Genomic DNA, 142154 nt, shown 5'->3' with positions numbered 1-142154 from the left:
GTGGCTGTAATTCTGAGAACAAGCGTCCTCAGCCGGCAGACTTTCCCCAGACTGTTCTCTAGAGCTCTGGCCCTGCCCGGTCCTCCCTTTGGCAGGTTGACTCCCGCCAGGTCCATCCCTGTGCGTCCCCTTCCCAGAGCTTCCTGCACCAGGAGCCTGACTTCAGGAGATGCTGGTTTAGGAGGTAAAGAAGGATTCTAGAGACAAAATTTAAAATAACCGGTTGCCATGAGAGAAACCCCGAAGAGTGTGCGTGGGAAGTGTGAAGGAGAAGGGGGCGGGAGGCATCAGGGAAGGCAGCGTGGAGGAGGCCACGGTGGAGCTGGGCCTTCCCTGGAAGGAGGCCGAAACGGGGGAGGCCGCCGGGCGCTGCAGGAAATGCGGGGGCTCCTCTGCCCTGCGCCCCGGGGAGGTCCCCGGGCAGTCCAGGCGGGGCCACCGCCGGGTTTCGGCCAGAGAGGCCTGCTCTGGAAGGGTCAAGAGCCAAGAGGGCAGGCGCGGAGGCCAACCGCCATGGCCCAGGAGTCACCTCAGGAGCTCAGGGACCAGCCCAGGGGCGGCGGGGCCCAGGCAGTCCTGCCATCCCTCGACCCCTGCAATCCTTAGGTGACCTCCCGTTGCTTTGGGGGGGGCCTCCGTGTCCTCGGGAGAACGGGGTGGCAGTCGGTTCCAGGGCTGAGCTCAGATCACGGCCGAGGAGAGGAGACGGGTGTCCTCCCGCAGCTCCTGAGCCCCGCGGCCACCTTCCCTGCTGTCGCCGGATCGGCTCGGCCTGCGGAGCGCACGGGTCCAGGCCCTGCGGGTCCGCCTGGAGCAGGAGGACGGGGGAGGGGGAGGGGGTGCGGGAGGGGACGGTCACGGGGGACGGTCCACGGGAGGACGGGGAGGGGGCAGGGGGAGGATGGAGGGGGGCAGGGGAGGACGGAGAGGAGGGCAGGGGAGGATGAGGAGGGAGCAGGGGAGGACGCAGAGGAGGGCAGGGGAGGATGGAGGGGGGCAGGGGAGGACGGAGGGGAGCAGGGAGGGGAGGGAACAGCAAGTGCGAGGGCGCCGAGCAGGGCGCGGGCGGGGCGGGGTCCCCACGGCGCGGATTCGTGGATTCGGTGGAGGGCCCGTGGGGGGAAGAGGCTGCAGGCAGACGGAGCCCGAGCCGCGGGGAGGGGGGGGCGGGTCGAGGGGTCCGTGGGTGCCCGCGAGCCCCTCTGCGCCCCGTTGGGGGGCCGAGCGCTGTGAGGTGCCACGGGGCGCCGCGGCCTCCCGCGGACTCGGTGGGGACCCGCGGGGGCGGCGGTCGGGGCCTTCCCTGGGCGGGAGCCCGCGACCCGGAATCGAGTCCCCGCGGGGAGCCGCCCCCCCCCCGCGTCTCCCACGGATGAACACAACGTCCAGGAGCCAGCGCCCAAGCTCCGCCCCGGGAGCGCCGTGGTGGCGGCTCGCGGACCCGCGCTGCGCCCCGGGGGCCCGAGCCCTTGGGGACCCGCCCGGGGCCTCCGCCCTGCACGCTGCGAGCCCCGAGCGCGCGGCCCCCGACGCGGGGGCGGCCACGGGCGGGGACGGGCACCCGGAGCCCCGCCGCAGCCCCGCAAGGCCGCCCTCCAGGTCCGGGTCCGGGTCCCCCGGGCGGGCCGCGGGGAGCTGCTCTAAGCAGACCCCCCCCCAGCCCCCGGCCGCTCCCGTCCGCGCCGCACCGGAGCGCAGGTGCCCGGAGCGCCAGGGGGCCCGGCCGGGGGCGTGGCCAGCGGAGGGCGGAGGGGCCGGGCCGGCAGCCCGGGGCGGGCCGAGGACGCCCACGCCGCCCGCACCGCGGGTCCCACGGACCGAGGCCACCCAGCTCGGCACCCAGCGCGCGTCGGGTACGGCGGGGCCTCCAGGGGCTCCGGGCCGCCCCCCCCCCGTCCCCCGGGCCGGGCGTCGGCGAGAGCGGAGCCACTGAGGCCGCGGGAAAGCGCCTCGGCGCTCGGGGGTGCCGCGCCCGCGGGCCGGAGGGAGTGGGGCGGCGGGGGGCGCCTAGAGCCGCCCCGGGACCTCGCCCGACCTCGGCCGCCGCGCTCCGAGGAAATGCGGTGCGCGAGCGCCCCCTGCCGCTGCTCCCGAGCACGCGCGGCCCGAACCCGCAGCCCAGGCCTTGGCCCCTCCGCCCCACCGAGCCCGCGCCCCGCGTCCCGCGCCGCCGCCCAGGCCTTGGCTCCTGCTCGGTTTCAACAGAGCCTTGGGCTAGACCACGGCGGAGTTGTCCTGGCGGCGCGGGGGGCGCGGGGCGGGGGGAGGAGCGGGGGGCGGGGAGAGCAGGGGTGCGCGGGGCGGGTGCGCGGGGCGGGGTGCGCGGCCGGGGGTCGCCCTGGGAATGACGGCCCGACCGCGTGCTCGGCTCCCTGGCCGCGGGGACACGTCCGCATCCGCACCGGTGGCCGCGGCGGAGGGCGCAGGGGAGCGGCGGGCGCAGGGGCGAGCGCCTGGACTCAACCTGGACTCAGCGCGTCGCGGCCGCGGGGGGGAGGGGGCTGCTCCTGGAGGCAGCGGGACCGCGGGCCTCACTCAGGGCCGCACCTGGGCTTGCATCCAGCTCTGCGGCCACGCCCCCCCGCGAGAGGACAGGTGGCCGCCCCCAGTTGTGGCGGGGGGGCCCCCAGGCCCTCGTTATCAGGGGGAGGCTCCCCCTGAGCCCCTGACGGCCCTCCACGACCTGGGAAGGCCCCGCAGGGGTCCCGGCCCGGCAGGTGGGTGACCCTGTGACCTCACACCTGCTAGGAGCCTGGCCTCCGCGGCCGACACGCTTCCGGACAGCGGCCCCCCCGCCCCCGTGGCCGCCAGGCCGGGGAGCCCGAGGTCGCCCCCGCCTACACCAGGGGCCCTCTGCCGTCACCCCGGCACCCCGAGGGTCGTCGGTCTCCACCCGGCCCCCTGGCTCCCTCCCACAAAGGAGCTTGTCACCAGCTCCAGGCCCTAGCGGCTGTGCCCATCTCCGGGACGGCCAGGGCCGGGGCAGGTGGCCGGGCCGCGGCTCCGGGGACTGGTCTGCGACCATAGGGGGAGCCCGGCGCGGCCCTCCTGCCCCCCAGCGCCCCCCCCCCCGACTCCCACCACCCGCCCCCAACCACACACCCCATCGTGTTCCCGAAGCTCCTGGAAGAAGGGCGCAGGCTAAGAATCTCCGTTGGGAGCAGAGGAGGACGTGGCGCAGGTGCTGCCCACCCGGGGCGACCCCCAAGGCGCGGGGGGGGGGGGGGGGGGCAGGTCCCTGGAAAGGACACAGGCCTCGTCCTGGTGGAAGAGTCTGCGCTGGAAGTGGCTCCGAGGGACAGTGGGAGGTCAGGGCACTGACACACCGCCCCCTCAGAGCTGCAGACAATGGGACTGGGGTGTCCACCCCCGGAGAAGGAAAGGAGCGCAACAAGAAAAGGGGAGCGGAGCGGTGAGATCCTTCAGGGCAGCAGATGTCTTCAGCGATGTAAATCATCCCTGTGGGCCCATCTGAGCCCCGAAGCACTTAGCCGGACTGCCAGGTGCTCCTGGGGGGTCGAGTCACTCTCTGCAGCAGCAGGGATCAGGGGTCAGCCTCCCCCCTCCCCGGGGGCTCGCTCCCTCTCACCTCCCGCCTGGCCACCAGCTCGGAAGAGCTGGTTCTCGGGGAGTTGGGCCCCTGGTGGCCTCCGGCTGGGGGGGAGCCCGAGGGGCCCCACAGGCCCAGAGCCAAGGCCAATGGCTCAAGACCTCTGCTGTCCCCCCTCTGCTGTCGCTGCTAGTGTTTGTCATCTTGAGGGAGAACAACATGAACCGTCTCTTAAGTAATGCCGAGAGGTCAGAGCAGGTGACACACTCCTGTTCCTGCTTGGTGTTTGGTCTCTGGTGGCTTTCTGGGCGCTCCTCCTGAGGGTCACCCCAAGGAATCCTGGCGGTGTGACCAGAGGGACCAGCCCTGGGACAGCGGTCTCCGCCCACCTCCAGCCGTCCATCAGCCAACCCCTTACTGAGCCAGCTGAGGTGGCCCGGCAGCCAGGGGAGCCCAGGGGCACCGTTGGGCCACCCAGAGGGCTGGTGCCCGGGCTGCTGGGCATTCCCTACGAGGCGGGCACCCCCGGCCCCGCTCCATCCTACCCGCTACCTCTGGCAAAAGGCTGGGGAGTGCAGGATTCACAGCCCTCGGGGCGGCCAGGGCGCCAGCCCTCGATGCCTAGATCCAATAGGTACTCAGCAGGGGACACTGGCAGCAGCCAAAACTCCTGGCACCCAGGATTTCTGTCTGTGCCATGGGAAGCACCGCAGGGTCCTTGTGGGGCTGGAATTAAGTAGAGCCCCGGGGACACCCAGAAGGGCCCCACGATCAGGTGTGAGATCTGCGGCCACGCACTCGCGCAGTTCCAGAAACTCCAATGTCTGAGAACCAGTGACATCAAGATCCACCTCGCCTTACGTGTGGCTGCAGGCGCACAGAGCGCGTGTGCACACAGACACACACACGCCCAGGACTCCAAGCCTGGAACAGTGAAAAGCATCCTTTCAAGCCCAAAACGCAGAGGCCCCCCTACATCCGAGCCTGTAGGCGCCCCAGAGCCCCTGGGACATAGAGCGGGTCCTGGTGGAGCAGCCAGGTCACATCCCTGTGACATAGGCCATTCCAGACGTTGGTCCCTCGATGCATACCCTGCTCCCGCCCGCAAATGTCTGTGTGCGTGTGCATGTGCGTGCGCGCGCAAGAACATACAGGCCTATAGGTCACAGCCAGCGGCCCGCGGTGAGCGACCTCCATGAGGTCTCCCGCCCGCTGCCCTCAGCGGAAACCCCTACCCCCCACCCACACCCCCCCAGTGGTCCCCACTCCAAACTGCCTTGGACGCTGCCCTGGGGACGTATGTCACCCAGGTCCTGCCTGAGGGCCAGCGGCCCTGACTGCGGAGTAGGGCCCAGGGGACCCGAGAGGCCACAGGGCCGCCCGGAAAGCCTCGTGCGGGGCCTGATGCCCACGGGCCGCCGCCAGCACCGCGCTAAGAAGCCCCTGAAAAGCGGCAGCCTTCGGCTCGCCACCCCACCTGCCTGCCCAGAGGCGACGTGCCCGGTCCCCTGGGGTGCCCGCAGCCCGGAGCTGCCACCGCGCGGCCTCTGTGGCTCCGAGAACCCGGACCTGAGCCCCTTCGGTGTCTATAAAGAACACGCGAATTCATCCAAACTCAGTTATTTCTGCACAATCTCCATCTGGAGGCGCCTGGGGGGACCAGTGTTGAGCACCTGCCTTCCACTCAGGGCGTGACCCCGGGGTCCTGGGATCAAGTCCCGCATCAGGGTCCCCACAGGGAGCCTGCTTCTCCCTCTGCCTGTGTCTCTGCCTCTGTGTCTCTCAGGAATAAATAAATAAAATCTTTTTTTTTAATTTTTATTTATTTATGATAGTCACAGAGAGAGAGAGAGGCAGAGACATAGGCAGAAGGAGAAGCAGGCTCCATGCACCAGGAGCCCGACGTGGGATTCGATCCCGGGTCTCCAGGATTGCGCCCTGGACCAAAGGCAGGCGCCAAACTCCTGAGCCACCCAGGGATCCCTATAAATAAAATATTAAAAAAAAAAAAGGAATCCACATCTGGACTAGACTCCCTATCCATGCAATTGCATTAAACACTCACTAAACTTGAGTTTAAAGGTTTTTGGCTGGTGGCCAAAACAACTGAAATTCAGGACAGTTGGGGAGATTCAGAAAGATGGATCTTCGGAGGCTAAGGAGCCTCAGGGAGGAGCTTGACTTCCCGTCTTAAGGATTCCTGGACTATATTCTTGTCCAGTCAGGAGGAAATGGATTTGGCTCCACGGTCTTTCTAAGGGAACTGACACGTCGCTGAGCTTCCAGGGACGGACTGAGGCCGCGGAGATGGGCCAGGAGCGCAGGACACACCCTCACTCCGCTGCCCTGGGCCCAGGGGAGGCGGGTGCCTCCAGCCTGTGGGCCCGCTGCTAAAGTGCTGGTGGGTTAGAATCACCTGGAACACCTGCTGATGCACATACTGCATGGCCCTGGCCTGGAGTTCCTGATGCAGGAGGTCTGGGCGAAGCATGAGCCTTCCCAGGCGGTGCCAGGGCCCAGGGGCCACACTGGGGGAACACGCAGAGACTCCTGGGGGGGGCGGCTGAAGAACTATCTGTATTTTTAACCCTCCCCCAGGTGGAAAACAATGGGGCTGAGGAGCCACAGTAAATTGGAAAGGTGGGGTGACAGAAAGGGGGTGCCCTTAGGGGACAAAGGGACTTTCACAGTAAAGTCCTCCTGCATTCCTGGGGAGGGAGTCAGGCCATGGGGGGAGACTGAGGACACTATGGGCAGGCACAGGCTGGCCTCCCTATGCACCGTGTGGGCTGCCACCACCTCCACACCCGAGCGGAGGCGGGGACCTGGGGCCCCTGAGTGCTGGGGAGGCAGAGCACAGGGAAGCCCCTCCCTGGATGTCACCATTTAGAACGCGGTGCCAGCTGCGCAGGGGTCTCCTGACAACAGCGTCTGTCTGCTGCTTGTCAGGCCTCGCTAGAGAATGGAGCCCTCCCCCTTCCCTGGACGGAAAATCCAACAGCATCCGTGCTCAGGTGTCAAGACAGAGCTTCTCCTTCCTCCCGAGAGCAAAGCATTCAGGCTGAAATCAGAGGCAGCTCAGGTCCTCCAAGAAGCCGGTCCAGATGGCTGTGACCTGACTGTCCCTCCCTCTGGTTCCCACACTCATGCAAGGCAACGACTATTCGTTCAGCAAACGCGTACTAGCATCTTCTAGGAGCCAGTTTGGGCCAGGGATACGGTGACAGCCAGGAGCAGCCCATCATTGTTCATGGCTGGCCGGCTCCTCTCTCTAAGCCCCGCCTTTCGCCAGCCCAACTCGCATTGTGCCTTGGCGAACAGAAGGCTCTCACATGTCCCTTGGAGAATTCCCTGAGCCCTCCACCCCGCAGACGGTTGATGCTACCGCTCTGTGTCACTCCGAGCAAGGAGAGAGAGAATATTCTAATAAGGAGACACCAAGGAAGGTGCACTGGAGGTGTGAGAACACTTCAGGAAAACGCTGGGCCTCCTGCGCGGCTCAGGGACCCTCTGCTGGGCCCACCCTGGACCGCGTGGCTTTGCGTGTACCCTCATGCCTGCGTGCACAGGTGCACACACGGATGCACAGATCACCCTTGACCCCCTGCACGGCCTCAGGGAAAGCCGCACTTCCTCCTTCTTCCTGGGGCGCAGCTCCCCCTCTCCTAGGGCACCCAGGCTGGGCAGAGGCCGCACCCCCCGCCTCCTCTCGGCCCCACGTACCCTTCCTTCCAGGGCACCAGGCCCTGCTCTCAGAAGCGAACATGGGCCCCTACTGCCTGGAGGGGACCACAGGGCGCCGTGGCCCCTGCTCTTAGCCCGACTCCAGCGTCTGTGCTGAGGGCAATTTCAATCCAGCTTACTGCTTGCAACTGGGGTAGGAGGAAGGCGGAAAGGGCGCCCGCAGTAAGACCAGTGAGAAAACAATTTACCTAAAAACAATTTACTCATACACACAAATACACACACTGAAGCCCACCCTAGGAGCTGGTAAAAATTCAGATCTTAGGCCCGTGTGTCTTCCAGAGTCTCGCCTGGGTTTCCTGAAGTGCGAGCCTAGGAACCGACAGGGCGCCACGGCCCCGCGGCAGGGATCCCGGGGCAGCCCTGCAGGGCCCCTGCGCCCGGGGGCAAGGCGGGCAGGTCTGCGGGCCGGGAGGCTGTGTCCTCACGCCTGCGGCCCCGCCCGGCCAGCGTCCTCCTCCCACCTGCATGCGCTGCTCTGGAGGCCGGGGCGCCCTCTCCGGAGGCCTGGGGATTGGGTTCACAGTCTGGGTTCCGGGGCGCCCAAGTCAGGGGTGCGGTGAGCGGTCCTGTCCTTGGCCGGCACGTGCGCACGCTGGGGTGGCCGCGGATGGCCCTGCACCTACACCCCAGTCTCCTCTCTGATCCAGTCCCGAAATACAGCGAGCCTCGTGTACACGCCCGGCTTGTCCCTCTGGGCGCAGCCGTCGCCCCAGCTCACCACGCCGGCCTGGAAGATCCGCCCGTCCGCCTCCACGCTGGACAGGGGGCCCCCGGAGTCGCCCTGCGGGGAGACCCGCGCCGAGGTGTGAGGGCCCGTCCCGCCCCCTTGCCCAGGGCCCCGCCCCCTGCCCGGCCCCGCCCATCGCCCTGGACTCCGCCCCCTGGCCGGGCTTCGCCCCGCCTCCTCCCCTGGGGCCCGCCCCCATCCCGGGCCCCGCCCCCTACCCCTGGGGCCCCGCCCCCTCGCCTCAGGCCCCGCCCCCGCCGGGCCCGCCCCCGCCACGCCCGCACCTGGCAGGCGTCCATGCCGCCGCTGAGGTAGCCCACGCACATCATGCGCGGGGTGATCTGCTGCGGGAGCAGGCTCTCACAGGTGGTCTGGTTGATGACGCGGATCTCGCCCTTCTGCAGGACCAGCGCGCCGGAGCCTGCGCGGGGGACGAGGCTGACGCGGGCCATCCCACGGCAGGGGCCTCGCAGCCCCAAGGGCTCCAGGAGCTGCTGCCGCCCAACCGAGGGGCCGTGCTGCAGCCCTGCGGGTCACCGCGCGGCAGGGGGCGGGGGACGGGGCGTCGCCGGGAAGCGGTGTGGGAAGGGGCAGGAGGGGGCGCCCCGGGTCGTAAGGCAGGAGCGCCCCAAGTCAGGGTCTTCTTTATCCGCTCTGCGCTCTACAGAGCCCGCAGCGCTGTCGCATAACTGAGCTTCCCATACAGGTCTCCCCACCACCGGCCTTGGGACGGAGGCAGAAGGACGGGGAGCCCGGGCTCCCGCCCAGGCCTGCATCACACGCGGCTGCCTCCAGGGGCCTGGCCGGCCTTCCACCCGGAGCCCGGCGCCGCTTCGCTCCTGGACACCTGGCCCCGCCAGCGGGGGGGGGGGGGGGGGGGCGGTGTCAGCCCACTCACCTCCTTCCTGCGTGTGACCCCAGCCGGTGACCCAGATGGCCTTGCCGGCGGGGAAGCTGTGCGAGGTCTCGGGCAGGCAGATGGGCCGCACGGTGCTGCTGTACTCGGCCGGCTTCTCCAGCTCCAGCAGCGCAATGTCATAGTCGAAGGTGAAGTCGTTGAAGTAAGGGTGGGAGATGATGCGCTTGAGGCCGAGCTCCTGCACCCCAGTGGCGCTGCGCTTGCTCTGGTCATGCAGGCCCAGGAAGGCGGTCCACACCATGTGGTCCGAGTACCTGGGACAGGAGCCCCGGCAGCTGCGGTGAGCCGAGCGCCCACCGAGGCCGGCCACCTGCTGCTGCCCCCGTGGCCAGTGGGCCGAGGCTTCCGAGCGGCTGCAGCCCTCCACCGAAACCGCTGGTGGCTGCCGCCAAGCACTCATCCCCTTCGACCCCCTTGTTTCCTTCTTTTAATACATTTTCTTCTGATGCCAAAAATATATTTCTTAGGGCAGCCCAGGTGGCTCAGCGGTTTAGCGCTGCCTTCCACCCAGGGTGTGATCCTGGAGACCCGGGATCAAGTCCCGCATCAAGCTCTCTGCGTGGAGCCTGCTTCTCCCTCTGCCTGTGTCTCTGCCTCTCTCTCTGTGTCTCTCGTGAATTAAACACACACACACACACACACACACATATATATATATTAGTGATCTGATATTCCACAGAAGGCATAACACAGAACTCAACACAGACTCTTTTAACAGCGGTATGTACTCTAAGAACAAAATGAGTTGGGAAATAGGCTGAACCACGTCTACGAGGTTTGCTATTGGTAGTGGGACACGAGTCACAACTCCAAACGGTACCCTGTATACTGGCAGACTGAACACATAAGGATGACACACTGACACTGCTGGGAGCTAATCCCCGGTGTGGGGGAGGAGATACAAAGACAGTAGGGGAGAAGGGCGTGCAATCAGAGGTAGCAAGAAAAGCTCAGGATTTTTCCAAAAAATGATCCCAAAACAATGACATCCCCAATAGCACCCAGAACATCAGATGCTCCTGCTCCCATAGGCACTCCCAGGTCTCCCTCCCCTGCCCAGGGCCCGATTCTCAACTCCTACCCGCAGGGCTTAGGTAACCTGTGCACCATCCATCCCCACACAGCACACACCGTGGGCGCATGTACGTATGTGCATGTGCACGTGTACATTCACGTGTATGTGTGCGTGTATACATGTGTGTGCATGCAAGTGCACGGGCACATATACATGTATGTGCACGCATGTGTGCACATGTGTGGATGTGCGCCTACATGTATGTGCATATATGTGTGTGTGTGTGCGTGTACGCATGTGTGTGCATGAGCACACATGACGTAGCAGGTCCCCCCCACCCCAGAAGCCTGGGAAGTGCAGGGAAGAAGCCTGATCCATCTGGGGCCCCCGCAGTAACCACAGCAACAGTGTTGCCTGCATGGACCACACTCTCTCAAGGAAGACTGGGAATCAAGAGGAGATTGGGACGCCTGGGTGGCTCAGCGGTTAAGCATCTGCCTTCAGCCCAGGGCATGATCTTGGAGTCCTGGGATCGAGTCCCACATCGGGCTCCCCGCATGGAGCCTGTTTCTCCCTCTGCCTGTGTCTCTGCCTCTCTCTCTCTCTCTCTCTCTGTCTTTCATTAATAAAAAAAAAAAAAGGAATCAAGAGAAGATGGAAGAGGAAATGAAAAATTCAGTGATGAAGCAAGACAAGGAGGGAGAAGGAACCGAGGGTGGGGGGCGGCATACGTGGGGATCCAGGCTTGCCATGCCGAGGGTCTGGAAGCAGCGGGGTTGTGGCAACTCTGAGGACGCCGAGTGCCCCGGGCTGGGTCCCACTCACGGGATCCCTGGCGGGAAGGCTAATTCCAGGCCTGGGCCTGTGCAAATACAAGACGCGCCGAGAGCCCCTGGGAAGGCCCGAAAGCACAGAAGTGGCTCAAAAGAACCAAAGAATGGGGGCCGATCAAAGGGACACGGGGCCATGCTTGAGGAGACAGCAGTGTCAAATCTGGAAGAGTCTGAGCCACAAGCAGGGCATTGGGTTACAACCCGAGGAGACGCGAGTGTGCGAGAGTCCACACGGATATCAATAGCGTGGAAGGGAAGGGCCGAAGCTTCCTCACAGAAGGGCTGCACGCTGCCTCAGTCCCAAAGAATAAAGAAAGGGGGGCTTGAGCGCGGGGAGCCCTGGCAAGCACCGCGTGGGCCCAAGGAGAAAGACCCACATTAACCGGCGATGTCAGGCCGGCATCCTGGGCCTGCTGACGGGGCGCGACCTTCTTTCCAAACCCTCAGAAGCCGTGTCTAATATCACACGAACATGAGACGAGCCCGGGGGGGAGGGGCATTCGACAGGACCCCTGGCCTCCAGACTGTCACGATCACAGAAACAAAGACGCAGCCTGATCGCAGCCTGGGGACACGGGACAACAGAAGGCAAAGTGGTAACGCAGACGGGCTCCGGCGCCCAGGGGAGCTGAGTGTGCAAGCCACGGAAGGCCAGGTGAGCCCGCGGGGGCTCCGGGGCTCCTAGCAGGGGCCCCAGGTGGGCCTCGCTGTGCGGGGGCCACACCGGTGCACGGCCAGGGAAACCGGGTGACGGCGTGCGGAACCCCGTCTCTATCCCAGGGTAATCAGTGTTACAAGTTCTGCAGTGAGCTCTCACCCTCCCGAAGAGGATCAAAACCACTTTTGCCAGGGGCAGAGCAAAGTGTGACAAAAACGAGGGAGGGGGCCAGCTGGGGTGCGCTGCCCTTCAGCCCAGCAGGGCCCCGGGGACAAGGGCCCTGACCCGGCTCCCCCACCCCCGCCTGACCTCCGAGTGACCTCCATCAGCCACGCCCGCGTGCACCTGCCTGGGCCCTGGCTCTCCTGCCAGCCGCAGGAGGGGGACTACAGCCCAGCCACCCTCCTTTGCGCAGCCAGCAGAGGGTGGGGATCCTCCGGAAGGCTCTGCTCCCTCCCCTGTGCCTGTTCCTCCGGGAGGAAGGGGTCCCAACAGACTCCCTCGACGGCCGGCGGCCAGAGGGCCTGGGCAGGCTGGCACGAGGACACAAGGAGCCCCGGGCCTGGGCAGGCCACCTGCCCCCGCGCCCCCGTCCTGGGAGGCCAGCATGACCCCTCCTGAGAGACCTTCCCCATGCCAGGCTGGGTGTGCCCGAGGATGCGAGGCTCCCATGGGCAGAGCACACGGCGTGCCAGGTGCAGAGCCTCTCAGGAGCAAGAGCACGTCATTCTCACAACTCCAAGGACAGGAACTCATGGTGTCCCCCTTACTGCGGAGGGACCTGAGGCCCAGGAGGCGAGCATGACTTGCCCAAGGTCACCAGGCAAGCAGGGCTGGAGCGTGAATGTGAGTCTTGAGTCAGCCAGTGCCGAGGAGCCCCCGTGCACACTGACCCCCACGAGCCTTGGCATCCGCACGCGGGCTCTAGTCTCTCTGTGCCACTCGCTAGCTGCGTGCCCTCGAGCTCCTGTCCTTACCTCCCTGACCCTCCATTTCTGGAAAATGGGGATGTAATGGGAGCAGGTGCAGTCACACGGTAACTGGGCTTCTGGAGGGGCATCCGGATACCGCGGTACCTAAGTCTGTGTCTGTGATCACTGCTGTGAAGCCCCAGCGGCGCCAACCTGGCATGACGTACACTCGGGGAGAAAGAAAACACAGAAGGGATGCCTGCCGGCCTACCTGAATCCTCGGTCGTCAATGAAGCAGTGAGCGGCCGACACCAGCCAGTTGGGAGAGATGATGGAAGCCCCGCACACGTGGCCCTGGCCCAGCACGTGGAGGCTCACCTGCCAGGGCCACTCGCCTTCGTCCGCATTCGTGCCCCCAACGACCCGAGACTGCCTGGTGAACGATCGCAGCCCACAGTCTGGGAGAAGCAGAAAACCCAAAGGTCAGAGGGTCGGGGTCTGGGCACCGGCGCCCAGCTGAGCCAGAGGCCGTGGGAGGCTGTCCCCTTTCGGGGGGGACCCCCTACAGGTATCTCTGAGACCCGGAGACCCCACTGACTTTCACCTGGCCCCTCTCCTTGCCCCAGACCCCAAACCCTCTCACTCCCACCTCCCCATTCCTGCCCAAATGCGTTTGGAGGCCTTCGGACACCTGCTGGTTTGCCTGGATTTAATTTGAGTGTCATTTGCCTAGACTTCCTTGCTGACAGACGAGAGCTGGCCCAGGGGACAGCAATCATCCTTCCCCCCCGGGCAGACACACACTGTCACCAGGGGAGAGCTGGGTGAGTGAGGCACTGGCATGACTGGCACCTCTGTAGAGGCCTTGCCCAGTGAACAACCTGCACAACCGTGCGCAGCGGCCCTGCTCACCGCAATCCTTCTCATCCGAGCCGTCACTACAGTCCTTCTTCCCATCACACTCGGGGTTGCTCTTGCTCAAACAGAGCCCATTGTGGCAGCGATAGGTGTGTTTGGTGCAGGCCACAGTTCTCACTGCACAGCAAGAGGTATAAGGGGCAGAGAATCAGTTCCTTGGCAGCACCCAACCAGAAACCTGATGACCCGTCCACCTTACGCCCCTCATCAGGCTGGCCCCACCCATCCACACCCATGCCCACGCCCACGTGCTCCCAGCCCCACCGGAGGTTCTCCACCTTCTGGAACATTCTCCCCCCACCAACACACTTTCTCATCACGCTTCACACATAGGGTGGTTTGTGCTCATCAACCTTGGGACACCCTACAGTGTGAGCGAGGCCACGGCTGCCTCCTCCTTCCTGGTCCCACCAGGAGAGAAGTCCCTAAAGGAAGGTGGGGCTGGGCCAGGCCTCACCCAGGTCACACGTGGCCTCATCGGATCCGTCCCCGCAGTTGTCCGTCCCGTCACACTGCTGGTTCTGTGGGAGGCACTTCCCGTTGCCACACCTGAAGGTCTGAGCTGGGCAGCCTGGGGGCGGGAGGCACAAACACTGAGCGGTGGCCCAGCGGCCCCTGCTGAGGGTGGGCCGCAGGGAGGCCGGCCAGCCCCGCCCCACACTCACTGCACTCCTGCTCGTCGCTGTTGTCTCCGCAGTCGTTCACGCTGTCGCACACCCAGAAGAGGGGCTTGCAGAACTTGTTCTTGCACGTGAACTGGTAGGTGGCGTTGCATTCTAAAGGGAGCGGGGGGGGGGGGGGGCAGCGTGAGCCGGGCTCCAGGCCTCCAGTGCAAACTGCTCCCCAGGGAAGCAGCGGCAACCACAGCTGCTGGGGGGCAGGGGGCTCCCCGGCTATGGAACCGACCCCAGGACTGCAGAAACACTGTGCCATTCGCTCAGAGGGAGGAGGGAGGGAGGGCAGGGGGCGGGGGGGGCGGGGGGGGGGCATAGGGCACTCACGGCAGTTGAGCTCGTCGCTGTAGTCCGTGCAGTCAGCCCAGCCGTCACAGCGCAGCTCATTCCGGATGCATCTCCCCGTGTGACACATGAACTTCCCCGGGCACGCTGCGGGGGACAGGGTGGGCCTCAGGTCCGCGGCCACCGGCCCCGCCATCCACGCTGGCCGCCCTCCCTCGGGGCCACCCTCACGGCCACACTGACGACCAAACAGGACCCTGTCCCCCAGCCGGCCCTTGGTGTAGAGGGGCAGGGGTCCCGGGCCCCAGCGGGCTGGCGCAGCGGGGACCTACCACCCAAGGCCGGCCCGGGTGGCCAGCCGCAGAGCCACAGCGAGGGGCCCTCCTGGCCGCCCGGCCGCAGCCCCAGGGGGCTCCACACAAGGTGGACGGAGGCAGCCACTGTGCCCTGTCCCCCGGCCCGTGTCCCCGGCCGCCCACACCCGCTGAGTGCTAGGCTCCCCCAGCCCCACTCGGAGCAGCGGTAGCCTGGCAGACGGGTGATGCGTGCACCCGCTCCGCGTGTCAGGCGGCATCCCGAGATTTCCTGAGTTCTGAGGCTGGAAACGTGTCAGCCCGCTGATGTCACAAGGCCGGTGACAGAGCCAGGCCGGGGGCGGGCGGCGCTCCTGGCTCCTCGCCAGGAGTTCTAGTTACTGATCAGAGGGGTCGTTCGCCTCGTCCCGCTCCGGGAGCCGAGCCGAGCAGGAGCCCGCAACTTAAGTCTGGATCCTGTGCAGACGGGAACCGTCTCCATGACGTCGGGCGGAACCAAACCGTCAGCGCCAATGTGGGAAAACCGCCATGCGCGGGAATGAAAGGGAGAGACCACCCGACTGTCGGAGCTCAGGGTAGTCACTGCGGCGCCCACGCCCCGTGGATTCTCACGTGTCTCAGAATCGCGCTACTAGTCCCAAAGGCGCTAAAAGGCCACAAAGTCAGGCACAGATTGGCAGGGTCAAGGCCATGCTGGAACAACGGGACAGACGGCTCGGGGGCCAGGGGGACCCTTTGGGCCCCGGTGCCTCGCAGGGGCTACAGGGCGCTGTGCGGACCAAGCACTCACTGCCGCCTTCTCCAGTAAATGCATCTATGGCAGGGTTTTATTTTTCCCTCAAAAGGCTGCCGGAGTGGTACACACCCCGCGTGCCCTGGTGTCTCGGAACTAGGGGAGCACAAGGCTAGGAAGACCCAGCTGGAAGGTCCATCCAGCCCCTCTAGCCGGGCTGCTCCCCCTGGAGACGTGTACTCACGATCACTGGAATCGTATGACAAGTACTCGGCCAAGAACCCCGTGTCGGTGTAGGACTGGTCGGAGTGGAAGCGAACGGTGATCTTGTTGCTCCTGCTGGCGACCACAAACTGGGGCCTCTCTCCGCAGTACCTGGAGGGGGTGCTCGACGGTAGGAAGAGGGTCCTGCGGGGTTGGGGGCAACCCCCCCCAGCACCGGCCGCCCCAGGGCGCTCACTTCTCCCCGTTGACCTCCACGTAGTCCTTGGAGCAGGTGCCCGGGGGGGTGTTGGGCTCCAGCATGTAGAAGGCCTTGAAGAGCACCTTCACGTTCTGGTGGCTGGGCACCTAGGGAGGGACACGCGCTGGGTCTCTGTGGCTTCCCCGAAACCCAGCGCCGCCTGGGCTGTGGGCGGGGGCCCGCGGGCAGCACGGAACACGCAGCAGGAGGGATGCGGGTTGGCCGTTTGGAAGAACCTCCAGGCTCAGAGGCGAGAGGCACCCGGTTCCCCTAGAGAGCGTGCGGGCCTCCCGGCGCCGTCAAGGAAAGGGCAGCCGGGGCAGCCAGGATGGCGCGAGGGCGGCCTGGGCGCCAGGACACTGGTCCAGCTCGCCGCCCTTTAGCGATTGCTTTCTCCGCGCTCGCACACATTCTGCGACTTTACCTGACTTTACCTCTGAGAGGCCCACTCGCCGTCACCCCCCTTCCACCCGGGAGCAGGCCGAGGCACGGGGGGACCGGCCCGGGTCCCCCAGGCAGTCCCGAGCAGGAGCTAGGATTCCAGCGGCTTCTGCGGAGCCGCAAGCTCGCGCCCCTGCCCCTGCCCCGCACTGCAGGCTGCCGAGTTGGCTCTGGGGGCAGCTTGGGAGCCCACCTCCTCTCCCTGCCCTCCTCTTGCCATCCCGGGGCGCCCCCTCCCCCTGCCCTCCATCTCCCCCGCCCCTGCCCTCCCGGGCACCCGCCGGCTCCTACCTCAATGTCCCAGGTGCAGTTCATGTTGGGCGGGTAGTGGCCAGGATAGTAGGGGCTGCTAAAGGTCCCCTGGCTGCCGCGTAAGGAGCCGCCACAGCCTGAAAGGAGAGGCAGGAGACGGGCCTGAGCACCGAGGACCCCGTGGCCGGGTGGTCTGACGCCGGGGCCTGACCCTCCAGGGAGGCCTCCCAACCCACACAGGAGGTGAAAGGCCCCGCGGCTCCGAGCTTCGGACCTCTGTCACCGACCTCTGTCACCGACCCCGGCCAGTTCCCAGCCGGACCGCCCGGCCCCTGGGCCCCGCCAGCCCCGCCTGGGCCCCGTCGCGCCCGTCCTTACTGCTTAGCTTAGGCAGCTGGAAGAATGTGGCCTCAAAGCCAGGGTGTCGCCGCTCCGTGTTGGTGATCAGCGTGACGAGCAGGACGTTCTGGGAGGAGAGGAAGGTCAGGTTGTAGGAGGGAGGGTAGGTGCCACACAGCCTGCGGGGGCAGAAGGGGCGCGTGTTACGGGGAGCACACAGACCCCGCGCCCGGCCCTGGTCCCATCCAGGCCCTGGTCCCTCAAGAGCCCCTCCCTGCATAAACGACCTGAACACGGATTTAGTTAAAACCACAAAAGCTCAGGGGCGCCTGGGTGGCTCAGTCGATGAAGCATCTGCCTTCGGCTCCGGTCACGGTCCCGGGGTCCTGCACGGCCTCCCCGCTCAGCGGAAGCGTCCCCTCCCTCGGCTGGTCCCCCTGCTTATGCCTGGTCTTGCTCTCTCTCTTTTTCTCAAATCAATAAATGCAATTTTTATTTTATTTTATTATTTTATTAAATTTTTATTCATGAGAGACACAGAGAGAGGGAGAGGCAGAGACACAGGCAGAGGGAGAAGCAGGCTCCCTGCAGGGAGCCCAATGTAGGACTCGATCCCGGGACTCCAGGGTCACGCCCTGGGCTGAAGGCGGCGCTAAACCGCTGAGCCACCAGGGCTGCCCTAAATGCAATATTTTAAAAAGTAAAAACAACAACAACAACAAAAAAAAAACAGCAAAAACTCACAAACCTCCAATGTCTGACTACAGAAGATTCGTTAAACTATGGACTAAATGATAACAATAAATAAATAAATAAATAAATAAATAAATAAATAAATAAATAAATAAAATATAAATAAATAAATCATAATAATAACAGTAACAGTGAGAGCTCCCCCAGCACCCGGGAACACGCCAGGCTCCGTGCTCAGCTGCGTATCTGTGAGTTCTTCCTAACAACTCTACCGAGTAAATACTAGCCGCTCCCCCCCCCTGGATTCCACAAATAAGGAAACTGAGGCACAGGCAGTAAAATAACTCGCCCAAGGGTCCACAGTTAATAAGTGGAGGGGCTGAAAACAAAACTTGGGCATCCAGGCTCCGGAACCCACGCAGCTGACGCCCGAGTCACTGGCCTCTACGCGCCGCCAGGTGATGCAACTGTCACCGAGGAAAGAGCCGAGCCGACTGACTGGGACAGACCATCACGCGTACACCCGCACAGCACGTGCGTGGACGGGCCTTCGACACGAATGTGACGTGATTACGTCCAGGTGGGACAGTCACGATGGGGGCTTGAGCTCTCAGGCGGGGCTATTCCCCGCCTTCTCCCCCCGGAACCCTGTGCTGCCTTCGTCGTACAACCCAGAAGCCAGAGGGGGACCGCGCCCCGCACACACACTGGAGCCGGTTGCCCAGCGGCGGCCACAGACGCTCCCATCCCGGCCGGAGCCGGGACGTTACCCCATTATTCACCATGAAACGTCTGCCCCGCTCATTTCCGCGGGCGGCAGGAGAAGGTGGCCCACTGAGGCAGGCGCCGTGAGCCGCGCGAGCACCCCGGCACCCCAGCTCAGCAGGTCAGCAGGTGCACGTTGTGGCCACTGGGCCGTACCGCCCCTGGACACGCTGTCCCCGGGACTGGGAGCCCCCGGAGCGGCCGATCACCCTGGGGCAAGCCCTTCGCACGCACACACTCAACACGGAGCCCACTCCCTAACGGCCTCCTCCCTGGCTCGTCCACTCCCTAACCACCTCCTCCCCGAGGCTCGTTCCGGGGCTGGTCTCCAGGCCACCATCACCAGCCCTAGCACCCCACCACCAGGTGCCAGGCGACGAGACACGGCACTGTGCCCCAGAACCCCCCGGAATTATGCAACCAGCGACCCGAAACCTGCGGAGCTGCCTTGCCTTGTCTTGCCCGGAAACCACGACAAAGGCCCTTGCCCATGTTCCCTCCACCCCCGGGCCTCCTGGCGACCCGGGGCTCCCCTGTGGCCCCGCCCACGGGAACTGTGGGTCACAGAAGATCTCTTCAACGGCAGCGTCTCCCGATCCATCGACCTCCACATAACTGGTAACAATGTGGGGTCTGCACCCCCACCCCGCCCCTCGGCCCCGGGGTGACCTCCTTGCCCGGCCCACCTGCGGACGTCACCTCCGAGCTCTGCAGGAGCTCACACTGAGGACCACGCACCCTGACCTCTGATGCCCGGTGGCGTGCAGGGGCCCAGCATCGGCCGCAGCTCCAGCCCACGATCCCCTCCCCCCGCCCACCTCCACGCCCCCGGGACACTCACTGCACCACGGCCCGGGGTTCCACGGGGCTCAGGGTGTCATACACCATGACCAGGTCGCTGCCCCGGTCGTCACAGGTCGCGACGTCAAAGCTGCGGAAGGTGAGGCTCAGCACGAAGTCGGCATCCCCGCGCAGGGTCCACTGGCAGCGGGCCCGGGCCGGGTACGGGCTGTCGGGGAAGCCGGGCGTGGTGAAGCGCATCAGCTCCCCACTCCGGGCATGCAGGGCGAAGCTGCAGCTGTCTGCGTGGGACACAGAGAGGTCGTGGGGGCAGCGCTGGGCAGAGGCGGCCAGAGGTGGCGGGGGCAGCCACCCAGGGCCTTCCTGGCGCTGCACCTGGGCCTGGGCCCTCTGAGGTGTCCCCGGCCTCCCTGGACCCCCGACGGATGGAAGACGGGGCTTCTCGCGGCCTGGGACAGGTGGGGGCTGTATGCCCGCGTGGGGAGGCACCCCCCCTCTGGTCTGGGAGGAGGACAGGATACTTACTGTCCTGGGCGGTCTGTACTGTTCTGGGGTCAGTGGCTGAAGAAGAAGGAGGAGGACAGAGCGGTTACCGACGTGCAAGGTCCCCGCTCCTGCTTCCTTGCTCCCGGCGCGGGCATCCTCTCGTCCCTGCACCTGCTCGGGAGCGCGGCCTGCGCCTCCCCCCACTGCCCGGCAACTGCCCACGCCTGGCGCCCCGTACTCACGGAAGGCCACCACCGAGGTGAGCACGAAGGAGTTGAGGGCGCGGGCTCGGGGCGGCAGCACGGCCGCCCGCTCCTGGGCCATGACGCGCTCGGCATCCTCCACCAGGTACTGGGGGATGCTGAACTCGGACCAGTAGTAGGCGATGATGCTGCCCTCGCTGGGGGAGAGGCATGAGGCTGGGGCGCGGCTGGGCACCGGGCTCCCCCTGTCCCCATCCCCCCCCCCAGGTGCCGGGTGCAGATGGGACGGCTTGGGCCCCGACACCCTCCTCCAGGCAGGGGCCCGCCCCAGATTCCTCACGCTTGCCCTCCCTTGGATCCCTGAAGCCAGAGCCCGTACCCTGTTCCCTCTCCTCTCGGTCTCGGCACCCACCCGGACGTGTGCTGGGGCCGCTCGGGGCTGGGGAGCTGGGCAGCAGCCTGGGCTGCGGGCGCCCAGCTCTCCGGGAGCTGGGCACACTGACCCCCAAGCCCCCGGCTCTGTCTCCTTGACTCGGAGACGGGATGAGAATGCCACCTGCCACACGGCGTTCGTACACAGTAAATCAAACAAAACCGAAAGTCCCCTTGAGATAGTCTATTTTTAAAAAACAGTGTGTTGAAGGCGGTTAAGGAAGGAAAATGTGGAGCCTCGCTGAAGCCCTCCAAGCCCAGATTTGGAAAAGTAACAAACGGTCACCACCGTTACTGAGCCGCTTATGCGGCAGACAAGCCACCTGCCCTGGCCCCGGGTCCCCTGGCCACTTCCTTACGGTCGCCCTGCCTGGGAGGGCGCACAACAGCGGCTCCGAGAGACAAATAGGCCTGGCTCTCCAGGCCCACTCCTCCGCCTGCGAGCTCCCTGCCCCACCAGCCCTCTCCCCAGCACCCACCTGAAGGCGGTCACCATCGACTTCTTGTGGTAGGGGCCCAGGGACGGCACCCCACTGTACAACAGCTTGAGCTGGGGAAAGGAGACAGGGCTCACAGGCGGGCCGGAGAGCGGCAACAGCACCCCCCGACCTGCGCCCCCTTCCCAGGCGCCTGCCAGGGATCTGGGAGGGAAGGGAGCCGTGTCCTTTGGGTCTGGGTGAGGGCGGGTGCGCCAGGGGTGACAGCAGGGACGGGGCTCCCTGCCCTGGGACCGGACTCACCGCTTCCTTCACCTTGTTGGCCAGGTTTGCAAACTCAGTGGAGTTGGAGTTCTCGTAGGCATCCACGAAGTTCTCGTTGGTGATCCTCAGGTAGCCATTGAAGATCTTCTGAACCCGCATGTTCTGGTCTATGGGAGGCAGAGAAAGAGGGTGCTCAGCGGTGGTCACCATCACCCCCAGTGTCCTCAAGCTGCCCTCGTAGCCCTCGGGGAGTGAATGCCAGGAGGGGCCCGGAGGGGCCTGGAGGGACCAGGAGGGATCAGGAGGGGCCAGAAGGGACCAGGCAGGGCCAGGCGGGGCCAGGAGGGGCCAGGAGGGATCAGGAGGGACCAGGAGGGGCCAGGAATGACCAGGAGGGACCAGGAGCAACCAGGAGGGACCAGGAGGGGCCAGGAGGGGCCAGGAGTGGCCAGGAGGGGCCAGGAGCAACCAGGAGTGACCAGGAGGGACCAGGAGGGACCAGGAGGAGCCAGGAGGGACCAGGAGGGGCCAGGAGGGACCAGGAGCTATGAGGAGGGACTGGGAGCGACCAGGAGGGACCAGGAGGGGCCAGGAGGGACCAGGAGGGACCAGGAGGGGCCAGGAGGGGGCCAGGAGCCACCAGGAGGGGCCAGGAGACACATGGCCTGGGGCCAGCCCTCCACCCTTAGGGCTTGAAAGAGCCAGGAGAGACAGGGCCCCAGACGCTTCCTCGGCTGCCCCCAGCTGCCCCAGTTGTCTCCCTCGCGCCACACCCGTGGGCCCCGCACCTATCCCGGAGAGGAGCACTGTCCCGCCCTCCCCCCCAGGGCCAAGCCCTGGCCCTACTCACACTGGAAGTGCCACATCAGGAGGCAAGCCACGAGGGAAAGCAGGACCAGGCCGGCCAGCCCGGTCACCAGCAGCACCCAGCGCTTGGGGCCCCGCTTCTCCACCTTCCTGGTGTTGTTGACCGGCAGGAACTCCACGCCCTCCTCGACGCCACTCATGCTCTGAACAGAGAGACGCAAAGCGGCTCAGGGACGGCCGTGACCTGGGCGGGCAGCTCCCGCGTGGACAGCGGGCCAGGAGAAGCCCCCGCGCCCTGGGCCGGCAGCGCCACGCTCAGAGGGCTTTCCAGCTGACAGGTCCCAGCAAAATGACACAGGCGGGCTAAGCCCAGCCGTGAGTCACCCCAACCAGGTGGACGCCCGGGGGGGCGGGGCGGACCGGCCACCAGGGCGTGTCACCTCCTCCAGGTGCACAGAGGCTCCCCCCCCCGCCGCCCTCCCCCCGCCGCCTAGCCAACGCTGAGCCAGCCCCACGGAAGCTCGGCAATAAGGCGGAACCCGCCAGGCCCAGGGGACACGCCGTCTGTTTCCCACCTTAAGTGTCCCTGTCCGGGATCCCCAGGTGATGTGGGGCCCGTCTCTCCGGGAACCCACACCCACACTCACGCCCAGGACAAGGACGGGAAAGAGCAAGACTTGCGACAAACGGGAGGGCAGCTTACCCGGGCTCCTCCCGGAGAGGGCCGGAGAGGGCCAGGGAAGCAAGGACAAGGACACACGCACCCGAGGGCCAAGAGGAAACTGTCCTGCCCTGTGACACGCACTCCGCGTGCCCTTAACCCCGGAGAGGAGCTCCGGCCCCTCAGGGGTGACCCACTCCAAAAGGGGACATGACAAAGGCAAGAGCCCCCACGTCCCAACCCCCCAGACGCGGCCGTGTGCGGTCCCAGGTGGGGTTTTCCTCTGGTGCCCACCTCACGCTCCACCGCGTGCGGGAACTGACACGGCTGGTCTTGTCACGCGGGAGCACCATCTGGGAACTCCACCACTCTGAGCCCCCCCATTCCTGCCACGCTGGGTCCTCCTATTTCTGTTCTTCAACTGGTTCCTGCTGCGACTTGAATATTGCAGCAGGAACACAGCCCCTACCTTGGGCCTCGGATTGCAACGTGTAAGTATATCAAATCAACGTGCTCTGTCCCTTAAACCAACACAACGTTCCACGTCAATTATGTCTCCATAAAATACGTTTTTAAAAAGGAATGAAACACACCCCAGAGGTGACCGCTTAAAGTGCTTTCACCAACTGCTTATTTTGGAATTTATCTCCGTATTTCCAGGTAATATGCCAATAGCACTATCTCTTGATTCATCTATTCAAAAATATAATCATCTGACTTCCTATTATGATCATGTGAATTCTAATATCTTTCTTTCTTTGGGTGGCTCAACTGGTTGAGCATCTGCCTTCAGCTCAGGTCCTGATGTCAGGGGTCGTGGGATTGAGCCCCACATTGGGTCCCTGCTCACTGAGGAGCCTGCCTCTCCCGCTGCTTGGGCTCTGTCTCTTGCTCTTGCTCTCTGTCAAATAAATAAATAAAATTTAAAAATAATAATAACCATATCCTTCTTTCCTTTTGTATCTCCCATCCCCCCCAATAGTTATAGGGCTAAAATTTGTTTTTTTAAAAATCATATCCATACTCAGCTGACCCTGGCAGGGTTAGAGATGTCCACCCCCAACACAGTCAAAAATCCACATATAACTTTTGACTCCCTCAAAACTACTCATAGCTCTACTGGTGACCAGAAGGCTTACTGATTAACACATATTTTGTACGTTATACGAATTACAAACTGTACAATAAAGTAAGCTAGAAAAAAAGAATGTTAAGAAACTCATAAGGAAAATACATTTATAGGACTAAACTGTGTTTATTAAAAAAAAAAAAAAACCAGGATCCCTGGGTGGCGCAGCGGTTTAGCGCCTGCCTTTGGCCCGGGGCGTGATCCTGGAGACCCGGGATCGAATCCCACGTCGGGCTCCCGGTGCATGGAGCCTGCTTCTCCCTCTGCCTATGTCTCTGCCTCTCTCTCTCTCTCTCTCTCTCTCTCTCTCTCTCTGTGTGTGTGTGACTATCATAAATAAATAAAAAAAAAAACAACCCACATATAAGTGGGACCACACAATTCAAACTGTGTTGTTCAGAGGTCAACCATATTAGTCTTTGAAAATATTGTTCTTTATTGTTTCCTTCCCAGTACAACTAATTTATTTCCCCTGCTGCAGAATTCATTTACTTGGATTTCTTTTGAACATATACCCAGGGCTTCCTAGACAATCTTAGAGCCCTGCAGTACTTTTCTAATCTTCCACATAGAAAGTCTGTCAAATAACCTCTCACTTCATTTTTTTTCCTGGAATCTTCCCTCCTCTGTCCTTTCCCATAACTATTGTCTGGAACTTCCTTCAATAGCATCCAGGGAATTTCCTTCCTCTCCGTCTTCTGTTAAAACCCCTATTCCTCAGGGATGCCTGGGTGGCTCAGCAGTTGACCATCTGCCTTCAGCCCAGGCCATGATCCTGGAGTCCCGGGATCAAGTCCCACGTCAGGCCCCTTGCATGGAGCCTGCTTCTCCCTCTGCCTGTGTCTCTGCCTCTCTCTCTGTCTCTCTCTTGAATAAATAAATAAAATATTAAAAAAAAAAAACTCTTCCCTGGATTCCATGTCTTCATCTTTCTTGGATTACTTCATTTGGGAGAAATACACACTTCACTAGCTTCTCAAGAGGAAAATTTTTTGAGATGTTGCACACTTCTGAAAGTACCTTACCTCTGTATGCACATTTGTTGATAGTTTGGCTGGGTATCGAACTATAGGTTTCAAATCATTTTCACTTAAAATTTTGAAGGCTCCACTGTTTTTTTAGCTCCCAGTTTTGCTTTGGAGAAATACAAGAACAGTACAAATCCATTGTTTCTTATTCATAATTTGTTATCCCTCTCTGAAAGCTTTGAGGATGTGCTTTAAATTGAGTCTTTAAATTTCATTATCCTGAGCTCTCTCCACCGGCCCTTTGAATTTGGAGATTCATTATCTTTCAGCCTGGGAAACTTTCTTGTACAGGCATACCTTGTTTTATTGTGCTTTGCTTTATTGCACTTCACAGGTAATGCACTTTTTACTAATTGAAGATTTGTGGCACCATGAGTCAAGCAAGTCTTTGAGTGCCATTTTTCCAATAGCATTTGCTCACTTCATGTTTCCATGTCACATTTTGCTAATTCTCACAAGACTTCAAACTTCTTCATTATTAGTATATCTCTTATGGTGATCTGTGATCAGTGATTATGATTCACTGACAGTTCAGATGATGTTTGACATATCTTAATAATAAAGTATTTTTAAGTTAAGGTATGTACATTGTTTTTTAGACATGATGCACACTTAGTAGACTACAGTATAATGTAAGCATAACTTTTATAAGCACAAAGAAGCCAAAAAATTCATTTGACTTGCTTTATTTGCCATTTGCTTTATTGCAATCACCTGAAACTGAATCCACAACATCTCCAAAGTATGCTTGTATTATTTCTTAAATTATGTCCTCCCCTTCATTTTCTCTAGTCTTTCTGCAATTCCTATTATATTGATTCTCTACTTATACATTCTCACTATTATCCATCTCATTGGGGTTTTTTTAAGTAATCTGTACACCCAACATGGGGCTCGAACCCATCACCCCAAGATCAAGAGTCACACACCAGCCAGGCACCACCCCCTCATTGTTTAACTTTTCCACTGAATTTTTCATTTCTGCTGTTAACTAATTTCCAAGAGTACTTTCTTATTCTCTGAATTTTTCTCTTTCTTGTTTTCTGAACTTTGAATGCAAAATCTTCTCATCTTTGTGTTGCTGTCAAGTACCTTTTCTGTTTTGGACTTTCTTTTTCATGTTGAAGAAAGGATGTTAGATTGTTCATTCATATTTAGGAATGAGGTCCTAAAGACTGACTGGAAGCTCTGTGTGGATGTTTGCTACAGTCACTTCACCGTGGCTACAATTAAGTGGTGAGCTACTTTTTTTTTTTTTTTTTTAACTAGGCACTTCCAACTGTTAGACTATGTCTATCGTTTTTTCCTATGGGATGACTTAATTGCTCCACAGAATAATTTTCTAATCTCCTGGATAGAGTGATTTAAACCCAGCCACTAGCATTCTGGAATATGTGAAAGAAGAGGCCTTTGACTATTTTTCACCCCTCCCTACAGCCTTCCTCTGCACCTAACATCCTCAAGTCTAGAGAAATCTATTTCACATCCCTCATAGAGGACTGATGAGGTAGGAGTACATTGGTTTGCTATCTAAGTGGGGATCTGGGGATTCCTAACAATACCCTTCCATAGCTCTCCTTTATCTGATAGCCTGAGCCCAATTCCTGAACCTGATAGAGGACATTATCAAAGAACCCTGTAAGAATATTTCCAAGAGCTAAGGAGAGGCATATATCTTTAAATTCAACAGGCCCACTGAATAGTAAGAAAGATAAATGAAAAAGCACACTTAGCTGAATATATCACAATGAAATTTCAGGACACCAAGGATAGAGTAGATCCTTTGCATCTCTCCCTGGTGTTTTCTCCCTTCTCTCATATTTTACATTTCTTTGTCATTGGTTCTATTCTGGGACTTTTAAAACTTACTCCTGTGTAGCTTCTATGGAATTTTAAAAATGGCTTCACTGACATATCATTGACATAAATTATACATATTTAAAGTGTGCAATTCTTGGCATATATATATATACACCCATGAAACCATCACCACAATCAAGATAATAAACATATCTATCATCTTCTAAAGTTTCCTCTTGGCCCTCCCTTCCCATTCCTCCCTGATTCCCTCTCCAGTCCCAAAGCAACCACTTATCAGCTTCCTATCAGTAAAGACTAATTTGCTTTTTTCTAGGACTTTGTGTAAATGGCATTATTCAGCATGTACCATGTACTCCTTATTGTCTGGGCTCTTTTACTCAGCACAATATTTTGAAATTCATCCATGATATTACGTTCATTATGCTAATAGTGCATTCCTCTCTATTCTTGAGTAGTAGCCCATTGTATGTATGTACAATGATTTACTTATTCATCTGTTGAAAAACGTTTGGGTTGTTTCTAATTTGAGGCTATTACAAATAAAGCTGCTATAAACATTCCTGCACAAATCCTCTTATTGGCATATGCTTTCATTTCTCTTGGATAGATACCTACGAGTGGAATAGCAAGTTTGTGGGACAGGTATATTTTTAGTTTTTTAAGATGCCACCAACCTATTTTCCAAAGTGACTGTATCATTTTACATTCCCATCAGCAGCGTGCAAGGACTCCCATTGTCCACGTCCTAACCAAAATTTGGTATGGTCAATGTTTTTCATTTTACCCATTCTAATAGATATATAGTGGTATCTCACTGTGGTCTTAAGTTGCTTTTCCCTAATGACTAATGATGTTGAGCATCTTTTCATGTGCTTAATTACCATCTGTTTGTCTTCTTCGGGGAAGTGTCTTTTCAAATCTTTCCCTGATTTTTTTTTAAAGATTTTTATTTATTCATTCGAGAGAGAGAGAGAGCACAAGCAGGTGGAGAAGCAGGCACCCCATGGAGCAGAGCCCAACATGAGGCTCAACCCCAGGACCCTGGAATCATGACTTGAGCCAAAGGCAGCCGCTTAACTAACTGAGTCACCCAGGCGCCCTTTCCTCTAGTTTTTAAAGTTGGTTTGCTTATCTTCCTATTACTGAGCTTTGAGAGTTCTTTCCATATATTCTGGTTACAAGTCATTTAACAGATATATAATTTGCAAAGATTTTTCTCCTAGTCTGCAGCTTGTATTTTCTTTCTCTTAATAGAGTCTTTTGAAGAAGAGAAGTTTTTCATTTTGATGAAGTTTAATTTGTCAAGTTTTCATCTATGGATTGTGATTTTGGTGTTGTAGCTAAGAAATCTTTGCCTAATCCAAAACACCAAAGATTTTCTCCAATGTTTTCTTCCAACAGTTTTACAGTTTTAGATTTACATTTGGGCCTATAACCCAATTTGAGTTTTAAAATTTTTTATTTGGTGCAAGGTATAGATAAAAGTTCTTTTTTTTCTCTCTTTTTCTTTTCCTTTTTTTGTTTCTTTTTTATACAGATATAAAAGTTGTCTCTTTTATGAGTTGTCTCTGCACCTTTATCAAAAACCAGTCAGTTCCCCCTGCTTGTGCTCGCTCTGTGTGGCAAATAAATAAATAAAATCTTTCTTTTTTTTGGGGGGGTGGGGGGAGGGGGCAAGGACACAGCGGGGAGGGGGGCGGGGGGTGCAGGGGGAGGCGGGCGGGGGGTGCGGGGCAAATAAATAAAATCTTAAAAAAAAAATCAGTTGCCCAAGGCAGTGCCTGGCTGGCTCAGTTGGTAGACATGCAACTCTTGATCTCAGGGTCATGAGTTCAAGCCCCATGTTGGGGATAGAGCTTACTTAGAAAATAAAAAAGTTTAAAATTTTTTAAAAAAAATCCATTGTTCATATATTTGTGGGTCTATTTCCAGACTCCATTTGGCTCCATGGATCTATTTATGTGTGTTTATGCTAATATGATATCATCTTCACTACTGTAGCTTTGTAAGTCAAAAAAGCTATTGAAATATTCAGTGAGTGTAGCCAGGTTGCAGGATACACAGAAATTAAAAAGATTAATACATAAAAAAATCAATTGTATTTCTACATAATAACAATGATAATAACAATGACCAATTGGAAATTTAAAATTTTTTTAAATGCCATTTACAATAACATCAACGATATGAAATACTTAGGAGATAAATCTGACAAGATATATACAAGACCTGAACCCTAAAAAATACAAAACAGTACTGAGAGAAATTTTAAAAGACTTAAATACATCAAGTAATATCCCATGTTCATGGATTGGAGGACTCGATATACTTGTCTATTCTCCTCAAATTCATCTAGATATTCAATATAATCTTGATCAAAATCTCAGCAGGCTCAGGGCTCCTGGGTGACTCCTGGTTAAGCATCTGCCTTTGGCTCAGGTCATAATCCTAGGGTCCTGGGATTAAGCCCCCTGTCGGGCTCCTTGATCAGCAGGGAACCTGCTTCTCCCTCTGCCTCTGCTCCTCCCTCTTCCCTTGTCTCGTGTTCTCTCTCAAATAAATAAATAAATTTTTTTAAAAAAGAAAAGAAACATTGGTTAATAGATCAGATAATAATAATAAAAAAAAACCTCAGCAGGCTTTTGGAGAAATGGATAAATTGCTTCTGAAATTCATATGGAAATGCAAAATACTCTGAAGAAGAAGAAGAACAAAATTGGAGGACCAATGTCACCCAATCTCAAGCCTTATTATAAAAGCAATGAACCTTAAAAAAAAATCATGTATTTCATTTCCAAGAGTGATGTTTTATTCTTTGATGGTTACTTTTTAGAGCAGCCTTTTCTTATGAATGCACTACCTTCTTGCTCTTTCTTAGGATACCAACTCGATTTTATTTTACATTCAGAACTTTGTCTTTGCCTCTCTCTTTCAGGGTATAGATTTTCATTAAATGCCCAATAGTCCTTGGTAGTCTAATCATGTTTTAAAATGAAAAAAAAATAGTAAGGTTTTGGCTAGGCTCTTTGGATAAAGTGTATGTTTACATATATTAGACGAAATGTAACAAAATAATAGCTTATTAAGTTTATTTTCAATTTTCAGAGTAGCTGCACTCTTTTTTCTTACATGACCCTCACAACAATCCTGTAATCATTCATGACTGGTGCCATCACTCCCGCTCTATAGATAAGGCAGGGAGACTGCCCATGATGACTGCAAGATCACGCAGCCTCTTGGTGGCAGACCCAGATTTGATCCTGTTTTTCTGCCTCCCAATGAGAGCAGTTTCAGGAATTCAGGAAGCAGGTGTTAAGGGAAACGGAAAGCAAGTTCCTTGGGAAGGGGAAAGTGGCTGACAGCATGGACAGTGCACCCCAGGGGCGACCCCCAGCCTTGCTATAGAGCAAAGCTGTCAGCACTGGGACTGGCTCAATGGCAGGGCCCTGGTTCCCCCTGCTGGGGCTCCAGTCAGCCCGGACCTGCTGTTTAATCAGTAACTGGACGGCTGCCTTTTACAACCTTACTCTCAGCTCCATTCTTAGGCATACGAGGGATCACCCTGCCTAACCTAGTCACTTTATTGATAAGGAACTGAGGCTGACAGAGAGGGAGTGTCCTGTCCAAAGTCACAAAGCCAGCGAGGTCAGTAAGCAGCAAAGTTGAGATAAGAGCCACATCCTTCAACCCTAAACGGGGTTTCAGGCCTGCACACCGTCCATCAGCCTCCAGAGGAGGAGGTGGCAGGGAGCTCCCACCCACTAGGTCTCAAGTGCATCCGTAACCATCTCTCCGTACATAACAATCTCTCTGCAGGGCCATAAAGCTAACGGAAGACAAAGCGTGCCAGTGCCTGCTTCCGCCTCTCCTTTCTCTCTTTCATAAGAGTAAATACATCAGCAGGTGCGCCTAAGAACTCAGTGCTGGGAAGCCAGGTGCTTGCTTATGAACAGAGACAGAGGCCCCATAACTCTCAGGGCCAATTCCACCAGCCAGTTCAAGTCGGATCACGGCCAGAGTCCCTAGAAACACAGCAGGGCTCAAGGCCAGCTCCGACAAGAGAGCAAGGAATGATTTCCCGAAGGACAGATGCCCAGAAAGGCCTGGAGCCCACACACAGTGAAACGCAGAGGGTCGGAGGGGGAGAACCCAAGCGATGGGTTGCACAGACAAGATCACATTACCACTTTTTCCATCCAACGTCCTGGAGGAAACAGGGGGCAGAGGCCAGAAAATCAGGAGGGAGGGTATGTAAGCCTTGAAGAATATTTACTTTCTGTTGTTTTAAGCACACAAGTACAAATTGAAACATATCTTCCCCCAGGATAGTGACTATGCAAAAGAAAATGACTGGGGTGCCTGGGTGGCTCAGGTCATGATCTTGAGGTCCTAGGATCGAGCCCTGCAGGGGACTCTTTGCTCAATGGGGAGCCTGCTTCTCTCTCTCCTTCAGCCCCTCCACCTGCTTATGCTCTCTCTGTTTTTTGTTTTTTGTTTTTTAACATTTTATTTATTTATTCATGAGACAGAGAGAGAGAGAGAGAGAGAGAGGCAGAAACACAGGCAGAGGAAGAGGCAGGCTCCATGCAGGGAGCCCGATGTGGGACTTGATCCTGAGACCCCAGGATCACGCCCTGGGCCAAAGGGAGGCGCTCAACCGCTGAGCCACCCAGGCGTCCCCCCACCTTTCAAATAAAATCTTAAAAAAAAAAAAAAAGAAAAAAAGAAAGAAAAGAAAATGACTTACAGAAGGTATTTGATGATATAGGAAAGACTCCTGCAGTCACCTGACTCCCATCCAGTAAAAATCTCCCCAGAACTGAAAACTAACTGCTAAGCAAACAAAACTTGGTGTCCAAGTCAACCAAAAAAGTCCTTCCACTTTGAAAGGAACCTTCTCCTGGGTCCCCTGTCATCAGCTCCAACTCTCCGGGACCCTCCCCCGGGCTGCAGGGACCCGCAAACCCTAAGCCAGAACTTGCCTCTGGCAGCTTGGAATGTGGTCTTTACTAGAGAAAAGCAACTGGTAAGTGCATACATTTATAAACAGCAAAAATAATACTGACTATCCAAAAATCTACACAAGATTTCAATCAGAGCAGATGGAGAGAAAAATGAATCATCCAGAAATCTGCCAGACTTTTTTTTTTTTTTTTTTTTTTTTTTTTTTGTGGAGATTGTTCCTCATTTGGTGATGGTCGGGTGTGACCTGATGGGAAGGCAGGGTATGAAACTAAACACTGAAGCAGTCACTTTTGGAGTCGTGGGATGACATTACACAACGCCTGGTAATCTGCTTCTGCTGCTGAAGATCAAGATCAAGGGGCAGAGGTGAAGTCACTGGATGGAGACACAGGTGTTTTGCTCAGTCCTGAGACGAGGACAAGGGTGGCCGGCTTCACGTGCCACTGCCAGCTCCGTCGCTGACTTGCGACACACGCTCTTCACCCACAGCTCCGCGGACTAGTGTGCCCACCACCAGGGGAGACGGATCCCACCTCCATCCATGATGTCACTGCCACCACCCCAGTCATGCAAACGTCCCTCCGATCGTTCAAGCAGGAGAGGACAGTCTGAGCCTCTGCAGTGGTTTACCAAAGTGAGGACTGTTCTGGAGCACTCGAAGATGCCCTCCTTGGCTGGGAGCAAGACAAAGCCCGCGGAACTCTCGGGGCCACCCCGATGCCTGTTGGGGTCAGAGCCTGGCCAAAGTCCCCAGAAACAGAGCACGGCTCCAAGCCTCCTGAGACGACAGAGCAAGGAATGACCTCTAAACCCCAGCACTGAGTGTGTCACCCTGGACGACGCTGAGCACGGACACACCCAGCAGACACAGCAGAGGTGACGCTGGAGAAAGGCCTCTTTCTCCAGCAGCTGATTTCGCAGGGAGGTGGGTCCCTACTGAGCTGGGCTCTCTCCAGCCCCGGCGGCCACGGACGGGGACAGCCAGCGCGCGGCCAGGGACTTCACCGGCACAGAGAGGGCACCGGATTTGTTCATCACAGGATGACCGAGGGGACAAAAGAGAAAGGAGAGAGAGCCCGCGCTCAAAGCCTCCACCTGCCCTGCTCTCCAAGCTGTGGCGAGTGATCCCACGGAAGCTGGCGTCGCGGGAAACCCACGGGGGGCAACGGTTCCCGTGCTCACACCACTTCGGCGTTTCCCAGACCCGTGGGGCCGCGAAGAACAGTAGAATAAAGCGGAGCAGACACGGTGCTTGCCCGCGGCTCGTGCCAGGCCCACTGGACGGTCTGAGGCTGCAGGGCCGGGGGGGGGGGCAGTCGGGAAGCTGAACAGACCCCCCCCCAACACCCCGGTTCTTCGGGGGCTTCCTCCTAGGAACCCACCCTGGAGAGCCCAGCCGGCCACCCCAAGGCCCCCCCCCAAAGCCCCCCCATCCCAAGGCCCCCGCCGCCTGCCCTATTTTAAGCAACCAACTGCGGGCAAGGAACCTGCCCTGTGGGGCTGCGCCCTGCGTCTTGCCCCAGGACTCCCCACGCAGGGTCCCACAGAGGGGCTCAGTGTCGCCCTGAGGTCCCTGAGGCCTGCCCAGCCCCGAGTGGACTCCCTAAACCCTCCCGCCCTCTGGGTGACCAGCCCTCTTACTCTTGCCCTTTGACCCCGTCCCTGTCTTCAGCTGCTGGGAAATGGGTGAGGCTTCGGGCCCCGAGGAGGATCCAGAATTACGTGTGGATCTGTGACCTCAGGCCATCCAGGGGAGCAAAAAGCTGACCCAGAGCCAACAGTATCTGCTCAAGGAAGTCCATCACTACTCTGCCCACCTGGTCCGAGCGGGAGGGGAAGTCCCCGGGTCCTGACTCAGCCACTGTGGCTGCTCTGTCTGCGCAGAAACTCAGTAGTCCTCGCAGGCCCGCAGCTGGCTACTGCGGGGGTCACGCTGTGTCCCCTTCCCGGCTCCCTGCACCGCCCAGACCCTGCGCACGCAGCCGTGGGCCGGGGACCACACGCACCTGCAGCGAGACCCCGTAAGGTGACATCAAACGGACTGAGCGCAGGACCACCAGATACAAATCCCTTCCTTCCTTTTTGCGGGGTTGGGCTGGTTATCACCGGGATTAGGGGTCAGGCCTGGGAACCCCGAGCCCCTGGGGCAAATTCTTCTCACTGTGCCTCAGTCTTCCCCTCTGAAAAGTAGGTTAATAACCCCTTGCACCTTTTAAGTAGAGGTGTTGTAAAACGTAATTAGCTGATTCCTGCTAATGACAGAGGCCTACCTACTATCGCCCTTCGATTTTCATTTCTCCGCCCACAGTCCATCCACCTGCCTAAAGCGACCGAGGCCCATTCCTCCCTCCCGTCTGGGGGAACGCCTGGAGTTCAAGTTCAAACATTATGATGAAACAAAAACACTGTGCGGCCTCAACCATAGCCCATGGCCCCTGCCCTCTTGCCACTCGCCCAGGGCCAAAGGCACCAGGAAGGCGTCCTGCTCCCACCTGGCTCCCATCCCCCCCTCCCCTCGTCTGAGGAAGGCAGGGAGTGGCCTGGGGGAGAGAAGCAAGCCCTCCTAGGGACCTCCGCACCCTCACAGCCCAGAGGAGACTCACCTAGCAAAGCCATCAAGTCTGCCACCTACTTACATTCCAGGCCTCCGTCTACACTTCAGGTTTCCAGTCATTTCCAAAACATGTTTTTAAAACATTAAAACATATCTCAGGGACGCCTGGGTGGCTCAGTGGTTTCAGTGGTGGAGCATCTGCCTTTGGCTCAGGGCATGACCCTGGGGTCCTGGGATCGAGTCCTGCATCGGGCTCCCCACGAGAAGCCTGCTTCTCCCTCTGCCTGTGTCTCTGCCTCTCTCTCTTTGTGTCTCTCATGAATAAATAAATAAAATCTTTTTTAAAAAGAATCTCAGGGTCACCTGGGGGGCTCAGTCGATTGAGTGGCCAACTCTTGATTTCATGATCTCGGGGTCCTGGGATCCAGCTCCACAGTGGGTCTGCTTGGAGATTCTCTCTCCCTCTGCCCCTCCTCTCCCTCAAATAAACAGATAAATCTTTTAAAAAATCCATTTCAAATGCAATTATTTGCAGAACCTCAAAATAATAAAATAATGAACAGACTGGCTCAAGTAGCCTCAGGGCCCAGAAGGTGTCCAGACTATTCCTTGAAAAGCTGCCCTCAAGGACTGTGACCGGTTTCCAAGCCGTGCGGTTAGAGGACGCCTCACCCGAGGCCTTCCTGGGCGGCTATAGGAAGGCGGCCAAGGCTCACGGGGCTCTGGGGACACCTGGACAGTTGCCAGGGCTCTCAACCCGTTGTCTGCGTGCCACACAGCTCAGGGGAGAGGGCGGAGCCACCACGAGCATATTCATGATTTCTGCACATCTTTGTGCCATTTAGGCATTTTAAATACAGATTATCTCTAACTCCTATAATCAGGTTGCATTTCCAGATGAGGAAATGGGTAAAGGAGGGTTAACATCAAAAACCCAGATGGCTGGGACACCTGGTGGCTCAGCGCTTTAGTGCCACCTTCAGCCCAGGGCGTGATCCTAGGGTCCCGGGATCGGGTCCCACGTCGGGCTCCCTGCATGGAGCCTGCTTCTCCCTCTGCCTCTCTCTCTCTCTCTCTCTGTCTCTCATGAATAAATAAATAAATAAATCTTAAAAAAAAAAAAACTCAGCAAAACTCTATCTGCTTCTGGGGCCCAAGCGGTGAGAGGCCTTGCCCAACTCTGTATATGCATTTCCACCCTTGCGCCACAGGTGTAGGGGTGCTGACCCCCCACCTCTGACCTTGCTCCTAGCCGGGGAGCCCCACACCTGTACGGAGCTGGGAAGCTGCTCCCATCCTGCCCCGCTCAGAATGGCTGCGCTCCCCTCACCACCCCTGAAAACACAGCCCAAGGCTCGGCCCCTCCAGGGAACTTCCACAGACCATCTTAATCCACAGGATTTTCTCCTTGGGGCCTCCCCCCACCCCGTGGCCTGTACGCCCACTTGGCATCAATGATACCCCACTGTCATGCTAAGACCAGGCAGTCCTAGGGGGCCAGGGTACCCCAGTGTCTTCTTCATTCTGCGTCTCTCTCCAACCCCCTCTATGACCTTGGCCAAAGGTCATAGAGTTTGGTTGGTTGGTTGAACGACTGAGGGACCTCTCTTTCCACAGCCACGCTTGGGTAGCCTACCCCGGGCCAGCCGGGGATCTCCCGGTGCCAGGGCTTGCATCCCCTGCGTGCTTCATCCTCCTGGAAGGGGACAGAATGGTCGGTCCACACCCCAGGGTTCTGCTGACAGCCTCCCCGGCTCTCCAGTGTCACCCGGCCTGGCCACCTGTGCTGGGCAGCTCTACCCAAGTGTGGACTCTCCCAGCATCTTCCTCTCCTGGTCTTCAATTAAATGCACCCCCACCCCCCCAGGACACAACGTCTTTTGCAATCCCACCGGAGAATTCCAGATCAGTGGGAGAGAACGCCACCAGCAGCCCCCACTCCACTCTCGGCCCTTCGTCCTCCCAAGTCTGCCTGGGTCCTGTCCTGCCTGGCTCCTCTCCTGAGAGCCTCTTCCCACCCAGCCAGTGTCGCCCCTCCGGCCCCCAGTCACCGGATTCAGGGAGCACAGGGCTCTGCCAGGAGCTGCACAGCCAGAGATCACACCCGAAACAAAGCAAGAGAGACGAGAGCAGCGCCGCGCAGCCCTTCTCATCCTTCCCCCCACGACCCACCGACCCACCGAACCCGCTTTCTGACGTCTCGGCCCGTGCTTTTCGCACTCACTGCCTTTGTTACTGAGAGAACGAGGTTCCCCTGCAGGTGTGTGAAACACCACGGGGAGCCCCCTGTGCACCCTCCGCCCAGCTTCTCCCAGCAGAAAGGTGCTGCATCGGGATACCCAGTGCGGACGCAGGCCGGCGATCTGGGTCTCTCCTTTTCCTTCGCTCATTTGTGAGTGTGAGTTCGAAGTTCCACGGCACTGATCTCGGGCGTGGGGGGGCCCCGGCCACCAGCCCAGATAACGGCTGGTTCTGTGTCCAGCACCAAGATCCGTCCCGCTGCCCTTCGGGAACCACCGCCGCCTCCTCCCCGTCCCCTCCCCGCCCGTCTATCCTCCTGTCCTTGAATTGTCCTTTCAAAACCGGCACATAAATGAACCATCCAGCGTCAGTGTTTTAAGATTGCTGGCGTCCTTCACTCTGCACACTTCTCTGGACAATCCTTTGGTCATCGCGGGCACCGGGGCTTGTGCTGCTTTGCGCTGCGTCGTATCCACGGCAGCAGGCGCCACAGGCCGGCCTCCCCCTTCCCACCGCTGCCGCGCGGCCCCAAATCCACAGAAGCTTGGGGCGCCCCCCCCCCCGCCTCCTGGGACACCTCGGTTCCCAAAGCCTCTGTTCAGCCACCGAAGCGGGGCCCTAAAGCCAGAGTCCGGGGGCAGGAGCCTGGTGGCAGCACGCAGGACAACGTGGCCCTGGGGGCCCCTGGAGGCCAAGGGCACGCTCAGCAGCGTCCCCGCGGTGTGTCCTTGGAGGCGCGCAGACGCAATCCTGCCTGCCTCCCGGCACACCCTCGCTGGGGCAGCAGTGCTTTCCCTGGGTGCCAACCTCGGGCAGCACCGGCGACACCGAGCGGGAGGAGCAGGGCAGCACAGCGGCCCGATGGCTCCCCGGCCTGGCTGGTGGCCCGCGGACTATGCAAACTGTTTGTCACCTCTGGCCACCTCCTGCCATATGCGCATGGAGACACTGCCCACAACCCAGCGGCGTAACTCAAACATGGACCAGCCTGGGGCCCACGGGCCTTGGCCCATCGCCTCCCTTCCCCGGGGCCCCAGGTCCATTACCTGCCCAACAACGGCTCAGGGAGCACACACAAATAATCAAAACAAATAGTAATCATAAACGGTGACAGGCCCACTTGATGAAAGCTTACGCGGGAATCAAAAACGGGTTTTCAAAGAGTAGGTAATGCCACGAGAAAACTCTAGGATGCACGGTGGGTCGGGTCGGATGAAAACACAAGGTCAGGAAGCCTACAGGCACTTCCCATCCCGCTAAGCTTGCCTCCCTGTCTCCTCCCAGAGGCTCCCCAGGGGGCCCCTCCCTCTGTTTTAATCAGGTGACTTCCCCAGGGTCCCCTAGCACCCCAGACACCCCCCAGCCCCAGCCTCTCGCCATCTCAAGGCCAAGCACTTGCTCTTTCAGAATGGGAGAAAGGGGCTGCCTTGTTCCAGTCCATGGCTTGAGACAGTTAATACATGTTTGATGCACTGATGGACCACGACCTTAGCTGCAGAATAGGAATTAGATTATGACTCTATTTGGGGGAGAAAACGCATCACAAATATATTAACATCCACGTGAGTAACAGCCTGGGGGTGCTCAGTTGGTGAAGCTTCAGCTCAGGTCATGACCTCAGGGTCCTGGGATGGAGCCCCCCCTGCACTGGGCTCCCTGCTCAGGGGGAGTCTGCTTCTCCCTCTCCCCCTGCACACACCCCCCCCACTCGGACTCACTTGCACTCTCTCAAATAAATAATTTTTTTTTTTAAAAAAGGCCTTGGGAGATTGTAAGCCAAACTACTTACAGGGGTTATAAAACCCCAGGGAAAGAATTTCAGAGGAACTTTGCTTTCTACCTTGCATACTTTTGTATTGCTTGATAAAAACAAAGAAACAAATTAAAAAAAAAAAACACCTTCCTAACTTTTGTATTCAGAAAAAAAGTAATTTATTTTTTTTCTGTTAAAAAGCAGTTTCATTTAGAAAAATGCATAGGCAATACCAAATGATTAAAAATGCCTTTCTAGGGGATTCCTGGGTGGCTCAGCGGTTTGGTGCCTGCCTTTGGCCCAGGACGTGACCCTGGAGTCCCGGGATCAAGTCCCACGTCGGGCTCCCTGTATGGAGCCTGCTTCTCCCTCTGCCTGTGTCTGCCAGTGTCTCTGCCTCTCTCTGTCTCTCTCTCATGAATAAATAAATAAAATCTTTTTTTAAAAAAATGCCTTTCTAGGGCATTTTCTCTCCTTTCTCAATTCTTTTCATTTATCTGAGTTATCCAAATTTTCTTTAAATATGTATCTATCAGGGACGCCTGGGTGTCTCAGTGGTTGAGCACCTGCCTTCGGTTCAGGGCATGATCCCGGGGTCCTGGGATCGAGTCCCGCGTTGGGCTCCCATGGGAAGCCTGCTTCTCCCTCTGCCTGTGTCTCTGCCCCTCTCTCTCTCTGTGTCTCTTATGAATAAATAAAATCTTTTTTAAAAAATGTGTATCTAGGGCAGCCCGGGTGGCTCAGCGGTTTAGCGCCACCTTCAGCCCAGGGTGTGATCCTGGGGTCCCGGGATCGATTCCCACATCAGGCTCCCTGCATGGAGCTTGCTTCTCCCTCTGCCTGTGTTTCTGCCCGCCCCCCCCCCCTCTCTCTGTGTTTCTCATGAATAAATAAATTAAATTTTTTTTAAATGTGTATCTATTAGTCTTTTTTAAATGATAATTTTAAAGGGTATAACCAAATAAAAATATGGGGAAGGAAGAATTTACTTTGCATTTTCAGGAGCCACACAACAGACCTGGCTCTTACTAAGCTTGCCGTTGACTCCACATACTAGATCTCCTACGGTGCCCTGCTTGTTCTTCCTCGGCCTCCTCCTCACATCCCAACCGTGGGAGCAGGTGGGTTTTGTTTCCAGTGTTAGGGTGGGGCACCCAGCACAGCACTCACTCCCGACACAGATGGACACAATTGCTGGCACCCCACCAAGCCGGCCGTCCAGGTCCTAGTGACTCAGAATTAAGTCATCCGAGGTATTGGCCTTTCCCTCCCAGGAGGGTGTCATCTACAAAGCTGATAAGCAAACGCTCCGAAACTTCATCAGAATTGTTGGTAAACAAGAAATGGCACAGGAGGCAGGCAGGAGTTAGGAGCCGCCCCCAGGCTAACCGCACAGAGTGACAAAGGGACCCTCTTAGGCACAGTTGTTCGGCCAGACGCGGATCTTCCAGACCTCGCTGGTCTTCCAGCCCCCGGGACGGGGACACCACCACGACCCTGCAGATAGAAGAGAAGGCCGCAGACACAAAGGAGATGAACACAACAAGAGCTAGATAAAACCTATGCATATGGTAAGGCCTGTAAGGAGGCCAGGGAAATGTAAACAACCAGATTTGCTGGCCTGGGTAGATGAGTCTTTTCTTTTTTTTTCATTTTAAAACTGCCTTCATGGCTATAATCATGTGTATAATAAATAAAGCCACATTTTGTTCAAAGGCTTGTTGAAATCACACCTCCAGTCAGTCTCCTGGTCGACCGGATGAGTAACTTCATCAAAAGGGGAAACCAGACGCGTTTGGTGCGAGAGGTTTTTGTGGACTTGGGTTGGCGCCTGGTGCTCACCACTCTCTGCTTAATAACGTGTTCCCGTATTTTGCTGGGGATGTGCATCAATCACCATCATCTTTGGAATACAACTGTATAATGGCTTTGCGGTTAAGATCTAGGCTTTGAAGTCATGCAGATCTGGGTTGGAACCCTTGTTCTACCTCTAACTGCCTTTGGGTCATTATGCAAACCCTCTGAGCCTCAGTATTCTCATCTGTAAATAGGGATGCCCCCCCCCCATAGGGTTGGTGTGAGACTAGAGAGGGATGATGAGCTGAAATACACCTATTCAGTGACGGGTAGAAATGGCTGTTACCATATTCTGCTCTACCACTCCCCCAACATCACCACCTCAGGGAAACAAAGGCTCCAAGATTTGGACCAGTTTGCCAACTGCCCCCAGGAACCCAAGGATTCCGTTGCTAACCCTGGGCAGAATTTAGCAAATTCAGAAAATACTAGATTCCAAGACAGAAATTTTAGTAGAGACCTGCTTCTGGAAAGTCCTTAACAAAGAAAAAGAGGCAATTGATGTTCGAGAACTCCGAACTAACTGCAGACACCTTCTCACCCCTGCCAGCCTGAGCCAGAATTCTGAGAAGCCCAGGCGTTTCCATTGCCACCTATGAACTGCGAGCTGGCCATTGGAATCATGGTAAGCCCCCAGCATCTCAGAAGCATCCTAAGAGGAGGAGAAATCCAGTTTCTTGCCCAAATCAAACTAATTCTTTCCCGTCATAAGCCAGCCGGGCCTGAGCTCCACAGACGGACAGCCCTGTCTTAGCACCCTCGCGGTCCTAGTAGAGTAAGCAGAGCCAGACCACCTGGCTTCAAATTCCAGTCCCACTCTGACGTCAGGCAAGTTCTTAGCTCTCTGTGCTCCCACTTCCCTCACCTATGAAGGGGGAGTAATACTGCTAAGAGGCATGATTCCCGGAATATGCCCAACAGAAGCTAGCAGTGATCTAAACACTCCGTCCTGAAGACGTGGCCCTGGGCTGAGGGGCTCGGCCACACTCTCTTCCTCTAAGAATAGACTTTCTCTCTTGGGAGAGACATGAGCCAACAGTGTGGGCAGAACCAGAGGCCACAGGAGGAACTGACACCACGGGAACTCCAGCACCCAGGGGCCACCGGCCACCGCAGCGCAGACCGCCACCTGCCCCGGGAGCAAAGCATGAGAGGCCCAGGTGGGGTGAGGATGTGGCGCTGCCACCAGCAAGCAGGCTCGGAGCCGACCCACCCACGGGCGTCCCCATGGCTTTAGACGGCCCGGGCCTCCGACTGGGGCAGCCGGCAGGCTAGGGTTGCTTTCTCCGCCTGTTTTCCCATCTCCCAAATGAGGCCACGAAGGTCCAGGCCTTCCCGGGGCCGAGGGCAGCAGGGAGGCCCCCCTGGAGTAGCCAGGCTCCCTGTTCATTTACAGCACCTGGGGGCGAGCCCCCCCTAAAGAGCCATCCGGGTTCATCACTGCCCACCTCCGCTGCTCCTCCCTGCCCCCCTGTGCACACCTTCCCGGCACACGGGCCTCTGAGAGAGCCCAGCACGTGTTCAAGAGAACCCAGAAAGGAGGGAGTTTTTTTTTTAAGTTTTGTTTTGAAGGGGGGGGGGGCGGCGGGAGGAAGAGGGGAATGAGGAATCGGTCGTAGTGGTCATGGGCACACATAGAAGGGTCTTTCTTGGGCAGCCCAGGTGGCTCAGCAGTTTAGCGCCGCCTTCAGCACAGGGCCTGATCCTGGAGTCCCAGGATCGAGTCCCGCATCGGGCTCCCTGCATGGAGCCTGCTTCTCCCTCTGCCTGTGTCTCTGCCTCTCTCTCTGTGTGTCTCTCATGAATAAATGGATAAAATCTTAAAAAAAAAGGGGGGGGTCCTTTCCCATAGAAGCTGCTGTGCAAAGAGTGGTCTCATTCCCCAAAACTCCTCAGAGAGCCCCTGCGTTCAGCAGCGCAGGCCGGCCCTGCTGGGAGGCCAGTCCCCACCACCGGCCAGGTTCCTGGCCTCCGCGGGCCTCCCACCAAGACGACACCACCTTCCTGTTTGTCACCAGGCCTCTTCCAGCTCAGAGATCCAAACTGTGTACCTACACACTACAACTTACAGAGGGCTCGGATGGGAAGTGTCCCTTTCCATCCTTGCAACAAGTCTATACCATACATGTCATCCCCATTTCATAGTTACAGAAACTGAGGCTTCCAAAGATTAGGTCACATCTCTGAGGTCACCGGCCAGGAGAGGGGAGGCACCGGGTCCTGGCTTCACGCTGGACACTCCAGCCACATCACAATGGCCATATACACAAGAACCTCCAGACAGAACTCTTCTCCATCCATGCAGGAATGGAAGTAGCCAGAATCCAGAACTCAAAAGCACTGGTTCCCCTTTGGGGCTCAGCACTACCTGGCTGGGCTCTGCTGATGGGGTGAAATCAGGGGCAGCAGCTGTACCTCTTGGTCGGGGAAGGGGTCAAGGCCGAATCTGCAGACCCTGACTGCAAACACTGCAAGGTGATCCAGGGAGCAAGCTTCCTGCTAAGGCATGGGATGGGAAGGAGTACGTGAAGCCTTCCTGGAGGCATGGAAGTGAGCCTTGGGCACAGTCGGCTACTTTCTTCAGGACCCACTGCATCACGTCGAATTTTTGCACCTCTTAGCAGTACTCTCTGCACTGTCATTTCCTTAAGGGAAGCAGTGCTATCTTGTCTTGGGGAACCTTACCTCCAATAGTGCCGGGCCCGGGACTAGCCTCGGAGCTGGTTCAGTAGAACTTGGCAGGAGAGAGGACGAAGAGTGATCCATGTGAAGGAAAATCGCAGAATCAGTGAAGAGGGAAGAACCCGATGGAAGAGAGAGTGTGTGAGCCTCGCAGAAGATGAGAAAACCGGCAGGGACCAAGGGGAAAAGTAAGCAAGGGCTTGCAGGTGACAAGAGAGAGCTGGCTGTGGTGGCTCAGAGCGAGGCAAGGAGCCCCAGGCCCCGCCCCTGGGCGCCAAGACTGGCAAATCCCAGAAAGGGAAGTGGAGGGGGAAAAAAAACCCAAAAAACCCCAGCCCCGAAATAACAAATACCAAACAGCAGGCCCCCCACTGCGGAGGCAGGAGGCTAGAGGCCCAGCAGGCAGGTATCAAGGATTCGTAAACACGGCACTTACAGAAGGGAAAATAAAAGGCGGGCACGGGGTGGATGGGCCTCCAGCAGCGAGGCTGGGCGGGAAGGGCCCGGGCCTCCAGGCTGGCCGCCCTGACTGCGCTGCTTCTTTCCACACAGGAAGTCAAGTGTGGAGAAAACAAGGGGGCCAGGGGAGCTGCTCTGGGGTCTGGCTAGCCGCCGCAGCCCCCAGATCTGGCCTTCTGCAAACCCCCGGGGTCACCCCGCCAACAGGGGAAAAGGACCCGACTTCAGGGACCTACGAGGTCTGGCCCGGCCGCCCGACGGCGCAGTGCGGGGCAGCGGGTGGTCCCGGACCCGCTGCGGAGTGACGGACCCCCCCGACGCCCGCAGGGAGGAAGCTGCCTCCCAGGGCGCCCCGCCCGCTGCGCCCACGGTGCCCGCCCTGACCTGGGGCGCCCTGGGGCCCGGGGTCGCAGCGACGGTGCGGAGGCCTGGCCGGGCCGCCTTCAGGGGGCCGCCGCCGCCCCCGCCCCCGCGTCCAGCCCCCGCGTCCTGGGGCTCCCGCGGGGGCTCGCTGCTGTGTGGGTCGCACCAGGGACCTTCCGCGGGCGCAGCCCCCACCCGCGGCCTCGGCCCTCGGCGGCACCTGCGGACGGGGCCCGGCCCCCCGGAAGCCCCCTCGCGGGGCGCAGGGGCGCGGCGCCTCCGCCCGGCCCCGACGTGCGCCCCGAGCCCAGCGCCGGACCGCGGACGCCGGCCAGGCCCGGCCCGGGGCGGAGCGCGCCGCTCGGCGGGGACCGGGGCGCAGGCACCCGTCCGACAGGAAAGTCCACCTGCCGGGCCGCCCGGGCCGGGGGCAGCGGAGCGGGGCGCCTCGCCGCGCTCAGCCCGCGCCGCGGCCCCGGGACGCTCGGGGCGGCCCCGCCCCCTGCGCCCCCTGCGCCCCCTGCGCCCCTCCCGCCCCCTGCGCCCCCCCTGCGCCCCTCCCGCCCCCTGAGCCCCCCCTGCGCCCCCCCTGCGCCCCTCCCGCCCCCTGCGCCCCTGCACCCCGCGCCCACCTCGGGCCGCGCGCTGTACTTGAGGCCGGCGCGGAGGTCCAGGCGGCCGCGCTCGCCCTTGAGGGCGCGGCTGCTCTTCATGGTCCCGGTGGCGGGTCGCGAGTCTCAGCGGCGCGGGCCCCGCGGGCGGCCGCCTGCCATCGCCGTGGGAGCTCGGGGCGCGCTGGGGGCGCAGGGCGCGCGGGAGGCGCGCGGGGGGCGCGGGGGGCGCAGGTGCGCGGGGGGCGCGCAGGGGCGCGGGGGTGCGCTCGGGGGCGCGGGGGGCGCGCAGGAGGCGCTCGGGGGCGCGGGGTGCGCTCGGAGGCGCCGAGGGCGCGGGGTGCGCTCGGGGGCGCGGGGGCAGGGCAGGGTGCGCGCAGGCCGAGCCGAGTTCCGGTCGCAGCCCAGCGTGCGGCGCCGAGGTCCTCTCGCGCTCGCTCTTCCTGTCCCGGGCAGGTAGTTTCAGGGTGTGGCCTCCCCGGGCCCGCCCCGCCCCGCCCCTCGCGGGCCCGCCCTCCCGCCCTCCCGCCCTCCCGCCGCGCGCGGGCCCCGCGCCCCCACCCCACCCCCCAGCCCGGGGACCCGAAGCTGATGGACACGGAGACCCGGCGACCCGCCTGGCGGTGGCCCCTCGCCAACCGCGCCGCCCGCCCGGGTCCTGGGGAGGGACCTAGCAGCCCGCCCTCTCCCTCTCCCGGAGGTGACCCCTTGCGCTGGGAGACCACCGGCTGCCGCCTCCTTGATGCCACCCGGGCTTTCGCTCCCTCCCTCAGGCATCTGCAACCTCTCCCCACCTTGCTACGTGACCGGGTCTCAATTACAACCCTTCCAAACCCAAACAAGAACCACCACCGGCCCTAGACCCGGCCTCCGCCTCCACCGCTGCCCGCCTTCCTCCTCGCGGCCGCCTCTGCCCTCCGCCGGGAGGCCCTGCCTGGGCCGTCCAGCCGCCCCGGGGTGGGTGACCAGGACTCCAGTTGCTCCACCAGGTGCGGTCTTACCTGTTCCCAGCATCCTCACCTGTTTGCCGCGCCCCATACTCTTGATCCCAAGCTCAAATGCTCCCCTTGCCTGGATTCCGTGGTCCTCCTCTCTGGCCCCTGAATGTCAAGGTTCCCAAAGTTGTCTCTTGGGCCTCCCCTTTTTTCCCTACGCTTTCTTTCCAAGTCGTCTAAGGGCTTCAAGTAGGTAAATCTGCTTTCCTAACATTGACATCATGAAGGAGCGCCGCGTCTCCACTGAGAGCTGCTTGGGAACTTCTCCGTTTGTGAGCTACTGGTGTGACACGCTCAACAAATATTACCCAGCACATATTATATGCTCAGCACTGTCCTAGGTGCTGGGAAACAGGAGTAAACAAAAGTAAAAAGTCCTGCTCTGCAAACTTCCTTCCTAGATGTGGCCGCCTTCCACTCTGTCGCCGGGCTGTAGTGGCAGTGGCCTAGCCTCAGAATCCGGGAATTCTCTTGGACTCCCCACCCTCTTACACTTTGCATCTAATTAGTTCCAAATCTGACCAAGTCTTTCTCTCCAGGAGCGGATATGTTTAGCCCTTTTTTTCCTCCCCCTTTAGGAGACCCCTGATTGCAAGCCCTCATACCCAGTTCCTGGATGTGTGTGAGCAGTGACAGGATCTCCTGTGTGCGCCCCCCCCCCAAGCCCCCCTGTACCCGGCAACCAAGTTGCTCTTCCTAAGCCACGGCTTCTGCAAACCCTTCTGGATCCCATCCGACCTCCTTAGTGTGGCTTTCACGGTGTGATCCGTCTTCCTTTGCAACCCTGCCTCCCAGCAGGCCTCTCTGGGCCCTGTCTCTGCAAGCAGACTTTCTGATACGCACCTTTCCTCATGCTCCTTGTGCATGGAAAAGCACTTCTCCTTCACACTCGTCTCTGAGCATTGGGACAAAAGTCACTCACGGGAGTCATGAGTGTGTTGTCATTGTTCACCTAGTGTTTTTAGCTTTCTGCCCTCTGGGCACAGGCTGGGATTGCGCTCCCTCCCCTTTGAAGTTAGGTGTGGTCCTATGGCTAGCTGTGGACAAGGAAATGTTCAATGAGATGGTAAACACCACTTCCAGGTGGGAACATAAGGAAGTGACACACAGGGGCGCCTCAGAGGCCCCGTGGGCTTGCCTTGGGCTCAGGTCATGATTCCTGAGTCCCGGGAGCAAGCCCCGCATCGCATCGGCCCCCTGCTCAGCAAGGAGTCTGCTTCTTCCTCTGCTTCTGCCCCTCTCCCCACTCATGCTCTCTCTCAAATAAATAAATAAAATCTTTAAAAAAAAAAAGGAAGTAATACACCATCCCATGCCCTCTTCCCCAATGAAGTACATGTTGAGACAAAACCTCCCGTCACCCTGTGATCCAAAGTGGCTGCAGTGAGCGGAGACTCTTGCTAATGGCCATGGGCTGTAGAGCATGAATGAGAAGCAAACTTTGGGGATGTTAAGCCTTTGAGAGCAGAGGGTTGGGTCTGTATCGCGGCCAACCTAGCCCATCCTGCTCTATTACCTCCTCCATGAGATCTTTCCTTCTCTCTAAAGCAGAACTAGGTCTGCTTGTGCTTTTTTTTTTTTTTTTTTTTTTTTTTGCTTGTGCTATTATCATGGAATGTATCACCTTTTCTTTGCATCCCTGTCAGGGTCTCACTCACCTGAGTGTCAGAGCACACTAGCACAGTAACTCGTGTCAATTTAATAAATGGAAAAAGAAGCCTGCCACTGTGCAGAGAAGAGCATTCCAAAGCTAACCAGGAGATATCAAAAATAACTTTCTGCATATTGGGACAAAGTCACCTCCAGTCCTTTGTAGGCACTACGGTTGCCAAGGACGCAACAGCCTCGAGTTAGTGCCGGTGATTGAAAGTCAGCCAGACCCGAGGTACCGTGAGTGAGATGGCACACGTGGCACTAAAACCTGTTGTGCTGCTGTAAAAGGAGTGTCTTGTGTCATCTCCCAGGCTCCTAGAGCATCGTCTCTTATCTCATGGAGCTAACACATGCCTTGCCCACGGAAGGCCCTCGGTGCTATTGAACGCAGTGCGTACGCAGTGCTTTTTCCAGGTTCAGAGGAAGTGATGCAGCCCAGGACCCTTCTCTACGGTCACTGAGTCGTGTCCACGTACATTAAACGGACTCAGTTTACTCCTCATAAAACTCTATCATGTGAGATAAACGCTAACGCTTTTATTCCTAGACTGTACGCGAAGAAAGCCAACAGCAGGCAGCCCGAAGGATGTAGCCAGGTTCTCACGCTCATAAGGGGCAAATCCAGACTCAAACCCAGATTTCGGTTTGAGGCCCGGGTCATTTGCTGCGACGATCAACTCTCAGAGCCACCGTCATCCCCCTGCCGGCCCCGAACCCTCCCGCCAAAGCTGCCACCATGGCCTGGGCCTGCCCCACGCTGCCCCCGGGACTCTGCTGGGCAAGTCAGGCCTGTGGCCCTGGGACCCCCGCCCAGGCCTCTCCGATGAGCCCAGTGTCCTTGGGCCAGAGCCACTCAAAGCTTGTACCAGCGCGACCTGACCACAGGCCAAGACGCTGGCTTCCACGGGGGATAACGTGGGGGAGGGAGAGGGGCCACCAGGTAGACTCAGCCCCGGTTTGGCCCCTGGGGGTGCGAACAGGCTGCACCCCCCCCCCCGCTGAAGTGGACTGTGTAGGCCGGCCACCAGGCCCCCTAAGGACAAGCATGGACGTGGGGATGTCGGAAGGTGGAGCAGGCGCGCGGGTCCCACAGCCATCACCTGCGGGCGTGCTTGCACCTGCCGGATGGCAGGTACCTACAGGTCCTGGCGCCACCTTTGCTTCGGGGCCGCTGCGGCTGAGGCTCACCAGGGGAGAAGGTGCGAGAGCTGGTCCGTGGCCCGACATGGTCTTGCCTTCGCCCTGCGTGACCGCTTCACCCACCCCGTCTCCTTCTCCCGCGGGCACCCCGATTCAGCGGTCGAAGCGCCCGGTGGACCCTCCTCCAGGCACCCCGATCTCTTCTTCCCCAGTCCTCCCGGACACTGACACGCCCCTCAGCCACAGCTCGTCCTGGCCCGAGCTCTTCGGGTGTCCTTGCAGGAAGGGGTGAGCGAGGCCGGCCCACGAAGCTGGGCGCTGTCGGTAGATCAGGCCCTTGCTCGGGCTTCTGCTCTTGGGTTTCTGCATATACTATTTAAGAATACAAGTGTGGGCAGCCCGGGTGGCGCAGCGGTTTAGCGCCGCCTTCAGCCCAGGGCATGACCCTGGAGACCCGGATCGAGTCCCGCATCAGGCTCCCTGCATGGAGTCTGCTTCTCCCTCTGCCTGTGTCTCTGCCTCTCTCTCTCTCTCTCTCTCTCTCCCTCCGTCCGTCATGAATAAATAAATAAATAAATAAATAAATAAATAAATAATCCTTAAAAAAAAGCTACAAGTGGTTTTGTGGGTTTTTTTTTTTTAAAGATTATTTATTTATTTATTGAGACACAGAGAGAGGCAGAGACACAGGCAGAGGGAGAAGCAGGTTCCATGCAGGGAGCCCAACGTGGGACTCAATCCCGGGTCTCCAGGATCAGGCCCTGGACTGCAGGCGGCATTAAATCGCTGCGCCACTGGGGCTGCCCCCCCAAAAAAATCTTTTTTTTTAAATTTTATTTATTTATGATAGTCAGAGAGAGAGAGAGAGAGAGAGGGAGGCAGAGGGAGAAGCAGGCTCCATGCACCGGGAGCCCGATGTGGGATTTGATCCCGGGTCTCCAGGATCACGCCCTGGGCCAAAGGCAGGCGCTAAACCGCTGCGCCACCCAGGGATCCCCCCAAAAAAATCTTTAAAAAAAAAGAATACAAGTGGTTTTGTGTTTTTTTTTTTTAAAAAGATTTTATTTGTTTATTTGACAGAGAGAGAGAGTGAGTGAGCATGAGCAGGGGCGGCAGGCAGAGGGAGGGGGAGAAGCAGGCTCCCTGCTGAGCAAGGAGCCAGATGTGAGGCTCAACCCCTGGACTCCGGGGTCGTGACCTGAGCCATGGCAGATGCTTAACCCACTGAGCCACCCAGGCACCCCAAGAATAAGAATATGTACTTCAGGGGCACCTGGGTGGCTCAGCAGTTGGGCGTCTGCCTTTGGCCCAGGGCATGATCCTGGGGTCCTGGGATCAAGTCCCACATCTGGCTCCCTAGATGGAGCCTGCTTCTCCCTCTGCCTGTGTCTCTGCCTCTCTCTATGTGTGTCTCATGAATAAATAAAAATCTTTTTTTAAGGCAGCCCTGGTGGTGCAGTGGTTTAGTGCCGCCTGCAGCCCAGGGCGTGATCCTGGAGACCCTGGATCAAGTCCCACGTCGGGCTCCCTGCATGGAGCCTGCTTCTCACTCTGCCTGTGTCTCTGCCTCTCTCTCTCTCTCTTTGCATGTCTATGAATAAATAAATAAAATCTTTAAAAAAAATCTTTTTTTAAAAAAAGAATATGTATTTCATATGTCACAATTTTGTAAGAATTAGACCAAATGGGTCTAATGTAACGACACATTGCTCCGCATACCCTTAGGAGGTGGACCTGAAACGATTGCAGAGAAGGGTCCGGGCCGGCATGATTTCCTCTCAATCTGGGATGGCATTAAGTGCCCTGAACGTGTATTGCATTCGAATGATAGCACTCAGGGCCTTCTGTGTGCAGAGCATTTATTAGCTCCGGAGATAAAACGTGATGCTCTAGGAACCCAGGCAACAAAAGGAGACGCTCCTTTCCTAGCAGCACAGTGGGTTATTTTATTATTTAATTTATATTTTATTTTATTTTTTATTTTATTTTTAGGTAAGCTCTAGGCCCAGTGTGGGACTTGAACTCACGACCCTGAGAAAAAGAGTCATGTACCCTATGAGCTGAGCCACCCAGGTTCCCCTTTTTCAAATACAGTTGCTCTTTTTCATTTTGGAGGGAAGATTACTTCGTATGTGGTGGTGTGTTCACATCTGGCTGTCTCTTGTATTCCCAGCGTCATGTTTAGATTCTAAATTCAGGAAATGTGAACGGTAACATTTCAGTTTATCATGCCTTGTTTATTTGCTGACTGAAATACCTCTGCTAGGGGAAAATTTCCATCTACGTAGTTAGTCAGTGGTAACATTTGTGTTGGAAAGAAAGGATACAGGCCTGAGTCTTTCCCTTTACTTAGCCGTTCTCAAAATCGTTAATTCCCTAGCATCTTCCAAAAGGACCAGTTGGTGTCCGTTTGCTGGTTTTTGTGTTTCTATGAATTCTTGGATTTTTATTTTTTTAGCATGTACTTTTTTTTTTTTAAGATTTTACTTATTTGATAGAGAATGAGCAAGAGAGAGAGAAAGAATGACCAGATAGTGGGGGAGGTGGAGGAGAAGCAAACTCCTTGCTGAGCAGGGAGCCTGATGTGGAACTTGATCCCAGGACCCCAGGATCATGACCTGAGCTGAAGGCAGACGCTTAATCAACTGAGTCACCCAGGCGCCCAATTCTTGGATTTTTGAATATATATACTATGTTTTGGCTCATTGTCATTTTTATGCTTAGTGATGTTCAAATTGAGGAGTCTCTTCTTCTTTTTTTTTCCTTTTTAAAGTCAGCTCCACACCCAGCATGCGGCCCAATGTGGGGCCCGAACTCGTGACCCTGAGATCAAGACCTGAACTAAGACCAAGCATCGAACACTTAACCAGCTGAGCCATCCAGCCGCCCCAAATGGGAGCTCTTCCAGTTGGCTGTGACTTTGGCCCCCATTGTACTCATCATTGATCATTTATTTGCTTCCTGGTAAGATGTTCCAGGTTCTTCTCACATATTCATTCCTGGCCCAGACATGCAATCGCCACTCCTTCAAGACATCCTAGTGCCTTTTTTAGTGAGAAATGATATTTTGAGACAATCACCTGGGCGCAAGGAATATTTATCATTACTGAGTTGGTCACTGCTTCTGGGGCTTTTGGTGGTGGACAAAGCTAGGAATTTTTTAAAGAGATAAAATTCAAATTCATATTGATATTTCCAATTCAAATTAAGGACCACAGGGTATCGACAAAACTTATTCTATCAGTCTTTTCTTCCCCCACACTTGTTCCCATGTCACTTTCCCCCCTATCTTCTTTGTTAAATGAAGGTCACAGTACAATTTTCTCCTTAGACTTCAGTGACTTTGTTTTTAATGGAGTTTTTGTCAACTTGCCAGTTGATAAACAACAGAATACTCTAATTTGAGAAGAAAAAAAAAGAGGAAATTATTAATCTTATGAAGTTCCTAGAGCCTCTGGGAGGACTAGAGAGGCAAGAGGGGAGGAGACGCAACAGGGAACCAGACCAGCCCAGGCCCAGGGCCACCCAGGCCGCCCTTGCCACCCGGTCCAGGGTGACACCACTACAGTTCATCCCAGGGAGCCTCACCCTGCACGCAGGTAATGCTACCCCTGCTGCGCCCAAGCCGCCTGCCTCTACTGTTACTCTAACCGGAGAGTGACCTGTGTCCTTTCTTTGTTCGCTCTTGAATAAGTCCCTGTGAGTGCATCTCACTGGCGATCATAAGTTCGCTCTGTGCCCTACCTACCAGCCAGCGGAGAAGTCGAGCTCTGCGTCCCGGCCTGGGGAGCCAGGACTGTTTACGTGCAAACCCTCCACATATAGGAGGGCTGCTCAAAAGACCCCCTGGTGTCCATAAACTACGCAATTGCAGGTGCTCTGAGCTGCTAGTCTGGAATGTGCCCTCTGAGACTTTCTGAAAAGCGTTTTATTTACCTCTGGCTACTACTGATTTGATGCTCTGTCTAGATAGCATCCTTGAGCACTTCCCTCTGTGCTTCCCCGGCCCTATGCCCATCACCCACACATCCAAGTTCACCCCTTCTTCCATCTGATATGTGTAGCTGTGCCCCAGCCATCTACTCCCTGACCCACGGTGCTGCATGGGGCCGATATGGGCTTTTTGAAAATATCAAAGTGCCCTGACTCATTTGCTTACGCTCTGAGTTCCGTGCTCATGGGCCTAACTATAAAGGAACTTAAGTTTTTTGTTGTTGTTGTTTGTTTGTTTTTTAATTTTTATTTATTTATGATAGTCACACACACACACACAGAGAGAGAGAGAGAGAGAGAGAGAGAGAGAGAGAGAGGCAGAGACACAGGCAGAGGGAGAAGCAGGCTCCATGCACCGGGAGCCCGATGTGGGATTCGATCCCGGGTCTCCAGGATCGCACTCTGGGCTAAAGGCAGGCGCTAAACCGCTGCGCCACCCAGGGATCCCGGAACTTAAGTTTTAATCAAATAATGTAAACACCTGTGTGTGTGGCTTGAAAAGGTTCTTGCATCTTCATTGCAATTAAATAGGTATCAGTACTTCAAGCGGAGAAAAAGAACAGGTCCACATGGACATTTCTACTCTTAGTACAGACTCTTCGGTGGCCACAACCATGCCTGATGGTTACAGCAATTATCATCTGATTAAGAAGTTGGTTAAAATGTTCTAAATCATCGAGACCATGGGTTTACATTTACTATTAATAATGATGTTCCTTAGGGCACCCGGGTGGCTCAGTTGGTTAAGTGTCTGCCTTTGGCTCGGGTCATGATCCCCGGGTCCTGGGACTGAGCCCCTTGAGCAGGGAGCCTGCTTCTCCCTCTCACATTCCCCCTACACATGCTCTCTCTCTGTCAAATGAATAAATAAAATCTTAAATTTTTTTTAATTTTTTATTTATTTATGATAGTCACAGAGAGAGAGAGAGGCAGAGACATAGGCAGAGGGAGAAGCAGGCTCCATGCACTGGGAGCCTGACGTGGGATTCGATCCCGGGTCTCCAGGATCGCGCCCTGGGCCAAAGGCAGGCTCTAAACCGCGGTGCCACCCAGGGATTCCCCCCCCCAAAAAAAATCTAAGATACATTTTTTGCAAGAGAGAGAGCACACAAGGGGCAGAGGGAGAGGGAAAAGCAGACTCCCCACTGCGCAGGGAGCTGACATGGGACTCGATCTCAGGACCCTGAGATCATGACCTGAGTAGAAGGCAGATGCTTAACCAACTGAACCACCCAGGCACCCTGAATAAAATCTAAAAAAAAAAAGAAAGAAAGAAAGAAAGAAATTAAATATCCAGGGGCGCTTAGGTGGCTCAGTTGGTTGCACAATGTAACTCTTGACCTCAGCTCAGATCTTGATCTCAGAGATGGTCATGGGTTCAGGTCCCGTGTTGGGCTCCACACTGGGCGTGGAGCCTACTTTACAGAAACAAACAAACACACAAATATCTAGTACATAAGACAAGCCACTGCATTTTTTTTAGTGCTTAAAGTCATGCAATACTCAAATAAGTAATCCACAAAATTTTATTGAGGAATGATAAATGTAGCTTGAGGTTCTTTTTTTTTTTTTTTTTAAAGATTTTGTTTATTTATTCATGAGAGACACACAGAGAGGTAGAGACACAGGCAGAGGGAGAAGCAGGCTCCCTGCGGGGACCTTGATCCTGGGACTCCAGGACCACGCCCTGGGCCGAAGGCGGCAGACGCTCAACCCCTGAGCCACCCAGGCGTCCCACTTGAGGTTCTTAATTACAAACCAAAGACACTGTAGAATCACTTTTCCTGCCGTGGTAAGAATGGCTGAAACAATACAAAAACCAAAACCAAAACAAAACAAAACAAAAACAAAAACACAAACAAAACAAAAAACCACAGGCAGCACCATCATCCATTCTTATGTCAGTAAACGCTGTTGAAGAGTCACAGGCTTGAAGGAACAAGCAAAAAAAACAATGTTAGTGTGTGGAAGGTGTGATGGAGGCACAGATGTTTCTGTCACAGCCCAGCACGTGGTCTGGTATTTGCCAATGACTTTACTCGTGACGTACACAAGTACTGTCTCTTCAGCGAGCCCTAGTCCCAGAGATGATGTTTTCAACCATTTCAAACAATATGTCAGGCTCCTGGCACATTTCTCTTGATCTCAGGGTCATGAGTTCAAGCCCCACATTGGGTATAGAAATTACTTTAAAAATAACTTTAAAAAGGTAGCTCTGGGGGCGCCTCGGTAGCTCTGTAGCTTAGGCGTCCAACTCTTGATTTTGGCTCAGGTCATGATGTCTGGGTCGTGAGACTGAGCCCTGCATTGGGCTCTGAGCTGAGCGTGGAGCCTGCTTAAGATTCACTCTCTCCCTCTCCCCCTCCATCCTGCACTCTAATAATGATAATAATAAAGCTAGGTCTTACACTTTAAAAAAAAGATTTTATTTATTTGTTCTGAGAGACACACGGAGAGAGGCAGAGATACAGGCAGAGGGAGAAGCAGGCTCCCTGCGGGGAGCCCAATGTGAGACTCGATCCTGGGACCCCGGGATCACACCCTGAGCCAAAGGCAGATGCTCAACCGCTGAGCCACTAATAACCGCTGAGCAAATAATACTTGCTCTACACTGAGTACCCATCCATGTGGCAGTCACTCACTCCTAACCCAGTGGGGTCAGTGTTGTCACCACCCCCCATTTTTTAAGATGGGGAAACCAAGGCACAGAGCAGTGATAACTTTCTCAAGGTCCGTTAGCTAGCAAGTGGCCAAATTAGGAAAAAAAGCCAGGCAGTTTGGTTTCAAAATTCCTACACGTAGCATTATAACTCCCTCTTAGATTGTGTCTGTATTTTATGGAAAAGGATGGATCATGAAAAAAAAAATCTCAGAAAATGTGATGGTATTGGATTGGCTGCTTTGGGTAGAATAAAGAAATATCTCCAGATAAAGTTCTGGTGCTAGCCCACATGGAAACCTGAAATGCACAATATGTTACAAAATATCTTCAGTGTAGTTATTTTGATAAAAATCAGGAACATGTAAAATATGGTGGAATTATCTTTGCAATATTTTAAAATAAGATTGAAAGTGACCAAGAAAACATTTGGTCCCACGCGGAGATTCATCTCGTGACAAAGTCTTTAAAAAACTGAACCTAAAGATGTTGCACTGTTGGTTAGTAAGGTTTCTAAGCTAAAAAACGCCTGTTCCAATGGTCTTTTGTCTTTTTTTTTTTTCTCTTAAGTAAGCTCTTGGCCCAACGTGGGGCTCGAACTCATGCCCCCGAGACCAAGCTCCACCGACGGAGCTGGCCAGGCACCGCTCTGCCCACCCCGGACTTGCTTTTTCTTTCTTTCTTTCTTTCTTTCTTTCTTTCTTTCTTTCTTTCTTTCTTTCTTTCTTTTTTTTTTTTTTTGAAACATCTTATTTATTCATGAGAGAGAGAGGGAGAGAGCAAGAGAGAGAGAAGCAGAGACACAGAGGGAGAAGCAGGCTCCAGGCAGGGAGCCCGACGTGGGACTCGATCATGGGTCTCCAGGATCATGCCCTGGGCCAAAGGCGGCGCTGAACCGCCGAGCCACCCAGGCTGCCCATGACTTGCTCTTTCTTTCTTTTCTTTCTTTTCTTTCTTTCTTTTTTCTCTCTTTCTTTCTTTCTTTCTTTCTTTCTTTCTTTCTTTCTTTCTTTCTTTCTTTCTCTCTCTCTCTCTCTCTTTCTTTTTTTAAAGATTTTATTTATTTATTCATGAGAGACAGAGAGAGAGGCAGAGACACAGGCAGAGGGAGAAGCAGGCTCCATGCAGGGAGCCTGATGTGGGACTCAATCCGGGGACCATGGGATCATGCCCTGAGCCGAAGGCAGATGCTCAACCGCTGAGCCACCCCGGTGTCCCTGACTTGCTTTTTCTAAAGAAGCTCGTGGTATAAATTTGAAAGCAAATGTCCAGAGAGGTTTCAGTCGGTTGGAGGTTTCCATCGGTCCGTCGTCTGGTTGTGGGCAGGGTCTCCCCGACGAGGCCCGTCTGGGCACCCGAACCCCGGGGCAGAAGCGGCAGGTAGGAGGCGCTGTAACAGCCTGCGGCCCGCTTGTCCTTCCAGCCTGTTAGGACCCGGGTCTCGGGGCCCTCCTTGAACAGCTTTACTGAGGTTGGCTGACACGGCTGACGGCCGCCTGCACCTCTTCCAGTGCCCACGCCTGCACCCCGCGCCGCCTGCCACCCGCACGGCCACCGCTACACTCAAGAACCCTTGCAGCTTGGATACCGTGAAATGCAACAAATAGGCCTCGAGCCAGACTTTTAATTGCTCTAAGTGTTAAAACACAACTTAAAAATAAATATGGAGAAGGCTCCCCTCCTTCCAAGGGGGGGCACGTGGTGGGGGTACAGGGGAGAGCCTGCCTCCGCTGGGTGACGGAGCCCCAACAGTGAGGGGTCACGGGGACAGGGTTACCCCATATGCTGAGCGGGGCCCTCGGCCTCCTCCCCCCTACCCAGTGCCCCGGGGCCTCGCCAAACCCCGACAGAGGGGCGGCCGGGCCCGCAGAACTGTTCGCGCCACCGAAAACAAGGCCAGTCTGCGAAGCGACGCGGTCAAGAGGGGCTTAAAAAGACACAACTCGATAGAACGCGGTATCCCGAGGGAGGGAGGACACTGATAAAAACCAAGTAAAGAAAAAACAAAAACTAGGGAAACCGGAGTCAACCCTGGGCCACGGCTGTGAGCGCGCCAGCGACCGCTTTGCCTGCACTGAGGCCGCTTGTATTTGACTGGCCCCGAAAGGCTTTGTTAAATAAATAACATTTGGAAAAAATAATTTCATCTTTTTTCTATGCTTTCCAAGTTTCTACTTATGATTTTATATAGATCGAATTTTAAAATAACTGTACATATAGGGCACATATTTAAAACGTTTTCTTGATGGATGTTGCTGCTCTCACCGGAAAGAGCCGCTGGCTGCAGTATCCTAAGTCCAAACGGACCTGGGTTAACTTGGCCAAAGGATTCCTTGGGCAAAGATTCTCCGAGTCGTGCCCCATCCGTTTCAAGGATGAAACAAGTATTCGTGAATTCGTTACGTCTCTTGTCCCATCCCCTGGACACCTGGGCTTCTCGGCAGCGGCTTCGCACTAACAGTCTGCAATTGTTAGGGACGCTAGACCTGAGAATCCCGACAGAAGCACCCCATTTCCCAGTAGCTAGCACGGCAAGGTCGTCTTCTCTTAGGAGAACCACTTTACCATTTGTCCCAGAAAAAAGAACCTGTTGCACATACCAGATTTTGGTTCTGCACTGAAGAGCATCGTGACCTTGTGGTCATGTTTCAATGGTGAAATGAGAGATGCCAACAGGGCCCTTCTAGTTCCTTCTATCCATTTCCCATTTTTTCCATTGCCCACCACTTCTAACGAGTGAGGTAAGACAGTAGATCCCTTTAGAGTGAAGCCCTGGGCTTCCCCCAAATCTGAGGGTCTCATGGCTTCCCAATCTGTGTCTCCTAGTGTAAGAGTATCGGTGTGACAGCGAGTGAAACCAGAGATTGCCAGGACACCTGGCCCGGCTCAGACCTCAGCCGCTGGGTTCCGATTTGTAACAGGGCAGACGGGGAAGTAGGAGGAACTCGCACCGAACTCAGCTGGGAGCTGCTTGGCACCTGCGGTTGACGGCAAGGAGGGCAGGGCCGCATTCCTCAGAAGGCAAAGCTGAGTCACCAAGGCAGAAACCGGGAGGTAAGTTTCTCTCAGTCCCCAAAGAGGACACGGTGCCGCCAGGGAGGCAGAGTGGAGCTGGCGTAGGGTGAGGCCTGCTGGGCAGTCCGTGCCGGACACACACCTCATCGCTGTGGGCGTTTCCTTTCAAAATGAAAAAACTACTCTCTATAGCTGCCGTATCTGCAGATCCCTATCAGTCCGGGACGAGGGAGGTACGCGAGCCTCATTGCCAGCACATTCGAGTCTAACCCCAGCTGCCCCAGTACTGACCCTGTTTTGGTAACGGATGTGAAAATGCAATTTCCCCAGCCCCACCCCACCCCCGGGGCCCACCATCGACAGGAGTGCTGGGAATGGATAGAAGTCCTAATGGTTGACCAGTTGGATGGGTCCCGGTGGACTGGCCCCAGCCTGCGGGGTGTCCCCGGGGCCAACAGCGAACACGGGGACTACTGGGCGCCGAGCTTGGATCTCCGCTCCATCCCTTACCAGTGGAAAGACCTCAGCTTTCTCTAAGATAAGAATACCCATGCTATAAAGGTTAAGACAATTAAAGGAGGCACTGCATGTAGCTAGCAGCTAGCAGATGGCAGGCACTAAAATAAATGAAGCTGGTCTGTTAGATTTGGAATCAGTTAAGGAATGCTCCATCTACACGTTCCAGCTGATACTGCAGAAGGTCAAGTGACAACACTTTTGAGATCACTCCGGCAGAAACTGGCTTTGAAAATTAAAAGTTTCATTTTTTTTTTCCAGGACTTTCCTGGCAGCAATCTGAGAGGCCACAGAGGAAGAAGAGGCAGATAGGGGAAGTGCTGATGGTTACAAAGAACTGGCCTGTTCTACTGGTTCGTCCCATGGTGCTTCCTGGCCCTAGGTTCCTCAGATGCACATTCATTATATTCTAGAACCCTAAGCCAAGTACAGGCGTCATAGAGGTACACACGGATGTTTGCAGACCTGCACGCAAGGTTAGCTTGACTGCACCATGTATGTAAGCTGGCGCTCCACTCCACCGGGGTGAGGACTCTAGGATTGGCCCGAGTGTACTCTTACACACGTAGCCAGACACTAACAACACTAAATCACTAGTGAAAACCACCCAAGGCACAAAGTACTAGAAGCAGAGGTCAGGTAAACAAACCTCCTTCAATGAGAAAACAGCACCTCCTGGTGGCAGGTCATTAAAGAAACACGTCAAGGCTGGAAATACTTCCCTGGAAATCCGGCCAAAGCTGTGCTCACGGCTTCCAGGACCAAAAATAAAAGTCTCATATAAATGAATATCGGTAGCCTGGAACATCTGGGTGGCTCAGCGGTTGAGCGTCTGCCATGGCCTCAGGTCGTGATCCTGGGGTCTTGGGATCGAGTCCTGCATCAGGCCCCCTGCAGGGAGCCTGCTTCTCTCTCTGCCTCTCATGAATAAACTTTAAAAATCTTTTAAACAAGTATCAGTAGCCCAAATTCAAGTTTGCGTAGTTTTACAAAACTCTCGACTAACTGTCCCTCTTATTTTTTTAACCATGATCAAATAAGTGATTGCTACATCATTTACAGGAAATCAACGGCCAAAAGGACATGTAACTTAACTTTTAAAAATCTCATGTATAAACTCAGATTTGCCGTAATGAAAGGGGATGTTAAAAGGAATAGTCAAAAAAAAAAAAAAAAAAGAATAGTCAAGGGGACACCTGGGTGGCTCAGTCGGTTAAGCATCTGCATTCAGCTCAGGTCATGATCCCGGGGTCCTGGGATCGAGCCCCTGCATTGGGCTCCCTGCTTGGTGGGGACTCTGATTCTCCTACTCCCTCTGTTAAATAAATGAATAAAATCTTAAAAATAGTAAAATAAGCAAATCTTCTGAAATTTCAAACTTTACAAAATTCACAAAAATGGCTGCAAGATAAAGGCAAAGCAGTCACTCAGATTATAAAACCAAAACAACATATCAAAGAAATTTAAACAAATTTTAAGGACAAAGAAGCAATCTGGGAAGTCTGAGGTTTAACCAAATTAGCATTTTAGAAAACATAAAATATGGTGGAGGAAGTCATTAAAGGACACAATGAAATTTCCCTTAGACAAATATTGCCCTTAGACAAATAATAGATACTGGCATTTTAAGTCATCCTGACAGTCAGCTCAGGGCTTGAACTCACAACCCCAGATCAAGAGTCACACGCTCCAGCGGCTGAGCCGGCCAGGTGTCCTTCCCTTAGTTCTTCCATGAAAAAATGGAATTCAAGTCCAAGAGCCCAACTTGCTTGAGTGGTCGGATTCCTGCCCCTGAAGGGTGCAGCCGGTGGCCCTCGAGGGAAGGACGGGCCCCCGGAGCGCGGAAGGCAGGACAGTGAAATCCATCCCTGCAGATTAACACCAGGCCAATGACACAAGGAGTCTTGGTGGAAGTTAAAGTATTTATTGATGTGTTTAAACTGTACATTCTCCACAGATCAGATTAAGGAGTTTGTAGGTGAAGTTTATCTGTGCATAGTGGGAAGACACATGGATAAGGTGAAGGGGAGGAAGAAGAAGAAAAAAAAAGTTACAGGGAAATAGGAAAAAATACACCACAGGTTACCAGAACCTTCAGACTAAAATAAAAGAAAAATAAAGAAAAAGAATGAAAGGAAAAAAGAACAGAAGAAAAAGAAAAAAAAAAAAAAAACTGTGAGCATCCTCAACTATACAAGCATCACAAAGACTTGGGGGAAGGAAACAATCTCCAAAGCTTTCCACGGTGTCTACAGAGCATTTCGTGTACAACGTGGAGGGTCCTCCTCGCGCACACTAGCCAGCCCCCCGCTGGGCTCCTGAACAGCTGGGGGGCTGGTGCCGGGAGGGGGGCCGCAGAGGGGTCAGGGTCCAACGGGGAGGGCCGAGGGCCAGTGCCTTCGGGGGGCAAAGTGTCCAAAGAGGGAAAGACAGCACATCCGGACATCACTTGGAGGGCGGTGAGCAGGAACAGGCTACGGCAGGTCAACGGCAGACAGCGGGAGAGCGTCACACACAGACTAGAGGCTAACTTCTGTGGAAGAGCTGGATTTAGAAGGAAAGCAGTGCGGGTGCCCTCAGCGGTCTACCTTGGGCTCGCCAAAGGACGCCGGACTCACGCCTGTAACTTCCGTGCTGACACCAGGGTACCCAGTGCTGGGAACGCGACTTCTGAGAGAACTTTGCGAGGGTCTCATGATGAGCTTGAATGGCCGTCGATTACGGTTCCCTATCACACTTGGTTTCTGGGCAACTTCCCCAGAGCTAGCTCATTTAACAAGGGAATAATGCCTTAGCTGCTGCTGCTTTTTTTTTTTTTCCCTAAGAAAAACCAGGACAGTGAATGAGCCTTAAAGAGTGATTTATACAATGCGGCTGGAGCGGCCTGCGTATACAGTCTATCACCAAAAACCAACATTTCCATTTAGAGAGCATATGTGAGACAATACAATAGAAGTGGGATTTCTGATTAATTTAAAAAAAGAAACTACATCAGTCAAATATCTGCAATAGATCATTTTTTTTTCATTTAAGGTTTATATATCATATATTGTTATATTAACATTTTTCACCCATTTAAAAGAATGGAAATTGTGATTCTACAGTAGTACTTTATAGTCTTAATGATCCAGGAGGTCTGAACGGAAGGTGAAATCCTCTGGAAGCAACTGCTGGTCAGTAGTTGATCCCAAATGCCGGACCTCTCCTGGCCCACCTGCACCACCCTGCGCCAACCGGTGGTGCTGCGTGCTTTCTCCTGCTTAAATCTGCATCTGCTCCAGGTATTTGTACGTGGGGTTTTCATAACCATGGTTCTGCATCTTGTTCAGGTGACGCTCTTCTGGGGTGAGCATTGGGTCAACCTGGAGGGACGAGGATGGGAGATCACTGCACTGGACCGAAACAGAATCGCACAGCAGGCCACCTGGGTGGCTCAGTCAGTTGGGCATCTGTGCTCCCCTTGGATCATGGTCCCCAGGTCCTGGGATCAGCCTCGAGGTGGGCTCCCTGCTCAGCTTCTCCCTCTGCCCCCCCTCCCTCCCCTGTGCTCGCTCACTCTCTCTAATAAATAAAATGTTTAAAAAACAAGAATTGCCCCGGAGACCAGAAGACTGGGCCGCTTGCTGCGCAATCCCCTGGGAACGAAAATCATCCCGGTGTCCGATTGCTGCTGGGCAGACCAACAAGAGCTGGTGGTGAGGACAGAGGAGGAGGAGGAGAAAGAAAAGAAGGGGGTCACGGAGGCTTCTGAAAACTGGAGTCCTAAAAGCTGAGTCCGAGCTCAAGAAAAGAATGAACTGAATTTCCTCGCACCACAGCAGAACCCGGTCTCAGTTCTGCTACTTGCTATTCGGGACGGCCCAGGCGAGCCATCCCTGTGAAATCAGAAACGGGACCGGACCATCTGCGGGGTCTTTCCCAGCTCAGGAATTCTACTACGAGGCCAGTGTGCCATGGGAGGTGAAACCATGTCACTAAGACACACATCCGAACTAATCTTCCAGAGCACCTCACGTTCCTTATTGTTTTTGTTTTCTGGAACCGAGAACCTCTGGATGTTCCCATCACCCACCTCAAAATGAGTCGTAAGCAGTTCTAATTATGAATCGGCAGAAGACGGAACAGAAACAGTCTGCTCTGGGCTCTAAGTTTCCTGTTGCTTTTTCCCCCCATTAAAAAAAGACTATTACTTCTATTTCATACTTTTAACATGTAGTTCACTCATGATTGCCATTGTCACCTGATCTGTCACATACCCGGTTTGCTCCTCAAAAGAAGAAAGAAAAAAAAGATCAACAACAAAAACCAAAAGAAAGAAGGGTAATCGACAGTCCTCATTCTCAACTACCTAAACATACCGGAAAGAAGAGAACACTCAAGAAATCATCTGAGAAAAGCTTTCACCCTCTGCGGCAGAAGACGCTCTTGCAGTTTTCTCAGGTTCACAGCCAGAGCCCAAACTAACGTTAAGATGTGAGAGGACCAACTTAGTTCACTGGGGACGGGCTTCCAAAACACGACCTAAGGACGCGGTGGGGAATTTACCTGGAGCGCGGCACCCACGTGCGGAGGCGTCGGAATTCCATGAACCGCCCCAACAGCACCGGGCAAACCGTCACCAGCTGGAGGCCACTCACCTCCACGATCCCGTGGCTGATGGTGCCGTACTGTCTCTTCCTCAGCATCACCAGGCTGATGACTATGACCGTGGCGATGGCCACGGCGATGACCAACAGCCCGATGAGCGCGCTGCTGCTGAGACTGAAGTCCTCCCGCAGCGGCCCCACGGATTCCTACAGTAACAAAGCACGTGCGGGACAAGGTCTTGGTGACCCTGCACACGAGACCCAGCGAGCAGGGGGCGGACATGCGTGCTCCATGAGGGCCACGCTTCCGGAGTCGTGACTCTGAAACCCGAGGGACCTCTAGGAGCCCGCTTCCCGGTTAACCAGCCCCATCGAGAGAACTCCCACTCTTCCAGTCTCCATGGAGATCCTAGGTTCAGCTCTCTTATCCAAAAGTACAGAAAAATGGGGATGGGGCCCCCAATCACTTGGGACACCTGACATCTCTCTGTTTCCCACATGAAACGAAGAGGGAGAGAAGCAGCCAAGAGCCACGAGAAACCTGGCAGTTAGGTTTTGGAGCTGAGCACGTACCGGCTCTGCCTCCAGGCCGCCGACCCTCTCGGCATTGAAGATCATTTCCTTAACATCCAGAGTCTCGTCGATGACCTGAAACAGCATGAAAATATCAGCAGCTGGGTGGAAGGGGAGACATTTAGTACAAGTGGAACCGCTTCTTTTCTACTCCATTCACTACCTGGTACCCGAGGACACCCACGACCCAAGCCGTTCCATCCCATTCCTCTACATCGAGTCACCAAACCCTTAGAGGGGGAGGCTAGTGTGGACACAGGCCAGTGTGTCACGGCTGGCTCCCCAGGGCTTTCACCCGCATCCTCCCTGAGGTAACGGTCATGGGGAGACACTGCAGGACAGATTGCCAAGGAGTCACTCAGGCGAGGATGACCCAGAAATACCAGTGACAGAAAATGCTAGAAGAATAATAGTGGGGTATAAACCTAAGGCGATAGAACCAATGTCGACTCTATTCCATTTTCAAGTTATTAAATCTCTGTACTCGCTTGGAAATGGCCTCTCATATTTTATTCATATCTGTAGTTGCAAATGTGTCTCCCCCGCTGTATAGCAAGGGATGAGCTACTGCTGAGAATTAATTCTTTATTCCTTCTCACGCCCAGATGCTAAACAATACGACAAACTCGTGGGAGCAGTTGGAGCCCACCCATCTCCCAGCATACGGAGAGCGAACACATGGAGGTTCATCTGGAGAGGGTCTAAAACGGTGCCACTCACTCTAATGAGTCTCAAAATTCAGCGAGGGCAGGGCAGGAGGGAGAAGCGGCTCACCATGTTCTCATCCACTTTATTCTTGCTGTTGATCACTTTCTCCTCGGCACCGATCAGCCCTCCGTCCTGCTCTCCCGCTCCAGAGCCTGTGGAGAGAGGTCACGGCTGAGCGCTCCCCGGCCTGGCCCATGCCGCCCTCACAGCAAGCTCGGTCCTGGGGGCCGGGGAGCCCTCCTGGTCACCTCCCCGTCCCACAGCCCCACCCGGCTACGTGACGCACGACTTCGTTCCCGTGCCAAGGATGCCCCGTGTGCTCTAGAAGGATGAAGGGTGCAGGCAGTTTGCAGAGGACTGATGGGTACAATGGACGAGGACAGGGTGCTCAACGGATGTCCAACTTGGAAAAATGGAATGCCAGCCTTCAGAAGACAATGTTTACTGTGAGACAAACACTAGTGGAGCCCAGAGGCTTTCTAGCACAGAAAGATATGTGACGCTGCCGCCGCGTGCCCATCGCCCCACAAGCCGGCCCTTCGACAGCCTGGGCTCCCTCGGGACAGAGGACCCAGCACAGCGGCAGGGAATCTGCAGGTCTGCCTCGAGCATTGGGTTTTATCCCACAGGCGGTTCTTTCTGCTTGACCCCGCCCCCCCGACCTCCAACACATCCCGCTTGTCCCTGAGCCGCAGCCCCTCGTGGGAGACGCTCCCCGCCCTCAGCACTCCAGCGCCTGTTTCTCCTCACGCAGCTTCCTCTGTGTGTCCCCCTGGCCTGTAACCCTCTAAGGGCGTGGATTGAGGGGGTCACATCTTTGATGGTGACCAGAGAATAAACAGGAAGGAAGCATTCCACAGACAGGGAGAAGCTGAACGCGAGGTGGACGGTCCCATCTACAAATGGAGCAGGACTCACCGCTTCTCTTGTCAAGGTGGGACATCGCCGGGGCCAACATCCCCTGTGCGCCGCGCCCCAAATGACAGTATCCAAAGATGTGACGTGGCGGAAGCAAGTGCAAACCCAGGTGGAGGAGAAGTGACGAGCCACCCTCATTTTTAGCTTCAAAAAGCATGTGACGTCTAGCTATCCTAGGAGTTTTTTAATAAGATATACGGTTCTGTACAAAGGTCTGGGTTTTGAACCTTCCATAAACAGATCAACCTGCCGGCCCGCTCGGCATTGTAAGGGGACCACCAGCATGTGAGGGAGCCTCCCACACGAGGATATGGCACGCACTGCCGCCGCTGGGCTGGCCGGGCGCAGACGGTGACACCTGGGCCCGGCCCCAGCGAAGCCTTCCAGCTCGCAGCCACCCTCGCCCTTGACCAGGGCCAGGAGTCGTAGCCACCACAGGTGCCGGGCGTGCAGCCCGACATATGGCTGGTCTTTCCTAAGCTTTCATTGTAAAGAGGAATTTCACAACTTGATTCCAGTTTAAGTTAGATCAGGGCTGGCTCTCTAGCCTCTAAGTGCCACTGGAGCAGGGACGCTGTACCCCGACCATGTGAGCAAGAGGCACCTGGAGAGCTGCTGCCTCAGCAAGGATGCGGATGAGCAAGCCTAGGAAATTCTAATCCTCCCATCCTTCTCCCTCTCCTCCTCCAGACTTTACAGGTCATAGGGCAGGATCCTATTTGAAAAATAACATGGCACTGAACCAACTAACATAAAGTCCTACTAGTAGCCTCGGCTGCTCTGACGCGCCTTTGGTGGGAACAAGCCACATGTTTTCTTAAACGCTGACCAAAACCATTTGGCTTCAGAGAAGGCATAAACAAGTGACATCGGGAGAAGAAAAATTAACGCTTAAATTATTCCAACTAGTAACAACTGAAGCATGAGGGCGAAAGCCAGGTAAGCTTCTAGGAAACTCACCTCTACCCCTAAGAATCCAAGAGGGGCTGTTGAGAGGAAAGGGAACACCGGCATCACCAGGAGGAGGCTTATCCAAGCAGAAGAAAATCAAGCATTTACCCCTAAGTGATTTTTAGATTCAAATCGCACTCCTCTGCATCAAATTATTAGAGAACACCATGAGGTCTGTCCATGGTCCTCTGGAGCTGGTGGGGGGTGGGGGTGGGGGGGCCTCATAAAACACAAAGCGCTGAAACGTATGCACTTCTCACAGCGACCCCAGGACTGCAGACTAAGGAGCAAGCCAGGGTAATTCAGCAGCATTTTACAGGACAGAAGCAGCAGGGCCTTTGAAGACAAAGGAGCTGGGGTTCAAATTCGAATTCCTCTGCTCCTCAAAGTCGTGACTCCGAGCAAATAATTCGGTCTGAGGCTTCTTGGACCACCCGATCTGTCAGAGCTGAAAACCAGGCCATCGGCGTGCCCAGTGCATCCAGTGAAACCAAGTACAAGAGGCGCTCAGCAAAGTGCTTGCAGGGTCCAGCCTGTTGTGGAGCTCAGACGCTCACGACCGTGGAGCGCGAGCTCACCTGTCGCAACCTGTGCCGTCCAGCAGCTTCTGAGGAGCCACAACTCAGGACAGGAGACAGGTGGCAACAGGCAGGTGGGCACCACAAAGGGTCAGGCACAGCTAAGAGGAAGGGAAGGATGTAGCAGGAGGGAGCAGCAGCAGATGGGGAATACAAAGAGGTAGAAGAAAGCGACTCTCTACCTGCCCCTAAAGTAAGCATTTTTTTTTTTTTAAGACTTTAAGTAAACTCTACACTCCCATGTGGGGCTTGAACTCCCAACCCCAAGGTCAAGAGGCATGTGCTCTACTGAGCCAGCCAGGCGTCCCCGCGTAGGTTTAGATATATTAGTAACTCCAGCCAACCTAAGTTGCATATACATTTGAAAATCTACCCAGATGAAAATGTTTCATGAGAATATCTGGTTTTGGTTACTCTGTATTGTCCGGCCATGCAGAAGGAAGGTGTGGGGTGGCCACCTTATAACCCTGCACCTGGGGCTACTCTGGCTCCGCTCACAGCCACGTCTGAGGAAATGAGGTGGAAAAATCTCAGGTGATGGTATGACACAGAGAATGAAACTCCTGACACACGGGGGAAGTGAAGAGGAATGAGGTCTTAAAGGGAACATCTTTGACGGACCAACCTTTTTTCATTGGGTGGTACAACTCCCGCTGAGTGTCTAGCAGAAAGGAAAACAAACAAACAAAAAATAGTACAAAAAAGGAGATTAAGAAAGAAAATGGCGTCTTTCAAAATTCTGATCTTAGAATTTCTCTATAACGTGAAGAGGTATTGTATCCTTCCTTAAAAACATGCCTGAAATATCCCATTAAACCAACTAGCAGTTAAGGTCCGCAGCATAGGGACTGGAAGGCAGGAGAGAAAGAAAAAGGTCTGCCTTGGGTCGTTGGGGGGGGGGGGGTGTTGGGGAGATTTCCAAGCTCTTCAGAGCTGAGCCCACAAAGTTATTTTTCTTTTTCTTTTTCCCCAAAGTTATTTTTCTTAGGGAAAAGCAAAAATATAGTTAGTATGGACTGTGGTTTTCTGACAAGGAGACAAGACTCCAGTTTGGATCCATCCGAGGTGCCCTGACCCCAAATAAGGTACATCAGCGTGGCCACCCTACAGGCCCGGGAAGTCCGGGATTTTTAAGTGCAGGGCTTAGGAACAAAGTGGTAGCTCTTTATTTATCTGGCTCCCTTCTCAGATTCTGATTACTGCAGGGCCAGCCGTACGGAGCTGGTACTTCTGGGGTGTCCAGTTCAGAAGACGTGTCAGGGTCTGAAGGCTATGCTGGATGTCCCCGTTGCCCGCATTTGGCACCTTCCTCAGGCCTCTGTTCCACCAAGGCTGCATCTGATCAGGGGAGGTGACCGTGCCCAGGAGTGCAGGGGTTCAAATCCTTACTCTCCACCTGGGCAGAGACTGCACCTCTATCTGCCTACACCCAGGACCCATGAGGACACCCCAGGACCTAGCCAAGAGGGCTCCCTATGAGGACTCAAGGAGAGCACCTGGGCACCAGCTTAGCCAGAGCGGCATCCGATGAGGACTCTATCCACTACTTTCCCCCCATCACCGCCGTCAGCAGCAAGAGTAGCAAACTGCTGCTTCCACACCCTGGTCTCAGGGCACCAGGCTCGGCAGTTTATTTCTGGTGCAGACCCACAGCTTTTAAAGATCCTTTTAGACACCGAGAACCAGCAGCGGAACAGAAGCAAGCATGCCAGAGCGGGAGTCAGAGGGACATGGCCTCTGGTCACCCCCCAACCCCACCCCCCCGTACGAGAGGTGTCACCTTGAGCATGTCAGGCCACCTCTGTGGCCTCTCCACTGCCTGCCCCCCCACCCCGTGTTATGAAAAGCTAATGACCTCATATAACATGACAGTGCTATTTAAGGGACTTCCACATGCAAGGCGTCACACATCCTGGAGGCAGCTGACAGGACCAGGAAAAAGAGAGGGTTTCACACAAACCACCCACGGGGGGGGGGGGGGAGGTTACTCACCTCACGGGGATACTAAGGCCATCAACGTGCAGGCGCCCAGCATGGTGCCTGCAGTCAGGGCTCAGCGGATCTGGCTGTCAGCAGGGCCACTGCCTCCTTGGCACACCCAAGTTCAAACGTCCACCTGCCGTGTCCTAACCGCCGCCCCCCCCCCCCCCCCCCCGCCTGCCAGGTAGGCGCACTATCGATCATACGCACCTTCGTTCTCAGGTAAGGATGGGAAGGGATGGAAAGGGTGGAACGGCGGGATCTCATCACTCTCTTCGGAGCTCACCCGGACGTCCACGGGGGTCTCAGAGATGGAGGCGGTGAACTGGTCCATGTCTGCGCGCTGCTCCTGAAGTAGCTCGTCTGACAAAGACAGACATGGCAGGGCCCGGCTTTCAGAAGGCCACGGGCGTGATGGAGGCTGACGCGGGTCATCACAGAACGCACGATCTGCTGCAGGGCCACCGCCAGCTGCCCTTGCCGTGGGGACAACCCCTCCTACCTACACCCTGACCGCATAGCACCGCAGACCTGCACGGGGGCCCATGTGGGCCTGCCTCTCTTCCTTAGGGACCCACTCCGGTTGGGTAGTTTCACCCTCAGCGCTGTCCTAAGCACCATCCACAGCCCGTGACCCCCAAACCTGTACCTCCTCCCTGCTGCCCTGACCTCTGGCTCCTCGAATGCCCCCCCACCCCACACACCCTCTCCTTAAGCTCCAGCAACTTCAATTTCATCATGCATGAAGAGACCGCTCCCGGCTCCCCTCAGTGCAGTGCGGCCCCACCGCCCACTCTGCGGCTGATGGAAGCCCGGGCGTTACCCTCACTGCCCGCACGCCCCGCTCACCCCTCCTCTGCAACATGTCATGTCCCAAAGCTCCCCACATCTCTCTTTCCTCCACTACCGTCAAACGCCCACTACCAGCATTTTTTACCCGGATTTTTACAATTGCTTCCTGGCAGGTTTCTAATTTTAATAGCACACAGCAGCCAAGTAATTTTTTTTTAAATTCACATCCTTTTTTAAAGCAAAGTACAGATCTAGTCACTCCCTAGTTTAAAACCCTCTATCAGTTTTCCATTATCCTAGGATTAAAACCCAAACTCCTTGATTTTGCTAAAATCTCTGAACAAACTGGCCTCTGCCAACTTCTTTGGCCCCATTTCTCCATGTGTTCTGGCCACACTGACTTAAAGCTCAGGCGTGTGCAGTCGTCATGCCCTCTGCTAACAATGTCTTTCCCCTCGTGATCTTCGTGTGGGTGGCTCCTCCTCCTCATGTGGCTCTCGGGTTCCTGTGCCCAAGACAGCCTCCCTGACCCCCCAGCCATGCTCCACCATACACCAACTATTTTGTCCCCCACGTGGCACTCCTTGTCTTGTTTTCCTGTTTCCCCTGTATTAACATCATCTCCAGGATACATTGTCTCCTTGTGCACCATTTTACTCTGTGACACATGGTGGACAGTGGACACGTAACTATTTGCCAAATACATGAAGATGAAGAGCACAAGAGGGAGGGGAAGTGAGAATGTGTATAAAACAGGTGCCTTGAAATGCACCAGAAATTAAGGGGGAAAGGGCAACAGGAAGTTCCCCGGTCCCTTGCGATTTCACACCCTAGACTTTTTTTTCCCTTCCGGTAACAGAGTAAAGGTCAAGAAACTCAAAGCTCTGTGGCTCACAGCCTGCCCACCTGCCCTGGCTTACTCCTTGACCTTGCCACATAAGCTCCAGTGCATTCCAGGCTTAAACCCCAGCGTGCTAATGCCCGGCTTCCTGGCCTGGCTGTCCCGGTTTCTCTAATCTTGCTCTGCTGCCACCCCAGAGCCTCGGCCAGAAGTCCCACTGGACTTCGATACAAACACAGCACCCACCAATTTCCTCCTGGATCTCTTGGGCTACATAAGGTACTTTGTAGAGTAGTGAGAGGCTTTGGTTCCTTCTTTCTTCAATCACATGGAGATGCGTCATCACCTGGGGGAAGAGCATGGTGGAGAGGCCCTGTTACCAACAGAGCTGGGCCCGGAGGCGGCTTGCAGACACACGCTTCCACAAAGATCAGCTGCAAAAGTATATGCTCTGCAGAGCCCAGCAAAGCAGGTGGTCAGGGGAAACATATTAATCCCCACCCTACTTGCTGGCCCCTGCAGTACAAGAGGCCGCCCTCATCCGTGAGGCATACGTTCAAAGACCTCCACCCCACACCTCGAACTGCAGGTAATACTGAGCCCCGCATGTACGAGGTTTCTTTCCTGTGTGGACATACCTAAAATAAAATTAGAAACCAAGCAATTTTAACAAGTAATAATAAAAGACTAATAGTAAGTAATAACAAGTAGGAACAATTATACTATAATGAAAGTTGCTTAACGTGGTGTCTCTCTCTCTCAATACCTTCTTGTGCTGTACTCACCCTTCTTGTGATGACATGAGGAGATCACGTGAGGGGAATGACGTAGGCACTGAGACATGAGGTTAAGCTACTGAGCCCCTGATGATACCTCAGGGGAAGGGTCACTTGTTTCCAGGCCATAGGAAGCGAACCCTCAGGTAAGGAGTGTGCCCAGACTGTGTGTGATACCCATTGGTGATCTGAGCACTTATCCAGAGAACACTCCAAGTTAAAAAACTTTAAAAACTTTCACTAGGCAGTTACTGACTTTGATTTTTTTTTTTTTTAAAGATTTCATTTACTTATTCATGAGAGGCAGAGAGAGAGAGGCAGAGACACAGGCAGAGGGAGAAGCAGGCTCCACGCAGGAAGCCTGACGTGGGACTCGATCCCAGGACTCCAGGATCACGCCCTGGGCCAAAGAAGACGCCCAAATGCTTTGCCACCAAGGCATCCCTGATTTTGATTTTTATATGAGGCACTTCCTAATTTACTTGTTGGGTGTAAAAGAGTAATTCATACTATGCCAGATACTCGGTAAGGTTCTGCTGAGTGAAAGATAGAAACAGTCCATTTTTACCACTGGTCAGATTAGATGGGGTAAAATAAGAATCAAATCACTGGCTAAAAAGTGGATTTGCAGGGAGAAGGGGCCATTCATGGATTTGCTTAGTGAAGTAATTGCTTGAAATGATTATCATGGTAAATAATAGAGCTAGTTTATTCATATTTAACTGAATTACTTTTTCCTTCAAAAATTTACACTGAGATAGAAGTGAACCTGATTTTAGGGGGGTGATAAAGGAACACTTACCTACCATCTGTCTTACACAGTTTACTACCTTCTCTGAATGAAACAGTTCCAGGTTGTTATTTTTTAAAAACGGAAAAAAAAAAAAAAAGCCATCACAACTGATCATTTACTTTTAAAGCTTTTTTGGGGTGGAAATGAAAGGTGATGGGATCCCTGGGTGGCTCAGTGGTTTAACACTTGCCTTTGGCCCGGGGCATGATCTTGGAGACCTGGGATCAAGTCCCATATCAGGCTCCCAGCATGGAGCCGAGCCTGCTTCTCCTTCTGCCTGTGTCTCTGCCTCTCTCTCTCTGTCTTTCATGAATGAATGAATAAATAAAATCTTTTAAAAAAACAAACATTGCATCAATGTAAAATTCAAAGAAAGAAAAAAGAAAAGAAAAGAAAGAAAGAAAGAAAGAAAAGAGAGAGAGAGAGAGAGAGAGAGAGAGAGAGAGAGAGAGAGAGAGAAACGAAAGGTGATGTGGGCTAACACCCACCCCAAGGCCACAATCCGCCTGTTGCTGTAGCTCAACGCCAGCTACTTCAGGACCTGCAGTTACCAGGCTCATCCTAAAGAGGGTGCTTTAAGTCCAGCGATTACTTACGTGGGCTTGAAGCCATTAGCATGGTCAAAATGGAAAAAAATTAAATGGAAAGATGCTTTTATTGTAGATTGATGTCTCTCTGACCTTTAAAAGCAGGGATGAAAGCAATTTAATTTTATATTTGCCATTCTTTCAATCAAGTAAATTGATGGGAAAGCACAAGACTAAGTGCCTTAGATAGAAAATGCAAATAGAGACTGAAAAGGCACCACCAGCAGTCTTCGTGCATGTTGACGTTGTTATACTTCAGATGAATTTAAGGGGCCATTTGATTGAGGACGGTTCATATGCCCCCAGGAGAAACAAGAACCACAGGGTGGGATACTGGACGTAGCATCTTCGCGGCGAGCCCCTGGGCTGCAGCACGAGGGGTCAGGGCACCATACCACTCACCCCAGACCCAACACACACGCTCTAATAGGCTGAGCATATTCAGCATTCTCTAAAGTGTAGATAATACAACAAGGGAACATGCAAAAGTTCATGTAATTCAGCAGCCAAGAATCACTAGAATTAAGGGCTTAGAGCACAGAGCAAATATCACAGAGGAGAGCTGGGTGTTTCCCCGAGATCTGCTAAGAAGGGAGAGAGTTCCACTTCCCATGCCATCTGGTGTGGCGCTGTGATCTTGCTGGCAGACAACTCATTCCCTAGCTGTTAATTTAATACACTGATCGAGGGCTCTCCTTTCCTTCTGTTGTTCTCAGACCATACAAAAATGGCTCTTCTTCTGTAAAGTATTACATGATAATCTAGTTTTTCCACAAAAAAAATCTGAAAAAATGTCATGTTTTTGGGTTTTGTTTTCAAAAAACCAAGTAGACCTGAAAAATCTACCCCCTGTCAAGATGGATGCATTGTTCCATCTACACTTCCTGGAAGCTCCTCTAGGATTTGGCCTTTTGCCTTCTCTTCTACTCCAACCAGCTTAAAGCAAAGCTGCAGGCCCATACCAGGTGCCTCCTGGGGTCCCCAGAGCCATCCCTGTCCATATTCTCCCATTCTTCTCATTCCCCTGATTACCCAGCATCTGACTGTTGAAGCCGACTTTGCATGTTTAAGGATAGTTATTCTTCATCTTTACAGCTACTATAATTAATACTATACTGATGGTGAGTTGCTCCAGGGTTCAACTTTGCAAGGTCAGATGTGAGTGCAGAGTCTGGCATGTGGACAGTAGGCACACAAACTCCTGAACCAAGGGAGTAGCCCACCTCAGTTGCCAGACTCCCAGGACTTTGCGCAGATGGCCTCACAATCCTAATAACACACACAGCGTGAGGCTGGGAGGGGAGTTGCTGGGGAGGTGGGCAAGTGTGCACACGGGTGAGCGCATCCCATGGACACTGGGCAAGCTGCAAAACACTCACCTAAGAATGTAAAGCCCAGCCGGGCACAAGGATGAAAGCTGTGCTTTTTAAAGCTTTGAAGTTCACCAAGTAGTAAGAAACTACCTTTCTACGTAAAGTACCATATTTAAATTACAATATGGGAGGAAATTAGGTCAGATCTGTTATGTCATTACAAAGCCCAATAGGCTAAGCTACTAGACTTGCTGGTTTATAAGGAAGCCAACAGTCTTGCAGGCAGGCTTCTTTTCTACGAATACAAGAGAGTAAAACACGACTTAACACACAGACAATACTGAAATGAAAAAGAGGGTCCAGAAATAGTCCTCTCCGGACGACTATAAAGGAAAGCTGGATCCCGCACGGAACAAAACCCAAGAATGTGTGTGTGTCCCAACTAAAACTAATGCACAAAACAAAAAAGACCAATTTTTAAGAACTGCTTGGTATAGTTGCCTAGAAAAAGACTTCAAATATTAATTCTGGTGGTACCCCAAATCAGAAGTAAACAGATATAAAAAAGATTGAGAAATTGCCTTATCTCTTCAATTCAATTGTGCATTCTTAAGCTTCCAGAAAGGCTTTAAGTAGAAATGACTTAATAGAAGAAAATATGGAAAACATATTTTTAAAACTAGGATCTCTGCAAAACCAACTCTTGTAACCTAATAATGTCTTTGGAAAGAAACCATTTATCATTTTTTAAGCACAACTATCAGGGCTGCCCGACCACTGGACAAAGTTAGAGTGCCCCCCGCTAGAGACCTTCTCCCGCCGCAATTTCTACTTTGGTGTACCTGGGATTTCATTTGGGCTGCCTTTTCTGGGTCAACAGCCAACACATGCTGGTAATGACGGATGGTATGCAGGCGATCTTTGTTCTCAGCGCGGACGTAACGCCGCAAGGCCTGGAGAATGCGATGAGGCTGCAAGAGAGAACAGTAGTTTTAAGATCCAGAGACCACAGAATGAAAACAGGCAGGAAAGCAAAGCTGCAAAACACTCACCTAGGAATGTAAAGCCCAGCCGGGCACAAGGATGAAAGCTGTGCTTTTTAAAGCTTTTAAGTTCACCAAGTATTAAGAAACTACCTTTCTATGTAAAAACTACGTACCAAAAACTACATACAGTTCCAAGCTTATGTTGGCTCCTTAACCAGCAGTCTTCCAGAGTCTGTAGCCCACTCTCCTGCTCAATCTGTCCTCTCTCCTGAGCTCAGTGCCTGACACCTTGATTACAAGGCAGGCAATCCCTGCGTCATCCAGGAAAGCCTTTACTTGCTCACTTAAGAATAACACCAATATCCTACTTTCCATTCCCCCAAAGTAAAGTAGGTTAGAGTTAAGGGATAAACAAGTGTGAGACCACACTTCCACACAGGGCTTCGATGTAAATTCCTTTACCTCTTTTTTCCTAATCTTATTTAGAACAGAGCAAGTTCAAAAGCTTTGAAAGGCATGTTTTTTTATTCTCTAAAAGTAAAGCTACTACAAAATAATTCAGTAATTGAGTAACTACCAACCAGTACCCTGAGGTTATGCTTTTCCATTGTAAGACACTTCCATCTCCAGGTGGCACATGCAAGCAGCAGGTGTAAGGCCAAGGTGACATAATACAGTTTCCTCCCCATTCTTCTTCCTTTCTCTCCTTCAGCCTCACCAGAATTTGTCTTAAAAGTGTCATGTGTTTGCTGACCTGCGTGTCATCACGCGTAGGCTCGACACATGCCCTACGTTACAGCAGGAACACTGAGGCTAGCATTCATCAGAGACAGGGCTCCGCACACCACTCACCCGCGGGGGGTCGGACTGCAAGGCGGCCAGGTAATTCTCCAGAGCCATTCGGCGGCGGTCATTCAGCATAGCTTCCACTCGAGCCAGGTGGGTCTCCACCAGCTGCTGCTTCTCACTGGCTGCCTCCTTCTCTAAGGCTTTAACCATAGCTTGGAAGTGCTAAACCAAGAAAGTAGGAACAGACACGTAAGTCATGGCGCCTAGAAGACATCTAAGCCAACAGCCAGAGCCCCCAATGCTGCCTCTCCTTGCCCAGAGCCTGTGCCAGTCGATAACAGGGTCAGAGGGGAGCAAGGGTGAGATCCAAGTATACTTTATCTGATTGCTGTCAGAAAAACGACTTCCTTATCTAATGAGCGTGTGTTAAATTAGAGTGGCAGGGTGCACCTTGGCACTGCCAGCACGGAAATCACCAGCGCCACGAGCCCAATTGTGGGCTTCCTCAACGTGCCCTGTGAGGGAAGCGATGCTGTCCTTTCCACACCACAGCAGAGGCACCCACTTCCAAATCCCGAGACGCAGACCAACAGGAGCCATATCTTGAAACATATCCCAGTAATGGGGAGGGTTATGCGGAGTCATCCACACTGAAGTTCCGAAGGCCAAGTATCTGGCCGCTGGAAGGGTAAAGTTGAAGGCCCTGAAACTACTTCTCCCTGCACAGGATACACCGGCCGCATAGAAATTAACATTCAGATTTCCTAGGTGACTGACACAAAAGGAAAGGTGCTCCAATTAAGTGTTAACATCACAAGAAGACAGAGTTCAGTGAATCATAAACACGAACTGATTTAAAATGCAATCAGTTTTATGAAACCTAAATTGCTCTCCCTGGGACTACCACACTCTCATCTATTCAACGGGGACCCAGCTGCTGCTGGGACTCTAATGTTACAGGCTTGCAAAGTTACAGATGAACTGGGATCAGAGGGTCTTATTGTCTGCCTTTTGACTTTTGAAGACGTCTGCAAAAAAAAAAGAATTCAGGGGATGCCTGGGTGGCTCAGCCGACTCAGTGTCAGACTCTTGGTTTTGGCTCAGGCCGTGATCTCATGGGTCTTGAGATCGAGCCCCGTGCCCCCCTCGGGCTCTGCGCTAAAGGGGAGTCTGCTTGAAGACTGTCTCCCCCTGCCCCCTCCCCGCACTCACATGAGCTACCCACGCACTCGCACACTCTCTCAAATAAATAAAAATTTTTATATATAAATAAAAGGGGGGGAGGGAATTCAGTACTGCTGAAAACTGAGTCACAGCCCCAGAATGAAGATGACTGAGGACTTTTGTCAGGAGAGCACAATTGACAGACACAGCCAGCTAAGGTTGCTTCCTGGCATGAGTTAGGTGTGCTCTGGTCGGTCTGCTTTCCTTCTACTGTGGGTGATCGACTCTAGAGAATGCCAGTTTGCAGATGAGAAGGTTATAAAATAAATAAAATAAAATAAAATAAAATAAAAAAATAAAATAAAATAAAATAAAATAAAATAAAATAAATAAAATAAAATAAAATAAAATAAAATAAAATAAAATAAATAAAATAAAATAAAATAAATAAAATAAAATAAAATAAAATAAAATAAAATAAAATAAAATAAAATAAAATAAAAGCAGGCCAGTCAAAACTTCCCTGTAACATAAGCTCTCAACTGAAAGGTGTCTAACTCTAATTTCCTGGGAGTTTGGCTTTGGCTGGGTTTCGGAGGGCCAGGCTGGAGGCTCTGTCCCTGGAGAACGCATCTCACCTGAATGAGAGTCTGCCTCTCTGCTTTCGGGAGGTTCTTGGCCTGAAGCTCAGCCTCTTCCCATTCCTTCTTTACCTGGAACAAAGGTCAAGGCCAGTATCACCAGAGAATCCTCTCTGAAACAATCCCACCCCCCCCCCCCGTTTCCTAATAATAGCAGGCCCTGGAATCTAATATGAAAAACTGCAAATGGAAATCGCCATCATATGACCCCTCACGAGCTCAGCGCTGGTTAAGCTGGTTCACAGAATTACTGCTCACAAGGTCCTGGACCACTACCATCCCTAACAGAGCCTCAATGCCATGACCTCCTGGTTTTATAACCTCAGGCAAGTTATTCAGAAGTCTTTGTGCCTTAGTCTCCTTGCACTAATAAAACGCGGGGTGGAGGCGGGTTTCATACTTCTCAGAACTGTTGTGGATAAAACAGATTTAACACACATTTCCAAAAGTGTAATCCCGGGACCGGTGACATGTGAGATTTTAGGTGGGATTCAGACCTAAAACTCTTTTCAATTTTCTTTCGATCTTTCTGAGTAACTCCAGGAGGAAGCTGCACTAGGGTGCTCATGCTGCTCCAACACTTATGACTCTTCTGAGAAAGCAGCGGAGTCTGAGAACCTTCCGCAGGCAACAGAATCTCGCTAGAATAGGTTAACATAGGTTTGCTCCTATCTAATACGTTTTTAGTTACCTGTTCTAATGGCAAACGATACCAGCTTTCTATCTACAACAGTGATATAAAGTTTCCCTCCTTAAAATACAAAAATATTTTAAAAGCTAGTTAATAGCAAAGAAAAACAAGATGTAATGGTTACAGGAAGTGCTCTGAGTGCTCTGCAGAGTCTGAGCACTGATAAGCACTCGGAGTAATTACATTATCATGAGGGGGTGGGAGGTGGGGAGGGGGCTAGGCTGGCCCAGAGGTGGCCCTGTTGAACTCTCACATGCAACACAGCCTGACGATCCAGGGGGGATGGGGTCCCTTTTCTTCAACCATGGAAACCCTATTACTCGATGCCACACCTCAGGGGCGTAAGGGGAGCGCCGAGGTTTACCCTGTCCATTCGGTTGCGGTGCCGTATTTCCAGCTGCTCCTTTGCCTTCTGGAAGCGAGCGTGCTCATTGTCGTCTGCAGAGGTCTCAAAATACACATCGACATCATTGGTTGGCAGAGGAGTTGGGGGAACTGAAACGAAAGACAGGAGGGGTTCCCTCTGGGGGTCAGGCCCAACGTGGGAAGTGGGCTGCACGCTCGGAAGAGGCTCGAGCTCAGGCCTGCAGAACGCACCCGTCTGCCCGGCACCACGCTCTCAGTACAAGGTGCTCCTGTCTGCTGAGACTCCCCACGGCGGTCCCGCTTCCTGACGGGACACTGGACGTCCAAGCCCGTCCACGCCTCCCGGCATCTTTGTACCAGCGAGGCACCTCCCTGGGACTTCAGGGGAAGAAAAGGGAACCTACCATACCTTCCCTCGCTTCCTGCAATCTTAAAACCTAAAAACTAAGGATTTCTGTCCCTGATCGCTTCTGGCCGGAGCCAAGGGTGGCCATCAGACCTGCAAAGGCACCTCCCCACATGCTCCATTCTGAAAGGAACTGTGGTGCCCAACGGCCTCTGCATACAGGCTGCATAGGGCCCGTCCAAGCTGCTCTAGCTATCTTTTTATCGTTTTCAACAAGACTGAAGAAGTCGTAGCCCCACCCCCAACACCAGGGAGAAGAGGGATCGATACCCAGCTGCGGAATCTGACAAGGACTCAGCACAGTGTGGAGACGCTTTGGGTGTTTGGATCCACGATGCTCCCTGGTCTCACCAGCCCATCACCCAGACACACCCCTCACTGCTAGTTGGCAACCGGGCTCACGGGCCCCAGCAGGTGAACACTGCGCAGTGGAGCTTAACCTCGTAGGCAGGTTTGAGATGACAAGCTTACCTCCTCGACCCTGTGGGAAATACCCAAGAAAAACTCTTACTGGCCCAGTTCACTCCCAATCTCCCAAGCCAGGGAGGACACTTGCTCGTATAACCTGCTGTGTCATGACGTCAGCACTAAGAGAAGAAGTACCCGGTGAGTGGCCTTCAACTCAGAAATAAAGTCGCCTAACGCCACATGGTATAGCTGTAACACAGCACCAAAACAGCCGTACGAACGACATGCGCACCTACACGCCAGCCACTCCAAAGCTCTTCCATCAAAGCACCTTTCACTTAGGTTCAAACCTACACGCTACAACGAAAACCCCGTCAGGAACATTTGGCTCCTACGTATGCTTCCACAGGATCACCACGGCCAGTTTTCACATTAACTAGAGTGTACAGCTTCGCAAACCCCATTCCCCATGACACTCACAAGTTGTCGGGAGGACGTCAAAGCACGGAAGCCATCGGTGCCAATACGCACGTTGCCATCGTCTGCAGCTTAAAGGCTTATGGGCTGCAGACAGTCTTTGGTTCCTATCACTGGGCTGGATAAAGATCATACAAACCACAAGCTGCCTCCACCCCCTGGGAACAAAAGGTAAAAGGCAGTGGGCCTGGAGACCTGGTCCGGAAAACCCGAGGGGACGCACACCGGAACCACACCCCCTGGTCTGGGGGAAAACTGCCAGCTCCAGAAACCAGCACATCGTCCCTCCTCGGATCCCTGCAGGGAGGGGCACAAACCCCACCAGTGGCCAGTGATGCTTCTAGGCGGTCAAAGCCCTGGGGCCGGGGACCCACCAGGACATGAGCACAGGGCTTCTCTGTGGCCTGTCTTCCTACCACAGGCATCAGAACGACAGCTGCACAGACCGCAGAACCGCGATGCCTCGAGAACCTAGGTCACCGTACGGCACCGCCTGCGTGATCCTTCAGGAAGCAACCGCCTCTCCCTATTCTGGGAGCTCCTCCATGACCCCGCATTCCTCGGGCTTCACCTCCAGATTATGACTCCTCGCCCCTTGGTTTAAGCAACCTCGCAAAGCGGGAAACATCACAGTAGGCTCTGCCTCCAGGTTTCCTGAATAAAAAAGTTTCTGGGCAGCCCGGGTGGCTCAGCGGTTCAGTGCCGCCTTCGGTCCAGGGCCTGATCCTGGAGACTGGGAACAAGTCCCACGTCGGGCTCCCTGCATGGAGCCTGCTTCTCCCTCTGCCTGTGTCTCTGCCTCTCTCTGTGTCTCTCATGAATAAATAAATAAAATCTTTAAAATAATGAAAATATAAAAGTTTCTGTCACCAAAGTTCCCTAAGGACTCCTACTGTTTCCACACTTTCAATTACTTCCCCTAAGAACAGCTTCTCCACAGAGCAGCAGCTGGGGTGGTTGTGCTAAAAGCCTACTATGTTCTGTTGGGATTCAGAACATCTTGGGGGGGGCGGGGGGGGCACACGAAGGTATGTAAGGGAACACCTGGTGGAAGATACAGCCGAGGACTCCTGAGAGCAGCGACCAGGAGCGAGCAATAGCTCGCTGCTCCGACGAGATCCAGAAGCAGAGCCAGGGAATGAGCGCAGAGCCCGAGGATTAGCGAGGCGGGGGCCCTCCAGGGAAAGCCAGAGCCCTCCTGCCGAGGCCGCGGGAACCCCCCTCGGGGGAACCGCTGCACTTCCTCTGGGACCAAAGGACACGTAGACGAAAATTCCTTCACTTCCTAAAGCTCCACGGTCCAGCGTTGCCAAAAACACAGGAGCACGAGCTACCGCCCCGCAGCCGCCGGGCTGCTCCCTAGAGCAGCGTGTTCCCGCCTGCGGACCCCGGAGGGGACGAGGACAGGGGGGACAAGGACAAGGCAGCTCGAAGACGAAGACGGGGAGCGCAGCGTGTGCGCCCCGCAAGGACGGACAGCCGAGGGTGAGGCGGCTGCCGCGACCCCGCCGCCACTAGCCCCACGGGGAGCACGGGACACACAGAGCCGGGCTGGCGACGGCCCACAGGAAAGCAAGGCCTAAATCTAGGAAGCACAGAGGGGGGACGACAGCAAACACCTGAGTCGGCAGGGAGCACCACACAGACGCGGCCACGGGGATGCCGGGAGAGACAGGCCGACAGGACAGCGCTGCCGCGCGGGCCGGCGCCGGGACTTACTCATCGTCTTACACACAGCCATACAATAGTCCTCAGACTCAAAATTGTTCCTGTTGCCTCCGCAGCCGCCATATATAAAGCGCACGCACTTCCCCTTGGAGAGGTCGAAGTACCACCGGGGCATCACGGCCCGGCAGGGCCCCGTCATCGCCTCCTGGGAGCAGACAGCTGTGTGGAAACGGTCAGAGTGTGAGCAGGACGGGCAGCGGCTTCGCGGGCCTCGCGAGGCTACGGGGGCGGGCGGGCGGGGGACGCGGCCCCTCAGCTGAGGCCGACACAGCCCGGCTGCCGCCCGCCCGCCAACACGCGGGTCTCACACGTCTAGAGTTCTGGGCCTCCCGCTCCCCAACTGGGAAGTGGGGGCAGGGGCCTGACGCACCCACCGGCTGCTGCCAGGGGCCGAAGGAGCGCGGCGTGGGCGGGAGGGCTGTTTTAGTGGCCGCGACGCCAGGAAGCGCCACTCAGGCCCCTGGCAAGCCTGCGTGTACATGTTTACTTTTTGTTTTCTGAGGTGAATCGTAAAGTCTGGACTCGTCAAGTGTTGGGCCTCGTGGAGCCCTAAATCATTCTTCAGGTCTCCACTGGCTTCGGAGACGCACCAGCAGGAGGCTGCCTGGCAACGGGCTAGCGTGCTCACCACCGTTCTTCCCCTTCTTCGAGGAACTGGCAGGATGAAGAAGCGGCCGGCCCGGCTCCTTCGCCGGCGGTCATTCCGTGCCACCCGCCCGGGGACAGACAGGGCGGCCTAGAGATGGGAGCACACCCAGGAAAAGAACCAAGCAAGTCTCTTCCATTCTAGAAGGTCAGGGCTTGAGAAGCACTGAGGAGGGGGCTCCCCTCGGGGAGAGAACCCCTCGGGCTGCACGTAGAAGCGTCCTGCCCACGCGCACACCACGTTCTGTCCCTGATGCTCTGGTCCCGTCTCTGTCCTCCAGTCAAGTCCTTACAATGCAAATGAGACTTTCTGATTCACTTCTGGGTCCCTCCTGAGTGGGCCAGCTGCGGGACCCCCAGCCTGGCCGCCAGCGTGAATAGGGCACGACCAGCGTGCTGCGGGCCGCCCTCACGTCGGCGCCCAGGAGCGCCAGCTCTCCTGGGACTTACCTGGGAAATCCAAAATCGTAGGCAAACACCACCAAACGGATTTTAACGCCATGGCTTTACGTCGGGTTACCTTTAACGTCGTGAGTAATTTCCTTTTCTGAAATTGTCCCGTCGCTGCTGGGCTCAGTTGGGTTCTCGTCATTGTAGTCGTCCCCTTTAAAGGTGTCGTAGTAGTAATCACGGTCTTCCACCACTTCCTCCCCTTCCTCCTCGTCCTCGTCGTCCTCGTCCACAGCTGCCTCTGTGAAGTCCTCCAAATCCGCTTCGGTAGGAAATTCACTAGAGGTCACAGCAGAAAAGGGAGGTTAATACGGATTCCTATGTGCAGCGCACAACAATGATTCTCTTCCCTATTCTGAAATGCAAAAACAGAGACAGGAAACCAGCTCAACTCACAGTGAGCTCTGCGGCCACAGGCCAGAGAGCCAAGAGCCACCAGCAGTCTTGCCACCAGCTGTGGCCAGAAGGAAATGCCAGCTGGCCCCACTCCCGCAGCCTCGGGGGAAGCCCACCGTGCCCGGAGGGAGGGACTGGCAGGCCACGGCCAACAGCAGAACCATTTCAGGTTCTTCTTCTCTGAGGTTTACCTTTTGTAAATATCGTAGTCTTCCTCTTCATCCTCTTCCTCCTCCTCCTCTTCATCTTCCTCCTCCTCCTTTGACACAGTAGATTCAACAGTCTTTGTCTGGGGGCAGCACACATATTCAGTGCCGTGGAACCGGTCTACCCCACAGGGCAGCAGCATGCCGTAGCGATACAAGGTCATTCCCTGAGCCAGGCAGGCCTAAAAGAAACCCGTGAGTCCGCATCAGAACGTTGACGAATGTGGTCAAATCGTCCCCAAAAGAAATGCCTATCTACATCGCTACGTAATACCTTCTCTCAGGGACACAGAAATTTTCTGTCAACAAGCTGCCATGCTGTAATTTTAAGATTTACTAATTTTGCTTAACTTGTGATGAGGAAACATCAGTTGGGTCAGAAACAAAGGAAAGCCCAAAGTTAGAAAAACAATTAAGGAAAAAGGAGTTGTTGTAGTCATCAATGCTGGCTGGCTAAAGGTGGTCAGAGATAATTCACATTCCTCACCGCAAGGGCGTGATGTCAGAATTTGACCAAAGAAACAGACTGGAGATCCAGCTTAACTACAGAAGGCAAGTTAAGAAAGGCTATTTCTCCTCCCAGAAGAATGAAATGGCATCTAATGCAATCAGCATGTTCATCAAGACACAGATTTTCTATAATTGGCTATTTCTGCTCTAAGGCGCTAGGGTTTGGGACAGCCTCCTTGGGAACCCAAGGGACAGCATTCTTCCTTTTCAACATCCTTAACTATAGGGGCTGGGTTGTCAACACTGTATTTCCCTATAAAAATGCCCTCCCAAATATTTTTAATTTATAAGATACAAGTACTCATAAACTTTGAAAAGATAATGGGAAAATTAAATCAAGTTGAAATCAGGAAGTTTCAAAGAAAATGCTACTTTGTCTTTTAAAGGGAAAACAATACACGATCTGTTCTTTTACCTCTTTGACCACGGTGTGCCAGTGCTGGTGGTTCTCGCACACTTCCATCTGCTCTTTGTGGGAAAACTGGCACTTTTCTGGAACTAGTAGAACATCACTTACGAATTCACCCACTGGAAAGGAGAAAGCTTTGTTACAAGCAAATCTGATCGTGGTTGGAGGTGGTAAGATCCTGAAGATTATACAGTCAGGTGTAAACAGGAGCAAGCTCAGATACACATAAGCTGATGTGCCTCCCTCCTCTTCGAAGGTCAACGGGACTTTACGGCTCCAGGCAAACAGCCACAACAGCTCGACATTCCCTTACAGTCCTGATGCCTGGGACTCTGCTCACTCTCCCCAGACTCCAATCCTTACAATCTGCATGGCTATCACAACACACGAATAGAGACGCCTCCCATTCCATGATGTCAAACACACACAGATACTCCCTACTGCCTTCCTAGCCTCCTACTTCCCTATTTCTGCCCATATTTTTTAACTTATTTACTTATTTTAGAGAGGATGGGATGAGGGGCAGAGGGAGAGAGAATTTCATGCAGACTCTGCACTGAACACAGCCTCGAGATCATGACCTGAGCCAAAACCAAGAGTCAGATGCTTAACCGACTTTGCCACCCAGGCACCCCAGCCCACGTTAGTCCTAATACAAAATGCCAAGAAAGTAAGGGTGTTCTTCTAACGTATGGGTGAATCTTACTTTGGCCCTCTGTGTACCTAAAAACACAACAGCACCACTATAAGTGATTAGGTAAGACTCGATGGAAGGGAATGGGTGCCTCTGGGATGAAAAACTGGCAGACACTACTTTAACCAGGTGACCAGCCTAACATCACCAGTAATGACAAGCTGCCATATGTGATGTGCTAAGAAGAAAATATCACTACATGGTCTTTCTGCCAAAAATATGTCATTTGAATCTAATCGTGATAAAACAATAAGACAAATTCAAATTCAGGGATATATTTAAACAAGTGGCCTAAACTAAAGAAAAAATAACAAGTCATGAAAGATTTTTTTAAAAGATGGAACTGGGGAAGTACTGTGGACCAAATATAATGTTTGATACTTTTTAAAGGAAAGCTAGGAAGGACATTCTGTGGACATTTAGAGAAAAAGTGTCTGAAGTGTGACTACCATAGTTACATAGGAGAACATGCCTGATCTTAAGAGAAATAAGCCGAATATTTAGAAGTGAACTGTCATGATGTCCTAATTTACTTTCAAAGGGTATAATCACAACAACAAAAGGCAAATAAGACACAGCCACAGAATGGGATAAAGAAGGCAAAACCAGAGAACCTCAGGAAAGGGCAGAGAGGTATTTGCTGTCACATTTGTGTTCTCTAGGTCTCTTTTAAAGTTCTCTTTTTAAACATACAAAGCTGGGAGAAAAATGCACATAGCTGTTTAAAAAATAGAATGTGTCTTTTAGAAATACACACTGAAATATTTACAGGAAAAAAAAAATACTGTCTGTGATACGTTTCCAAACACTCAGGGAAAGGTGGGGGTGGGTCCACAGACAATGTAAGAGCAGCTCGCAAACTGATGATGGATACATACTGGACCACGGATACATAAGGGTTAATGGTACTAGTTCTCTCTGTGTTTGGACATGTTTGTAACTTCTGTAAGAAAAAGCTAAATGCTCACCTATCAATGGGGTGCCTGGCTGGCTCCGCCAGTAGAGCATGATTTCGGGGTCCTGAGTTCAAGGCCCACATTGCATATAGAGATTACTTAAAAAAACATATTCATGTATCACTGGATCATCACCCAGAGATTCTGACTCAGCAGGTCTAGGGTAGCATCAGTACTGTTCACTGAACAAACATTCCAGGAGATTCTGATGATCACCAATAAGCTCCACACAGGGGCTCAGCAGAGGAAAACAAAGAGGGAGAGACATATGTGCTCAGCTCAGGAAGAGATGCCGTAAGTAGGGGCAGGAGAAAGGAAGCAGGCTCACCTCTGAGGTGTCCTTTTCTTTCTTTCTTTCTTTAGAAATGAAGTGCAATAGGAAAGTCATCCAATCTGAGAAAGGTCTCAGGGCTGTGAACTAGTGGAAAGTCCATTCAGACCCACCTCCTAGGTTCATCACCACAGCCTGGTCCTCCAGGACTGCTCAGTCTCTGGGCACTACAGAAGCGAACCCTTCCATGATCCAAGTGCAAGCAGAAGGAGCCCTGTTCAAGGGGGAAGATGTGCTCTGACATCACAAGCTGGAACTGTAAACACAGCTTCCCCACATCAAAACAGCCTCACACCCCGTAATGATGCTGTACACCACTGTCAGAACAAGGGAATGTGAGGGCCAAACAGCTCCATTTGACACTAAACGCAAGAACAAAGTAGTAAGTTAGAGGTACTGCCCCGACGCCCTAAAGGCTCTAACGTGGTAGACCATATACATAAACTTTTTCAATCAACTAGACACAATCAATGCTCAACCAACCCCAAATCCCTGTGGGTAAATGAGGATTTGCCTCTATTAGGAAAAAATATCCTGATACTCAACAAAGTTGGAAATCACTTGACCTAGGACATCCAACCACTAACTCATATTGTCTTAATGGGATTATCCTGTATTGACTGGGCAATTTTTATATTTATGACAAAACCATCAAAAGAGTATATTAAAAGGCAGTGTGCACAGGGTTAAATGCCAGGGTTCAATTTTAGCTCTGTCATTATAAGCAGAGTCGTCTTAGGCAGCTTGTTTAACCTTTCTGTGCCTGGATTTCCTTATCTTGTTGTGAGAATTAAATGACATAATATTTGGAACACACAGAAAGCTTAGAGCAGGGGCAGCTGGTTGGCTCAGTTGGTTAAACGTCTGCCTTTGGCTTAGGTTGTGATCTTGGTCATTGAGCCCTACTGAGCACCGTGTCAGGCTCCCTGCTCAGCGAAGAGTCTGCTTCTCCCTGTCCCTCTGTTCCTCCCTCTACATGTGATCCCTCACACACACACACACACTCTCTCTCTCAAACAAATAAAATCTTAAAAAAAAAAAAAAAAAAGCTTAGAGCAGAACCTGGTACACCGTAAGCACTCAGCAGCACATAAGTGTGCTAGTTCTAATTACTGATGCTAATGTTGCTGAAGTGTTAAGCTGAGCAGCTTCATACAAAGGAAACTATATATACAATTAGTTATCATACAGAAATCTGTAATTTGTAAAACCTCGATTTTATATGTACAATTGTGACATCAGAAAAAAATTTAGAACAGCAATTTTATTACTAGATATATAATCTATCGACACAAGAAACTGAGTTTTAAAATAATACAATGGAATACAAAAAAAATAAAAAAAAATACAATGGAATACTATATATCAGGTTAAAACTGAATGAAATCTACTTACATCACACATTAGTCATACCCCCAAAATGATGTAAAACAAAATCAAGTTGTAAAAGGTCAACTACAGGGCAACCCTGGTGGCGCAGTGGTTTAGTGCAGCCTGCAGCCTGGGGTGTGATCCTGGAGACCCAGGATGGAGTCCCACGTCAGGCTCCCTCCCTGCATGGAGTCTGCTTCTCCCTCTGCCTGTGTCTCTGCCTCTCTCTCTCTCTGTGTCTCTCATGAATAAATAAATAAGAATCTTTAAAAAATAAAAATAAAAGGTCAGCTACAGAATGATACCATTCATGTAAGCTTCCAAACTGAAAAAGAAATGGTTTATAGGTACATATGCATATAGCACAAGTATAAAAACATGCATGAGGCAGAGGTGGGGTGGGGGAACAGGGGATGGGGATGAAGGAGTACAGTTATCCTCAGTGCTGAGTACCGTAGAGAACTGTTGAATCACTAATATTATACACCTGAAACTAACAAAAGACTGCATGTTAACTACACTGGAATTAAAATTTAAAAATTAATTAAAAATGAAGCCACTGGGCAGCCCCGGTGGCTCAGCGGTTTAGCGCCACCTGTAGCCCGGGGTGTGATCCTGGAGACCCTGGATCGAGTCCCACGTCGGGCTCCCTGCGTGAAGCCTGCTTCTCCCTCTGCCTGTGTCTCTGCCTCTCTCTCTCTCCTCTCTGTGTATACTCATGAATAAATAAATAAAATCTTAAAAAAAATAAAATAAAAATAAAAATGAAGCCACTAAAATTCTGGTTCTTTCCCCTCAAAACCAAAAAATATGCATGAGAATAACATGCCATCAAGGTTGGCACTGGTTACCTTGAGAGCAAGAGAGAGAAGAGAGGAAAAGGGAAGGAAGGATGAGGCTTTGGAATATTCAATACAACTATGAAAAAATAAGACGGAGATGAAGCAAACCTGGCAAAATGTTGAAGAACTTGAATCAGTATGATGAGTACCAAGCGGCCAGCATATTGTGTTAGCTTCTCAGTATGCTTCAAATACTGTATGTCAGAATGAAGTCTAAAATCAAAACCTCTAAAGTGCCAGTGATTTAATGATTAACTCCATGCTACACTGTAATATTAAATGCTACCCATCCTTAGCTATTCCATGCCTGAATCAATCTATCTGACCTCTGAAAACCGGAAGAGAATTATAAACACCACTCAATTTGACAAGAAACTAAAATGTAAAAGAAAAAAAAAGAGAATACTCTTGAAGTCAATTGTAATTCTAACATTCTAACAACATAATCTAAGGAAATAAGCAAATAAAGATAATTTTTTTAAAAAAATTTTTAAGATTTTATTTATTTATTCATGAAAGAGACGCAGAGAGGCAGAGACACAGGCAGAGGGAGAAGCAGGCTCCCTGCAGGAAGCCCAATGCAGGACTGAATGCTTCGACCCTGGGATCACGCCCTGAGCAGGAGGCAGACACTCAACCGCTGAGCCACCCAGGCGTCCCAATAAAGATATTTATTGTGGTGTTAATATCAAAAATTGGAACTGACCTAAGTGCCCATCAATAGATAGGGGATTAAATGATGGTAGCTACATACATGGAATACCATGGGGCCACAGGAAATATGGTTTGTGTCTATATTTAACATGGAAAAACTTTCATAGTGATTAAATAATTTTAAAAATAATTAAACAATTAGGGGTGCCAATGTGGTTCAGTGGGTTAAGAAGAATCTGACTCTTGGGATGCTGGGGGGGGCTCAGTGGTTGAGCATCTGCCTTCTCTCGTGGGGTTCTCTGCATGGAGCCTGCTTCTCTCCCTGCTTGTACACTCTCTCTGTTTCTCATGAATAAAGAAATAAAATCTAAAGAAAAAAGAAGAAGAAGAAGAAGAATTGGACTCTTGAGCTCAACTCAATCTCAGGGTTGTGAGTTCAAGCCCTATGTTGAGCTCCACACTGGGGATGGAGCCTACTTAAAAAGAAAAAGAAAAATTAAGTAAACAAAGCAAGAAACACATCTTATATCCTCACCCCTCCTCCTTCAACCAGTTGGTTAACTCCTTAAGGCCAAGTTTGTCTTTTATTCAAAGATATATATCTCCAAAGAGTAGTACAGAATAGAAGTTCAAATATGAACTTTAAAAAAACAAAAAAGCAGGATGCCTGGGTGGCTCAGTGGTTGAGGGTCTGCCTTTGGCTCAGGTCGTGATCCCAGGGATCGAGCCCTGCATCAGGCTCCCTGCTCAGTGAGGAGTCTGCTTCTCCCTCTGCCCCTCCCCTCCACTTGTGCTCCCTCTCAAATAAATAAATAAAATCTTTTAGAAAGAGGAAGGAAGGGAGGGAGGGAGGGAAGGAGGGAGGGAGGGAAAAGAAAATGAGTTTTTTAAACAAGTAAACTAAAGAGGAACACATTTCAATCCCAATATTGGTTCTGTCATTTCACTGTTACTTTTTGGTATTTGCTACATTTATCAGAAGCTTCTAAGAAAAAAAAGGGGGGGGGGGGTCAGCAGATTAGTATTACTCTGTGTGTGTGTGTTGTTTTTTTGTTTTGTTTTTTTTGTTTTTGTTTTTTTTTAGATTTTATTTATTCATGAGAGACGGCGGGGGGGGGGGGGGTGGGGTGGGTGGCGGCAAAGACACAAGCAGAGGGAGAAGCAGGCTCCATGCAGGGAGCCTGACATGGGACTCGATCCTGGGTCTCTGGGATCAGGCCCTGGGCTGAAGGCGGCGCTAAACCACTGAGGCCCCCGGGCTGCCCCAGTATTACTCTGTTTTATAGAAGAATACTGAAAATGGCTTGGTCTCAGTTTAGAATTTTATCCAAGTCTGTAACAATCCTCAATTTAATCGGTTGGGCTGTAAAAGATAATGGCCACAATTTCCCAAGTCACTGCACATAGAAGGTTATATTGTTTTCACCCTTTAAGAAGCTGATCAATGAGTATAGCAATTCAACAAAACCTAATAAACCGATGACGTCCATGTCCCTATGATTCTCTTTCTCATCATACCCTTTCCTCTAAGCAGGACCATGACACCCATCAGGTCTGAGAGCTTTTCCAGAGTTGCTAAAATTCCTTTTAAAAATAACAAGGGCTTGTACCCACTTGGGACTGCCCTCTACAACAACACTCACAGATATTTTTTTAAAAACCTCCTGCAAAAATACTCTCCAGCCATGTTGGTTATGGGGTTCTGGAAGCTGTAACCAGGTGGGAGAAGAAAGCCTTCCATAATGAGAGCACCTAGAGAATCGACCTGACCACCAATGCAAATTTCTGTGAGGTCTAGTAGCCGTTTCAAGCACATGTCTCAGAGGCAAACAGGGCTCTGAAGCTACAGACTCAGGATAATCTCACGAGCAGAAATACTCAAGGGTCCACGCTGGGGACAGGGTGAACCGCTGACAGACTGTCATGAATTCAAAGGTAGCCGATGAGCAGCAAACAGATGCCTGCAGTGGATAGTGAGACAGCGAGGCGCATCTGCTGAAGGCACCATCCCAAAGCCTCTGAGATGAGAACTGTCTTTGGTAGGCTTCACATCACAGTAACACTGTCTGTCCAGATCACCATCCAAAAATAACCCAAAACAAAAACAGTCACAGGCTTACAAAGCTCTCTTCTTTTAGTCCAGGAGCGAGCCTGCACTGAAATGTCAGAGATGACTAACTCCTTCCCCCAAAATACCAGCAGTTTTGCTCCTTCACACATCACCAACTCTGTCCTACTTGGATCATCCTATCTACCTACCTACCTATCTGTCGTCCGCATAAACTTTTAGAGATAAATAGGAGTCAATCCACAGTAACCTAAGATATGAGGTCATTTTGAAAAGGAAGAGACAACTGAAACAGCAGGTTAGAAGTCACATTGATGGGCAGCTAAGCATCAGAAGAGGGCAGAGCTGAGTGACATGAACACAGATGTCCACAGACAGTGTGACACAGACTTGATGCAAGCACTACTAGCAACCTAAATTCATTCTCAAACTGCTTTCTAAGCAGGCTAATCTCTCCCCTCAACCTAGCAAAAACGACAACATATAAAACTAATGCCTGAGGACACAGGTAAGGACCCTGGGACACCCAAACCAATTAATAGAGGCGACCCAACCCATATAGACAGGTCCTGGTTTCACCAGTTTCCATCTCCTCACCTCCTCACTTTCTGGCCTGCCTACCAACCTATGCTTTGGGTTTGCTGGGCATTAATTATCTCTATTATTTTTTTAATGTAATCTCTATGCCCAACATGGGGATCAAACTCACAACCTCGAGATTAAGAGTTGCGTGCTCCACCGCCTGAGCCAGCCAGGCACCCCATTAGCTAGTGACAGAGTCCTAGGGCTGCAGCTAACCATATTTCTACCATCACTGTATTCCAACATGCAGTATTCATCTTAGTATGTCCAAAAAGACTTACTGTGGTTACTTCTGGTGAATACAACGTACAGGACTCTTTTTACTGCATCCATTTTTAGGACAGTTTGTATGTTAAAAGAACGGTGTGTGGCTGCCTAACTCACTGAATATACTATAAACTATTAAACTATATCCTTCAAAATGGGTGAATTATATAGAATATGAATTATGTCAACAAATTTCGTTTTTGTTTTAAAGCAGAGACTGGTTGGGGCGGCTGGCTGGCTCAGTCGGTTCAGTGTACAACTCCTGATTTCAGCTCAGGTCATGATCTCAGGATTGTGGTTCTGTACTGGGCATGGAGCCTGCTCCTCAGGATTCCCTCTCTCCCTCTCTGTCTCTCGCCCTCCCCATCCTCACTTGCTTGCACTCTCTCAAAAAAAAAAAAAAAAAAAAAAAAAAGAGATACTGAGCAAATAATAGATATACTGAGGATAATGGCACTGGAGGCACCAATACGAGCTACTGCCGCTAATATACACGTGTAGCTACAGAAATACAGATTTATGTGTATGTGCATATGCGTATATACATGTATTTCTTAACTCTGTCTGCTGAGCAGGCCTAGAAGCAACATCCTAGTATAATAAGTACACACAATGCCCAGACTTGGTTTCTCAATACCATTCTCCACTGACAGAAACCAGGGCTTCCTGGAGAAATGTCAGACTCCTGATGTAGAGTTGGGAAAATACAGTATCAGCCTGGATCATCTTTTTCACAAATCTAGACAATGAGCCCAGAAGGAAATAAGTGAATGCAGACACCATCTCAGCCAAGTAATAAAAGCTACCACAGGTAATGAAGCAAACGGACATCTGCAACTCCTAATTCTATGCAGCAGGAACACATCTATGGGTAGCCTCCTCAAAAAGGCGTATATCAAAGGAATCCTAAGGGCCCCCTGCATGGCTCAGTCAGTTCAGCATCCGACTCTTGATCTCAGAGACATGAGTTCAAGCCCTGTGTTGGGCATGGAGCCTACTTTAAAAAAGGAAAAAGGATCACAAGACAAACCCAAACTGCAAGGCATTTTCACAAAGCAATTCATACTCTCTAAAATTGTCAGGGTCATGAAAAAACAGGTGAGAGGCTAAATACTATGGGTGATCTTGAATTAAATCCTGACATTATAGAAAAAAGGTGAAACTTGAATATGTCTGCAGATTAGATTGGATCAATGCTAATTTCCTGATTTTGATGATGTGGTTATATAGGAGAATGTCTTTATTTCTAGAAAATCTACACTAAAGCGCTACGGGATAAAAAGATAGCAACTTAAATGACTCAAACACAAAAATGCAGCAATGGCAAGGGTTGGGGGTGTTGGGGGAGCGAATGGTAACAGTTGGAAAATCTGAAATCTGAAGAAAGAGTATATGGGAACTCTGTACAATTTTTCTAACCATTCCATAAACTTGAAATTATTTTTAAAATATTCTTGTCCTTAAAAGGCAAGAATAACTCTAAAGCACTACCACCAAAATGCTTTCTAGAGCATGGAAGAAAGTGGTACTAATTACTAACCAAGGTCAGCTCTACCTGGGTGCTCTAAGGGGAGACGTGCTGGGGGCAGCAGAGAGACATTAAAATCTACTTCTTGGGATCCCTGGGTGGCGCAGCGGTTTGGCGCCTGCCTTTGACCCAGGGCGCGATCCTGGAGACCCGGGATCGAATCCCACATCGGGCTCCCAGTGCATGGAGCCTGCTTCTCCCTCTGCCTGTGTCTCTGCCTCTCTCTCTCTCTCTCTGTGTGACTATCATAAATAAATAAAAATTAAAAAAAAAAAAAAAAAAAAAAAAACAAACATAGAAAAACTCTTTAAAAAAAAAATAAATAAAATAAAATCTACTTCTTCAATGATTCCAAGTTAGAACTGGTCCCTTCCTAGCTCAGCCTCAGGCAACTGTATGCGTTTTAGGATACAGTGGATGGCTCTACTTATTGGCTAAGAAGTAGTTCAAATGGTTACTGGTGTAAACACAAAAAAACACTTTCCACTAAGGAACATCAAAGACCATATAATACTTTATTCAGTGACCACGATGCAAAGAAAGTATTGAATAATTTATGGTCAAATAGTTTTTTTTTAATTTTTAATTTTTATGTATTTATGAGAGAGAGAGAGAGAGAGAGAGAGAGAGAGAGAGAGAGACACGCAGAGACACAGGCAGAGGGAGAAGCAGGCTCCATGCACCAGGAGCCCGACGTGGGATTCGATCTCAGGTCTCCAGGATCGCGCCCTGGGCCAAAGGCAGGCGCTAAACCGCTGCGCCACCCAGGGATCCCGTCAAATAGTTTTTTATGCACTTAACATAAACAGTATCATTTCACTATTTCGTTTTATCAACACGGAAAAATTCGAAGTACATGTAACATATGGGCAAACAAAGCAGTAGAATAAAATTTCTGTCGTGTGCCAGCTACGGTATGCAGTCTTGTCTTACAATTGTCATTAAAAAGTGTGTCCTGTGTTGCAGACACTGTCATGGTACTAGAGGTCCATGAGGACTAAAACAGGGGCTCTCGGGGTGCGATCCTGGAGTCCTGGGATCGAGTCCCACATCGGGCTCCCGGCATGGAGCCTGCTTCTCCCTCTGCCTGTGTCTCTGCCTCTATCATAAATAAATAAATAAATCCTTAAAAATAAATACATACATACATACATACATAAAACAGGGGCCCTGGTTTCACAGTGTTTACAGCAAAGTTGGAGAAAGGTACAAAAACAGATCATCACTGTACAGGGTGACAGGTGCAAGGGCAACAATGGGAGTATTCCAGAAATCTACATATCTGGATAGGAAATATAACTAGGAGAAGTTTTCTTTAAAGGAGGCAGCCCCTCATCTGGGTGGCTCAGTTGGTTGAAATCTGACTCGATTTTGGCTCAGGCTATGATCTTGGGTTCATGAGAATGAGTCCCTGCCCCCCACCCCTGCTGGGCTCTGTGTTGGGGGTGGAGGGGGGAGTCTCCTTGAGATGCTCTCCCTTCTCTGCCCCCCCCTGCCCCACCCCACCCCTGTGCTGGTTCATGCTTCTCTCTCTCAAATAAATCAATCTTTAAAAACAAAATAAATAAAATTTAAATAAAATAAAGCAGGCAGCCCCTGAAGTAAGCTTTGAAAGGAGAACTCAGCAAGCAAAGGAAGTAAAGGAAAGGCATCCCAACGATGAGAATGGGACGGTGTGTGGCCAGGAGCCACAGAGGCCCAGGCTTACAGGGGGTGGCACACAGAGCAGGGGTGGCAGACATCTGGAAGGCCATGAAGAGAGCCACAGTATGGAGTTTTGACCTAAGGCAAGGAGCTTAATTAAACCTACTTTTTAGGTGAAGAAGAGCTACTAAGGGCTTCTACGTGTGGGAAAAACAATTCAATTCTCATTTGAGGCCCGAGGGCAATAGACTAGACAACAGAATGGAGAAGCACATGAGGAGGCTGTTGTCACTGTCTGGGCATGAAAGGACAAACGGCTGCCCAGAGCAGCAGGATTAGGTGGGAGGAAAGGGATATAAGCCAGACGTTCCCAACTTTCAGGTCACAGCACCCCGAGTGTCTCAGTATGTTTTTCATAACACTTCCAGGCCTACCCTAAAGAATACCCAAAAGCTAGTGTGTGCTGAGCACCACACAACGCCTCCAAGGGTGCGACTGACTGACCACTGTCACCCTTCCTTCTCCTTCTCTAGTTATTTTATGTGATGCTGGCTCTTTAGCCCAGGAACCACTGATGTTCAGGTCCAGAAAGATAGGAGGTTGCTGAGAGGAATGGAATAGGATGCTGAAACCATGAACACCTCCAGCTAGCAGTTCATGGGATGTCTGAGAGATGCTTCCTTTGAAAATCCAACTATCCCACAATGCCTCCCGCCACAAGTTTGCGCCAATGCCCTGGGGTGCCTCAGTGCACAGTTTGGGAACTGTGGATAGAAGTCTTATTGAAGACATACAAACCAGGCTTGAAAACTGACTGGACGTCGGGGAGATAAAGGTCTCCCAGATCTCAAGCTCAGAGTTCTGGGTGAGGGGTGGAGCCATGACAAAGAACATGTAGGAGGGACCAGACCAGGCTGCAAAGTCTTCCAGGGTAACAATGCAAAGGGAAGAAACGACGGCAAGTACTATCTACCCACTGTCTACAAATATTCAAAATTACACTCTTGTTTCTTTAATCCAAGAATTTTATATAGAGGGGCCCTGGGTGGCTCAATCGGTTAAGCGTCTGCCTCCGGCTTGGGTTGTGGTCTTGGGGTCCTGGGATCAAGCCCTGTGTTGCACTTAATGCTCGGGGGGGCATCTGCTTTTCTCTCTCTCCTTCCCTCTGTCCCTCCCCCTGCTCGTGCTCACTCTCTCATGCTCTTCCTTAAATAAATAAAATCTTAAAAAGAATTTTATGGAGAGTGTATGAAACCTCATACCAGAGATTTCTTAGAGCCAAATGGAATGGGAGACCATCCTTAGACCACACCACGCGGAAGGTCTCCAAGTCTCACACTACTACCACATGATGCTCCACTTTAAAGTAAGTGGTGGTAAGCATCTGCAATGTCTCGCTTTCCCCCTACTGAATACTTTAATAAAACAGTAATTGCTACATGGTTTAAACACTGTTATTCAGGTGCTGACTCTTCCTGTTATTTTGATACATGTGAGAATGAGGAAAGGCATACATTCCATTTTAGGAAGGGTTTTAAAGGAAGGGAGTAAGTAGGACCTGTTAAATTAATGGCTAAAATTAAATATACCACCAACTACCCAGAATGTCAATGTTAATGCTATATCTCTGTTAATCCCATCATGGATCATCAAAAAAATCAGTTGTTTTGACCTTTTACGCTTCAATGACCACATCTGCTCCTGAATCACCCAGCATAGCTACAGGTTCATGAGTGCATCTGGATACCTCTGTGACTAACGGTTGGGATGAATACATTGACTAGGTAAGTAATGGAAGCAACAACTCTTTCTGGGTAATAAAAATTTCTTACTCAGTGTTACTCAGGTTAGCTCTACTAACACCGACCACAGGGTCAGAAGCACCTGTGGCCGCCGTGGGACCTTCAGAACGGCAGGGAGCACGGGGCCTCGGCCTGGCCTCCCTGACGGTGCACAGGCAGCTCACTATGAGTCACTCCTGAAAACTACCAGTCTGGTCTGGCTAGCAGTGTAGGATTTCAGCACCTTGTAAAGTATGCTTTGGATGAAGTAAAAGGAACGGGGGGACTCCGTTCCTTGGGCTGTTCAGTATAACGCACTACTATGGCCGTGAAACAGGAATTTCAAACATCAATGTGACGCAAAGTTGGACTGCTCTGAGGGTAGCACTTTGACTCTGTGCCATGCAAAAAGCTCACCCTTAAAAAACAGAGGATGCCCACGATGGGAGAGGTCATGACCATCAAAGGCAAGTAAACCACAGACACTAGAAAGTGTGAATATTCCAAAAGGAAGTCCCATAATACCTTCTTGTAGCCCTCAGCTTCTTAACAAGGGGAGGCATTGCACTATGGGGCAAAGGAAGATTTATTTGAAAATGAGCAACCTCTACTTCTGGAGAAGTCACCAAGAATATCTAAAGGTCACTCACCAAGACACTTAAAAGGTACTACGACGTGAGTCTTGCACTGCTTTTTGTCCCTCCGGCACCAATTGTCAACACTGACTGGCTCGTTTGCTTCCATCACATTTGTGATCTGTAGCTCTGGATACATCTGCAAAGAAAAGAAAACGCGCTCACAATAAATTGACTTTATCCATAATAGATGGATGTTCATTTCCAAGTAAGGATGGGTGTCTGCTTCCTCAGCGTCATCATTATCCTCCATAAATCTAAACTTCACTCTGCTACTCCTGGTTCTAACTGAAGTCATCAAGTAAAAAGATATTCTAACTATTAGTTCTCTTTTGTCTGGGAGATTTCTGACCACTTCTAATGCATTCTCTTAAAACAAACAAAAAAGGAATCTTTACTTAAGGATATACAAAAGTAGCAGGCTCTCGAGTCCACAATAAATCTATTAGGTACAAGTCCACTTGCAGGGTGCATGTAAATAGCTGAAAAGAAAAAGATATTAAAAGGCAAGTCCATGGAAACATCTGCTGATGAAATTAGAGAATAAAACTCTAACCCTGGCCTTCTATGCTAATCTTGGTGAGAAGTTAAAACATCTCATATCCCTTTCTCGGTCAAGTTCTGACCCCAAAGGTAAGCAGAATCAGATCTGAGACAATCATTTATATAATACAGGTGGCTTTCTAGCAGCAAGTGGAAAGTGCAAGTGTCCACCCGACAGGTTTGGCTTTATATCCTCCCATAGTAAGTGGGAAGCCAAGAGAAGCAGGCTTCACTCGTATGGTACCTGCCGAGCTTCTGTGCGGATGGCCAAAACCTCTGACAAGTCTCAGCCATGTCATATATATTGAGACATAAAAGGCCCGGTGCTCCATCATTAGCAACTCGGGCTTCTAAGGTAAAGAGGTTCAAGCCTGGGATGCCTGGGTGGCTCAGTGATTGAGCGTCTGCCTTCAGCTCAGGTCAAGATTCCAGGATCCAGAGATCGAGTCCTACATAGGGCTCCTCACAGGGAGCCTGCTTTTCCCTCTGTGTCTCTTTCCCTCTCTCTGCATCTCTCATGAATAAATAAATAAAATCTTAATAAATAACATAAAATAAAGAGGTTTAAGCTTGACCCAGGAAAAAGTCATTTTCACGTTCCAGCAACAGTCTTACCTCCTGACAGTACTGAAGAACTTCTTCTTTTGTTCCGAAGCATTTCTTAGTGCCTGTTGGGTCTGGTTCCCATTTCCCAGTCTGAATGTTCACATGCATATTTAACTTCCCACAAAATACTGCAATTTGAGGCTCGGCGACAGCAAATCCTGTTCCGGCATTGGCCGCAAGAGCCTACCAAAGGGGGGAAAAATCCAGGTTTACTCCCAAAAGGCTGGCACAAAGGCACAGTCATCTACTGGTTGTGACACTAGAACTGATCTCTAAAAACTTGTTTATTAGTTTTATCTTTATCTTCATAAACAAGTCCTTTTCCCAGGAGTTAGGCCAGAAAAAACAATGAGCGTTGGACTTACATGATCAAAGCGAAAGGTCAATGGAAAAAATCTACCCCCTACTCCCCACCTGGATACTTCTGACTTGGGAACCTATAATCCAACTGTGGTCTGCTCTACTACGAGTGTATCTACTTCCCGGTCCTTCATATATTAAACCACAGAAATACAGAACGGCAAAAGTGCTAGTAATTCACTCACACAACAAAATCTTGTCGAGCAGCTACTATTTTGCAAAGTAATGTGCTAAATGCCTACGACACAGAGTGAGCAAAAAGTCATGGTCCCTGCTCTCGTGGGGCTTTCGGCCTACTGCTGGACTCCATACTCGCACATCAAGTGTGATCACATTCCTAGATATCCCACAAAGGAAAAGAACCCAGTGCTGAAGCAGCATATAGGAAGGGAATTTAACCTAGACTGGGATACGGAGGTGGTCAGCGAAGCTTCCTGACGTGGAGCTTCCCACGTGGAGGAAACGTAGACAGAGAGGCAGACAGCAGCGGCAGAAGGGTGAGAGGCAGGCAGGTGCAAGTCTAGACAACCGTGCGGGCCAAGAAAGGACTTCTGTCTTTGTCACTGAGGTGCTAAGAGGTTTTAAGCACAAAGTTAGTATTTTCAAAACGCACCTGTGATATTTTCTGGTTGCACGATGGCAAAGAGACTGCAAGGGAACAAGTGTATGCAGGGGATGGCTCAGGAAGCTGGTGTCACGGACTCAGGGAGATGAAGAGAGGGGGAGCGAGGGAGGGTGGCACCTGAGACGAAGGCAGTACAGCGGAGAAACAGATGCAAGAGACCGGACAGTACAACTGGTGAGCGTTGGCGACAGATTAACTAAGGGGCACAGAAGCAGATGTCAAGCATGGCTTGCATTACTCAACGAGGGATGCATCATTCACGGAAATGGGACACTAAAAGGGATTTCATGAACAATTTTATCTTGTATCAGATAAACATAATGATTCCACTGTCTTTCTCTGACTGGTATCCTCTTCTTTGTGAAAAGATCATAGCCACTAACAGGTCACAAATTACAGGTGACAAAAAACATTTAGGCATCGTGACAGGTAAGGCTCCTACAAAGTCTCATGTTCCAGAAAAAAACACAGGCATCCCAGCACCTAGAAATATGCCAATATTGATGGATGCATCCACAGTGGAGTTTTGTGGTTTCCTCTAATGTAAAAGTTCTTTCAAAATAAAAACTGAAGTTTTTTAAAATGTTAAAACTTGGCAGATAGGTTAAAGATTGTAAGGTCTATCATAGTGCTCTTTTTTAAAAGAGCAATTAATATAAAATGGCTTTCCTATTAACAAAAAGGGTAGCTTTGACTTCTGTAATATATGGAAATTATGTGCTTTCTAAGCAACTCTTATTTGTCCTGATGGACGACAAAGATATTAAAGGTCCTTCCAATCAGGAGACTACATTTGATTTTGAAAGGCATTATGACCTTTCTCCAGGAAAAATTTGCCATCGTCCACCTATTTTGCTCAGGAGCTTATTAAAATAAGCCTGCTTCCTACCACTACAAGAGAAGGAAACACAGACACTTGTTGGATAGCTGGGAGAAAGCTAATTTGGGATGAAAATATTGCCAAGATCAATCAGGGTTGAAAAAACACCTCAATTAAATCCAACAAAGAGAACAATTAGGAACTTTATTAACTAGAATTGATTGCAGCCCTACTGTGATGATTAATCATTTATTAAAGCAGAAGGCAGATCCTATGTCTTCCATATAACTGCGTACAAAGTTACAGGCTGATGAGAAAAAGAAAAGGGGTGCCTGGCTGGCTCAGTGGAGCCTGTGACTCGATCTCCAGGTTGTAAGTTCAGGCCTCATGTTAGATGTGGAGATTACTTAAAAATAAAATCTTCAAAAAAAAAAAAAAAAGAAAAGAAAAAGAAAGAAAGAAAGAAAATTGAAGGATAAGTACACACATTTATTTATAGGCAATACTCTAATGGTATTTAATTCAAAGCAATCATTAAAAGGTGTAAGGATGCCCCAGACAGATGTGCTTAATATTCACATTGAGTTCAACATGTGGACCAAAATTTCTCTTCTGGGGGTCATTCTTCTTTTGAAAAAGCCACATGTTAAGGATGGGCTAGCATTCGGGTATGACATGGAGGAAAATGGGTTAATATCGAGACGAAGGCAAAGGAAACCCAGGGACAATTTTGTCTATTGAAACCAGTGTTTCCCTAAAGTTCTTTCCTTCCTACTTCAAAAGCCCAGATAGAAATAAAGAAAATTAAGAAAGATATAAAAAATATATAAGAAAGCTCAATCAATAGGTCAAAAGGAAAGGGTTTCCTAAACCTTCTGTAATTGAACCACCACAGTTAAATCTAAAAGATGTAAAGCAATTAATTCCTAAATCCTCTTTATGGCTTTGTAGATTTTATTCTTAAGATTTTTGTTTGTTTGTTTGTTTGTTTACACAGGGGGTGGGGGAGAGGCAGAGGGAGAGAGAGAATCCCAAGCAGCCTCCATGCCCAGTGCAGGGTCTGACTCAGGGCTTGAGCCAATGACCCTGAGATCACGACCTGAGCTGCAATCAAGAGTCCGAGGCTCAACCTATTGAGCCACCCAGTGGCCCCCTTAAGATTTTATTTTTAGGTAATCTCTACCCCCAACGTGGAGCTTGAGCCCATAACCCCGAGATCAAGAGTCGGACGCTCCACTGACACAGTCAGCAAGGAGCCCCTGGCCTTGTATAGCTCAACATTAAAAGCAGCTATTAAATAAATAGGATGTCAGGTACAGTAAAAGTACGGGGGGGGGGGGGGGGGACATTAACCGCTCAAATTCCAGACATGAATTCAGGTAGGAACTAGTGTCAATTAGTTATGTGAGCTCACCCAAGCCACAGCCGTGCACTGGGCGAAAGCGTGCAGGCAGCCACTTATCAGCACCAAAGATCATGTTGCACAAGTTACTCATTATGGTCGTTGGCTACAAGACCACAAGAGTTCCAACTGGATAAATGTTCAGTTTATGGGTCAACCACTAAGGTCAATACATCAGTGATGAGTGCATTTGATCTTTGTGCTGAGATGGTCAACATCGCCTTCCCTAAAGAGAATCTAAAATACCAGAGGTTAAAGCAACAGGAAGAGGCAGCTAGGCAGCAGCAGCTCCTCGCATCAGTTACCACCAAGAAAAGGGAGAGTAACTGGAAGCCTTCCAGACAGCTAATATGCTGCAGTGATTCACTCTTGAGTTCAGAAAGATTAATCCTTGTGGTCATAAGAGACTCTCGAGAAGGTATCATCTGAAATATAAAAAGCCTCTGTGGACCATGTCTAGGAATCAACTAATCAAACACATCCCAACCTTACCTAGGGTATAATAGGATCGGTTTTGTTCTGTGATGTTTGTACTTCTTTCCTTTGAAAATGCTCTTATTTCATGTGCGTCCATTTTCTGAAGCACACACTGTGCCTGGATCCATTACATCAATGTATAAATCAATCTGTTTCCTAATCTAACATGTTACAAATGGGATTTCACTGCCAAGTCAGCACTTCTGATGTCCTGTGAACCTGGAATCCTCTACGAAAAGAAAATTAATGCCCCAAGCTTTGGCACTTAAGCCGGTCCTTGTGATCTATGCACATTGCAGCACTTTTAAGGCTTTGAAAACAAATTGCATCAATTGCTTCCCAGTCCAGTGCTTCCATTTTACTTAATAATTCATTCTTAATAAGAAATTCCATCTTATTAATTTGGCTCAGGAAAGAGAGTTTAGCCTTACAAGGACAGAAATTCAACTTGGTAAAAAGTGCTTCGAGTAACTTGGTCGAAAACCTGACATGGCTTAAAGCAATAAATAAATCTAAGTAAATCTAAATCTGAACCTAACTTAACTGAGGGCCTTTCATCACCATCTCAAGAGGTGCGGCTCCTCGGCCCATCTCGGCCCCACTGCCCTTCACCAACGGCAGTGCTCCCAGTCCAGGGCGAGACCTAAGCCCAGGATCTCCTTCCTCTCTGAAACTATCGTCCCAGAATCCAAGTTGGCTCGGGGTTTGGGAAAGTGCCTGCCGTGGAGGGAGCATCTTCTAAGGAGGATTGTTTTATCCCCTTACTGAGTGAATCATGTTTCCTTGGATAGGAAGGTGCTACATTACAGCCAGGCAAGCATTCCAGCTTCGGTCCAGGAGGGCAAGTTCACACAGTCCCAGTACGAATAAATACGGAACGAAACACGCCTTTGGAGCATCCAGTTACACCTGTGTGGCAGTGACAGCAAGAGGCACAGCACCCGTAATCAAAGGCCTTCCATTTGCAGAGAAAAAGTCAGAAAAATGACAATGTATTAATGGATGCCAAGATCCTGTGTAGTAGATTCATTCCTGTTTGTTCAGGTCCTGCCTGGCATTTGCACGATTCGTCAATTGAAAGGACTTAGGTCTGTGTCCACAAACCTGCACCTAAGATTTACTCAATTGAGCAGTTTTTTTTTAAATTATTTATTCATGAGACACACACACACACAGAGAGAGAGAGAGAGAGAGAGAGAGAGAGAGAGAGGCAGAGACACAGGCAGAGGGAGAAGCAGGCCCCATGCAGGGAGCCCGACGTGGGACTCAATCCCGGGTCTCCAGGATCACGCCCTAGGCCGAAGGTGGCACCAAAACGCTGCGCCACCCGGGCTGCCCTCAATTGAGCAGTTTTATAAAGCCATAGATTCAAGGTGTCTCGCCAATGTAGTTACTACTACAAAAGGGAAGAAAACTGTGGACATGGTGACACTGCCCTCAGCAGCAGTAACCACGAAAGGGCATCGATGAGCAAAGACTGGGGGACTCTTAGATTTCGGGAGACCAAGAAGAAATGACAAGCAAATGCAACATGGGACCCAGGACAGGGTCCTGGGACAGGAAAAGGATGCCAGGGAAAAAGTGAGCGATCGTTTGAATCAGGTCTGAGTCAGTTAATAACTGTGTACTAATGTCATTTGCCTGGTTTTGACCATCGCACCATGGTCGTGTCAGATGTGAAGATTAGGGGAAGCCCAGAAAGGGTACAGGGGAACTCTAGTATTTCTGCAACTTTAAAAAAAAAAAAATCTAAAGTTAGGTCAAAATAAAGTGCTTTGGGCTTTTTAAGTCCTGTTCATCACCCGCCTGGATTTTGATTGTGACTGCCTGTTTTCAATCTGTCACGAAGAGAAGACACACTTCTAGGCAGGGCCACGAGTAAGCACTGAGTAGATCCAATACCTGAAAAATAAACTATTAATTCTCAACACACGAGCACACAACCTACGGTACTAAAACCCCATGTGTACAATAATAAATTCTCTCCAATGGGAGGACTATTATGATTCTACCCAGAGCCTAACATATAAGAAAGTCCACTTTTGTTACTATCGAAAGGATGATGGGGGTTTGGAGCCTTTAGCCCATCTTCATCAGCGGTAAAGAAGTGAAGCTTTCAATTAAAAAAACAAAACAAAACAAACAAACAAAAAAACCCCCAAGATTCAAATGTTTCAACTATTTAATAGCAGGATTCTTATTAAGCATTTTCTAGTTTTAGAAGCAAACTGAGAAAACCTGTCTGTAAAAATGACAGTTTGCACTACACCAATTGAAAATCCTTGGTCTTTTTTTTTTTTTTTTTTAATGTTTGGACTTAATTCTAGTTAGAAACTGGTGAATTAGGTTTAGGAAGAAAACACTGAATGCAAAAAGCCATTATTCTTCCACCGACATATAACAGCTGTTAGGTATTATTTTCATAGGCAAGGATTTATACAAATAATCTCTGCTTTATTACAGGTCTAAATATTAAGGTATAAATAAGGTATCATTTCCAAGATTAAAAACCATTTAGACTGTCTCCAAGGCTTTTTATAGGAACACAGGAATTTGTTCATCTGGATTACACTGGTGGGGATCCAAGCCCTAAGGTCTAAGAGAGGCCTGTCATGTGTCCCCAAGATGAGAGCGAAGAGTCTTCTATAGCGAAAGTTATTGAAAAATACATAAAATACTTTTATGTTAAAAAAAAAAAAAAGAGTGTTTATGGATGTAAAATTCTCAAGGGGACAGGTTCTCTACTGGCTCCTGTGTTTCTTTCCAACTGCCCATAATAGGAACTCTAAGAAGCTGATTTCAGCGGGTATGGAAACATTAGTCCTCTGCTCAGGAGGAGTGCCTGACCTCAGAGGAAGTGCCTGAGGCGGTAGCCCAGAGCAAGGGCTCTAAGAGGAAGACAGACCTTGAAAGACGTCCAGCCTCATACTGACTAGCTGTGCTCCTTTGGCAGGTCACCTGACCTCTCTGGGCTTCAGCTCCTTCATCTCTCAGATGCTGACAACAGTGACTGCACAGCACAGCACGGTCTTGAGATTTAAATGAGTTGGTGCACGTAAAGCGCTTGAAACCATGCTTGTTCTATAGAAAAGAGAGCTTCAAATGTTGGTGGCCATGTCTTTATTCGTCAAACAAGGCTCCTAGCATACCTATACCTCTCAGGCTTGTTGTGTGGATTAAATTAAGACACTCAGTAAAGCCTGATGCCTGCCACAGAGCAAGCACTCAAATGTTAACATCATTAGCGTCGGGCTGGCTCCAAAACCTTCAGTTCTGTCCGGCTACAATTACAGAAGGGCCCTAAGTTATGAGTGTGCAGGGAAGAACCCATTAAGTCCCCATGGGACTAGTCATCCTCCCCAAAGCCAGGATGGCATGAAATGGGCTTAAAAGACTGCACATTCCCTCTTTACCTATTAAATCCGGACATACTCCAAGCGGGCTGCATTAATAGTCTGCATTTTCTTCTGTGGGAATTCAGCTTTACATGAACAATTTAATACCGCCCTACCATTTAAAAGAAAATCACCGGGAGTAGCTGGCTTCCTGGCCCTGGTCCAGCTTCCGGCTGGCACGGAAGCCAGGTCAAGATGAATCTGCAGTTACTACTGAGACACTGCTGTGATCAAAAGAGCACTATGTGAGTTATTTCTCTAAATATGTACTCTTGAGGGGGGTAGTCCCTCAACTTACTAGCTATGCAACGTCACCGAACAATCTGGCTCTCTTGGTATTAGTTTTAGCCTTCATGCAACATAAATACGGTGCTACCCAAATTTTAGGTATTATAATAAATGATGCCCACAATACGAACTTCGGACTTTGGGTCACAGTTCAACACTACAATGGACAGAACTCTACTTTCCTGCCGCTTCCAATGTGTAAGAACACGGCTTGGCAACAAAGGCAGCTAAAGGCAGCTTCCTCGCTGAACAGGAATCTGCAGGATTCCAAAGCCAGGCAGTAATCTTGTCATATGTGGAAGGCACGCTAACTGCAGAGGCCAGAAAGCCAGGAGGCTTGAGTATTAATATAAGATGATCTAAATGGTGTGAACTTGGACTTAACCTTTGTACTCACTGGCCAGTAGTACTTATTTATTCAAGGGGGCTAAGGAGTGTGTGCAGGGATAAGGGATATGGTTCTTAAACCCTAAAGGAGGGAAATGATTCTAAGTAACAAACGCCCAGAAGTATTACTGATTAAATATTAATGATTAATTAATAATTAATGTTCATTCTAAAGCATTCTTACTAATTCACAGATGATAGACATAATACCAAAAAAGAACCAAACAAACAAAAGAAATAATACAAATGGTTAGGGGTAGGGGAGTGCGCTGTGGAATATTCAAGCACAAAGCTGGCAATAGTCTCAGAAGTTATAAGCATGCTTCTTACTTCTGGCTAATCAAATGCCCTTATGTTTATTTCAAATGCATTAAGTCATAATCATTAAAAATTAGGCACTCGGCATTTTTCAGTTACCTCATGTACTTAATATAATAAATTACACCTCCTTAAAAATATTCTATTTCTATTTCACTAAAATATATACCAGACTTAGTGATTTTACCAAGGTTAAGTTGGGAAGAAGCTGTTCACATGTCAGCTTTGGCTAAAACTGCTGACTTCTGGGTATTAAAACCACAAACACGAATAGCTGTCAGAGATCTGAAACTGATACCCACTAAGTCTCCTTTCCTTTAATATACCCAGGAAAAGATAAGAAAACAAATCAGGGTGCCTGGGTGGCTCAGTCTGCTAAGCATCTGACTTCGGCTCGGGTCATGATACCGAGGTCCTGGCGTCAAACACCCCCCCTTCAAATGTACCCCCTCCCTGTAATGGGCTGCCCACTCAGCGGGGAGTCTGCTTGTCCCTCTGCCCCTCCCCCTGCTCATGGTCTCTAATAAATTAAAATCTTTAACAAATCCATGCGACTGAAAACATTCATGTTTTAATATATAGGATGGCTTGTATTAGCATTTTAAAGTGGGGGCTCCCTACCACTCATTAGAGGGCTAATAAGGTCTATGACAAGTGTTCAATGGCCTGAGAAATGAGAAACATAAGAAGGGTGTGGTGTGCGTGTGTGTGTGCACCTGGATGTACAAGGACATGGGACTGCTGTCTTCTCTTGAGGAAAGAGTGCCCTGAATTCTATGATCATCTTTTTAGCTTTCATTTTAAAATGTTTTTCATAAAATGACAGCAATAGCAAATTGACTGTAAAGTGACAAACAGTAAACCAACAGTGAATAGTATAATTGACAATCATTAAGAATTAGTGACCTTATCTAAAAATTTAATTTTTCACTTTTCCATGAAAACCAAAGGCTTTATTTCTGAGATTCTACGATGTTGAAAGTCAAGAAAAGGCAGAAATTCTTACGTGAACAGCCCTTATCTGTTTATAACTAGAAAATAAGATAATTTGCCAAAATGACTTTTACAGGGCAGAGAGGAAATTACATTTCAAATAACAAATGGCACTTTCTATGTGCTAGTCTGCTAACCATTTTACTACGTTTACTAGGTGTAAGCAATATTCAGATACCAATCATGATGTAGCAAATTATTTTAACTTCTCGTGTCCACTAAAACTGTGAAAATAACAAAAATATGAAAGAGCTCCACCCTCCCCCAAGCTCAAAGCGAGTCAAAAAGGCATCTTTCCTATGATTTATGTAGCATCTAAATTTAAAAGTAAATACAGACGGTATTATCAGCTCACACCAGATCTGCTTGCAGACAATGATTCTTCCTGTCTGGGCCCCATGCCCATGTGCATTATTGTAATTATCAGCAATTTTAAAAAATAAAGTAATACAGCTAGTACGAGCTGCTAGTCGCAGCTCGGTATGCTTACTGCTTGGTGCCTCAACTGTTAATTAAGCTTCCTGGGCTCAAGCCACTGGAACTATAAAATAAATGCATAAAGGAGAAAGGGAAACATTTCTGTGCAAGTTAAAAAGAATGAATAAAAAAGGATGTAAGCGTGGGTGTGAACGCACCCCACAGTGCAAGTGCAACAACACCCTGTGCTACTTGTCAGGTGGGCCTCTGGGGAGCTGTGTCCACTCTTCCCCACCTGGTCGTTCTTCCCCCAACATTGTGAATCATCGCAGGTCGGAAGGCATCAACCACTTCCCTGTTCCAAGAGATTCCGACCCTTTTGCACAACCTCTACCTCACTCCATCACCCAGCCCCGGCACAGCACCACCCTTCCCGTCCTGTGCCTGGACCCCGGCCAGGGTCTTTCCTGCCCATGGCTCTCTGCCTCGCATGCCCTCCCTCTTGTTCCTCTCTGATCAGGCTCCTTCTTGATGGGCAGGACTCCCCTCCACCGTGCAACCTCTGCAGGCCCTTCCTGAGGACAGTCCCCAGCCCGCCAGTTCCTCGATCTTTCCCTCAAGCAATCTGGAACTACCTTGCTCGCTCAGCTCCCTCCCTGCAAGGGGAATTCCTCAACGGGAGAGGCCTCCTATGGTTTTCTAATCACTGCATCTGGATACAGTAACTAGTCACTGACAGCCATAAGGGACCGACTCCAAAGCCTGCACTTTTGCTTTACTTCCAAGACATTTAGCTAAACTAATTAATTAGCAGAGATCACGCAATTTAAAGATTTATTTATTTTAGAGAGAGTGCACACGAGAGTGGGGGACGGAGATAGAGAGAGAGAATATCTCAAGCAGACTCCCTGTCCAGCAGGTAGCCCGACGTAGGGCTCAATCTCACAACCCTGAGATCATGACCTGAACAAAAACCAAAAGTAGGATGGACGCTTAATCAACTGAGCCATTCACATGCCCCATCACTCAGCAATTTCTAAATGATTAACACTGTACAAGTTTCAATAAAGTAGATCCATAATAAATGACAAATTAAATGAAAAAAAGAAACTTATGTAGTATAACAAGTTTCCATTATTTTTCTAAGTAAGCTTCATGCCCAATGTGGGGCCTGAACTCTTGACCTGAGATCAGGAGTCACATGCTCTACCGACTGAGCCAGGTGGGTGCTCCAACAAGTTCCAGTTTTTTAAAAATTTTTGCCGAGTGCATCTAAGTACATGCACTAAGTACATGGCCTGAAAAGCCCGTAACACAGGCTTGTACTAGGACTAGCAGTCCTCCAGCTCAACGGGCACACTCCTGACGGCAGCACTTCCAGCCTTCCTCCACTATTTACCTCCACATTGCTGAACAGCATGCTTTATTTCTGTACCCTTGTCAGTCCAGACATTATCCTCACTCCTGGGCACCTGGGTGGCTCCGTCGGTTAAGCATCAGATGCTTGATTTGAGTTCAGGTCACGATCTCAGGGTCATAGGATGGAGCCCTACATCGGGCTCCATGAGCAGTACGGAGTCAGCTTGGGATTTCTCTCTCCCTCCGCCTCTCTGCACCCCCTCTCCTTCCTCTCTCTTAAAAAAAAAAAAAAAAAGTTTCACTCAGAAACCATCATACAAAAAAAAAAAGAAAGAAAGAAAGAAAGAAAGAAAGAAAGAAAGAAAGAAAGAAAGAAAGAAAGAAAGAAAGAAAGAAAGAAAGAAAGAAACCACCATACCCTTTGTTCATACACTCACTTCCCCTGGTCCTGTTGGTCAAATCAATACTCCTATTTACATTATTATACCATAAAAGTGTACTCTGATTACACTTCCTTACTCTGCCGTCTCCCCCCCAACCCCCCCAGAGCTCCCAACTGCACCTTTTCTTTTACCTGATGGTTTCACGTGCACTGATCACTCAAGCTCTGAGATTGTCAAAAAGGTCTACAAGGCTCCCTCAGTGTGGTCTGATGCAAGAGGTGATCCAAGTTTCGATTCCTCTTTTCTTGAAGACAGGCCTCCCTCAGGCCTGTCATTTTCCTACTTCATCTACACTGATGGTCTCTTGACTGCACACAGCTGCCACTCCTCGGGCTTTGATCACAAATTCCTTCCACCTTCCTCCTCTTCCCTGACTCAGTACTTTTCTCTGTGTTGACTTACTGCCTATTTTCATGGCTCACACCTTCTGACAGCTTCCCGAGAGAGGGTGTGAGAATGCTAAGTTTCAGACACGACGAGTCTGAAAAGAAGTTTTTATTTTACGCACATGCTTTATTGCTCATTTGGATGAGAACTAAATTGTAAGCTCAACCCAATTTTCCCTCAGAATTTAAGGCATGGAGCTATGATCTTCCAGCACCACTGCTGGCAAATCTTAAGGAAATCTGATTCCTAATCTTTTGTGCAGGTCTGTTCTTTCTATATGAAAGTAAATTCTAAGATTCTTCCCCTCCTCGGGTGATGTTTCACCGTCCGGCCCTCGGTGTGAGGTTCTGGCCCTGACCTGAGCCCTGGGTGGGCCGAGTCAACCTGGACACACTCAGTCCCACGTCTCCTCTGTTCTCTTTCTGAAATTCTTATTACTTGCTTCTTAGACCTTTTAGATTAATCCCCTGGAGTTTTCTTAGGTTTCCTTTCTAGTTTCTTATTCTCCCTGGAAGATTGCTACTGTATTTTTTAAACTCCTGGTACGTTTCTCAACTTCAAGAACTCTTCCTTGTTTTCTGCCTTATTTTACTGTGAACTATTATGTCACAGATGTAATGCCCTCCCCTCTTTGAAGTAAATATCAAGAACTTATCTAATCTAAAGGTATTTGTTCCCTGCATTGTCTTCAAGCTGCTTTTTCCCCCTTATCTGTTTTTGCTCTTGATCATGTTCACGGCATTCCTGAAATCTTTGGTGCTCCCAAGCCATCTGATTCAATATTTAAGAAGGGGGCACTAAAAAGCTGGTTAGAGGGGTGCCTTGGTGGCTCAATCGGTTAAGCATCTGCCTGCAGCTCAGGTCAGCTCAGGGTCCTGGGATTGAGCCCCGCGTCGGGCTCCCTGCTTGGTGGGGAGTCTGCTTCTCCTTTCTCCTCCCCCTTCTCCCTCGTGTTTTCTCACTCTGCTCTAATAAATAAATAAATAAAATATTTTTAAAATTTTTTTAAGATTTTATTTTTCGAGAGAGAGAGACAGAGAGAGAGAGAGAGAGAGAGAGAGAGAGAGAGAGAGAGAGAGAGAGAGAGGTGCAGAGACACAGCCAGAGGGGGAAGTAGGGTCATGCAGGGAGCCCGATGTGGGACTCGATCCCGGGTCTCCAGGATCATGCCCTGGGCTGAAGGCGGTGCTAAACCACTGAGCCACCCAGGCTGCCCTAAAATCAATTTTTTTTTTTAAAGCTGGTTGGAAGTTTTTTTTTAAGATTTTATTTATTTGAGAGAGAGTGCGAAAGAGAGTACGAGGGAGGAAGGGCAGAGAGAGAAGCAGACTCCCCACCAAACACAGAACCCAACTCGGGGCTCGATCCCAGGACCATGACAGGAGCCGAAGGCAGACCCTTAACTGACTGAGCCACCCAGGCGCCCCTGCTTGGAAGTTCTCTGTACGTGGATAGAACCAGTCAATGATGACCTATGCAGAGAGGAAGGCAACAAGCCCCCTGCCTGGGGCCCCCCAGACTGGCTGTCAGGGGGCTGGTGGCCAGCTCTCAACCCCTCATCTTCTTGCTGGGCCTGTTGTCCCCAGGTAAACCAGGAAAAGTGTTTTCTCAGGCTGTACAGTGGGAGGAGCACATTCCTGAGCTGATTCCTCACATTGAGGCTCACCCTCCTTTGTTACAGGCCTCACCCATTCAGAAGCCCTGACACTTCCCCTTCCCCAGTCAAGTCCTGCCCTGCAAATCAGTTTGCTTTTAATTGGCTTCTCCCCCTGCATTTGTTTCAGTTCCTTCTGATCAGCTAATAACTCTGCTATTCGGGGTCCATCTGCTTTCTATCTTCAAGATTCTGTGGACATCTCTCTTTCTCTCTAGTTCTTTGTCCTTATTGCTTATTCATATATTACATATATCAAAAGTCAAGCTGCATTCCCCCTCTCATCATGACAGAGTCAGGACAACTAGAATCATCCACCTGCATCTTTTAAGGTGCAACAATCAAAAGCCGCTAAATATGAATATATTCGAAAGCTACAGATAGTAAATTATGAACAAAACCATAAGCTTTTATTTTTGATTATGTAAACATAATGCCCATTAAGAAAAAAGTCTGATCCTTTACTCAGAGATGATTTCATCGGATCACTTTACAATTAGGTTACAGTCAACATACTATTGGTTGAATGGCATCCCTGCCAAAACACATTTGAAGTCCTAACCCCCATTGGGCACCTGGGTGGCTCAGTCGGTTAAGCGTCTGCCTTCAGCTCTGGTCATGATCTCAGGGCCCTGGGATCGAGCCCCAAGCCTGAGTTAGGCTCCCAGTTCAGCAGGGACTCTGCTTCTCCCTCTGCCTCTGCCCTCAACTGGTACACTCTCTCTCTCAAGTAAAAAAATAAAATTGTTAAAAAAAAAAAAAAAAAAAGAAGAAGTCCTAACCCCACTACCTCCAAATGTGATGTTCTTTGGAAATCAGGTCATTGCAGATGTAATTAAGATGAGGTCATAGTGGAGGCGGGTGGACCCCTAATCCAATACACCTGATGCCCTTTTAAGATGGGAAATGTAGACACACACACAGGCGATATAGACTAGAGCTGTACTGCCGAAAGCCAGGGAACTGCCAGAAGCTAGGAGAGAGGCCTGGAACAGACCCTTCCAATAGCACTTTCACAGGGAGCACCACCCCAACCTCCCGACAACTTGGTCTTAGACTTCTAGCCTCCTGAACAGTGAAACAATACATTTCTCTAGTCTGTGGTACTTTGTCACAGCAGCCCTAGCAAATGAATACACTGGGTAAACAAGCGAGACTCAAGATCCATATTTGGGGAGCTAATAGAGTCTTCAAGACAGGATCCAAGCATAGAGAAACCCAGAACTACAGCGTAAGACATGCATTATGAATGAGAGGTGAGGAAGTGGAAAGTGAGTGCCGTGTAATCTGAGAAGAGCTACAGCAGAGACAGGCACAGGGCAGAGAAGAGGAACTGGGGGTGAGGGGATGGGAGGGCCCAGTCCTCAGAACCTCTCCCAAAAGACTGAGCTCCGGCTCTGAGGCGTATTTTAGAAGGTGGATCTGGGAAGATTAGGTAGAGACAAGGAGGTTAGGGAGCCACTGTGTTCACCCAGGAGAAAGACTGATGAACTAACGCTGGAGCCGCGTGAGCAGGAAGGGACAGCCCAGAGAAATGTTGGAGGATTTGGACAAGAGATATGAAAGAAGTGTCAAAATGATTCCAATTTTCTAATTCTGGCAACAAAGGAGCAATGGAGCTCCTCACCAAAGGAACTGAAGAGGGCTGGAAGGAGGGGATCAGAGATGGACAGATCTGGTTTGGATGCGCTGTATTCAAAATACTCCAAGGTCACCTGAGTGGCAAGAGTGGAGATGTTTACCAGACAAAAATGCAGGTCAGGACCTCCAGAGGGTAATGTGGGGGGTGGAATCATGAATTTGTAATTTAATAAGGTGGAAGGAATTTTAAGCCCAGAGAACAGGAGGGATCATCTGGGGAGACTGCATATTAAAAGGAGAAGGCACCATAAGAAATACCAACGTTTGATGCACAGAAGGAGAGTCAGTGACTGGCTGCAAGAAGCAAGAAAGGGTGTCAAAGCCCCCCATTGAGAGAGATGAAGCAGCAGGTTCGAACGTTCGCGTGAAATCTCAGTGGTCATGAGATCACCCGTTGCTTCAATGCAGTGGCAGTGCTAGACACAAGTCCACATGAACCCAAGTGACAAAGGAGAGGCGAGGAACTAGCCTATGGGTACAGACTAGGGATGGCCAGGTTGGGCATGCCAGGCCACCCCTACTAGAGACCACAACTTGTGTGGAACTCCTACTGCACGCTGCCAGACCTGGGGACAGGACAGTGCTTACAATACTGGAAGCGGGACGGGCAGTCACCAGGGCAATCTGCCGTGCCACAGAGAAGTGCAGCTCTTAGTCACCTCATGGTGAAGCACTTATGAGAGACGTCAAATTGAAAAATAAGCCAAGGGGCGCCTGGGTGGCTCAGCTGGTTAAGTGTCTGACTCTCGATTTCACCTCTGGTCATGATCTCAGGGTCTTGGAATCAAGCCCCACGTCGGGCTCCCTGCTCAACGGGGAGTCTGCTTCTCCCTCTCCCTTTGCCTGGCTCCCCGCTCATGCACGTGTTCTTATAAATAAAATCCTTAAAAATTACAAAGAAAGGAGGAAGACACACTAGAGATCAATCTCTGTCCTTCCTGCAAACAGAGGGAAAAGCCCATAAGAGGACCCAGAGAGAAGCCAGCCACCTACCAGACAAGGAGGGGACTCACCAGAAACCAACCCTGCTGGCACCTCGATCTTAGCCTTACAGCCTCTAGAAACGTGAGTGATTACATTTCTTTATTTAAAGCACTCGGTCTGAGGTATTTGTTATGGGGGCCCCAGCAAACCTAATACCATCACACCCTATCACACTGCATATGAATTTAATGTTCAAAGGCAAGGAACGTTTGGCCTTAGCTACATAGGTACAAAGTTTTATGTAAAAAAAACAAAACAAAAAAACATCACAAAATGATTTTACGTTACAAAATAATAATTAACTCATTCATAACACAAATATACAGAACAGTTTAATTAAAAAGCATAGTGTGATGTGAACTGGCTACAAAAGCTACCAGAAAAATCTGAAGAATGCTTGTTGATATTTATTAAATTGAGTGAGGTTTGTTTTTCAGTTTTTGCAACACCCCTGTGAATTGATATTAACAGTACTGAGTGGATACAAGAGTTAGTGGATTACTTAAATGATAGTTCTGAACTGAGATACTTGTTTCAAGGTAAAATTGATTCTAAGGGCCCCTGGGTGGTTCAGTCAGTTAAGTGTCCAACTCTTGATTTCAGCCCAGGTCATTATCTCAAGGTCATGGGTTTAACCCCAAGTTGGGCTCCCTGCTCAGCGCAGAGTCTGCTTCTCCCCTCCCTCTGCTCCTCCCCTCACCCCTGCTCAGGCTCTCTCTCAAATTTTTAAAAATAAAGAGCATGAACCAGCTTTGTCAACATGGACACAAACATCAAAGGAACATGACTTTTTAAAAACTCCACTCAGTTACTAGAAAATGTTGAATCCTGTTTGGAATAACTTGAGAATGTTAATCTACTTTGCCAACTATATATTTCACAAAATCTAAATAAAGATCAAGTATTTCTAATAAAGATTAACATCCAAGTTGAGATCAATGTATAATATATGCAGAACTTTAAAGACTTAGTATGTAAAATTTTTAATTGCAAAATGTCTCAATTTTATTACATGTTGATTTTATTTATTTTTTTAAAGATTTATTTATTTGTTTATGATAGAGAGAGAGACACAGGAGGACGGAGAAGCAGGCCCCATGCCGGAGGCCTGATGTGGGACTCGATCCCGTGACTCCAGGATCGTGCCCTGGGCCAAAGGCAGGCGCTAAACCGCTCAGTCACCCAGGGATCCCTACATGTTGATTTTACAACACAATTATACATATTGAAATGATTATATCTCTGATATACTACTGAGTTGAATAAAATAGAATGGTCAAGCTAATTTTACCTATTTTTGCTTTTTTTTTTTTAAGTAGGCTTCACATTCAACATGGGACTTGAACTCACAACCCCGAGGTTCAGAGTTGCATACTCTATGGACTAAGCCAGGCTGGCACCACTTTTATTTTTTGGTTTTTTAAAAAAATGTCAACTACAAAAATTGCAATTACATATACATGTGGCTTGCATTGATTTCTGTAGGACAGTTCTGTGTTCAATGTTAACACTGTGCTAGAAGCATGATTTGGATGACTTTTTTCATTCACCTTGACATTCTGTAGAAATGCATTTTCTGGGGCACCTGGGTGGCTCAGTGGTTGAGCATCTGCTTCTGGCTCAAGTCGGTCCCAGGATCAAGTCCCACATTGGGCTCCCTGTGAGGAGCCTGCTTCTCCTTCTGCCTATGTCTCTGCCTCTGTCTCTCATGGATAAATAAATAAAATCTTTTTTAAAAAAAATGCATTTTCCTTTCTTTCATCATGGCTAGCAAGTTTCTGGCGATCAGACGGGTGAGGTAGGTACTCAGAGGGTTCCTTGAGAATCTTCAAATTGCTAAGAATTAAAGGCCATTAAGAAAGCTTCCCTGATGAGGTGAGGCTAGTTCAAAAGAGACAAGTGGTTACAAGTAAAGAATAGGAATTAGGAAAAAGGACTAGAGACATTTCTTCTTTTTGTAAGATTTATTTATTTTTATTTCAGAGAGAGTGTGTGCACATAGGTGTGCAAGAGCAGGAAGAGGAGCAGAGGGAGAGGGAGACAGAGAATCTCAAGCAGACTCCCTGCCAAACTTGGAGCCCTACGCAGAACTCAATCCCAACCCTGAGATCATGACCAGAGCCGAAGAAAAGTCAGATGCTTAACCAACTGAGCCACTCAGGTGCCCCTGAGACAACTCTTCTCATAAGAGATTCGTTATTGGGGGGAAGGGGTTCAGTAGTGGTTTTTAAGTGGGTTAAATGCCAAGAGCCAAAGTTCTTATTTTATCCAATTGGAGAGGGAGGTAGACACTCTCCTCCATCCCTCAGACTTCTTAGATCCACAAATAAGAGAGGAATCCTCACGCATAAATAAACAAATCCCTCTTCCTCCAGGTTTCTGACAACCACAGAACAAAATCCAAGGGTCATTCAAAAACAATAAAAATAACCAGAACAGAAAGAGCATATATATGATGTTCACATCACACAGGAATTGCTGATTCAATTATTTTTAAGTCAGTAAACATTTTAAGGACCTTACTTACAAGAGTAGGCTCTAAAGACAACAAAATGAATGAGTTACATGTCCTCACATGCACGGAGGCTTGGCTTGGTAGGGGAGACAATTCTATAAACAAAACAAGTCTGATAAAGAAGGAAAGCTTCTTCAACTCTGTTATATAGGAGGATCCCCAACTTCTGACTGCCTCCTAAAAGACAGTTAAAAGTTAAGCACCCCCCCCAAAAAAAAGTTAAGCCCAAATAAAAGGTGCAGTGATGGTGGTACCCCTGGTATCTACAGGTGTCATATTATAAATTGGGAGTCTATTCCTGAACAAATTTGAAGAGCAGACACAAATGTTGTTATAAACTTAAGTATTTCGATCATAGAGAAGTTCTTTTGGAGTGTTTCCCTGCATGGGCTAGAGTGGCTGAGGTTTCTTAAAAATCTTTAAATCTAATCAAGTATAGAGAGATGACATCTTTTCCTGGAAAACTTCCCCGTAACAAGTGTGAGTACCCTTTATGGCTCGAAGAACCTTATTATTACTTTCAAGGTTACACACCTGGATGATTCCCCATCACCAAATTATTATCATGAATGCATCAATCACGTCAAGGAAGCAATCCGGCATTTTTCCAAAGACACATTACTCCTCAATTCAGCTAGCTTTTCTGGAAAACCCTGTGCTATTTCCATACCAGTGCTTGTAGCCTTCTCCTGAATGCTGATTTTCTTAAAAATCCACTTAATCATGTTTGTTCCTGGAGCAATCAAATCAACCTTCCCTTGGACTAGAAACCCCCTTCCATTGATGATTTACAGACATGGCCCAGACCAAATTTAATCACTTACTCTTCATAATAACATGCCACTTTAATTTGAATTCAAACACATCATAAAAGCAAATCAATAAAAGGCAGACGACAGCTTGGCAACCATCAGCAAATTCCAAACAATTGTATTTTGGATGAAAAACTGACAACCACCTTGCTAAACTGATCTTACGTATTCCTAAATAAAAAGTCCCAAAGAGTAAAAAGCCCTTATTCTTTAATATAGCACTACAATCCACAACCATATACGTGTATGGGTGTTGTATATACAGACACAAACGATATGTTGTATGTATACAACAAATTCAACAAAATCTTAAAAATTTGCCCAGTGAAAATTGAATATAGTTTGAGAGCATCAACAACCACACCAGTTTATGAAACATTAGCTCTACTACAAGTATTTATATGTCCTTAGTAGATAAGCCTCTAAATGGTGTCAACACAAACACTGCAAGAAAATTATTTCTACCAACACAGTACCCTTTCCACAACCCCCCTCCGCAGTCTCCTCAGCAGTGCCTACACAAAGGCAATTTTCAGCACATATGAGAACTTGTGTAGCACACACACGGTCTACAAAAATCTGTTTTTTTCTAAACAGTCTTATAGGGCACCTGGGTGGCTCAGTGGTTGAGCATCTGCTCGGGTCGTGATCCTGGAGACCCGGGATCAAGTCTCACATCACTGGGTTCCCTGCAGGGAGCCTGCTTCTCCCTCTGCCTGTCTCTGCCTGTCTGTGTGTCTCTCATGAATAAAGGAATAAAATATTAAAAATAAAAAATAAACAGTCTTACAAAGTCATCAGAACTAGTTCACCTTTAACCCTTCAAAGACTGGCAAGTCAAGCAGCTATTTATGTATAGTACCATGTGGTAAGTTAGTACCTCAGCCAAATTTGAGCAATCCAGGTTGGCTTGTATTAGAATAACTCTCCTTTCACTCTCCTTGTCTCTTGGGAACAGCTATTAAGTAGCTGAAAGAATTTTTGAAAGAATTTTTGCATCTTATCTCTAATTCTTAATGCCAGGATGGAAGCAAGAGTTCATATTAGGTTAAAGCCACTTCTTTGGCCCTATGAAAAAACTGGTTTCAAACATCTCCATAAGTATGTAAGAACTAATAGCTGCCTATATTAACATCACAGAAGCCCTATGTTAATCCCAATAATATTTAACATAATAGTTTACTTGGCCAACAATGAACTCTACCTATGGTGGTATAAAATAACATAAACTTATCTGTATTTGTAGGGGACACTCCTGACCCGTCTCTTTGCTTTCTTCCAAATATCTGTTCCCATTAAACCCACAGATATACCAAATACTGGATATGGCACTGAGGTGATATCCCAAAAAAATCCATCTTCACAAATTACCAAGTAAAAAGATGCTAAAAATACTATACCTATAATACTATCTTCTTAATAATATGTATTGAAGGGGCACCTGGGTGGCACAGTTGGTTGATCATCTGACTCAGTTTCGGCTCAGGTCAGGATCTCGGGGTCATGAGATCGAACCCTGCACTGGGCTGAGCTCAGCATGCAGTCTGCTTGGGATTCTTTCCCTTTCCCTCCACCCCTCCACCTGCTTGCTTGCTCATTTTCTCTCTCTCACTCAAATAAATAAAATATTTAATGAAAATAAAAATAATGTGTACTGAAGTAACCATCATTACCTCAAATGGGACTTGAAGTTTATGTTCTGTTCTATTTCCTATAGCTTCTCGCAGACAGACATAAATGCTGCTCTCATAATATCAGATTACCGTGGGGATATTTTAATGAAATCCATTCATCCACTAGATCTACGATATGCCTCCACTTTCATTGTTCTGTAACAAGTTCAACTTCTTTATTCACTACATACACACATAAAACCACATATAATGGTTTAATTTGGCCGGGAGCTTATCAGGTTTTGCATCTAATCTTTTAAAATCAATACTTAAAGCATTTTAATCTGATTTTAATCGCTGATTACTATTTCCATTGTTTAAAAACAACACTAACCAATCTGCAGTCTCAATGACTTGTATCAATTCACAAGATTAATCTTTCATAATGATAGCTCAGGAGGATATTTTATTAACGTCGATTCTGAGGAATCTAATCAAGCCTCATTTTCCTTAAGAGTTGCTAGAGGGGATACCTGGTTTGCCCAGTAGGTATAGCATGTGACCTTTGATCTCTGGGTCTGACTTTGATCCCCACGTTGTGTAGAGACATTTAAAATAAATAAAAAGGAGCTGCTACAAGGAAAGACGTCTACAGAGCAGTAAGCAGCAATCATCTTCAAAAGGGAGTGGGGGCAGGGCAGAGGTCAATCAGATAATCCAATTAGATTCTGTTATGAAAGGTGGTTCTCAGGTCACTTGAAATCTGCCGTAATAAACATTTATTCCAAGAGACAATTTCAATCCAGCTTTCTCTTTCTCCTCTTTTCAACAGGGTTGGAAACTCTCTGCCTACGGATAAGAGAAAGGTGATCGCAGCAGAAAGGAGTCTAAGGCAAAAACGCACCCACATTCAACCTCCCCCAGGAAAAGTGGAGACTCCTTCCATCTAAAGGGGGCCGGCACTACCAGAGCATGGCTGTCAGGTCTTCAAATTTTTTTAAACCTGGAAACAAATTTTAATATAAAAATCCTTATTATTTGGAAATGGTGATTTTTTTTTTTAAGATTTTATTTCTAAATGACCGCTACACCCAATGTGGGGCTCAAACTCATGACCCTGAGATCAAGAGTCATATGCTCCATCAACTGAGCCAGCCAGGTGCCCTGGAAACGGTGATGTTCAATTTGAATTTAAAATACAATAAAGCCCAACGTGGTGGGAGCCAAATAAAACAGAAGCCCAGGGCACCTTCTGTCTGCAGGATACAGGCTTTCCATCGCCACTTGGCGGTTATGTACTGGGAATCACAGTTAGTAGAGATGGTGGTTAATTTCAGAAGCTAATGGTCATCAAACACCTAACACCCAGGGGCACCTGGGTGGCTCAGTTGGCTAGGTGTCTGCCCTTGGCTCAGGTCATGACCCCAGGATCCTGGAATTAAACCCCTCATCGGGCTCCCTGCTCAACAGGGAATCTGCTTCTCTCTCTCTCCTTCCTGGTTGTGCTCTCTCTCATTATCTCTGTTGCTATCTCTGTCTCTCTCAAATAAATAAATAAAATCTTTTAAAAAAAAAAACAAACCACACAACCTAACACCTGGAAGTTATAGTATAAACTAAAAACTAATCACAGTATATCAATTATAAACAATTTGATTACAAAAATTTATGTGAAAGACCTAAAGATTTAATACTGAGATGACAATACTACTCAAAGCAGTCTACTAATTCAGTGCAATCACCATCAAAATCCCAAGTGTTTTCTGCAGAAGTTTTTTTAGAAATCTTAAAATTCATATGGAATCTCAGTCTTGAAAAAAAAAAAAATCAAAGTTGGAAGACTTATGCTTCCTGACTTCAAAACTTACCACAGAGCTACCCATAGTAATGAAAACAGTGTAGTACTAGCATAAAGATAAACACACACAATGGAGAGCTCAGAAATAAACACCTGCATATATAATCAAATAATTTTTGACAGGGGTGCCAAGAGCATTCAACAGGGAAAAGACAGGCTTTTCAAGAAATATTGCTGGGAACACTGGACAGTCACCTGCAAAAGAATGAAGTTAGACCCTTACTTTAAGCCATAAACAAAATTTAACTAAAAATGGATCAAAAACCTAAACACAACAGCTAAAAAGATAAAACTCTGGGAACGGAGCCTGACATGGGGCTCGATCCCAGAACCCTGAGATCATGACCTGAGCCAAAGTCAGATGTTTAACTAACTGAGCTACCCAGGCACCCCAAAATGTAAAAGTCTTAAAAGAAAACACAATGGCAAAACAAAAAAACACAAAGCAAATCTTCACATTTTATTTGGCAATGATTCCTTAGATAATGACACTAAAAGCACAGACACAAAATAGCTGAATTGGACTTTATCAAAATTAAAAACTTCTATACAAAGGGCACTATCAGGAGAGGGAAGACAACCTAAAGAATGGGATATTTGATAAGGGATGAATATTCAGAACATATAAAGAACTCCTACAACTCAACAACAAAGACCCAGTTCAAAAACAGGCAAAAGACTTGAATAGACATCTCTCCAAAGATACACAAACTGCCAACATGAAAAGATGCTCCGCATCACTAATCATTAGGGAAATGAAACCCACAATGAGATATGATTTCACACCTGTTAGGATGGCTATTACCCAAAAAAACAGAAATAACTGTTGGCAAGAATGTGGAGAAATTAGAAAGCTCACACACTGATGGTGGGAATGTAAAATTGTGCAGCCACTATGGAGAACAATTTGGCAGTTCCCAAAAAGTTCCACAGAGAATTTCCATATGATCCAGGAATTACACTTTTCAGTACATACCCAAAAGAATTGAAAGAGGAACTCAGATACAAATAAACCAATGTTTACCACAGCAGTATTCACAATAAGCAAAAAGTGGAAACATCCCAAATGTCCATCAAAGGATGAATGAATAAACAGAATGTGGCATATATACACACAATGGAATATTATTCAGCTTTAAAAAAAGAATGCCATTCTGATACATTTTCTTTGAAAACAGTATAATGTTTTATAAGAACATTTATAAGAATAGGCAAATTAATAAGAAAGGAAAACAAAATTTTTTTTAAATCGTTAAGAGAGGTTTCCAGGGGCTTGGGGTGGGGGAAGAGACAGGGATTTAATGGGTAATGGGTACAGAGTTTGTTTGATGAAAAGTTCTGGAAATGGATAGTGCTGATGGTTGCAGGGCACTGTGAATGGAATTAATGCCACTAAACTATACACTTAAAATTGACCATTTTAAAACCATTCAATGTTATGCATATTTTATAAAAAAAAAAAAAATTACGGGGCACCTGAGTGGCTCAGTTGGTTAAGCCTCTGATTTCGGATCAGGTCATGATCTCAAAGTCGTGAGACTGAGCCTTGCATTGGGCTCCATGCGGGGCATGACACCTGCTTAAGATACTCCCTCTCCCTCTGCCCCTCCTTCTCCCCCTCCCCACACATGCAGGTGCAATGGCTCTCTAAAAAGAAAGGGAGGCGGAGAGAAGAAAAGGAAGGAGGAAGGAAGGAAGAAGGAAGGAAGGAAGGAAAAGTTTCAGTTGTATAATTCAGAAAAACATTTCATCTTAGGCTGGCATATATAAAATATTTGGAGATAAACCCTAGAAAAAAGTTTTTTTAAAAAAGATAAACTGGGTTAAAATCATCTATTTTAAAAGACTGGAGGGATGCCTGGGTAGCTCAGTAATTGAGCATCTGCCTCCAGCTCAGGGTGTGATCCCGGGGTCCCGGGATTGAGTCCCACATCAGGCTCCCGACAGGGAGCCTGCTTCTCCCTCTGCTTGTATCTCTGCCTCTCTGTCTCTCATGAATAAATAAAATCCTTAAAAAAATAAAAGACTGGAGAAGTGTTGACTATCACTTTTCCAACAACATTAAAGGTTTCTTTCATTTATCATCTTAGTAACTCATGTGCTGCTTGCAGCTAGAGTGTTATTTCTGCTGTCACAGTGCCCTGCATACAGCAATTTAATAAATATGGGCTAATAATGATGACTATGAAGAATTTCAAATGAACCAATTACCATGGTTTTAAAGTCTTCAACTTTAAAACAAGTTATATCCAAAGGTTCTTTTAAATGTCAATTTGAGATACAGCTAAAATGATAAAACAAAAGAGGCACTATCCATCATATACGGTTTACATTAGAGAAAAAACAGAAATATGAATATCCAATTACAGAGGAATGAATTAAATAAATTACAGCATGGGAAGATCCTTGCTTTTATATATAATATATTCTTGAAAAAAATGAGCAAGTTCAAAGATATGCATGTTATTTGGGGATTTTGCTACAAGAAAGGTAATGATTTCTACAAATCTCAATTACTCCCAGTGTTTCAGGACAAAAAAATATCCTTGAAAACTTAATTCCAGCATCTGAACACACTCCTTCCTGGGGCGACTGGCTGGCTCAGTCAGAAGAGCATGCAACGCTTGATCTCAGGGTCATGAGTTCAAGCCCCAGGTTGGGCCTGGAGGCTACTTAAACAGGGGCCCCTGGGTGGCTCAGGCAGTTAAGCATCAGACTCTTGATTTCAGGTCAGGTCATGATCTCAGGGTTTTGAGACTGACCTCTGCATGGGCATCAGGCTCAGGTCATGATCCCACAGTCCTGGGATGGAGGTCCACCTCAAGCCCCACTGGGCCTCCCTGCTCAGGGGGAGTGTGCTTCTCCCTCTACACTCCCCCCACCCCCGACCCCCACCCCCACATGGTTGCTCACTCTCTCACTCAAAATCTTTTCAAAGAACAGTGATAATAAAATACATAAAAACATTCCCTCACTTTCCTACATCATGGAGCCCACTGAGTGGTCCCCTAACTTCAAAGACTCCAGAAAGCACCACATAAGAACCAACACTTAAGCCACGTACTTTTTATCAATACAATAAGCACTTTGCTTCCCATTTTCTCACTTATTCTTATAATATAAGAGCAAAATGCAATCATATATTCAAATTGTAATTCCAATACTGCAAATACCCAACCACTGATGGTCAACAGCATTCTTCTGCAGTAACTGGAAACGTCTGCATCATTTTAAGTTCTCCATATTCAGGGTATGGAAGCGACTTAGGGTGTATAAACATTGTACGTTTAAAAATGCAGGGAGGGCTACTGCTGGATCACTCCTCTCTAAGCTTCATCCACACTATGGCTGGGCCCCTGCGCACCCTGCCAGCCACCCTGGCCCTGTCCCTTTCCCTAGCCCTGGCATGAACAGGAGCCGGTCTCCAATGGTGGGCACCCCGTGGGCAGCTGACCATGTCAATGAGGAGGATGCGCGGCAGGTGTCAAACTTTGCCCTAACCAAGTCCAACAAGGCGAGCGAGGGCACTGCAGGTGGCGCTCAGGGGGTGGGCCTCCACGAGCAAGTTGTGGCTGGGATGAACTACTTCTTGGGCGCCAAGACTGGCCGAACCAGATGTACCAAGTCCCAGCCCAACCTGGACAGCTGTCCCTTTCGTGACCAGCCACACCTAATGAAGAAAACGCTCTGCTCTTACCACATATACATTGTCCCCTGCTTGGGGAAGACCTCCACGGAGAAGTCCAGTGGCCAGAATGCAGAGGACCCTGTGACAGGCTGGTCTATTCTGGCACCCCTCTCCTAAGCCTTGCTAAGCCTTGGAAGGGCAGTCCTGCCCAGGTGGCTGTCCCCTCAGAGAGCTGACCCCAGGATGCAAGTAGAGAAGGGTTCTGGGGCATTTTTCCAAATGCACCAACATGTAGTATGTGTGTTCTGCTCCATCTTAATCATGTTACTTTTTAGTAACATCGGCTAAAAAGAATAATACTAATTTTTTTTTTAAATGCAGGGAGTTCAAAATCCCCAAACCACAGAGTGATTCAACCAAAAGTATTGTATAATATTTAAGACCCTGGAAAGTTATTCAGTATGTCAAATGGGAGGGAAACGGGTAATATCCATTGTTTTTAAGTAAGATGTATAAAAAGAGTGGGAAAATAAATTATTTATCCAAATGGTAAATACTTTAATTCTTTAATCGGTTAATTTTTTGGTTTTGTTTTGCTTTACCTGTAACAGTCTAAATTTTTCTCAATGATTTTGTATTTCTTCTTTAACACATGATACATTCTAAAGCTTGCCTTTAATTATCATTTGTAAGGAGTCAATTTAGAATCTCAAGTCACTTTTTAAAAATAGTTGTTTTAAGTAATCTCTACACCCAATGTGGACCTTGAACTCACAACCCCAAGATCAAGAGTCACATGTTCTTCCAACTGAGCCAGCCAGGTACCCCAGAATCTCAGTCATTTTTAATAAAAGATTTTAAGAAGTGGCAAATAGGTCCCTGAGATAGATCATACACATCTGAGTCATAAAGGACAATTACTGATAGTGGTTCGATAGCTGAGAAACTGAGGGCCTTAGAAGAGTTTTTCCTTGGCTTTCTGATTAGTAAGAACCACTTACTGCAATGTTTTACCTCCATGTTGATTGTCGGGAGCTTGCTTCAGAGCACATATACTAAAGTTGGGATGATATAGAGAAGATTAGCATGGCCTCTACACAAGGAAGACAAATTCATGAAGCATTTTTTTTTTTTTTAAGATTTTATTTATTTGACAGCAAGAAAGAGAGAGCAAGCAAGACAGCATGCACAAGCAGGGGGAACAGCAGGGGGAGTGGGTGAACCAGGCTCTCGGCTGAGTAAGGAGCCTGATGCTGGGCTCGATCCCAGGACTGTGAGGTCATGACTTGAGCCAAAGGCAGACATCCAACCCACTGAGCCACCCAGGCACCCCAAGCATGCCACATTTTTACTAAAACTAATATTATATAGTATGATAATTGGAGTAACAGCCAAACCTCAAAAAAAAAAACTTTTTTTTAATGTTTTTAAAATTTTAATTGTAAAACTGAAACCACAGGGGCATCTGGGCAGCTCAGTCAGGCTTTGGCTCGGGTCATGATCCCAAGGTCCTAGGATCGAGCCCCAAATTGGGGTCTCTGCTCAGTGGGGGGAGTCGACGCTGCCTCTCTCCCCCTAGCTTGTGCGATCTCTCTCTCAAATATAGGAGTAAAATCTTTAAATAAAAGTTAAAAAAAAAAAACCTGAAACTATATTAACTATAAATAAGAACTCAATGGATGGACTTCAAGGCAGATCAAATATAGTTGAAATAATTATTAGTAAACAGAAAGATGGGCCAGAAGAAAAACTATCGAATGAGGCCTGGAGAGACACAGAAAACACAGTGGCAATGTCTAAGATGTTTGTTTTTGGAGTCCCATGGGAAAGGAGAAAATTAGGTGGAAGCAATATCTAAATACTTAAAAAAGGGATGCTCAGGTGGCTCAGAGGTTGAGCTTCTGCCTTTGACTCAGGTCATGATCCCAGGGTCCCTGGATCCAGTCCCGCATCAGGTTCCCTGCAGGGAACATGCTTCTCCCTCTGCCTGTGTGTCTCTGACTCTCTGTGTGTCTCTCATGAATAAATAAATAAATAATTTTTTAAACGATACTTAAAAAGAAAATAGCTGGGAATGTTCTAAAACTGATTAAAGTCATCAAACCACAGACTCAAGCAGGTCTACAAGAATATTTTTTTTTTAATTTCTTTTTTGAGAGAGAGAGAGCAGGCAAATAGGGAGGGACAGAGGGAGAGGAAGAGAGAATAGTAAGTAGGGTCCACACCCAGCAGATACCTCAACCCCAAGATCATGACTGAGCTGAAATCAAGAATCAGACCTTTAGGGATCCCTGGGTGGCGCAGCGGTTTGTCGCCTGCCTTTGGCCCAGGGCGCGATCCTGGAGACCCGGGATCGAATCCCACGTCGGGCTCCCGGTGCATGGAGCCTGCTTCTCCCTCTGCCTGTGTCTCTGCCTTGTCTCTGCCTCTCTCTCTCTGTATGACTATCATAAATAATTTAAAAAAAATTAAAAAAAAAAAGAATCAGACCTTTAACCAACTGAGCCACTCAGAAACCCCAAAGAGAACCTTTTTAAAAAAAAAAAAAAAAACTACACCTAAGTATAGAATAGCATAATTGTTGAAAACCAGATTCAAAGAGAAAAGCTTAAAAGTAGACTTAGGAACACATTATTTTCAAAAGAGTATAATTATGCTGACAACAAATTCAAGTTGTTGATAATATTCCATATTAGGATATTGGTAACAAAATATCAGGAATGGAGTAAATGCTGTAAGATGAGGAAAGAAAATTCTGTTCTCAATGAGCCTATCTCTGTCAAGAAGGACAATGGAAAAGATATTTGGTGAAAGAATACATCACTAGCCAACCAACCCTTAGAATTCTAAAGTGTTTTGGAGTCAAAAAATTATCCTGGAAAGGTCAGAGATGCATAAAAAATGAGAATAAATATGTAAATCTATATCAGAGCCTCTCAATTTTACTACAAGTGTGAATTACGTGAGGGGTTTTTAGGAAATGCTAATGCTTGACCCTCTGTCAAGAGATCCTGATGTCATTTGTCCAAATTGGAGCCAGCTATCTCTATTTTGCAAAAGTTTCCCAGATGATACTCATAATGCCTCCAGTCAATAGCCACCGACCTAAATTCACTTGACTGTATAAAACATGGCTTGTGTAACGTCCTCCAGGGTTTAAAATGAACATGCGTGACAACCATGGCAAAAGAGATGAGAAGGGGTTAAATGGAATTAAAGTCTTCTAAAGTCTTCTATTGTCCAGGAAGAGGAGAAAAATACCAATTAATGTAAGACACTGGTAAGTGACAGATACTGAAATTTCTCAAGTAGCCACTAAGTAATAATAGATATATAAATACGTTCCAAAGTAATAAGAGAGAGAAGTGAAACAGTAACAAGTTCCAAAGGGATTAACTAAGAAAACAGACACAGAACTGGCAAAACAAACAAAAAGCATTAAATATGATGGTAGATGAGAACCCAAGCATATTAGCAGTCCCATTAAATGTAAATGTACTAAATATTCCAAGAAAACACAAGTGCTAGGTTAACAAAAGAGAAAACCACAGCACATGTAAAACATATAGAAATATTATTAGACAAAGTATTAATAAAGGCAAAAATATTACTGGAAACTATGGGAGATTCCATTCTTCAGGAAGAGATAGTAATTCTAAATCTGGGGGAACTTGGGTGGCTCAGTCGGTTAAGCTCAGGTCATGATCCCAGGCTTGAGCCCCATGTCAGGCTCCCTGCTTCTCCCTCCACCCCTTGCCTGGCTTGTGCTCTTTCTCACTCTCAAATAAAAATCTTTAAAAACAGTAATAATAATTCTAAATCTGTACACAACTAAAAACAGCTTCAAAATAAAACAAACATTGTCAAAACTAGAAGGAGAAAAAAAATCATTAAGGATAAAAACCTGAACATAAAAAACATGACCAGCACATACATACAAAACATCAGAAGTTTAAAAAAAAAAAAAAATCAGAAGTTAAAACTGAAGAATAGACATTTTCTTCATGAGCAGGATGAAACTTTCACCATAAATCAGTCATAAAACAAGTCTCAACAAATTCCAAATGACTGAAATCATACAGACTAGTTCTCTGACCACAATGCAGTTAAGCTGGATTAAATAACAAAAAGACAATCAGAAATATCCCCCATATTTAGAAATTAACAAATGTACTTTTTGCTTTTAAGTAGGCTCCATGCCCACTGAGGAGCCCATCCAGGAGCGAGGAGTGGGGCCTGAACTCATGCCCTGGAGGAACTCATGACCTGAGATGAGGTCAAGAGACAGACACTAACTGACTGAGCCACCCAGGTGCCCCAGCAAATGTACTTCTAAATAGCCCATGGAGAAAAAAATAGAATTATAATGGAAAACCAATTTTTTACTGAATGATAATAAAAATAGTCTTATCAAAATTTATATGGTGGGGGCATCTGGGTGGCTCAGTCAGTTAAGTGTATGACTTTGACTCAGGTTGTAACCTTAGGGTCCTGGGATCAAGCCCCAAGGCAGACTCCAGGTGGCTCAGCGGTTTAGCACCACCTTCAGCCCAGGGCGTGATCCTGGAGACCTGGGATCGAGTCCCACATCGGGCTCCCTGGGTGAGGCCTGCTTCTCCTTCTGCCTGTTTCTCTGCCTCTCTCTCTCTCTCTCTCTGTCATGAATAAATAAATAAAATCTTTAAAAATAAAAATAAAATGCTTCTTTAAGGGTACAAATTTAACAACTAGTAAATAAGTTTTGGAGATCAATGCACAGCACAGTGATTATAATCAATAGTACTATATTACAAATTTCAAACCTACTAAGAGACTAGATCTTAATTGTTCTTACTACAAAAAAGATAAATTACATTATGTGATAGTGGTATTAACTAACATGACAGTGGTAATCATATTGCAGTATATAAACCAATACTCTGTACACCTTAAATTTGCACAATATTATAGGTCAGTTGCATCTCAACTTTTAAAAAATTAATTAAATAAATAAATAACTTTTAAAAAATCCCTTGTGAACAGCAGCTAAAGCCCTGTTCAGAGGGAAATTTATAGCTTTAAATTAATATGAAAGCAGAAAGGCTGAAAGAAATTTTTCAGCAGTCATATCAAATTGTTTGAAAAAGAATAAATTAAGCCCCTGGAAAGTAGAAAGAAAATAATAATCAGCAGAAATAAGTAAAATGAAGGCTGACTCAGTCTGTAAAGCACACGACTCTTGAGCTCAAGGCTGTTAGTTTGATTTGGGTGTAGAGATTACTTAAAAATAAAATCTAAAAAAAAAAAAAATAGAAGAAAATGCAAAATAAACATACAACAGAGAGGATCAACAAAGCCCAAAGTTGATTATTTAAAAAGACTTAACACTTGCAGGAGTGACTAAATAAAGCAAAACAAATACACAAAAATAACCAAAGTGAGGAATGAAAAAAGAGGGCATCATTGCAGATTCTACCCATATTACAAAGACTACTAAGAGTGTATTATAAACAAGTTTGATCAAACAATATCAATTTAAAAAGTCCAATGTCATAGATTACTAGAGAAACTTAACCAAACTCACACAAGATAGGTCTAATCCTATAATTTGTAAATGAATTAAATCCATACTTGGAAACCTTACCAAAAATAAAAGTCCAGATGGCTTCACTGGTAAATTTTTTCCAAACATTAAAAGAAAAAATAATGCCAATAAAAAAAGAGGCAATAACCTCTCTCTCCAAGTCTTTCTGAGGCCATAGAACTTTGAAACCAAAACCTGATATGTTATAAAAAAACAGGTTAAACCCACTTTTTTTTTTTTTTTTTTTTTTTTAAGTAGAGGTTTGAACTCATGACCCTGAGATCAAGACCTGGGCTGAGATCAAGAGTCAGACATTTAACTGAGCCACTGAGGCATCCTTTTTACAACTTAAAAAAAAAAAAAAAAAAAAATCCACTTTTTTAAATGATTTTTTTTTTTTTAAGATTTCTGCAAGAGAGAGAGTGAGTGTGGGAGTGACTGAGCCACCTTGGGTACCCCCAAACCCACTATTGAACACAGAGGCAAAAATCCTGAATATTATTTTAGCAAACCAAATCCAGAAAATAAATAAGTTTGGCTCATTTCAGGAATGCATAATATGCTTACATATTTAAAAGATTAATCAATATATTTCACGCTATCAAAATATATATATATATTTCACACTATCAAAATTAAATTTATTTATTTATTTATGATATTCACACACACAGAGAGAGAGAGAGAGAGAGAGAGAGAGAGACAGAGACACAGGCAGAGGGAGAAGCAGGCTCCATGCACCGGGAGCCCGATATGGGATTCGATCCTGGGTCTCCAGGATCGCGCCCTGAGCCAAAGGCAGGCGCCAAACCGCTGCGCCACCCAGGGATCCCGCACACTATCAAAATTAAAGAGAAAAATCATATGACCATCTAATCATTTGGAGAAAAAAGTGAAAAATAATCAATATTCATTCCTGACAAGAATCTTGAGCAATTAGAGAATAAAAGAGCTCTTCCCCAATCTAATAAAGGACATGGTATCTACAAAGAAATCCACAAGTATCATAAACGGTGAAATATAGTTTCCCTCTTGAGATCAGGAACTGAATAAAGATACCAGCTATTACTACCACTTTCCTGAACATTTTACAAGTCATAGCCAGTGCAGTAAAGCAAGAAAAAGAAATTAAAGCTCTAAGAACTGGAAGGGAAAAAATTAAAAATTGTCAAAATCCACAGAACATATTCAGAAATTTTCAAAATTAATAAATTTTTAGAATTAGTGCACAAATTTAACAGGTCTCCTGGATACAGAGTCAATTTGGAAATATCAACTGCATTTCCACAACCACAACAAAAGGACAACAAAAAATTTACAACAGCATTAAAAATAACCAAATACCTACAAATAAATCTAATACAAGATGGTACAAGAGCTCTATACAGAAAGCTATAAAAAGATTGAGAGTAATGAGAGAAGACCTAAATAAAGGTATGTGCCATGTTTCTAGATTAGTAGACACATTCTCTCTCTCTTTATATATATGTATAAATATATATATATCTTACGTAGGCTCCACGCCCAGCGCAGAGCCCAGTGCAGGACTCAAACTCACAACCTTGAGATCAAGACCTGAGCTGACATCAAGACTCAGACGCTCAACCAACTGAGCCATCCAGGTGCCCCTGGAAGACTCAACATTAAAAACAATCAACTTTTCTCCAATTAACTAGACTCAGTGCAATCTCAATCAAAATTCTGACAAGTGACTGTTTTCAGTCATATGCAGCAAATATATATATATAAGAAAAAAATTATGAAATAGTCAAAACAATATTAAAAGACAACCTAGGTAAAAGGGCATGCTCTAGCAGATATAGAATCTCATTATAAAGCACAGTTATTAGGAGAGTATAGACTTGGTGCAAAGATACACACAGACATCAATGATTAAGAGAGCCGAGAAACAGACTCACCCATACAGAGATATTAATTAACAACGAAGGCGCCATGGGAGAACAGAAGGGAAAGGATGACCTTGACAATAAATGGTGCAAGCTGGATAGCCATATGGTATGGGCCACATACCCATATGGAAAAGATAAAAATAAAAAGACCCGTGCTTCTCATTACACAAAAATCAGACCCAGGTAAACTGTAGCTCTAAGTGTGGCAGGCAAAATAAAAAGCTCCAAATAGACAATGTAGGAGAATAATTTTATGTCCTCGGGGTAGGAAAAGACTTCTCAAATAGTACACACACAAAAAAAAAACACCTATCACAATAATAATAATAAAGAGATATGTTAGACATCAAAATTAAGAACTTCCTCCAAAGGAATCATTAGGAGAGTAAAAAGGCAAATCAAAGAGCAGAGCAGTATCCCAATAATATCAAACTGGAAACATCCCAAACGTCCATTAGCAAAACACATCATGGTTTCTTCATACACTGGAACACTACACAGCTACACTCAACAATACCGATGACTCTCAAAACCATGTTTAGTGAAAGAAAGGCACCTAACTACATCAGTCAGAAGAGCATGTGGCTCTTGATCTCAGAGCCGTGAGTCTGAGCCCCACACTGGGTATAGAGATTACTTGGGGGGAAAAAAATTAACAAAAACAAGCTTAGTGAAAGAGCCCAGATACTTAAGAATACATACGGAAGGATTCCATTTATATTAATCTAGAAAGCAGGATTAACTACAGTGAATAAGGACAAATGGTTGGATGGTAAAACTATAAAGAATAAATAATTACCAGAAAGGTCAGTGTAATAATTACTAGAGGGGGCGGTTAGGGTGGGAACGTCCTATTTTTTACCTTGGCAGTAGTTACATCAGTATGTGTTTTATGAAAATACACTGAGTTATAAATTTTAAAAAGCTCAAAAATACTCAAGGGCAGTGCTCACTTCGGCAGCACATATACTAAAAAATACTCAAATACTCAAGGGCTTTTGATGTAGGGAGGGTTGCAATGGTGCCATGTATGCCTGGCACCTTCAGGAGGACGGGGCTACCTTCACTTCCACTTCAAGTATCTTAGCTTTTAAATCATAATTATGTTCAAACAATTAATGCGCTGCATTGATAAACATTTATTACAACTCTAAGAACCTGAACAAACTTCTTTGGAATCCAAAAAGAAAGGGACGTCTCTCAGCATGAAAACATGAATGAGAATGCTAAACTCCCAACTCAAGATAAGAGTTACTTCTGGAAAGAAAGATTAATGGGATTGGAAAACGTTCAAAGGAGGCCTTTCTACTGTAATGTTTTATTTATCTATGTTTTAGTACTCAAAAAAAAAAAAGGCTAAAGCAAATATGGGAAGTGTTAAAATTTAACAAAATTGGGTGGTGTATATAGGAGTATCTTTGTATTTCTACCATAATATGTTGGAAATATTCATAAGGGAGTAAAATAAAACCATGTCCTACAGTCTTTTCATCTCATTTCTCCACGGAAAAACTCTGCTTCAGTTTCCTACTTAGCCTTCCAGAAACAAACTATAAAATATTCTAAAAGGCTTATGTTCTTCTTCACCACCACCACTAAATCCCACACTTTCTTCTTCTCCCAAGCTAAATATCTCCCTTACAGTTTCTCCATGTTTCATGTCAAATTCTTCATATTCCTTATCATTCCAGCCATTCTGTTCTAGACAGCAACAGCCCTCAAAATGAAGGGCCAAGATCCTAATCAATACCCTGCATGAGGGAAGCCCGGGTGGCTCAGCGGTTTAGTGCCACCTTCAGCCCAGGGCGTGATCCTGGAGACCCGGGATCGAGTCCCACATCAGGCTCCCTGCATGGAGCCTGCTTCTACCTCTGCCTGCCCACCTGTTCTACAAGCAACCAGAGAATGCCCTTGCTGCACACATGCGGTCATCTACCCAACTACTGTAGCACTTTTCCAACAGAACCCAACCCGCCCGCAGTACCGCTCCCCTGCCAACATCCGGTTTGGCTAGGAGCATCTGGTGCAATTCTGTCCAGTAAGATTTGAGGGGAATTGTGCTGGTGGGCTTTGAGAAAGATTTCTTCACCCTTTAGGGGAGATACACAGGAAGAGATAGTCCCCTCCTCCCCTGGGCATTATCATACCACAGCATGTCCTCTGGAACCACATCCGATCTGTAACCATCAGAGGTGTTTGGCTGCGAAAGGGAGAATGGAAAGGTTGCCCAGAGCTACTCAGTTAACCGATCTCACAGGTGTCCCACTCCAAATGCTGATTAACTTTTTTCTGGACCACAATCTTATCCCAGTCAGTGATAAGCATCAACCTCCTCCTATGGTTTGTCTATCAACTAGCTAGGCCAGTGACTGTAAATCTCTTCCAAATAATCCCATACCCTGACTTTGATAAGACTCCCCCTCCTCCACCACACACACACACACACACACACACACACCAACTGGGGGGGGGGGCTTTTAAATTTCCTTTCCTTAAATTTTGCAGAATACAAAGATGAAACAAACTTATTATTTAGAGAGAGAGAGCAAGAGAGAGCCCAAGCACGATGGCACATTATATAAAAAGGCATTAGAAGTTTTTGGAAAATCCACGGAAAATGTAAAAAGACAAAGTCTCCTGTAATCATATCCTTCAAAGATAACCACTTTGGTATATAGTTTGGCATATACTGGTTCATGATATATCTAACTTCTATGAAATTAATTTCTTTTAAAGCAAATACTTATATCAGATTTTTTGGTAGTAGGGAAGATAGAAAAGGAGATCTGCAACCACAAGAGAGACCTTATGAAACACCCTGACGCAGATGAAAGAAAGCAACAGACTTAGAAGAGGACAGATGGATTCGTACCTGGGCCCTGCTGCATGGCCTTAAGCCCCTGACCTCTACGGACTCCCTTTTTAAGTGGGGATAACAATACTGACTTCAGTAAGCTGCCCACAGAGACTAAGAAGATAATGTGCCCAAAAGAGTTCTGTTAGGGTTTTTTGTAGGCTGCTGTTTTGTTTTTCTGTACTTGCACACAAGAATCACCTGGGGAGCATTTAAAACTGAGACTCCCAGATGTACTCAATGAGATTCTCTGAGGGTGCGGCCCTGAAATCACAGGCAAGTGCATCCTGTAGAGTAAAAAGCACTATGCATATTTGTTTTTTACTACTGTAGCATTTAGCATCTACAACAGAACCTCAGGGCACCTGGGTGGCTCAGTGGATGAGCATTTGCCTTTGGCTCAGGGTGTGATCCCGGGGTTCTGGGATCGAGTCCCACATGTTTCCCGGCAGGGAGCATGCTTCTCCCTCTGCCTATGTCTCTGCCTCTCTTTGTGTCTCTCTCATCAATAAATAAATATTTTTAAAATAAAATAAACAGAACCTAACAACAGTGATTCAACAAACACTCATAGGCTAAATAACAAATGAAAACCTATTTTAAAAAAAGATTATAGTTGGGGAGCGTGGGTGGCTCAATTGGTTAAGCAGCCAACTCTTTGATTTCAGCTCATGTCTTGATCTCAGGGTCATGAGACTGAGCCCCATGTTGGGTTCTGTGCTGGGCATGGAGCCTGCTTAAGATCCTCTCCCCCCCCCTCTGTCCCTCCCCACCCCCTTTCTCTCTTAAAACTTTTTTTAATAATAAAATGAATTGAAAAATAAAAAGATTATAAAGACATTTCATTTAAAAAAAAAAACAACTTCAGGGCAGCCTGGGTGGCTCAGTGGTTTAAGCGCCTACCTTCTGCCCAGGGTGTGATCCTGGAGTCCCAGGATAGAGTCCCACGTCAGACTCCCCTGCATGGAGCCTGCTCCTCCCTCTGCCTGTGTCTCTGCCTCTCTCTTTGTGTGTGTCTATCATGAATACATACATAAAATCTTAAATTAAAAAAAAACCTTCATGAGCTTATGTAAAAAAAAATTGAGCAAAAATAGTTGTACAAAGGACTAGAACCTATTTCTATTTAAATTAAAAAAAAAACCTTCATGAGCTTATGTAAAAAAAATTGAGCAAAAATAATTAGTTGTACAAAGGACTAGAACCTATTTCTATTTGAATGGGCCGATATGGTCCACTTTCCATCTTAGGCCATAGATCAAGGTATACAATACTAAATTTAATTAAGCATCAAGGTAATCTACTTTATCTCACTAAAAAACAACTCTTAAAAATGGAATAGAGACAATTTCAAATTCTCTCTCAAATGACCCCCAGAAACTACACTTAGAGTACAAAGATTTATCCCTACCTTTTATCACACAGAAAACTTGATTTTCTTACAGTAGTTCATTTTAGGACAATTCAAAGTAGTAACTGCTAGGTACCAACTCCAATATGCAATATATGCCAGTTTTACCAAATATATGTACTTGATCTACTAAGGTATACACCATGTTTACAGTGAGGTTTCCCTGGAAGATATATTTTGAGATTATTTTTCCCTTTTCATTCATCTGTATTTTTTAAATTTTACAATGAAAGTGTACTGCCTATAAAATTTTTCTTCTGTTATTTCAAAAAGAACGTGCAGGGACCCCTGGGTGGCTCAGCAGTTGAGCACCTGCCTTCGGCTCGGGGCGTGATTCTGGGCTGCAGGGATTGAGTCCCGCATAGGGCTCCCTACATAGAGACTGCTTCTCCCTCTGCCTCTCTCATGAATAAATAAAAATTTTAAAGAAAGAAAGAAAGAAAAAGTGCAGAATGGGGAGCCTGGACGGCTCAGTCAACAGACCATGTGACTCTTGATCTTAGGGTTGTAAGTTCAAGCCCCACACTGGAGGTAGAGATTACTTAAAAATAAAATCTTACCAAAAAAAAAAAAAAAAAAAGTGCAGAAGCCCAAGAATTCAGAAAGGGTGAAAAACATAATTAAAGATCTTGAAAGGCTTAAGCTTTGATTTTCCAAAGTCAAAACATCAGATAAGTTAAACATATCTGATTCTTAGGGGCACCTGGTCAGTCAGGTAAGCAACCGAGTCTTGATTTAGGGCTCAGGTCATGATCTCAGGATCATGAGACTGAGCCCCCAAACAGGCTCCCCACTCAGTGGGGAGTCTGCTGGAGATTCTCTCCCTTATCCTGCCTCTCCCTCTGCCCCCTCTAAAATAATAAATCCTTTTTAAAAATCTGTTTTTTATATTTGGAAAACATGAATAACCCTTCACATTTTACTGCCAAGACTTCTAAGCTCTTCAGCTTTAAAAAAAAACTATGTTTTTGAATGCTATAAAAAACATTATTGGGTCAACTGACAACTGGAATATGGACAGATTTGATTTTAAGATCATATAAATGTCAAATTTCCTTAAATCGATAACTGTACTAACACGTAAGACAATTTCCTTAGTTCTCAGGAAATATAAAGTGAAGGAATTAAGGGGCAGGATGAATGGAACTCAAATACTTCAAAAAATACATAAGAATAAAAAAATAAAGCAAATGCTGAATAGGAAAAACATTAACTGGTGATTCTGGGTATGAGAGTTATTTGTACCATTTTCGCTATTTTTGTAAGTTTGAACTTCTTTTTAAATAACATTTTTTTAAATTATTTATTTATGATAGTCACAGAGAGAGAGAGAGGGGCAGAGACACAGGCAGAGGGAGAAGCAGGCTCCATGCACCGGGAGCCCGACGTGGGATTCGATCCCGGGTCTCCAGGATCGCGCCCTGGGCCAAAGGCAGGCCATAAACCGCTGCGCCACCCAGGGATCCCTAAATAACATTTTTAATTGAAAAAAGTAACCAAAAAAATGACACTTAAAATTGTCCTAAAAAACATTTAAAAGCATGCTGGATCAATTTCAGGCAAGACATTAAATTAGCATCGTCTAGAAGAAGTATAATATGAGCTATATATGTTGTATTTTCAGGTGGCCGCATTAAGATTAAAAGAAACAGGTGAAACTAAGTTTAACATATTTTACTTAGCCACGGTTTAAAATACCATCATTTTGATGTCATCATCAATATAAAAATTACTGAGATATTTCACAATTTTTTTCATTGTAAATCTTCAAAATCTGGTGTGCATGTTACAGTACAATGCATTTCAAATGCTAAATTTGCATAGGAAATACTTGATCTGCATTTAGATTTCATTAAATGTACAGTTCAAAAAGTAGATCCACGTAACCAAATTCTAACAAAAACAGTTAAAAGTTTTCCAGTCCCTGAACTATCAGTTTTAAATGTCAAATTAATTAAAATTAAATAAAGTGGAAAACTCCTTCCCTCAATCATACTGCAAGCTCAGTAGCCACATGCCTTTAAACTGTCATATAGCCCAGTTTTAGATGATGAAACAAAATCCCTCTATGACAGAAGGACCTGATTGCAAAGACTTAATTTATCATATTTATCAAAAGATTTTTAGTAGTTATGATAAAATGATGACTGCTAATCCTATCAGAAGCCTTGGCATCTCCCCAAATCATAATCAGACATTCCCTATACCACTCAGAATACCAACACAAAGCCTTCTTTATCTTCTAAGTCAGTTGTCATACCTTGTTATCTGAGGTTCCTGAAAATTGTCTGTCAAATGGCCCTCTTTTAAATGTAGCAGAATGAACCCGAGTTCTGGCTCTCGGAAGCATCAATGTCCATTGTTACAGAGTGCAGAGTTTCAGCACAAATACCATCGGAGAATCCCGAATGGGAACATGCACACAACAGAACATACCCCGGATTTAAAAGAGATGACCTCGGTACAGAGGCAGGTTTTTCTTTTTAAACAGGTGTAAGAGATTAATTCAGTCCACACCGAGCAACACTAAAGATTCGCCAATCAATAATTCTGCGAGATTAATTCAGTCCACACCGAGCAACACTAAAGATTCGCCAATCAATAATTCTGCGCCAAGCAACTTGATCAGGGATTTGGCTAGAATCCCTTTGGCTAATCTCAATAAAGACCTTCCCAAAGACATCCCGATTTAGGCCATTCTCATCTAAATTAAGGTTTAGGCAGTCCTTTGCCTGACAGCAAATAAATGAAATGAAACGAAACACGCACAAATAAAATTCTGCCCACTTGACGAAAGGAAAAATGATCTGAAAGATCATTTAGTGTGGTCAAAAATACAGTTCCAAAGAACAGAAGTCAGCCTAAAACAGCACTTATAAACCATTTTAGGGAAATGTCTAATTCCTACCTTCTAACTAGCCAGCCTTTTCAATGGAACAACGTTGTGGGTAACAACTGAATTTAATCCACAACTGGTTTTTCCTTCTCTGCAGGCACACATACAGGTGTTAATATTCTGCTTAAACTTGAAAGGACGTTAGTCTTTAAAACCTACCAATCCTTTACTGTGCATCTACTGGCGCCTTAAACTACGAATCCCCTGGGGAAGTGAGGGAAAAGAGGGAGCAGGATGGTTTTTGACACCATGACTAAAAATTCTACGTTCCAGACAAAAATCCTTTTTTTTTTTTTTCTCCTTCCTTTCGCATCCTGCTGACCTAGCTTGCAACATCCCATCGGGGGATCACAGACAGAAATCTAACCATTGTGTGGAAACAAAATAATGGTCGTCTACAAACATGTGTATATAAACATTAACTCTACTTACAATACGACTTCCCTTCCCCCTTCCTGCAAAGAATCATAAAGCTTTAAGCAGGATGAGTACAAACGTTTTAAGCCGCCGCAGCGGAGGTGTGTTCTTGATTAGACGTATCTGCCCCTGCAGATGTTTGAACATTCTGTAGAACACGTTCTAACTTGGGGTTTTTACTGGAAACTTCTCGGCCGATGCCTAGGTCATGCAATCCCTTCTCTCTGAAATTAGCCAAACGTGCAGAAAGCCATTGTAATTTTAGAAATAGTGAAGAGTGGAGAAAAAGGAGAAAAAAAGAAAGCAAAAAAAAAAAAAAAAAAAGCTACACCCGAGACCCATTCGGGTCCAACAGTTCAAGCACTATTTCGAGAAGGCAAGTAAGAATAAAAGCTGCACGTCTCCCCCAGGAACACACCGGGTTTCACGAAGCCGCAGGGTCCGGGCCAGGCCGTGGGCCCCTCCCCGACCCCGGCCCCGACCCCGGCCCCGGCCCCGGCCCCGACGACCCCGGCCCCGCCGCAGCGGCCTCGGCCCCGCCGCGCATCGCGCATCCCGCATCCCGGCTCCTGAACCACCGCGGAGCACGAAGGTTTCTGGGCTTGTCCGATGCATCGCAGCTGCCGCTTAAATCCGAAAAACCCCCACCCCACCCCCCCAAAAAAGGGGAAAAAAAGTAGGATGAAAGCAGAGTTTTTACGGCGTAGTCGTCGGTTCCTCTCGTCGTCGCTGGAACCCACTGAAAAGGGGGGGCAAGGCCGGCGCGGGAGAGGCCCCTCCCGGGTCCGCGAGGCCGAAGCCGCCCGAGGCCTGGTGCCCGCGCGGCGGGTCCTCCCGAGGGGGGCGCGGGAGGCGCACCCGCCGCCCGGTGCCGGCGCTGCTCCCGGGGCGGCCCGAGCGTCCCCAGGGCCCCGCGGCCGTGCAGGGGCAGCCCGCCAACAAAGGCGGCGTCCGCGGCGTGCAGGGTGCAGGGGCCCCGCATCGGGCCCGGGGCCGCAGGGCGCAGAGGTCCCCCGGGGAGGCGGCGGCGCGGCGGGCGGGATGGGGATGGGGGCGGGGATGGGGGTGAGGGTGGGGGCGGCCCGCGCCCTCCGCGCGCCCCCCCGCACGCACTGCGCCCCGAGCCCCCCGCGCGCACCCCGAGCCCCGGAGCCCCCCCCCGCGTGCCCGGACCCCGCTGCGCCCCCCGCGCCCGGAGCTCCCCGCGCCCTCCCCGAGCCCCGCGCCCCCCCGCTCCCCCCCGCGCCCGGAGCTCCCCGCGCCCCCCGCGCGCCCCCCTGCGCCCCGATGCCTTTCATTTGGCCTCTGCGGCGGCGGAGGCGGCTCGACCTCCAGCGCTAAGCGCCGCGCCAAGCCGGGCGGGCGGGGCAGGCGAGCTCAGCCCGCCGCAGCGCCCACCACCCCCGCGCCCCCGGCCCCCGGCGCCCGCCCGCAGGCCGCGCTCCGCGCCCGCCCGGTCCGCACCTCGATGTAGCCGGCCAGCGCCGCGGCAGGCGCCGTGAGCCCGAGCAGCAGCAGCACCAGGAGCCTGCCGGTGGCCGAGGCGGCCGCGGTCCCGGTGGCCGCCATCCCTCGCCGGGTCGCTCTAGCGCTCGACTCCCAGGCGCGCACGCGAGCTCTCGGGACCTCTCCCCGCCGCCACCCAGAAGCATCTGAAGCCCGGTCGCCGCCGCCCCGGGGGTTTTACACCAACCGGAACTGACTTCACCGGACCACGCCCCCTCTGCCCGGCGCCCAATGCCGGCCCGCAGAGCCGCCCCAAGGCGCCGCCCCCTGCCCAGTCCAGGCCCAATCAGGAGACTGAACAGCCTGCGCCTCCCGCCCGCCGCGACCGCGAGCCCCGCCAGGCCCCGCCCCCGCCTCTGCCGGCCCCGCCCCCGCCCGGGACCCCGCGGCCGCGCGGGTGTGCGCACCGAGGGGGTGTGCGCAAGGGGCCGGGGGCCGCGGCTGCGGGGAGGCGGGGAGGCGGGGAGGCGGGGAGGCGGGGAGGCTCGGCCCCCGCCCCGGGGGAGCTCCTCTGGCCCAGCTGCGCCGGTGCGGCCGCCTGCAGCCTCCCGACTCGGGGCACGCCCCGCTCCCCTGCCCTGCGGGGTATTTTTCAGATTCCTTTGGGTACTACCGTTTGAGGCTCTGGAAATGGCTGTATTAAAAACAGAATTTCAACAATTTTGATGTTGTTGTGCGGAGCCCAGGCAGGTTCACCGAGGCTCGCACGAGCGAGCCCTCCTCCTCCCCAGACCCTGCGCGGGGCTGAGCATCGGCGCTCCTGTCCCCGTCCCCGTCCCCGTCCTCGTCCCCGAGCTGGGCGCTGTCTCCACGCCTTTGCCCTCTGGTCCTTAGGCCTTCTCCCGACCGCCCGAGCCCAGGGGTGCAAGGACCACAATGACCCTAAAGCCCAGGTCCCCTTTCTCCCGTGTTTTAGGCAAAGATCGTCTTTCCTCCTTATTTAGTTTAAGATCCCTGCAGGAGACCTGCTTCCCTGCTTTCTTGCCCCACTGCATTTCCACTTCGACTGGGAAAACGTTCTGCTGCCCCATTTCACAACTGGCACGGCCTCGCCACTGCGAGGGCACTGCTGGCTTTGTTTCCTTTCAATAGCCCTGTGATTTATACACCACCCTTTGCAGAGCCCTTGCTAGTCCCTTTAGGTTCAACCAAATAAGTAGGGAACAGGGTCTCTACTCTAGGAAACAGACAGTGAAAAGAAAGAGACAGTGTCCACAGAGTAAACAGTGGGGTAGTGAGAAGAACCCTGGATTTTCCAGCCTTGTTGCCTGACGTGCCCAGTTCTTGGT

General features: G+C 49.7%; 2 protein-coding genes and 1 non-coding gene across 6 annotated transcripts; 1 reads left to right on the top strand and 2 right to left on the bottom strand.

Annotated features, from left to right (window-relative positions):
- Positions 1–7477: 7477 nt before the first annotated feature.
- Positions 7478–43987, bottom strand: ST14 (ST14 transmembrane serine protease matriptase). Its single transcript, XM_055305609.1, has 19 exons — positions 43813–43987; positions 21711–21870; positions 20900–21027; positions 20639–20709; positions 19767–19924; positions 19564–19599; positions 19079–19319; positions 16819–16958; positions 16480–16577; positions 15745–15854; positions 15529–15659; positions 14280–14384; positions 13944–14054; positions 13736–13849; positions 13273–13395; positions 12632–12818; positions 8923–9197; positions 8309–8445; positions 7478–8078 (listed from the first exon to the last, which is right to left on the bottom strand). Exons 1-19 carry the CDS (start codon positions 43891–43893, stop codon positions 7917–7919), a joined length of 2568 nt encoding a protein of 855 aa, XP_055161584.1. The 5' UTR covers positions 43894–43987; the 3' UTR covers positions 7478–7916.
- A 15683-nt stretch (positions 43988–59670) lies between these two features.
- On the bottom strand, positions 59671–141022 carry APLP2 (amyloid beta precursor like protein 2). 4 transcript variants are annotated; one of them, XM_055305506.1, is made up of 18 exons: positions 140824–141022; positions 97942–98115; positions 96799–96922; positions 83437–83549; positions 82497–82693; positions 81980–82188; positions 80806–80973; positions 77794–77924; positions 76736–76810; positions 74997–75155; positions 74001–74129; positions 69936–70035; positions 68267–68419; positions 66702–66737; positions 63696–63781; positions 62922–62996; positions 62400–62555; positions 59671–61124 (listed from the first exon to the last, which is right to left on the bottom strand). In XM_055305506.1, the coding sequence occupies exons 1-18, from the start codon at positions 140926–140928 to the stop codon at positions 61023–61025; spliced, it is 2292 nt and encodes a 763-aa protein (XP_055161481.1). In that variant the 5' UTR covers positions 140929–141022; the 3' UTR covers positions 59671–61022. The 4 variants fall into 4 exon arrangements, with proteins under 4 accessions (XP_055161481.1, XP_055161482.1, XP_055161483.1 ...); XM_055305507.1 differs by lacking the exon at positions 66702–66737; XM_055305508.1 differs by lacking the exon at positions 80806–80973.
- LOC129498035 (U6 spliceosomal RNA) lies at positions 125341–125442 on the top strand. Its single transcript, XR_008662067.1, has one exon. It is a non-coding gene; the product is annotated as a U6 spliceosomal RNA (small nuclear RNA).
- Positions 141023–142154: the final 1132 nt, after the last annotated feature.

This window comes from Nyctereutes procyonoides, unplaced genomic scaffold (genome assembly GCF_905146905.1).
Source record: "Nyctereutes procyonoides isolate TBG_1078 unplaced genomic scaffold, NYPRO_anot_genome, whole genome shotgun sequence".
NCBI lineage: Eukaryota > Metazoa > Chordata > Mammalia > Carnivora > Canidae > Nyctereutes > Nyctereutes procyonoides.
This window is presented reverse-complemented; position numbering and strand designations above follow the sequence as displayed.

Excerpts from the sequence above, each read along its gene's own strand:
- ST14 (XM_055305609.1), bottom strand. The coding sequence starts at position 43,893 with ATGAAGAGCAGCCGCGCCCTCAAGGGCGAGCGCGGCCGCCTGGACCTC. Across the intron at positions 14,385-15,528 it reads GTCATACGATTCCAGTGATC|CGTGCCCGGGGAAGTTCATG; the intron begins GTGAGTACACGT and ends TGTCCCCCGCAG. Across the intron at positions 8,079-8,308 it reads GCGGCATGGACGCCTGCCAG|GGCGACTCCGGGGGCCCCCT; the intron begins GTGCGGGCGTGG and ends GTCTCCCCGCAG.
- APLP2 (XM_055305506.1), bottom strand. The coding sequence starts at position 140,928 with ATGGCGGCCACCGGGACCGCGGCCGCCTCGGCCACCGGCAGGCTCCTG. Across the intron at positions 68,420-69,935 it reads AGAGATCCAGGAGGAAATTG|ACGAGCTACTTCAGGAGCAG; the intron begins GTGGGTGCTGTG and ends TGTCTTTGTCAG. Across the intron at positions 63,782-66,701 it reads GTACCACCCAATGAAAAAAG|GCTCTGGAGCGGGAGAGCAG; the intron begins GTTGGTCCGTCA and ends CTCTCTCCACAG.